Below are 139,342 nucleotides of genomic sequence, written 5' to 3'. Positions count from 1 at the left end.
TCTGTAACCTAAAGAGTCACTTTTTGTCTTAGAAAAAATAAATAACTATACAGGTATCTTCCTACACACATACTGAATGCATTTGCAAAGTTTCAGTGAAATGTGACAAGCACTTTTTTAAATATTTGATTTTTAAATATAGGGTAACCAAGTTGTGCGAGCAAAAAAGTGAAAATATTCTACCATACTGAAATGCATTAAATATTTGCAAAGAACTTTTTCTGACTTTTCAAATAAAAAATATCAATCACAACTTGTTTTTTAACAATATTAATGAAGAAATAGTTTTAAAAGTAATCATTTTCTGAGAAATTGGTCTATTTTTAAAAATTTATTTCTGACATGCCTCCCCCTTTTTCTTGATCACATGTCAAAAATCCTAAATCTTTAAATTTTCACAAAAGGTGATATATTTGGCATTAAATTTGTAAATACAGTGTTTTCACATTAAAACATGACCAGTAAAGGGCACCTAAAGCAAAAAAAGTGCTCAATAATGGATTTTCCATGTTGCCATAGGGGAATGCTTATATGGCCTTAACCGCAGTAATGAAAGTGAGTTTTTCCTCATTTCTAACCTAATTTTTGCTCAAATCTACACAAAACTTGATTTCAAGTGCTTATTACTACCATATTTAGGTAAATATAGCCCTCAAAGTTTAATATTTGATATTTTTACTAAATTTTCTACACTTTTTACAAGATAGGACATAAAAATCAGCCAAAAAGACCAATTTTCCATAATTTGGACCTATAACTTAAAAAAAATGCATATTTTGAAGGATTTTTGTAGTGTATTCCTCTCATGGCAAAGTTAACAAGATCTTCAAGTAGTTTAAAGCTATTTCAAGAAACTTTTCATTTTGCCATGGCTTCAATTTAAGGCTAAAAACCACTAATTCCACTTCCCATAGGCTTCTATGCTAATTTCACAATATTCAATGGCTTCTCTGGACTTTACCTTAACTTTAACCTGCAGATGACTATATATCAGCATGATTCTACATATGTCAGCTCACAATCCTCAGAATGGCATGTGGGGTTAGCAGACTTGCAGTGCAGTACTGGTCACCGGAAGTGAAGGGTCTATAAATAGCATGGGAAATCCCAGTGTTTTCACAAGATAGGGGTATATTTAAAAATCATTATGGAGATTAGGCTTCACATCACAAGAAGCAAAATGCACCTATAAAATGTACAGAAATGTTTTTCCTTTCAGAAACTCTTTAAATTTTTAAAATAAGATGAGAACTTTTTTCACAGCGCTAAGAGGAACAGGGGTAATTTCTGCGTAGGACTATTTTTGCGTACGTTCCAAATGCTCATTGGTTGAATTGGTGGTCTGTAACCTAAAGAGTCACTTTTTGTCTTAGAAAAAATAAATAACTATACAGGTATCTTCCTACACACATACTGAATGCATTTGCAAAGTTTCAGTGAAATGTGACAAGCACTTTTTTAAATATTTGATTTTTAAATATAGGGTAACCAAGTTGTGCGAGCAAAAAAGTGAAAATATTCTACCATACTGAAATGCATTAAATATTTGCAAAGAACTTTTTCTGACTTTTCAAATAAAAAATATCAATCACAACTTGTTTTTTAACAATATTAATGAAGAAATAGTTTTAAAAGTAATCATTTTCTGAGAAATTGGTCTATTTTTAAAAATTTATTTCTGACATGCCTCCCCCTTTTTCTTGATCACATGTCAAAAATCCTAAATCTTTAAATTTTCACAAAAGGTGATATATTTGGCATTAAATTTGTAAATACAGTGTTTTCACATTAAAACATGACCAGTAAAGGGCACCTAAAGCAAAAAAAGTGCTCAATAATGGATTTTCCATGTTGCCATAGGGGAATGCTTATATGGCCTTAACCGCAGTAATGAAAGTGAGTTTTTCCTCATTTCTAACCTAATTTTTGCTCAAATCTACACAAAACTTGATTTCAAGTGCTTATTACTACCATATTTAGGTAAATATAGCCCTCAAAGTTTAATATTTGATATTTTTACTAAATTTTCTACACTTTTTACAAGATAGGACATAAAAATCAGCCAAAAAGACCAATTTTCCATAATTTGGACCTATAACTTAAAAAAAATGCATATTTTGAAGGATTTTTGTAGTGTATTCCTCTCATGGCAAAGTTAACAAGATCTTCAAGTAGTTTAAAGCTATTTCAAGAAACTTTTCATTTTGCCATGGCTTCAATTTAAGGCTAAAAACCACTAATTCCACTTCCCATAGGCTTCTATGCTAATTTCACAATATTCAATGGCTTCTCTGGACTTTACCTTAACTTTAACCTGCAGATGACTATATATCAGCATGATTCTACATATGTCAGCTCACAATCCTCAGAATGGCATGTGGGGTTAGCAGACTTGCAGTGCAGTACTGGTCACCGGAAGTGAAGGGTCTATAAATAGCATGGGAAATCCCAGTGTTTTCACAAGATAGGGGTATATTTAAAAATCATTATGGAGATTAGGCTTCACATCACAAGAAGCAAAATGCACCTATAAAATGTACAGAAATGTTTTTCCTTTCAGAAACTCTTTAAATTTTTAAAATAAGATGAGAACTTTTTTCACAGCGCTAAGAGGAACAGGGGTAATTTCTGCGTAGGACTATTTTTGCGTACGTTCCAAATGCTCATTGGTTGAATTGGTGGTCTGTAACCTAAAGAGTCACTTTTTGTCTTAGAAAAAATAAATAACTATACAGGTATCTTCCTACACACATACTGAATGCATTTGCAAAGTTTCAGTGAAATGTGACAAGCACTTTTTTAAATATTTGATTTTTAAATATAGGGTAACCAAGTTGTGCGAGCAAAAAAGTGAAAATATTCTACCATACTGAAATGCATTAAATATTTGCAAAGAACTTTTTCTGACTTTTCAAATAAAAAATATCAATCACAACTTGTTTTTTAACAATATTAATGAAGAAATAGTTTTAAAAGTAATCATTTTCTGAGAAATTGGTCTATTTTTAAAAATTTATTTCTGACATGCCTCCCCCTTTTTCTTGATCACATGTCAAAAATCCTAAATCTTTAAATTTTCACAAAAGGTGATATATTTGGCATTAAATTTGTAAATACAGTGTTTTCACATTAAAACATGACCAGTAAAGGGCACCTAAAGCAAAAAAAGTGCTCAATAATGGATTTTCCATGTTGCCATAGGGGAATGCTTATATGGCCTTAACCGCAGTAATGAAAGTGAGTTTTTCCTCATTTCTAACCTAATTTTTGCTCAAATCTACACAAAACTTGATTTCAAGTGCTTATTACTACCATATTTAGGTAAATATAGCCCTCAAAGTTTAATATTTGATATTTTTACTAAATTTTCTACACTTTTTACAAGATAGGACATAAAAATCAGCCAAAAAGACCAATTTTCCATAATTTGGACCTATAACTTAAAAAAAATGCATATTTTGAAGGATTTTTGTAGTGTATTCCTCTCATGGCAAAGTTAACAAGATCTTCAAGTAGTTTAAAGCTATTTCAAGAAACTTTTCATTTTGCCATGGCTTCAATTTAAGGCTAAAAACCACTAATTCCACTTCCCATAGGCTTCTATGCTAATTTCACAATATTCAATGGCTTCTCTGGACTTTACCTTAACTTTAACCTGCAGATGACTATATATCAGCATGATTCTACATATGTCAGCTCACAATCCTCAGAATGGCATGTGGGGTTAGCAGACTTGCAGTGCAGTACTGGTCACCGGAAGTGAAGGGTCTATAAATAGCATGGGAAATCCCAGTGTTTTCACAAGATAGGGGTATATTTAAAAATCATTATGGAGATTAGGCTTCACATCACAAGAAGCAAAATGCACCTATAAAATGTACAGAAATGTTTTTCCTTTCAGAAACTCTTTAAATTTTTAAAATAAGATGAGAACTTTTTTCACAGCGCTAAGAGGAACAGGGGTAATTTCTGCGTAGGACTATTTTTGCGTACGTTCCAAATGCTCATTGGTTGAATTGGTGGTCTGTAACCTAAAGAGTCACTTTTTGTCTTAGAAAAAATAAATAACTATACAGGTATCTTCCTACACACATACTGAATGCATTTGCAAAGTTTCAGTGAAATGTGACAAGCACTTTTTTAAATATTTGATTTTTAAATATAGGGTAACCAAGTTGTGCGAGCAAAAAAGTGAAAATATTCTACCATACTGAAATGCATTAAATATTTGCAAAGAACTTTTTCTGACTTTTCAAATAAAAAATATCAATCACAACTTGTTTTTTAACAATATTAATGAAGAAATAGTTTTAAAAGTAATCATTTTCTGAGAAATTGGTCTATTTTTAAAAATTTATTTCTGACATGCCTCCCCCTTTTTCTTGATCACATGTCAAAAATCCTAAATCTTTAAATTTTCACAAAAGGTGATATATTTGGCATTAAATTTGTAAATACAGTGTTTTCACATTAAAACATGACCAGTAAAGGGCACCTAAAGCAAAAAAAGTGCTCAATAATGGATTTTCCATGTTGCCATAGGGGAATGCTTATATGGCCTTAACCGCAGTAATGAAAGTGAGTTTTTCCTCATTTCTAACCTAATTTTTGCTCAAATCTACACAAAACTTGATTTCAAGTGCTTATTACTACCATATTTAGGTAAATATAGCCCTCAAAGTTTAATATTTGATATTTTTACTAAATTTTCTACACTTTTTACAAGATAGGACATAAAAATCAGCCAAAAAGACCAATTTTCCATAATTTGGACCTATAACTTAAAAAAAATGCATATTTTGAAGGATTTTTGTAGTGTATTCCTCTCATGGCAAAGTTAACAAGATCTTCAAGTAGTTTAAAGCTATTTCAAGAAACTTTTCATTTTGCCATGGCTTCAATTTAAGGCTAAAAACCACTAATTCCACTTCCCATAGGCTTCTATGCTAATTTCACAATATTCAATGGCTTCTCTGGACTTTACCTTAACTTTAACCTGCAGATGACTATATATCAGCATGATTCTACATATGTCAGCTCACAATCCTCAGAATGGCATGTGGGGTTAGCAGACTTGCAGTGCAGTACTGGTCACCGGAAGTGAAGGGTCTATAAATAGCATGGGAAATCCCAGTGTTTTCACAAGATAGGGGTATATTTAAAAATCATTATGGAGATTAGGCTTCACATCACAAGAAGCAAAATGCACCTATAAAATGTACAGAAATGTTTTTCCTTTCAGAAACTCTTTAAATTTTTAAAATAAGATGAGAACTTTTTTCACAGCGCTAAGAGGAACAGGGGTAATTTCTGCGTAGGACTATTTTTGCGTACGTTCCAAATGCTCATTGGTTGAATTGGTGGTCTGTAACCTAAAGAGTCACTTTTTGTCTTAGAAAAAATAAATAACTATACAGGTATCTTCCTACACACATACTGAATGCATTTGCAAAGTTTCAGTGAAATGTGACAAGCACTTTTTTAAATATTTGATTTTTAAATATAGGGTAACCAAGTTGTGCGAGCAAAAAAGTGAAAATATTCTACCATACTGAAATGCATTAAATATTTGCAAAGAACTTTTTCTGACTTTTCAAATAAAAAATATCAATCACAACTTGTTTTTTAACAATATTAATGAAGAAATAGTTTTAAAAGTAATCATTTTCTGAGAAATTGGTCTATTTTTAAAAATTTATTTCTGACATGCCTCCCCCTTTTTCTTGATCACATGTCAAAAATCCTAAATCTTTAAATTTTCACAAAAGGTGATATATTTGGCATTAAATTTGTAAATACAGTGTTTTCACATTAAAACATGACCAGTAAAGGGCACCTAAAGCAAAAAAAGTGCTCAATAATGGATTTTCCATGTTGCCATAGGGGAATGCTTATATGGCCTTAACCGCAGTAATGAAAGTGAGTTTTTCCTCATTTCTAACCTAATTTTTGCTCAAATCTACACAAAACTTGATTTCAAGTGCTTATTACTACCATATTTAGGTAAATATAGCCCTCAAAGTTTAATATTTGATATTTTTACTAAATTTTCTACACTTTTTACAAGATAGGACATAAAAATCAGCCAAAAAGACCAATTTTCCATAATTTGGACCTATAACTTAAAAAAAATGCATATTTTGAAGGATTTTTGTAGTGTATTCCTCTCATGGCAAAGTTAACAAGATCTTCAAGTAGTTTAAAGCTATTTCAAGAAACTTTTCATTTTGCCATGGCTTCAATTTAAGGCTAAAAACCACTAATTCCACTTCCCATAGGCTTCTATGCTAATTTCACAATATTCAATGGCTTCTCTGGACTTTACCTTAACTTTAACCTGCAGATGACTATATATCAGCATGATTCTACATATGTCAGCTCACAATCCTCAGAATGGCATGTGGGGTTAGCAGACTTGCAGTGCAGTACTGGTCACCGGAAGTGAAGGGTCTATAAATAGCATGGGAAATCCCAGTGTTTTCACAAGATAGGGGTATATTTAAAAATCATTATGGAGATTAGGCTTCACATCACAAGAAGCAAAATGCACCTATAAAATGTACAGAAATGTTTTTCCTTTCAGAAACTCTTTAAATTTTTAAAATAAGATGAGAACTTTTTTCACAGCGCTAAGAGGAACAGGGGTAATTTCTGCGTAGGACTATTTTTGCGTACGTTCCAAATGCTCATTGGTTGAATTGGTGGTCTGTAACCTAAAGAGTCACTTTTTGTCTTAGAAAAAATAAATAACTATACAGGTATCTTCCTACACACATACTGAATGCATTTGCAAAGTTTCAGTGAAATGTGACAAGCACTTTTTTAAATATTTGATTTTTAAATATAGGGTAACCAAGTTGTGCGAGCAAAAAAGTGAAAATATTCTACCATACTGAAATGCATTAAATATTTGCAAAGAACTTTTTCTGACTTTTCAAATAAAAAATATCAATCACAACTTGTTTTTTAACAATATTAATGAAGAAATAGTTTTAAAAGTAATCATTTTCTGAGAAATTGGTCTATTTTTAAAAATTTATTTCTGACATGCCTCCCCCTTTTTCTTGATCACATGTCAAAAATCCTAAATCTTTAAATTTTCACAAAAGGTGATATATTTGGCATTAAATTTGTAAATACAGTGTTTTCACATTAAAACATGACCAGTAAAGGGCACCTAAAGCAAAAAAAGTGCTCAATAATGGATTTTCCATGTTGCCATAGGGGAATGCTTATATGGCCTTAACCGCAGTAATGAAAGTGAGTTTTTCCTCATTTCTAACCTAATTTTTGCTCAAATCTACACAAAACTTGATTTCAAGTGCTTATTACTACCATATTTAGGTAAATATAGCCCTCAAAGTTTAATATTTGATATTTTTACTAAATTTTCTACACTTTTTACAAGATAGGACATAAAAATCAGCCAAAAAGACCAATTTTCCATAATTTGGACCTATAACTTAAAAAAAATGCATATTTTGAAGGATTTTTGTAGTGTATTCCTCTCATGGCAAAGTTAACAAGATCTTCAAGTAGTTTAAAGCTATTTCAAGAAACTTTTCATTTTGCCATGGCTTCAATTTAAGAGTCACTTTTTGTCTTAGAAAAAATAAATAACTATACAGGTATCTTCCTACACACATACTGAATGCATTTGCAAAGTTTCAGTGAAATGTGACAAGCACTTTTTTAAATATTTGATTTTTAAATATAGGGTAACCAAGTTGTGCGAGCAAAAAAGTGAAAATATTCTACCATACTGAAATGCATTAAATATTTGCAAAGAACTTTTTCTGACTTTTCAAATAAAAAATATCAATCACAACTTGTTTTTTAACAATATTAATGAAGAAATAGTTTTAAAAGTAATCATTTTCTGAGAAATTGGTCTATTTTTAAAAATTTATTTCTGACATGCCTCCCCCTTTTTCTTGATCACATGTCAAAAATCCTAAATCTTTAAATTTTCACAAAAGGTGATATATTTGGCATTAAATTTGTAAATACAGTGTTTTCACATTAAAACATGACCAGTAAAGGGCACCTAAAGCAAAAAAAGTGCTCAATAATGGATTTTCCATGTTGCCATAGGGGAATGCTTATATGGCCTTAACCGCAGTAATGAAAGTGAGTTTTTCCTCATTTCTAACCTAATTTTTGCTCAAATCTACACAAAACTTGATTTCAAGTGCTTATTACTACCATATTTAGGTAAATATAGCCCTCAAAGTTTAATATTTGATATTTTTACTAAATTTTCTACACTTTTTACAAGATAGGACATAAAAATCAGCCAAAAAGACCAATTTTCCATAATTTGGACCTATAACTTAAAAAAAATGCATATTTTGAAGGATTTTTGTAGTGTATTCCTCTCATGGCAAAGTTAACAAGATCTTCAAGTAGTTTAAAGCTATTTCAAGAAACTTTTCATTTTGCCATGGCTTCAATTTAAGAGTCACTTTTTGTCTTAGAAAAAATAAATAACTATACAGGTATCTTCCTACACACATACTGAATGCATTTGCAAAGTTTCAGTGAAATGTGACAAGCACTTTTTTAAATATTTGATTTTTAAATATAGGGTAACCAAGTTGTGCGAGCAAAAAAGTGAAAATATTCTACCATACTGAAATGCATTAAATATTTGCAAAGAACTTTTTCTGACTTTTCAAATAAAAAATATCAATCACAACTTGTTTTTTAACAATATTAATGAAGAAATAGTTTTAAAAGTAATCATTTTCTGAGAAATTGGTCTATTTTTAAAAATTTATTTCTGACATGCCTCCCCCTTTTTCTTGATCACATGTCAAAAATCCTAAATCTTTAAATTTTCACAAAAGGTGATATATTTGGCATTAAATTTGTAAATACAGTGTTTTCACATTAAAACATGACCAGTAAAGGGCACCTAAAGCAAAAAAAGTGCTCAATAATGGATTTTCCATGTTGCCATAGGGGAATGCTTATATGGCCTTAACCGCAGTAATGAAAGTGAGTTTTTCCTCATTTCTAACCTAATTTTTGCTCAAATCTACACAAAACTTGATTTCAAGTGCTTATTACTACCATATTTAGGTAAATATAGCCCTCAAAGTTTAATATTTGATATTTTTACTAAATTTTCTACACTTTTTACAAGATAGGACATAAAAATCAGCCAAAAAGACCAATTTTCCATAATTTGGACCTATAACTTAAAAAAAATGCATATTTTGAAGGATTTTTGTAGTGTATTCCTCTCATGGCAAAGTTAACAAGATCTTCAAGTAGTTTAAAGCTATTTCAAGAAACTTTTCATTTTGCCATGGCTTCAATTTAAGGCTAAAAACCACTAATTCCACTTCCCATAGGCTTCTATGCTAATTTCACAATATTCAATGGCTTCTCTGGACTTTACCTTAACTTTAACCTGCAGATGACTATATATCAGCATGATTCTACATATGTCAGCTCACAATCCTCAGAATGGCATGTGGGGTTAGCAGACTTGCAGTGCAGTACTGGTCACCGGAAGTGAAGGGTCTATAAATAGCATGGGAAATCCCAGTGTTTTCACAAGATAGGGGTATATTTAAAAATCATTATGGAGATTAGGCTTCACATCACAAGAAGCAAAATGCACCTATAAAATGTACAGAAATGTTTTTCCTTTCAGAAACTCTTTAAATTTTTAAAATAAGATGAGAACTTTTTTCACAGCGCTAAGAGGAACAGGGGTAATTTCTGCGTAGGACTATTTTTGCGTACGTTCCAAATGCTCATTGGTTGAATTGGTGGTCTGTAACCTAAAGAGTCACTTTTTGTCTTAGAAAAAATAAATAACTATACAGGTATCTTCCTACACACATACTGAATGCATTTGCAAAGTTTCAGTGAAATGTGACAAGCACTTTTTTAAATATTTGATTTTTAAATATAGGGTAACCAAGTTGTGCGAGCAAAAAAGTGAAAATATTCTACCATACTGAAATGCATTAAATATTTGCAAAGAACTTTTTCTGACTTTTCAAATAAAAAATATCAATCACAACTTGTTTTTTAACAATATTAATGAAGAAATAGTTTTAAAAGTAATCATTTTCTGAGAAATTGGTCTATTTTTAAAAATTTATTTCTGACATGCCTCCCCCTTTTTCTTGATCACATGTCAAAAATCCTAAATCTTTAAATTTTCACAAAAGGTGATATATTTGGCATTAAATTTGTAAATACAGTGTTTTCACATTAAAACATGACCAGTAAAGGGCACCTAAAGCAAAAAAAGTGCTCAATAATGGATTTTCCATGTTGCCATAGGGGAATGCTTATATGGCCTTAACCGCAGTAATGAAAGTGAGTTTTTCCTCATTTCTAACCTAATTTTTGCTCAAATCTACACAAAACTTGATTTCAAGTGCTTATTACTACCATATTTAGGTAAATATAGCCCTCAAAGTTTAATATTTGATATTTTTACTAAATTTTCTACACTTTTTACAAGATAGGACATAAAAATCAGCCAAAAAGACCAATTTTCCATAATTTGGACCTATAACTTAAAAAAAATGCATATTTTGAAGGATTTTTGTAGTGTATTCCTCTCATGGCAAAGTTAACAAGATCTTCAAGTAGTTTAAAGCTATTTCAAGAAACTTTTCATTTTGCCATGGCTTCAATTTAAGGCTAAAAACCACTAATTCCACTTCCCATAGGCTTCTATGCTAATTTCACAATATTCAATGGCTTCTCTGGACTTTACCTTAACTTTAACCTGCAGATGACTATATATCAGCATGATTCTACATATGTCAGCTCACAATCCTCAGAATGGCATGTGGGGTTAGCAGACTTGCAGTGCAGTACTGGTCACCGGAAGTGAAGGGTCTATAAATAGCATGGGAAATCCCAGTGTTTTCACAAGATAGGGGTATATTTAAAAATCATTATGGAGATTAGGCTTCACATCACAAGAAGCAAAATGCACCTATAAAATGTACAGAAATGTTTTTCCTTTCAGAAACTCTTTAAATTTTTAAAATAAGATGAGAACTTTTTTCACAGCGCTAAGAGGAACAGGGGTAATTTCTGCGTAGGACTATTTTTGCGTACGTTCCAAATGCTCATTGGTTGAATTGGTGGTCTGTAACCTAAAGAGTCACTTTTTGTCTTAGAAAAAATAAATAACTATACAGGTATCTTCCTACACACATACTGAATGCATTTGCAAAGTTTCAGTGAAATGTGACAAGCACTTTTTTAAATATTTGATTTTTAAATATAGGGTAACCAAGTTGTGCGAGCAAAAAAGTGAAAATATTCTACCATACTGAAATGCATTAAATATTTGCAAAGAACTTTTTCTGACTTTTCAAATAAAAAATATCAATCACAACTTGTTTTTTAACAATATTAATGAAGAAATAGTTTTAAAAGTAATCATTTTCTGAGAAATTGGTCTATTTTTAAAAATTTATTTCTGACATGCCTCCCCCTTTTTCTTGATCACATGTCAAAAATCCTAAATCTTTAAATTTTCACAAAAGGTGATATATTTGGCATTAAATTTGTAAATACAGTGTTTTCACATTAAAACATGACCAGTAAAGGGCACCTAAAGCAAAAAAAGTGCTCAATAATGGATTTTCCATGTTGCCATAGGGGAATGCTTATATGGCCTTAACCGCAGTAATGAAAGTGAGTTTTTCCTCATTTCTAACCTAATTTTTGCTCAAATCTACACAAAACTTGATTTCAAGTGCTTATTACTACCATATTTAGGTAAATATAGCCCTCAAAGTTTAATATTTGATATTTTTACTAAATTTTCTACACTTTTTACAAGATAGGACATAAAAATCAGCCAAAAAGACCAATTTTCCATAATTTGGACCTATAACTTAAAAAAAATGCATATTTTGAAGGATTTTTGTAGTGTATTCCTCTCATGGCAAAGTTAACAAGATCTTCAAGTAGTTTAAAGCTATTTCAAGAAACTTTTCATTTTGCCATGGCTTCAATTTAAGGCTAAAAACCACTAATTCCACTTCCCATAGGCTTCTATGCTAATTTCACAATATTCAATGGCTTCTCTGGACTTTACCTTAACTTTAACCTGCAGATGACTATATATCAGCATGATTCTACATATGTCAGCTCACAATCCTCAGAATGGCATGTGGGGTTAGCAGACTTGCAGTGCAGTACTGGTCACCGGAAGTGAAGGGTCTATAAATAGCATGGGAAATCCCAGTGTTTTCACAAGATAGGGGTATATTTAAAAATCATTATGGAGATTAGGCTTCACATCACAAGAAGCAAAATGCACCTATAAAATGTACAGAAATGTTTTTCCTTTCAGAAACTCTTTAAATTTTTAAAATAAGATGAGAACTTTTTTCACAGCGCTAAGAGGAACAGGGGTAATTTCTGCGTAGGACTATTTTTGCGTACGTTCCAAATGCTCATTTGTTGAATTGGTGGTCTGTAACCTAAAGAGTCACTTTTTGTCTTAGAAAAAATAAATAACTATACAGGTATCTTCCTACACACATACTGAATGCATTTGCAAAGTTTCAGTGAAATGTGACAAGCACTTTTTTAAATATTTGATTTTTAAATATAGGGTAACCAAGTTGTGCGAGCAAAAAAGTGAAAATATTCTACCATACTGAAATGCATTAAATATTTGCAAAGAACTTTTTCTGACTTTTCAAATAAAAAATATCAATCACAACTTGTTTTTTAACAATATTAATGAAGAAATAGTTTTAAAAGTAATCATTTTCTGAGAAATTGGTCTATTTTTAAAAATTTATTTCTGACATGCCTCCCCCTTTTTCTTGATCACATGTCAAAAATCCTAAATCTTTAAATTTTCACAAAAGGTGATATATTTGGCATTAAATTTGTAAATACAGTGTTTTCACATTAAAACATGACCAGTAAAGGGCACCTAAAGCAAAAAAAGTGCTCAATAATGGATTTTCCATGTTGCCATAGGGGAATGCTTATATGGCCTTAACCGCAGTAATGAAAGTGAGTTTTTCCTCATTTCTAACCTAATTTTTGCTCAAATCTACACAAAACTTGATTTCAAGTGCTTATTACTACCATATTTAGGTAAATATAGCCCTCAAAGTTTAATATTTGATATTTTTACTAAATTTTCTACACTTTTTACAAGATAGGACATAAAAATCAGCCAAAAAGACCAATTTTCCATAATTTGGACCTATAACTTAAAAAAAATGCATATTTTGAAGGATTTTTGTAGTGTATTCCTCTCATGGCAAAGTTAACAAGATCTTCAAGTAGTTTAAAGCTATTTCAAGAAACTTTTCATTTTGCCATGGCTTCAATTTAAGGCTAAAAACCACTAATTCCACTTCCCATAGGCTTCTATGCTAATTTCACAATATTCAATGGCTTCTCTGGACTTTACCTTAACTTTAACCTGCAGATGACTATATATCAGCATGATTCTACATATGTCAGCTCACAATCCTCAGAATGGCATGTGGGGTTAGCAGACTTGCAGTGCAGTACTGGTCACCGGAAGTGAAGGGTCTATAAATAGCATGGGAAATCCCAGTGTTTTCACAAGATAGGGGTATATTTAAAAATCATTATGGAGATTAGGCTTCACATCACAAGAAGCAAAATGCACCTATAAAATGTACAGAAATGTTTTTCCTTTCAGAAACTCTTTAAATTTTTAAAATAAGATGAGAACTTTTTTCACAGCGCTAAGAGGAACAGGGGTAATTTCTGCGTAGGACTATTTTTGCGTACGTTCCAAATGCTCATTGGTTGAATTGGTGGTCTGTAACCTAAAGAGTCACTTTTTGTCTTAGAAAAAATAAATAACTATACAGGTATCTTCCTACACACATACTGAATGCATTTGCAAAGTTTCAGTGAAATGTGACAAGCACTTTTTTAAATATTTGATTTTTAAATATAGGGTAACCAAGTTGTGCGAGCAAAAAAGTGAAAATATTCTACCATACTGAAATGCATTAAATATTTGCAAAGAACTTTTTCTGACTTTTCAAATAAAAAATATCAATCACAACTTGTTTTTTAACAATATTAATGAAGAAATAGTTTTAAAAGTAATCATTTTCTGAGAAATTGGTCTATTTTTAAAAATTTATTTCTGACATGCCTCCCCCTTTTTCTTGATCACATGTCAAAAATCCTAAATCTTTAAATTTTCACAAAAGGTGATATATTTGGCATTAAATTTGTAAATACAGTGTTTTCACATTAAAACATGACCAGTAAAGGGCACCTAAAGCAAAAAAAGTGCTCAATAATGGATTTTCCATGTTGCCATAGGGGAATGCTTATATGGCCTTAACCGCAGTAATGAAAGTGAGTTTTTCCTCATTTCTAACCTAATTTTTGCTCAAATCTACACAAAACTTGATTTCAAGTGCTTATTACTACCATATTTAGGTAAATATAGCCCTCAAAGTTTAATATTTGATATTTTTACTAAATTTTCTACACTTTTTACAAGATAGGACATAAAAATCAGCCAAAAAGACCAATTTTCCATAATTTGGACCTATAACTTAAAAAAAATGCATATTTTGAAGGATTTTTGTAGTGTATTCCTCTCATGGCAAAGTTAACAAGATCTTCAAGTAGTTTAAAGCTATTTCAAGAAACTTTTCATTTTGCCATGGCTTCAATTTAAAGAGTCACTTTTTGTCTTAGAAAAAATAAATAACTATACAGGTATCTTCCTACACACATACTGAATGCATTTGCAAAGTTTCAGTGAAATGTGACAAGCACTTTTTTAAATATTTGATTTTTAAATATAGGGTAACCAAGTTGTGCGAGCAAAAAAGTGAAAATATTCTACCATACTGAAATGCATTAAATATTTGCAAAGAACTTTTTCTGACTTTTCAAATAAAAAATATCAATCACAACTTGTTTTTTAACAATATTAATGAAGAAATAGTTTTAAAAGTAATCATTTTCTGAGAAATTGGTCTATTTTTAAAAATTTATTTCTGACATGCCTCCCCCTTTTTCTTGATCACATGTCAAAAATCCTAAATCTTTAAATTTTCACAAAAGGTGATATATTTGGCATTAAATTTGTAAATACAGTGTTTTCACATTAAAACATGACCAGTAAAGGGCACCTAAAGCAAAAAAAGTGCTCAATAATGGATTTTCCATGTTGCCATAGGGGAATGCTTATATGGCCTTAACCGCAGTAATGAAAGTGAGTTTTTCCTCATTTCTAACCTAATTTTTGCTCAAATCTACACAAAACTTGATTTCAAGTGCTTATTACTACCATATTTAGGTAAATATAGCCCTCAAAGTTTAATATTTGATATTTTTACTAAATTTTCTACACTTTTTACAAGATAGGACATAAAAATCAGCCAAAAAGACCAATTTTCCATAATTTGGACCTATAACTTAAAAAAAATGCATATTTTGAAGGATTTTTGTAGTGTATTCCTCTCATGGCAAAGTTAACAAGATCTTCAAGTAGTTTAAAGCTATTTCAAGAAACTTTTCATTTTGCCATGGCTTCAATTTAAGGCTAAAAACCACTAATTCCACTTCCCATAGGCTTCTATGCTAATTTCACAATATTCAATGGCTTCTCTGGACTTTACCTTAACTTTAACCTGCAGATGACTATATATCAGCATGATTCTACATATGTCAGCTCACAATCCTCAGAATGGCATGTGGGGTTAGCAGACTTGCAGTGCAGTACTGGTCACCGGAAGTGAAGGGTCTATAAATAGCATGGGAAATCCCAGTGTTTTCACAAGATAGGGGTATATTTAAAAATCATTATGGAGATTAGGCTTCACATCACAAGAAGCAAAATGCACCTATAAAATGTACAGAAATGTTTTTCCTTTCAGAAACTCTTTAAATTTTTAAAATAAGATGAGAACTTTTTTCACAGCGCTAAGAGGAACAGGGGTAATTTCTGCGTAGGACTATTTTTGCGTACGTTCCAAATGCTCATTGGTTGAATTGGTGGTCTGTAACCTAAAGAGTCACTTTTTGTCTTAGAAAAAATAAATAACTATACAGGTATCTTCCTACACACATACTGAATGCATTTGCAAAGTTTCAGTGAAATGTGACAAGCACTTTTTTAAATATTTGATTTTTAAATATAGGGTAACCAAGTTGTGCGAGCAAAAAAGTGAAAATATTCTACCATACTGAAATGCATTAAATATTTGCAAAGAACTTTTTCTGACTTTTCAAATAAAAAATATCAATCACAACTTGTTTTTTAACAATATTAATGAAGAAATAGTTTTAAAAGTAATCATTTTCTGAGAAATTGGTCTATTTTTAAAAATTTATTTCTGACATGCCTCCCCCTTTTTCTTGATCACATGTCAAAAATCCTAAATCTTTAAATTTTCACAAAAGGTGATATATTTGGCATTAAATTTGTAAATACAGTGTTTTCACATTAAAACATGACCAGTAAAGGGCACCTAAAGCAAAAAAAGTGCTCAATAATGGATTTTCCATGTTGCCATAGGGGAATGCTTATATGGCCTTAACCGCAGTAATGAAAGTGAGTTTTTCCTCATTTCTAACCTAATTTTTGCTCAAATCTACACAAAACTTGATTTCAAGTGCTTATTACTACCATATTTAGGTAAATATAGCCCTCAAAGTTTAATATTTGATATTTTTACTAAATTTTCTACACTTTTTACAAGATAGGACATAAAAATCAGCCAAAAAGACCAATTTTCCATAATTTGGACCTATAACTTAAAAAAAATGCATATTTTGAAGGATTTTTGTAGTGTATTCCTCTCATGGCAAAGTTAACAAGATCTTCAAGTAGTTTAAAGCTATTTCAAGAAACTTTTCATTTTGCCATGGCTTCAATTTAAGGCTAAAAACCACTAATTCCACTTCCCATAGGCTTCTATGCTAATTTCACAATATTCAATGGCTTCTCTGGACTTTACCTTAACTTTAACCTGCAGATGACTATATATCAGCATGATTCTACATATGTCAGCTCACAATCCTCAGAATGGCATGTGGGGTTAGCAGACTTGCAGTGCAGTACTGGTCACCGGAAGTGAAGGGTCTATAAATAGCATGGGAAATCCCAGTGTTTTCACAAGATAGGGGTATATTTAAAAATCATTATGGAGATTAGGCTTCACATCACAAGAAGCAAAATGCACCTATAAAATGTACAGAAATGTTTTTCCTTTCAGAAACTCTTTAAATTTTTAAAATAAGATGAGAACTTTTTTCACAGCGCTAAGAGGAACAGGGGTAATTTCTGCGTAGGACTATTTTTGCGTACGTTCCAAATGCTCATTGGTTGAATTGGTGGTCTGTAACCTAAAGAGTCACTTTTTGTCTTAGAAAAAATAAATAACTATACAGGTATCTTCCTACACACATACTGAATGCATTTGCAAAGTTTCAGTGAAATGTGACAAGCACTTTTTTAAATATTTGATTTTTAAATATAGGGTAACCAAGTTGTGCGAGCAAAAAAGTGAAAATATTCTACCATACTGAAATGCATTAAATATTTGCAAAGAACTTTTTCTGACTTTTCAAATAAAAAATATCAATCACAACTTGTTTTTTAACAATATTAATGAAGAAATAGTTTTAAAAGTAATCATTTTCTGAGAAATTGGTCTATTTTTAAAAATTTATTTCTGACATGCCTCCCCCTTTTTCTTGATCACATGTCAAAAATCCTAAATCTTTAAATTTTCACAAAAGGTGATATATTTGGCATTAAATTTGTAAATACAGTGTTTTCACATTAAAACATGACCAGTAAAGGGCACCTAAAGCAAAAAAAGTGCTCAATAATGGATTTTCCATGTTGCCATAGGGGAATGCTTATATGGCCTTAACCGCAGTAATGAAAGTGAGTTTTTCCTCATTTCTAACCTAATTTTTGCTCAAATCTACACAAAACTTGATTTCAAGTGCTTATTACTACCATATTTAGGTAAATATAGCCCTCAAAGTTTAATATTTGATATTTTTACTAAATTTTCTACACTTTTTACAAGATAGGACATAAAAATCAGCCAAAAAGACCAATTTTCCATAATTTGGACCTATAACTTAAAAAAAATGCATATTTTGAAGGATTTTTGTAGTGTATTCCTCTCATGGCAAAGTTAACAAGATCTTCAAGTAGTTTAAAGCTATTTCAAGAAACTTTTCATTTTGCCATGGCTTCAATTTAAGGCTAAAAACCACTAATTCCACTTCCCATAGGCTTCTATGCTAATTTCACAATATTCAATGGCTTCTCTGGACTTTACCTTAACTTTAACCTGCAGATGACTATATATCAGCATGATTCTACATATGTCAGCTCACAATCCTCAGAATGGCATGTGGGGTTAGCAGACTTGCAGTGCAGTACTGGTCACCGGAAGTGAAGGGTCTATAAATAGCATGGGAAATCCCAGTGTTTTCACAAGATAGGGGTATATTTAAAAATCATTATGGAGATTAGGCTTCACATCACAAGAAGCAAAATGCACCTATAAAATGTACAGAAATGTTTTTCCTTTCAGAAACTCTTTAAATTTTTAAAATAAGATGAGAACTTTTTTCACAGCGCTAAGAGGAACAGGGGTAATTTCTGCGTAGGACTATTTTTGCGTACGTTCCAAATGCTCATTGGTTGAATTGGTGGTCTGTAACCTAAAGAGTCACTTTTTGTCTTAGAAAAAATAAATAACTATACAGGTATCTTCCTACACACATACTGAATGCATTTGCAAAGTTTCAGTGAAATGTGACAAGCACTTTTTTAAATATTTGATTTTTAAATATAGGGTAACCAAGTTGTGCGAGCAAAAAAGTGAAAATATTCTACCATACTGAAATGCATTAAATATTTGCAAAGAACTTTTTCTGACTTTTCAAATAAAAAATATCAATCACAACTTGTTTTTTAACAATATTAATGAAGAAATAGTTTTAAAAGTAATCATTTTCTGAGAAATTGGTCTATTTTTAAAAATTTATTTCTGACATGCCTCCCCCTTTTTCTTGATCACATGTCAAAAATCCTAAATCTTTAAATTTTCACAAAAGGTGATATATTTGGCATTAAATTTGTAAATACAGTGTTTTCACATTAAAACATGACCAGTAAAGGGCACCTAAAGCAAAAAAAGTGCTCAATAATGGATTTTCCATGTTGCCATAGGGGAATGCTTATATGGCCTTAACCGCAGTAATGAAAGTGAGTTTTTCCTCATTTCTAACCTAATTTTTGCTCAAATCTACACAAAACTTGATTTCAAGTGCTTATTACTACCATATTTAGGTAAATATAGCCCTCAAAGTTTAATATTTGATATTTTTACTAAATTTTCTACACTTTTTACAAGATAGGACATAAAAATCAGCCAAAAAGACCAATTTTCCATAATTTGGACCTATAACTTAAAAAAAATGCATATTTTGAAGGATTTTTGTAGTGTATTCCTCTCATGGCAAAGTTAACAAGATCTTCAAGTAGTTTAAAGCTATTTCAAGAAACTTTTCATTTTGCCATGGCTTCAATTTAAGGCTAAAAACCACTAATTCCACTTCCCATAGGCTTCTATGCTAATTTCACAATATTCAATGGCTTCTCTGGACTTTACCTTAACTTTAACCTGCAGATGACTATATATCAGCATGATTCTACATATGTCAGCTCACAATCCTCAGAATGGCATGTGGGGTTAGCAGACTTGCAGTGCAGTACTGGTCACCGGAAGTGAAGGGTCTATAAATAGCATGGGAAATCCCAGTGTTTTCACAAGATAGGGGTATATTTAAAAATCATTATGGAGATTAGGCTTCACATCACAAGAAGCAAAATGCACCTATAAAATGTACAGAAATGTTTTTCCTTTCAGAAACTCTTTAAATTTTTAAAATAAGATGAGAACTTTTTTCACAGCGCTAAGAGGAACAGGGGTAATTTCTGCGTAGGACTATTTTTGCGTACGTTCCAAATGCTCATTGGTTGAATTGGTGGTCTGTAACCTAAAGAGTCACTTTTTGTCTTAGAAAAAATAAATAACTATACAGGTATCTTCCTACACACATACTGAATGCATTTGCAAAGTTTCAGTGAAATGTGACAAGCACTTTTTTAAATATTTGATTTTTAAATATAGGGTAACCAAGTTGTGCGAGCAAAAAAGTGAAAATATTCTACCATACTGAAATGCATTAAATATTTGCAAAGAACTTTTTCTGACTTTTCAAATAAAAAATATCAATCACAACTTGTTTTTTAACAATATTAATGAAGAAATAGTTTTAAAAGTAATCATTTTCTGAGAAATTGGTCTATTTTTAAAAATTTATTTCTGACATGCCTCCCCCTTTTTCTTGATCACATGTCAAAAATCCTAAATCTTTAAATTTTCACAAAAGGTGATATATTTGGCATTAAATTTGTAAATACAGTGTTTTCACATTAAAACATGACCAGTAAAGGGCACCTAAAGCAAAAAAAGTGCTCAATAATGGATTTTCCATGTTGCCATAGGGGAATGCTTATATGGCCTTAACCGCAGTAATGAAAGTGAGTTTTTCCTCATTTCTAACCTAATTTTTGCTCAAATCTACACAAAACTTGATTTCAAGTGCTTATTACTACCATATTTAGGTAAATATAGCCCTCAAAGTTTAATATTTGATATTTTTACTAAATTTTCTACACTTTTTACAAGATAGGACATAAAAATCAGCCAAAAAGACCAATTTTCCATAATTTGGACCTATAACTTAAAAAAAATGCATATTTTGAAGGATTTTTGTAGTGTATTCCTCTCATGGCAAAGTTAACAAGATCTTCAAGTAGTTTAAAGCTATTTCAAGAAACTTTTCATTTTGCCATGGCTTCAATTTAAGGCTAAAAACCACTAATTCCACTTCCCATAGGCTTCTATGCTAATTTCACAATATTCAATGGCTTCTCTGGACTTTACCTTAACTTTAACCTGCAGATGACTATATATCAGCATGATTCTACATATGTCAGCTCACAATCCTCAGAATGGCATGTGGGGTTAGCAGACTTGCAGTGCAGTACTGGTCACCGGAAGTGAAGGGTCTATAAATAGCATGGGAAATCCCAGTGTTTTCACAAGATAGGGGTATATTTAAAAATCATTATGGAGATTAGGCTTCACATCACAAGAAGCAAAATGCACCTATAAAATGTACAGAAATGTTTTTCCTTTCAGAAACTCTTTAAATTTTTAAAATAAGATGAGAACTTTTTTCACAGCGCTAAGAGGAACAGGGGTAATTTCTGCGTAGGACTATTTTTGCGTACGTTCCAAATGCTCATTGGTTGAATTGGTGGTCTGTAACCTAAAGAGTCACTTTTTGTCTTAGAAAAAATAAATAACTATACAGGTATCTTCCTACACACATACTGAATGCATTTGCAAAGTTTCAGTGAAATGTGACAAGCACTTTTTTAAATATTTGATTTTTAAATATAGGGTAACCAAGTTGTGCGAGCAAAAAAGTGAAAATATTCTACCATACTGAAATGCATTAAATATTTGCAAAGAACTTTTTCTGACTTTTCAAATAAAAAATATCAATCACAACTTGTTTTTTAACAATATTAATGAAGAAATAGTTTTAAAAGTAATCATTTTCTGAGAAATTGGTCTATTTTTAAAAATTTATTTCTGACATGCCTCCCCCTTTTTCTTGATCACATGTCAAAAATCCTAAATCTTTAAATTTTCACAAAAGGTGATATATTTGGCATTAAATTTGTAAATACAGTGTTTTCACATTAAAACATGACCAGTAAAGGGCACCTAAAGCAAAAAAAGTGCTCAATAATGGATTTTCCATGTTGCCATAGGGGAATGCTTATATGGCCTTAACCGCAGTAATGAAAGTGAGTTTTTCCTCATTTCTAACCTAATTTTTGCTCAAATCTACACAAAACTTGATTTCAAGTGCTTATTACTACCATATTTAGGTAAATATAGCCCTCAAAGTTTAATATTTGATATTTTTACTAAATTTTCTACACTTTTTACAAGATAGGACATAAAAATCAGCCAAAAAGACCAATTTTCCATAATTTGGACCTATAACTTAAAAAAAATGCATATTTTGAAGGATTTTTGTAGTGTATTCCTCTCATGGCAAAGTTAACAAGATCTTCAAGTAGTTTAAAGCTATTTCAAGAAACTTTTCATTTTGCCATGGCTTCAATTTAAGGCTAAAAACCACTAATTCCACTTCCCATAGGCTTCTATGCTAATTTCACAATATTCAATGGCTTCTCTGGACTTTACCTTAACTTTAACCTGCAGATGACTATATATCAGCATGATTCTACATATGTCAGCTCACAATCCTCAGAATGGCATGTGGGGTTAGCAGACTTGCAGTGCAGTACTGGTCACCGGAAGTGAAGGGTCTATAAATAGCATGGGAAATCCCAGTGTTTTCACAAGATAGGGGTATATTTAAAAATCATTATGGAGATTAGGCTTCACATCACAAGAAGCAAAATGCACCTATAAAATGTACAGAAATGTTTTTCCTTTCAGAAACTCTTTAAATTTTTAAAATAAGATGAGAACTTTTTTCACAGCGCTAAGAGGAACAGGGGTAATTTCTGCGTAGGACTATTTTTGCGTACGTTCCAAATGCTCATTGGTTGAATTGGTGGTCTGTAACCTAAAGAGTCACTTTTTGTCTTAGAAAAAATAAATAACTATACAGGTATCTTCCTACACACATACTGAATGCATTTGCAAAGTTTCAGTGAAATGTGACAAGCACTTTTTTAAATATTTGATTTTTAAATATAGGGTAACCAAGTTGTGCGAGCAAAAAAGTGAAAATATTCTACCATACTGAAATGCATTAAATATTTGCAAAGAACTTTTTCTGACTTTTCAAATAAAAAATATCAATCACAACTTGTTTTTTAACAATATTAATGAAGAAATAGTTTTAAAAGTAATCATTTTCTGAGAAATTGGTCTATTTTTAAAAATTTATTTCTGACATGCCTCCCCCTTTTTCTTGATCACATGTCAAAAATCCTAAATCTTTAAATTTTCACAAAAGGTGATATATTTGGCATTAAATTTGTAAATACAGTGTTTTCACATTAAAACATGACCAGTAAAGGGCACCTAAAGCAAAAAAAGTGCTCAATAATGGATTTTCCATGTTGCCATAGGGGAATGCTTATATGGCCTTAACCGCAGTAATGAAAGTGAGTTTTTCCTCATTTCTAACCTAATTTTTGCTCAAATCTACACAAAACTTGATTTCAAGTGCTTATTACTACCATATTTAGGTAAATATAGCCCTCAAAGTTTAATATTTGATATTTTTACTAAATTTTCTACACTTTTTACAAGATAGGACATAAAAATCAGCCAAAAAGACCAATTTTCCATAATTTGGACCTATAACTTAAAAAAAATGCATATTTTGAAGGATTTTTGTAGTGTATTCCTCTCATGGCAAAGTTAACAAGATCTTCAAGTAGTTTAAAGCTATTTCAAGAAACTTTTCATTTTGCCATGGCTTCAATTTAAGGCTAAAAACCACTAATTCCACTTCCCATAGGCTTCTATGCTAATTTCACAATATTCAATGGCTTCTCTGGACTTTACCTTAACTTTAACCTGCAGATGACTATATATCAGCATGATTCTACATATGTCAGCTCACAATCCTCAGAATGGCATGTGGGGTTAGCAGACTTGCAGTGCAGTACTGGTCACCGGAAGTGAAGGGTCTATAAATAGCATGGGAAATCCCAGTGTTTTCACAAGATAGGGGTATATTTAAAAATCATTATGGAGATTAGGCTTCACATCACAAGAAGCAAAATGCACCTATAAAATGTACAGAAATGTTTTTCCTTTCAGAAACTCTTTAAATTTTTAAAATAAGATGAGAACTTTTTTCACAGCGCTAAGAGGAACAGGGGTAATTTCTGCGTAGGACTATTTTTGCGTACGTTCCAAATGCTCATTGGTTGAATTGGTGGTCTGTAACCTAAAGAGTCACTTTTTGTCTTAGAAAAAATAAATAACTATACAGGTATCTTCCTACACACATACTGAATGCATTTGCAAAGTTTCAGTGAAATGTGACAAGCACTTTTTTAAATATTTGATTTTTAAATATAGGGTAACCAAGTTGTGCGAGCAAAAAAGTGAAAATATTCTACCATACTGAAATGCATTAAATATTTGCAAAGAACTTTTTCTGACTTTTCAAATAAAAAATATCAATCACAACTTGTTTTTTAACAATATTAATGAAGAAATAGTTTTAAAAGTAATCATTTTCTGAGAAATTGGTCTATTTTTAAAAATTTATTTCTGACATGCCTCCCCCTTTTTCTTGATCACATGTCAAAAATCCTAAATCTTTAAATTTTCACAAAAGGTGATATATTTGGCATTAAATTTGTAAATACAGTGTTTTCACATTAAAACATGACCAGTAAAGGGCACCTAAAGCAAAAAAAGTGCTCAATAATGGATTTTCCATGTTGCCATAGGGGAATGCTTATATGGCCTTAACCGCAGTAATGAAAGTGAGTTTTTCCTCATTTCTAACCTAATTTTTGCTCAAATCTACACAAAACTTGATTTCAAGTGCTTATTACTACCATATTTAGGTAAATATAGCCCTCAAAGTTTAATATTTGATATTTTTACTAAATTTTCTACACTTTTTACAAGATAGGACATAAAAATCAGCCAAAAAGACCAATTTTCCATAATTTGGACCTATAACTTAAAAAAAATGCATATTTTGAAGGATTTTTGTAGTGTATTCCTCTCATGGCAAAGTTAACAAGATCTTCAAGTAGTTTAAAGCTATTTCAAGAAACTTTTCATTTTGCCATGGCTTCAATTTAAGGCTAAAAACCACTAATTCCACTTCCCATAGGCTTCTATGCTAATTTCACAATATTCAATGGCTTCTCTGGACTTTACCTTAACTTTAACCTGCAGATGACTATATATCAGCATGATTCTACATATGTCAGCTCACAATCCTCAGAATGGCATGTGGGGTTAGCAGACTTGCAGTGCAGTACTGGTCACCGGAAGTGAAGGGTCTATAAATAGCATGGGAAATCCCAGTGTTTTCACAAGATAGGGGTATATTTAAAAATCATTATGGAGATTAGGCTTCACATCACAAGAAGCAAAATGCACCTATAAAATGTACAGAAATGTTTTTCCTTTCAGAAACTCTTTAAATTTTTAAAATAAGATGAGAACTTTTTTCACAGCGCTAAGAGGAACAGGGGTAATTTCTGCGTAGGACTATTTTTGCGTACGTTCCAAATGCTCATTGGTTGAATTGGTGGTCTGTAACCTAAAGAGTCACTTTTTGTCTTAGAAAAAATAAATAACTATACAGGTATCTTCCTACACACATACTGAATGCATTTGCAAAGTTTCAGTGAAATGTGACAAGCACTTTTTTAAATATTTGATTTTTAAATATAGGGTAACCAAGTTGTGCGAGCAAAAAAGTGAAAATATTCTACCATACTGAAATGCATTAAATATTTGCAAAGAACTTTTTCTGACTTTTCAAATAAAAAATATCAATCACAACTTGTTTTTTAACAATATTAATGAAGAAATAGTTTTAAAAGTAATCATTTTCTGAGAAATTGGTCTATTTTTAAAAATTTATTTCTGACATGCCTCCCCCTTTTTCTTGATCACATGTCAAAAATCCTAAATCTTTAAATTTTCACAAAAGGTGATATATTTGGCATTAAATTTGTAAATACAGTGTTTTCACATTAAAACATGACCAGTAAAGGGCACCTAAAGCAAAAAAAGTGCTCAATAATGGATTTTCCATGTTGCCATAGGGGAATGCTTATATGGCCTTAACCGCAGTAATGAAAGTGAGTTTTTCCTCATTTCTAACCTAATTTTTGCTCAAATCTACACAAAACTTGATTTCAAGTGCTTATTACTACCATATTTAGGTAAATATAGCCCTCAAAGTTTAATATTTGATATTTTTACTAAATTTTCTACACTTTTTACAAGATAGGACATAAAAATCAGCCAAAAAGACCAATTTTCCATAATTTGGACCTATAACTTAAAAAAAATGCATATTTTGAAGGATTTTTGTAGTGTATTCCTCTCATGGCAAAGTTAACAAGATCTTCAAGTAGTTTAAAGCTATTTCAAGAAACTTTTCATTTTGCCATGGCTTCAATTTAAGGCTAAAAACCACTAATTCCACTTCCCATAGGCTTCTATGCTAATTTCACAATATTCAATGGCTTCTCTGGACTTTACCTTAACTTTAACCTGCAGATGACTATATATCAGCATGATTCTACATATGTCAGCTCACAATCCTCAGAATGGCATGTGGGGTTAGCAGACTTGCAGTGCAGTACTGGTCACCGGAAGTGAAGGGTCTATAAATAGCATGGGAAATCCCAGTGTTTTCACAAGATAGGGGTATATTTAAAAATCATTATGGAGATTAGGCTTCACATCACAAGAAGCAAAATGCACCTATAAAATGTACAGAAATGTTTTTCCTTTCAGAAACTCTTTAAATTTTTAAAATAAGATGAGAACTTTTTTCACAGCGCTAAGAGGAACAGGGGTAATTTCTGCGTAGGACTATTTTTGCGTACGTTCCAAATGCTCATTGGTTGAATTGGTGGTCTGTAACCTAAAGAGTCACTTTTTGTCTTAGAAAAAATAAATAACTATACAGGTATCTTCCTACACACATACTGAATGCATTTGCAAAGTTTCAGTGAAATGTGACAAGCACTTTTTTAAATATTTGATTTTTAAATATAGGGTAACCAAGTTGTGCGAGCAAAAAAGTGAAAATATTCTACCATACTGAAATGCATTAAATATTTGCAAAGAACTTTTTCTGACTTTTCAAATAAAAAATATCAATCACAACTTGTTTTTTAACAATATTAATGAAGAAATAGTTTTAAAAGTAATCATTTTCTGAGAAATTGGTCTATTTTTAAAAATTTATTTCTGACATGCCTCCCCCTTTTTCTTGATCACATGTCAAAAATCCTAAATCTTTAAATTTTCACAAAAGGTGATATATTTGGCATTAAATTTGTAAATACAGTGTTTTCACATTAAAACATGACCAGTAAAGGGCACCTAAAGCAAAAAAAGTGCTCAATAATGGATTTTCCATGTTGCCATAGGGGAATGCTTATATGGCCTTAACCGCAGTAATGAAAGTGAGTTTTTCCTCATTTCTAACCTAATTTTTGCTCAAATCTACACAAAACTTGATTTCAAGTGCTTATTACTACCATATTTAGGTAAATATAGCCCTCAAAGTTTAATATTTGATATTTTTACTAAATTTTCTACACTTTTTACAAGATAGGACATAAAAATCAGCCAAAAAGACCAATTTTCCATAATTTGGACCTATAACTTAAAAAAAATGCATATTTTGAAGGATTTTTGTAGTGTATTCCTCTCATGGCAAAGTTAACAAGATCTTCAAGTAGTTTAAAGCTATTTCAAGAAACTTTTCATTTTGCCATGGCTTCAATTTAAGGCTAAAAACCACTAATTCCACTTCCCATAGGCTTCTATGCTAATTTCACAATATTCAATGGCTTCTCTGGACTTTACCTTAACTTTAACCTGCAGATGACTATATATCAGCATGATTCTACATATGTCAGCTCACAATCCTCAGAATGGCATGTGGGGTTAGCAGACTTGCAGTGCAGTACTGGTCACCGGAAGTGAAGGGTCTATAAATAGCATGGGAAATCCCAGTGTTTTCACAAGATAGGGGTATATTTAAAAATCATTATGGAGATTAGGCTTCACATCACAAGAAGCAAAATGCACCTATAAAATGTACAGAAATGTTTTTCCTTTCAGAAACTCTTTAAATTTTTAAAATAAGATGAGAACTTTTTTCACAGCGCTAAGAGGAACAGGGGTAATTTCTGCGTAGGACTATTTTTGCGTACGTTCCAAATGCTCATTGGTTGAATTGGTGGTCTGTAACCTAAAGAGTCACTTTTTGTCTTAGAAAAAATAAATAACTATACAGGTATCTTCCTACACACATACTGAATGCATTTGCAAAGTTTCAGTGAAATGTGACAAGCACTTTTTTAAATATTTGATTTTTAAATATAGGGTAACCAAGTTGTGCGAGCAAAAAAGTGAAAATATTCTACCATACTGAAATGCATTAAATATTTGCAAAGAACTTTTTCTGACTTTTCAAATAAAAAATATCAATCACAACTTGTTTTTTAACAATATTAATGAAGAAATAGTTTTAAAAGTAATCATTTTCTGAGAAATTGGTCTATTTTTAAAAATTTATTTCTGACATGCCTCCCCCTTTTTCTTGATCACATGTCAAAAATCCTAAATCTTTAAATTTTCACAAAAGGTGATATATTTGGCATTAAATTTGTAAATACAGTGTTTTCACATTAAAACATGACCAGTAAAGGGCACCTAAAGCAAAAAAAGTGCTCAATAATGGATTTTCCATGTTGCCATAGGGGAATGCTTATATGGCCTTAACCGCAGTAATGAAAGTGAGTTTTTCCTCATTTCTAACCTAATTTTTGCTCAAATCTACACAAAACTTGATTTCAAGTGCTTATTACTACCATATTTAGGTAAATATAGCCCTCAAAGTTTAATATTTGATATTTTTACTAAATTTTCTACACTTTTTACAAGATAGGACATAAAAATCAGCCAAAAAGACCAATTTTCCATAATTTGGACCTATAACTTAAAAAAAATGCATATTTTGAAGGATTTTTGTAGTGTATTCCTCTCATGGCAAAGTTAACAAGATCTTCAAGTAGTTTAAAGCTATTTCAAGAAACTTTTCATTTTGCCATGGCTTCAATTTAAGGCTAAAAACCACTAATTCCACTTCCCATAGGCTTCTATGCTAATTTCACAATATTCAATGGCTTCTCTGGACTTTACCTTAACTTTAACCTGCAGATGACTATATATCAGCATGATTCTACATATGTCAGCTCACAATCCTCAGAATGGCATGTGGGGTTAGCAGACTTGCAGTGCAGTACTGGTCACCGGAAGTGAAGGGTCTATAAATAGCATGGGAAATCCCAGTGTTTTCACAAGATAGGGGTATATTTAAAAATCATTATGGAGATTAGGCTTCACATCACAAGAAGCAAAATGCACCTATAAAATGTACAGAAATGTTTTTCCTTTCAGAAACTCTTTAAATTTTTAAAATAAGATGAGAACTTTTTTCACAGCGCTAAGAGGAACAGGGGTAATTTCTGCGTAGGACTATTTTTGCGTACGTTCCAAATGCTCATTGGTTGAATTGGTGGTCTGTAACCTAAAGAGTCACTTTTTGTCTTAGAAAAAATAAATAACTATACAGGTATCTTCCTACACACATACTGAATGCATTTGCAAAGTTTCAGTGAAATGTGACAAGCACTTTTTTAAATATTTGATTTTTAAATATAGGGTAACCAAGTTGTGCGAGCAAAAAAGTGAAAATATTCTACCATACTGAAATGCATTAAATATTTGCAAAGAACTTTTTCTGACTTTTCAAATAAAAAATATCAATCACAACTTGTTTTTTAACAATATTAATGAAGAAATAGTTTTAAAAGTAATCATTTTCTGAGAAATTGGTCTATTTTTAAAAATTTATTTCTGACATGCCTCCCCCTTTTTCTTGATCACATGTCAAAAATCCTAAATCTTTAAATTTTCACAAAAGGTGATATATTTGGCATTAAATTTGTAAATACAGTGTTTTCACATTAAAACATGACCAGTAAAGGGCACCTAAAGCAAAAAAAGTGCTCAATAATGGATTTTCCATGTTGCCATAGGGGAATGCTTATATGGCCTTAACCGCAGTAATGAAAGTGAGTTTTTCCTCATTTCTAACCTAATTTTTGCTCAAATCTACACAAAACTTGATTTCAAGTGCTTATTACTACCATATTTAGGTAAATATAGCCCTCAAAGTTTAATATTTGATATTTTTACTAAATTTTCTACACTTTTTACAAGATAGGACATAAAAATCAGCCAAAAAGACCAATTTTCCATAATTTGGACCTATAACTTAAAAAAAATGCATATTTTGAAGGATTTTTGTAGTGTATTCCTCTCATGGCAAAGTTAACAAGATCTTCAAGTAGTTTAAAGCTATTTCAAGAAACTTTTCATTTTGCCATGGCTTCAATTTAAGGCTAAAAACCACTAATTCCACTTCCCATAGGCTTCTATGCTAATTTCACAATATTCAATGGCTTCTCTGGACTTTACCTTAACTTTAACCTGCAGATGACTATATATCAGCATGATTCTACATATGTCAGCTCACAATCCTCAGAATGGCATGTGGGGTTAGCAGACTTGCAGTGCAGTACTGGTCACCGGAAGTGAAGGGTCTATAAATAGCATGGGAAATCCCAGTGTTTTCACAAGATAGGGGTATATTTAAAAATCATTATGGAGATTAGGCTTCACATCACAAGAAGCAAAATGCACCTATAAAATGTACAGAAATGTTTTTCCTTTCAGAAACTCTTTAAATTTTTAAAATAAGATGAGAACTTTTTTCACAGCGCTAAGAGGAACAGGGGTAATTTCTGCGTAGGACTATTTTTGCGTACGTTCCAAATGCTCATTGGTTGAATTGGTGGTCTGTAACCTAAAGAGTCACTTTTTGTCTTAGAAAAAATAAATAACTATACAGGTATCTTCCTACACACATACTGAATGCATTTGCAAAGTTTCAGTGAAATGTGACAAGCACTTTTTTAAATATTTGATTTTTAAATATAGGGTAACCAAGTTGTGCGAGCAAAAAAGTGAAAATATTCTACCATACTGAAATGCATTAAATATTTGCAAAGAACTTTTTCTGACTTTTCAAATAAAAAATATCAATCACAACTTGTTTTTTAACAATATTAATGAAGAAATAGTTTTAAAAGTAATCATTTTCTGAGAAATTGGTCTATTTTTAAAAATTTATTTCTGACATGCCTCCCCCTTTTTCTTGATCACATGTCAAAAATCCTAAATCTTTAAATTTTCACAAAAGGTGATATATTTGGCATTAAATTTGTAAATACAGTGTTTTCACATTAAAACATGACCAGTAAAGGGCACCTAAAGCAAAAAAAGTGCTCAATAATGGATTTTCCATGTTGCCATAGGGGAATGCTTATATGGCCTTAACCGCAGTAATGAAAGTGAGTTTTTCCTCATTTCTAACCTAATTTTTGCTCAAATCTACACAAAACTTGATTTCAAGTGCTTATTACTACCATATTTAGGTAAATATAGCCCTCAAAGTTTAATATTTGATATTTTTACTAAATTTTCTACACTTTTTACAAGATAGGACATAAAAATCAGCCAAAAAGACCAATTTTCCATAATTTGGACCTATAACTTAAAAAAAATGCATATTTTGAAGGATTTTTGTAGTGTATTCCTCTCATGGCAAAGTTAACAAGATCTTCAAGTAGTTTAAAGCTATTTCAAGAAACTTTTCATTTTGCCATGGCTTCAATTTAAGGCTAAAAACCACTAATTCCACTTCCCATAGGCTTCTATGCTAATTTCACAATATTCAATGGCTTCTCTGGACTTTACCTTAACTTTAACCTGCAGATGACTATATATCAGCATGATTCTACATATGTCAGCTCACAATCCTCAGAATGGCATGTGGGGTTAGCAGACTTGCAGTGCAGTACTGGTCACCGGAAGTGAAGGGTCTATAAATAGCATGGGAAATCCCAGTGTTTTCACAAGATAGGGGTATATTTAAAAATCATTATGGAGATTAGGCTTCACATCACAAGAAGCAAAATGCACCTATAAAATGTACAGAAATGTTTTTCCTTTCAGAAACTCTTTAAATTTTTAAAATAAGATGAGAACTTTTTTCACAGCGCTAAGAGGAACAGGGGTAATTTCTGCGTAGGACTATTTTTGCGTACGTTCCAAATGCTCATTGGTTGAATTGGTGGTCTGTAACCTAAAGAGTCACTTTTTGTCTTAGAAAAAATAAATAACTATACAGGTATCTTCCTACACACATACTGAATGCATTTGCAAAGTTTCAGTGAAATGTGACAAGCACTTTTTTAAATATTTGATTTTTAAATATAGGGTAACCAAGTTGTGCGAGCAAAAAAGTGAAAATATTCTACCATACTGAAATGCATTAAATATTTGCAAAGAACTTTTTCTGACTTTTCAAATAAAAAATATCAATCACAACTTGTTTTTTAACAATATTAATGAAGAAATAGTTTTAAAAGTAATCATTTTCTGAGAAATTGGTCTATTTTTAAAAATTTATTTCTGACATGCCTCCCCCTTTTTCTTGATCACATGTCAAAAATCCTAAATCTTTAAATTTTCACAAAAGGTGATATATTTGGCATTAAATTTGTAAATACAGTGTTTTCACATTAAAACATGACCAGTAAAGGGCACCTAAAGCAAAAAAAGTGCTCAATAATGGATTTTCCATGTTGCCATAGGGGAATGCTTATATGGCCTTAACCGCAGTAATGAAAGTGAGTTTTTCCTCATTTCTAACCTAATTTTTGCTCAAATCTACACAAAACTTGATTTCAAGTGCTTATTACTACCATATTTAGGTAAATATAGCCCTCAAAGTTTAATATTTGATATTTTTACTAAATTTTCTACACTTTTTACAAGATAGGACATAAAAATCAGCCAAAAAGACCAATTTTCCATAATTTGGACCTATAACTTAAAAAAAATGCATATTTTGAAGGATTTTTGTAGTGTATTCCTCTCATGGCAAAGTTAACAAGATCTTCAAGTAGTTTAAAGCTATTTCAAGAAACTTTTCATTTTGCCATGGCTTCAATTTAAGGCTAAAAACCACTAATTCCACTTCCCATAGGCTTCTATGCTAATTTCACAATATTCAATGGCTTCTCTGGACTTTACCTTAACTTTAACCTGCAGATGACTATATATCAGCATGATTCTACATATGTCAGCTCACAATCCTCAGAATGGCATGTGGGGTTAGCAGACTTGCAGTGCAGTACTGGTCACCGGAAGTGAAGGGTCTATAAATAGCATGGGAAATCCCAGTGTTTTCACAAGATAGGGGTATATTTAAAAATCATTATGGAGATTAGGCTTCACATCACAAGAAGCAAAATGCACCTATAAAATGTACAGAAATGTTTTTCCTTTCAGAAACTCTTTAAATTTTTAAAATAAGATGAGAACTTTTTTCACAGCGCTAAGAGGAACAGGGGTAATTTCTGCGTAGGACTATTTTTGCGTACGTTCCAAATGCTCATTGGTTGAATTGGTGGTCTGTAACCTCTAATCGTTTTCCAGTCCTGGACACAATGCAAATGTTCAGTTATCATTACATTAAATGCAATTCCTCCTCATCGTAGTTTTACGTCCTGTCAGAATTATCTAATGCCTCGGCGAAACATAATGAAGAAATGATCCCTAAGAATATGATCTCGACTGATGAAAGAAAGTTAACACTTTTTATAAACTTTATTTACATTTAGTACATTTGGTATTTTCAAGTTCACTTGCTTGCAATATATAGATAAGTGTTTATTAAAAACAATATTTAATCCATTTAATAACATGAACTAAAAGTTACATTTATATAACTTGTTCGTACAAAATATTTAGCGTTCATGAGAAAAATGCTGAATTTATTGAAAACAAGTTCGATAACTCTAAACCACCGTTACTATAATCTCGTTTGACGTAAGTACTATTTATTAAGGCCATAGAGTTTGTATTCAGTTTGCTATTTCTAAAAAGTTGTTATTCAAAAACAATTATGTTATGTACAACATGGGTAGTATACAATTTTTTTGTATGAATATGATTTATTGATTGTTTGGAGTTTAACGTCCGAGCAGCACTATCTAAGCTATGTTCAGACGTTGAACATGAAAGGGATGATAAAATGAACATGAAATGATGATATTCAACATGAAAAAAAAAGGATGGGACACAAAGACAATAGGGTCGACACATTTTGATTGCCACCAGAAAAAGGGAGTCATGGGTAAGGGCAATTTAGCCTCCTGTGGCGCAGCGTAAAGGTTCCTACTCCTATCGAATACCACGGCAGGGTTCATTGACGTGCGAGGAACGTGGCATCTTTCCCAACACGGTGCACCACTATGGTTTGCGGTCAGGTTTTCCGTATAGCCTGACGACCCCAGCATGTAACACGCCAGGGGTACCCCATTCCACCACCTGGGGCACACATCCCAGTTGCTCTGTGGGCAGAGCGCCTAGCCCCTGGCTAGGTTTCTGAGAACTATTTAGTCGCCTTTTACGACAAGCTTAGCGCTGCTGCAGGCTTATTCTTTTGACACCCGGAACTGCATGAATAAGTTTTATCGCAAGATTTGATATCCACACCATTAGAAGCTCGCTATTTGCATCCATTTTGTCTATTAAGGGGTGTAGATCCATCAAAAAATGTCTGGAATGGGGTCAGAGTTTTTAATTTTCTGTCCAGATGCCTCCGGTCGGAATGCCCTCGGATGACATCCAGGTTTCACAGGATATTAAAATTTCATTTCGAAGTCCTTAATCCCCCATACAAAACGATTAAATAATGTAACAACAGTGAATTAATGTAACTCCTTTGGCACCTTGTGGTTCCATTTAAAATTCACACACCGCGGTGATTTCAAATAAATTAATTTCAAAATGGTAAAATACCATGTGAAATAGACACATTGAGTGTCACAGATCACATTTATTGTGACAAGTTTAACTTTTGAACTGAGAACAGTTAATCTTGAACTTGATAATACACTTAAAATTGTGAAAGGCAATTGATTTAATACCTTGAACTTACTTTAAAAAGATTTATAACAAAAATGCGTTTTAAACATCTTCATACGACTGTTAATTATGTTAAAACAAACTTGCAACGGAGAAAATAAATATGCTCCCTTAATTGTGAGTCACGACCTCTTGGTTGATCTGCTAGATCAGGGTGTGACCAAGGAGTAACATCATTGTAGCTATTACGATAATGGAAATGTGAAAGACAATAACCATAGCGGTTGAGAACTACGGTGCATCACAAGTCATACTATATAACCGTGTCATGCCGAAAATAAAACTGCTTTTAAATGGTCCTAAAAATACCATATGAGCGAGTAATTGATAATACCAAAAATGCTGTTTTTAACGATTCATAACAATATCCCTTATGAATTAGCCTTTTTAAAGATTCAGTCAAATAACGAACAGAAGTCGATACAAGGAAATAATGGGATATCTTACATGCACGTTCCTCGTACGTTAAAGAACCTTGCTGTGGTATTCGATAGGAGTAGGAACCTTTGCGCTCCGCCACAGAAGGCTATATTTCCCGACCTTACCCATCCCTCCCTTTTTCTGATGGTAATCAAAATTTGTCGACCCTATTATCCTTGTGTCCCATCCCTTTTTTCATTTCATCATCATTTCATGTTCATTTTATCATCCATTTCATGTTCATCGTCTGAATATAGCTGAAACATTGCTGCTTGGACGTTAAACCCTAACAATCAATCAAGTGACCACTTTTTTTTTAATTTAATGTGCATGTACTGCCTGGTATCGTTACTAAATATTGTAAAAAAACCATTGTATTTACATACCGGAACATTTAAAATCACTTTAATACATTGATGTATGATAATTCTTTCCATAACACTATTGCATATTAGTAATTTATCTAACATGCAATTTCTATTAGTTAAATGTTGATCAGCTGATTTTTAGAATTCCAAAGTACTGAAAGGAACCCATCCGATTACCGGGTATTGTCGGTCAATACCACACAATTCGGACTGCCACTTATTGGTGAGTAAGTTCCCTTAGAAAGGATGCATCGGAATACCTAACTTTGACATACTAATGCATGGTTCTTCAATACAATTATCAGAATAGTAAATGATTGTGATAGCTTTATCACAGAGTGTGATATGGATTGGAAAACTGGTATTGCGCGCCTACGGCTCGGGCAATATCAGTTTTCTTGGTCCATGTCACTACTGTTGGGCAGTCCGCGTTTTGTTGAATTACCCTCGCAGTCATGAATTTTTCTGTTGGGGTTGTCAGGCTATAATACGGAAAACCTGACCACAAACCATAGTGGTGCACCGTGTTGGGAAAGATGCCACGTTCCTCGCACGTTAAAGAACCCTACTGTGGTATTCGATGGGTGTAGGAACCATAGCGCTCCGCCACAGGAGGCTAAATTGCCCGACCCTACCCACCTTTACCTATTTCCAGTGGCAATCAAAATTTGTCGATCCCATTATCCTTGTGTCCCATCCCATTTTTCATTTCATCATCATTTCATGTTTATTTTATCATCCACTTCATGTTCATTGCCTGAATATAGCTGAAATATTGCTGCTCGGGCGTTAAACCTCAACAATCAATCAGTCATATTTTGTTTGCAAAACGTTTTGGCTGATTACATTCAACTTGAATGCTCCCTGTCACATTGTTCTTAAATTTCTTTCAACAATATATGATGTTCATATCTCATTTATTGGATTTTCAGTAAATAAAGCTACTTCTACTACATGTATTTGGTAAAGTGGACATTGTTTTGTCGTCAAGTTCAAGAGTAATCAAGGGAACCAAGGTTATAGCGGTAATCAAAAGAATGCAATCCAGGGACAAAGACCAGACATGGAAAAAGACATACACAAGTAATTAAAATCATACATACAAAGTAACAAAAGCAAATGAGCAACTCGGACTCCACTAAAAACTGGGAGCATGGACCAGGTGCACCGGTAGGGTAAGCGTCCTCTGCTTTTCTAGAAACACCCGCCAAGTTGCTCATAAAAAGTAAAGTCCGGGATAGACAAACGAAGAAAGGAAAACCATGACCCGTTGAATTAATCACTTTTCATGGTGCAGATGGATACACCATAACGATCCACGAGTTCATGATGACGACCATAAAACTTTTGTTATGACTACTTCAATCTTGTAGCAACATAACCCTGTTCCAGAGCCTATTTGTTAGAGTTCTAGCGCGATACAAAAAGTCTGCGTAGTTTCGGCAAGTTGTGATATGAAAACTCCATAAGCATGTACTGAAGGAATGTTGCCACAGACGAAAGGAAAGTTGACAATTCTGAATATGGGTACACAGTATTAGGGTATAAATTCAAATTTTTTAAAAGACCTATTAGAAAATAATCATCTAGCTTGCTATCTTTACAAAATATATATGAAGTTATCCAGTGTTTTATCTTGGTCGGCGATAAACTTTTGATTGTGAGGAGCGACCATTTGATATTGAGGGGAGGGCTTGAAAGATTTCTTCAGATCAAAATATATATTTTGACCATGTTAATAGTTAATGTAACTTGTACCCGAGCGGGGCGTACACGCATTAATTTCCTTTATGAAATAAACCTTGGTTCGTACCAGTTTTCTTGATTCGTCAATCTAAAGAAACTGTATAAATGAAGCCAAATTTAAAATTTACAGGTTGATTACAATTGTTTTTAATAAACCTACACGCTCCTATTATTTTACATCACGGGAAACGGAAACCAAACTATTAATAAAGCTAAACGTAAACTTAATGTCTGTGACAAGGTATGGTATGACAGAGAACACTCACTGCAGTAGTGGGTGAACCCTGACTCCGCAAAACTCTGTACAGCCCCAATTTATAAAACCTCAAACCAAGGTATGGAATGTTTCGGCCAGCTAGCCTCGAACCATTTGAGACCCCCGTTCAGTCAGACAATGTTTCAAACCTGTCTCGGACAGTTTGTTTCAAGCCCTTTTGTTGTGACCAATGCAATACTGGTACACCACACCAGCCTTAGAACACTTGAATAATTTATATAACCCCTATAAATAATTCTCCTAGCTCCGCGACAGCTTGATTCAGAATGAATCCTTTTCTAGATTTTGATGATTTATATAAGCGCGGACTTCGAAGAAGACACTCCATTGATGTAATCGGGATTTGGGATTCTCTTTGTAAGTTAGGTTGGGGTTTAAAGTTATATTGCTTCCGAATGATAATGGGCTTATTCAACTGTGACTGGATAGAAACCTGTTCATGACATTATCCATTACAATTATCCACTTCCAGTTGTTATAAATCAAAGATCTTAAGTGTAGCTTTATGTATCCATGATAAACATTTCCTTGATTACCCATAATAAAGGGTTGATTTCTGTTGAGGATGAACAACATAGATCGGGATGTTTTAAACAATTATTAAACATATTTCTTGCAGATTTTATAAGCCATTTTCGTCACACTAATATACATGTGTTTCTTTTTTCATATAGATCAAGTCGAATTATTTATATTCATATACATGTGCGTACATGTAAAAACATAATGTTCTTGAAGATCAGAGGAATTTTGAAGGATCGAAAATTAAAAAATTCAGATACAAAAATTATTCATTTATTTATTTGTAAAAAGGTCCGAGTCAAAATATTAATTTTATTTTTTACCAAGCCCTTTGAAAATCAAATGGCTATCATCTTTCAAGGCTGCAAAAAAGGCCCATAATTCAGTATAGCAGACATGTTTTCTCCCTTACAAGAATAATTATCACACACTGTAAGGGTGTCAAAAACAAGACAAAGAAACTTCTTAAAAGTGGGTGTTATTTAGTTCATGGTGTTAAATCAGTGAACTGCCGGGGCGGATCCAGACACTTTGAACAGGAGGGGGTGCCAGCCCGGATTCCTGAGAAAAGGGGTCGGATGATAGAATTGACAAATTTTACAATAAAAAGATGGGTGTCAATCCTCTTCACTCCTTGGATCCGCCATGGAACTGTCACACATAACTACTACCCAGTAATAATCGAGTTCGAGATTAAAAGTTCAACGAGAGCCGGCCCCGTGCAAGTCCGGGTGTAAAAAGAATAGGCCTGCAGCAGCGCTAAGCGCTAAGGCGACTAAACAGTGCTCAGAAACCTCGCCGGGGGTTTGGCGCTCTGCCCACAGAGCAACTGGGATGTGTGCCCCAGGTGGTGGAATGGGGTACCCCTGGCGTGTTACACGCTGGGGTTGTCAGGCTATAATACGGAAAACCTGACCGCAAACCATAGTGGTGCACCGTGTTGGGAAAGATGCCACGTTCCTCGCACGTTAAAGAACCTTGCTGTGGTATTCGATAGGAGTAGGAACCTTTGCGCTCCGCCACAGGAGGCTAACTTGCCCGACCTTACCCATCCCCCCTTTTTCCAGTGGCAATAAAAATTTGTCGACCCTATTATCCATGTGACCTATCCTTTTTTTTCATTTCATGTTGGCCCCGTGCAGGTCCGGGTGTTAAAAGAATAGGCCTGCAGCAGCGCTAAGCTTGTCGTAAAAGACGACTAAATAGTGCTCAGAAACCTAGCCGGGGGCTAGGCGCTCTGCCCACAGAGCAACTGGGATGTGTGCCCCAGGTGGTGGAATGGGGTACCCCTGGCGTGTTACATGCTGGGGTTGTCAGGCTATAATACGGAAAACCTGAACGCAAGCCATAGTGGTGCACCGTGTTGGGAAAGACGCCACGTTCCTCGCACGTTAAAGAACCCTGCTGTGGTATTCGATAGGAGTAGGAACCTTTGCGCTCCGCCACAGGAGGCTAAATTGCCCGACCTTACCCATCCCCCCTTTTTCCAGTGGTAATCAAAATTTGTTGACCCTATTATCCTTGTGACCCATCCTTTTTTTTTCATTTCATGTTCATTTTATCATCCTTTTCATGTTCATTGTCTGAATATAGCTGAAATATTGCTGCTCGGACGTTAAACCCCAACAAACAAACAAACAAACAATCATTTCATGTTCATTTTATCATCCATTTCATGTTCATCGTCTGAATATAGCTGAAATATTGCTGCTCGGACGTTAAACCCCAACAAACAAACAAACAAACATCAACGAGAGCCGCAATCAAAGATTAAGGTGTCCATCAAGTTAGTTTTCAAAGTGAATTATAATACTCAACCTTCGTCTATTTTTAAATGAAATGCAAATTTAAGGTACACATGTAAATGCTTTAATTCTTTTCAAGTGTTTTTTTTTTCTAAAGTATTTTGTAATGTTCAATCGGAACTCCTCCGACTTTCTAGTTACACCGACGAAAAACCTCGGAGGCACTAGACTGAAGAATCTTTCCGGAATTTTGACCGATCCGATTCTAAAATAATAGTTTTACTGGTTGAAATTTTTATCATTACTTTTTTCTAGCTCTTCGCTTCGCCCCAAATTTCTTTGCTGAATCATTGTTTTTATGTCTTAGCTAACTATTTTTTTAGCGCTACCTGGTGGATAGAACTACTTTGAGTTGCGTATGACTACAATTCCGAAACAAAATTTCAAGAAGAAATTCTTTCTGCAACCGAGGTTATTTTTTAGCATAGCGGAGAAGTTCTGATTGTTATAATGTTTGACCTTTATAAAACTTTAACTAATAAATATACCCAAATATATTCTAAACAATTATACTTTTGTTTTATTGACTTCAGAAAAGAATTTGATAAAGTTTAGCATTGAGGTATTTTTTATTAACTTCGACAAAAAACAGTGAGTGCAAAATTTTATAATGTTATCACAGATATACATGTTAACACAGTAGTATGTCTTACGTAAGTAGACATTTGGTAAGGGATACAACTCTTGAAATTAGTGATATGTTTGTATCATATTCAGTTCACCAAAGCCTTTCAAGTTTTCATTTGAAATAGAATGCAATCAGTCCAAGTTACTTTGATGCTTACATGACATTGATGTAAAATGCTGAATACAAACGTTCCAACGATTTTAAAGAGTTGTGTCCCTTACCTTAGGTCTACCTCCTTAAAACTAATGACTACATATAAAGTTAACAAAATCTTTCATTCCCCCGTTTTTATACAATATCAACATGTACTTATTTCTGAATCTGAACAAAAATTTACAGCTTGTAAAGTTGATGAAGTTGTACTTTACATAATATAGTTGTATTTATGGCTATTCTGGCAGTTTGGTTTTGGTATGTTTATTTCTCGTTAAGTTTCGAACTGTAATCCGTGTAAAGACAAAGGACACATCTAAATATTAGTTTAGAATAGAAGTATTTTCACAGAATGCATGGAACACTAAACTAACATGTAGGTGGCTGCGAAAAAGTTATTGTATTACTAATCTGTATGCCGGAAAGGATATTTTTATCTTCACGACTTATCCTGAAACCTAGGTTTTCGACTATACGGGAATCCCTCGCCGTCTGACTGTTTCTAAGGCTTAATCAAATGAATTTGATATTATCCGGCATTGTACATGTATGGTTTATAATAGATATATCATTTTTGCCAGTTTCAAACGTTTAGTAACACATTAAAAGTGTTTCAAAGTGGTTACGGTAAAAAGCATTATGAATTTGAAATAAGAATTGAGCTAATCATTACACCTTGTATTTGTAGGACTGAATACTGTTTCACTAATGATATACTTTATTTTTCTCCGTGCGGGTCCGGGTGTCAAAAGAATAGGCCCACAGCAGCGCTAAGTTTGAAGTAAAGGGCGAATAAACATAGGCGTGCGTAGAAAGCAAAAGCTTATTGATACTGTTTTTGATATAGGGACACGAGGCCTTACCGCGAAAATGTCAAAATTTTTCATAAGGAATACCGTACCTGTCAAAATTATTGGTACGGTTGGAGCAGTGTCAACGGTACCGGTTCCTACGCCCATGCTAAATAGTGCTCAGATAATACATGCTGAGGTCGTCAGGTCATAAAACGGAAAGCCTGACCGCAAACCATGATGCTGCAACGTGTTGGTAAAATGCCAAGTTCCCCGCACGTTAAAGAATCCCCTGTGGTATTCGATAGGAGTAGGAACCTTTGTGCTCCGCCACAGTAGGCTGAATTGCCCGACCCTACCAACCACTCCCACTTTCCAGTGGCAATCGAAACCCTATTATCCTTGTGCGCCATCCGATTTTTTATTTTATCATTATTACATGTTCATTTTATCATCCATTTCATGTTTAACTCCTGGATATAGCTGAAATATTGCTGCCTGGGCGTTAAACACAAACAAGCAATCAATCAAACTTTATTTCAATAAAAGAGATTTATTTAATGGTTGGATCATGGTCGTTTTTTATTCAGTAGTTTATTAGTTTAATAGTGTCATTTAGCATATTGTTGCTAGCGGACATCATAACACTAGCAAGTTCAAAGTTTTGCCCTTCGCTGCAACACAACGGATGGTCGTAGTAATGGTCTGTGTCAGTCTGTCGCATTTAACCTATAGACGCAACTCCTTTGAAACCACTATACGGATTTTGTTAAAATTTTGTAGGATGGTTAGGCACAATACTTAGTTCATCATACTTCATCGTTATTTTATTTTAGACGAATTTCACGGGATTAATATGGAACTAGTACTGCTTTCATGCACTGATCACTATAGGGCTATTATTTGGACGTAACTCCGCCGACATAGGACTGATATTTATATTTGTAAAGATTGTTTTGCACAATAGGTAGATATCATACTGCACCGTCATTTTAGTTTGACAAACATTATGTGTATTATTTTTTCCTACATATTACAGTAAAGTGACACTTTGTGAACACTACAATTCCTCTGACACAGCTGAACTAATTTTTGTGAGATTGTTAGGCACGATACTTTATTCATCATACTACACCGCCATTTTGGTTTGACAATGTTTACGGGAGTTGTAGGACATGAATTGTACTCTTGCATTGATAAAACTTGGCAATACCTTTTGGACGCAACTGCGTTGAAACTTCGGATGGGTTTTTGTCTCCCGCCGCAGTGCAAAGGAGGAACTTAGTATTGGACTGCATCTGTCTGTCACACTTATTTTGTGGACGAATATCCTCAGTCTGCAGCTGCTTGACGGACTAAGTTCAAAGATCAAATTCACTTTCATGTTCATTTTATTCATCGTCTAAATATAGCTGAAATATTGCTGCTCGGGCGTTAAACCCCAACAATCAATCAATTAATCGAATTCACTTACATATCCAATGTGATTGATCCTATCGCGACGCTATTTGTCGATGTTGGTTGTTAATTTTATTTTATGTGAAATGTGAACGAATCTTATGGCCTTAAGACCTTTTTTTCTTTTTATATGGTTTTGTTGTTGATGTATGTTTTATAAATGTTAAACCTCGAAATTTCAACTATAAACTTTTTTGTATTTCTATTGGTTATCCAAACTGATGCTGCAACAAGGGACATACGTCTACACGTAGCAATCTTGTTTACACTGAAAGGCGCCAACATCTAGCTGCACAGGTTTTATAGGAAACAACATTTTCTCCTTGTGGTCAATCTATCATGCCCCGTGCAGGCCCGGGTGTCAAAAGAATAGGCCTGCAGCAGCGCTAAGCTTGTAAAATACGCCTAATAGTGCTCAGAAACTTAGCCGGGGGCGTTCTGGCCACAGAGCAACTGGGATGTGTGCCCCAGGTGGTGATATGGGGTACCCTGGCGTGTTACATGCTTGGATTGTCAGGCTATAATACGGAAAACCTGACCGCAAACCATAGTGGTGCACCGCGTTGGGAAGCCCCGTGCAGGTCCGGGTGTCAAAAGAATAGGCCTGCAGCAGCGCTAAGTTGGTCGTTAAAGGCGACTAAATAGTGCTCAGGAACCTAGCCGGGGCTAGGCGCTCTGCCCACAGAGTAACTAAGACGTGTGCCCCTGGCGTGTTACATTCCGGGGTTGTCAGGCTATAATACGGAAAACCTGATCGCAAAACATAGTGGTGCACCGTGTTGGGAAAGATGCCACGTTCCTCGCACGTTAAAGAACCCTACTGTGGTAATCGATGGGAGTAGGAACCTTTGCGCCCCGCCACAGGAGGCTAAATTGCCCGATCCTGCCCATCCTTCCTTTTTCTAACGGCAATCAAAATTTGTCGACCCTATTATCATTGTGCCCCATCCCTTGTTTCATTTCATCATCATTCATGTTCATTTTATCATCCTTTTCATGTTCATCGCCTGAAATATTGCTGCTCGGGCGTTAAAACCCAACAATCAATCAACCGTGTTGGGAAAGATGCCACGTTTTTACACGTTAAAGAACCTTGCTGTGGTATTCGATAGGAGTAGGAACCTTTGCGCTCCGCCACAGGAGGCTAAATTGCCCGACCCTACCCATCCCTCCCTTTTTATGCCATCACTTGGCGTCCGTCGCCGTCGTCGTGGACAAATTTAGAAAAAATCTTCTCTGAAACTACTGGACTGACAGGGTTTAAACTTGGTATGATTGTTGCTTAGGGTGTTCTGCACAAAATGACTGTTGGGATTTTTGATCCATGAAAAAACATGGCCGCTGATACTTAAAATAGAACATAGGGGTCAGATCGCAGTTTTTTTTGCAAATAACTCAAAAACTATTGCATTCAGCAAATTTCTGGCATAGGGTAATATTGTTAAGCATCATGAGAAGGACCTATGCCGAAATTTTCAAAACTATTCATTGACTAATGTAGGAGTTACGACCCCTGAAACAGTTTTTTGTTGTTGTTTTTTCGCAACGTTTTTGTACAACTTTGAAAATCTACTTCTCTAAAACCAGTTAAGATCATTGAATGAAAATAAGCATAATATTTCTTTAGTGTATTGTGCTCAAAATGACTGTTGTGATTTTTGATCCGTGAATAGATATGGCTGCCTATACTAAAAATGGAACTTAGGGGTCACAAGACAGGTTTTTGGAAAACATTTAAAAAATTGTTGCCTTTAGCAAAATTCTGGTTCAGGTCATGAAAATGCTATGGAAAGCATTTCTTGCATTTGACAGTTTAGTTGATTTTAACTTAACCTGTCTCATTCCTCAAGTTTTTCAAATAAGCAAATGGTTAACCAGGTGAGCGATTCAGGCTCTCTTGAGCCTCTAGTTTCATTTCATCATCATTATTTCATGTTCATTATATTATCCCTTTCATGTTCATCGCCTGAATATAGCTGAAATTGCTGCTCGGGCGTTAAACCCCAACAATCAATCAATCAATCAATCATTATAAAGCACTCTTCATAAGCGACTTCGGTGTGATTATATTTCCACCAGTAAAAACAAATATTAAGCAATAAAAAGTCAAAAACGAAAAATACCTCAGTATTTACAACAATTGTCCTAAAAGTGAAATAGTCGAGAACCCTATACAAATATGTTAAAAGGAAATTATTGTATGAAGAAAACAGACAGACAGACACATTGTTTATACGAAAACAGCAGCAAAAAATAATGATTACAAAAATAAATCCAACAAATTCTTCCCCTCTTTGATAAAGGAATATGATTACGAGGCAACCAGTATTGAAACATCATTCGACAGATAAGAGATTGGGACGAAATACAGAAAACGTTTATAAAAAGATCAAGCATCATGTAGAACAAAACAAAAACTTAGTTAAGGTACATATAATTTGAGGACAATGAATTCATATCTATACAATCTAATAAGGGCGTTGATGGTAGTCTTTGACGCTTATTTATTGTGGGCAGCTGTTTTTTTTTCTATTAAAGTCTTGATATATTTTTACAATCCAGAATCACACTATTACAAAGTTAGTGTTTAGCATAGACATAAAGAGTTCTTTGAAAGCGGAGGCATGTCTTCACGTGTGACATATTATATCTGGGAAAATAAATTGTATAACGAGCCTTCGTTATGGATACTCAACAAATGACATTAATTTACGAACCTGTTGTTGTTTTTCGAAAACCAAAAACTACCGTGATAATAACTGTTTTTGATACTGTCATGAAACTATATCTTTATCTTATCATATATTGCTTTTAGATTAGCTATGACAGACATAATATGGATTCGCAAAAATCATAATAAGATATATGGAATTGTATTTATGTCGTGAGTTACCAATTTTGTTGTAATATTAATTTCCACAATATTGAAGCAGCGGCATACGTTTAGATTGAGTTCCGAGCGTCAGACGCTGTTCGGAGCTTGTAAAAGAGTAATCAAAGGAACCAAGAATATAGCAGTAATCAAAACAATGTAATCCAGGGACAAAGACCAGATATGGAAAACAGACATACACAACGAAGAACATAAAGTAACTAAAATCATACATACAAAGTAACAAAAGCAAATGAGCAACTATATTCGAACATTATGTGCATTAAGCGGTAAGTTTTTTTTAATTCGTCATATCTTATTGTCCGTGTGTTTGTGTGTGTAAAGAGGCAAAGACAGCTATGACAAATTTACTTTCTTTATATGTATGTCAGATATGCGCTTCTTTACTATAATGATTGACTCAAATTTTCCAATATTAAAACTACCAGAAACAATTTCCTAGACCATGTCATTAACAGAGCGGTAGTTAGCAAGACTGGCCTGAATCCCGTTTAATTAGTAATGTTTTGTTCAGTCATTAACAGTGTGGTAGTTGAAGCAAGACTGGCCTGAATCCCGTTTAATGCGTTAGAAGTTGTTATTGTTTTATATCTATTACAGTAACAGTCTCTGGAAAAAGTATGTAATTTCTCTGAGTACTAAAGTTATATCTGAAATTTTCACGGAGCCTTTTGTATTGCCGTCCGTTATTTTTTTCCATATTGTGTCAATTAGTATTGACTTAGATTTCAGAAAAATGCTTTACTGCATCCAATGACATATAATACGGATACGGACGTTTCATTTATCTCTGATGCATCCAATATTTCAATTCATCTAAGGTAAAAATATAAATTGCTTCCTTTCATGGGATTTTCATTATTTCAAATAGAACGTACTTTAGGTGTAGAAAAGTTAAGTTACCAGAATAGAACTAACTCTGTAATTCTGTTTACGTTCAAAAGACTCTTGCTGAAATCGCAGATCACTGATTATAATTAGCAAGCCATATCGCTCTATGAACATGCTAATCAAGAAAATCAGTGTCGAAGACCAGAACGAAGGATGCGGTTTAGCACAACAGGACAGATAACAAGCTACCGTCTCAAACGTTAGCCGTAACGTGATTATGAAGAGGATAATACCAGCTTGGTTGATTACCGTCCGGAAATAACGCTAACTAAATTGGAACCGGTATAGGTTCTTTAATTACTTCGACAAAACCTATTCTACAAATGACTATTAATGAGAGCTTGTTATCTGTCCCAACTCAATTTGTCACATGACTTAACAATGCCCAACATATTGTGGAAACTTCTGTCATATAATTTTCATTTTCTTGCTAATACAAATAGATTTCGTTGAAGCATTTTCAGATAAGGGTTTGATAAATAATAAATAAATTTGCTTAACTGATCAATTCTTCCTGGTTGTAATACAATAACCATGTCTCATGTGACAAACCTGTACAAAAAGAAAACGATTAGATGCCAATACCAGAACAAAGCTGCACGCCTGAATAGTGAAAAAAAGTTTTGTTTGAATTCGATTCATTGTTTCAGTATTCCATTGACTTTCAATAACGTAAATTTTCTTATGTGGCAACATCCCTTCAGCACCTACGTATTTTAAAATTTTCATATCACAGCCCATACGTTATTCTGGAGCTTGCCGATACTACGCATATTTTTTGTACCTTGCTAGAACTAGAATTGTGCTTCTGGAACAGGGTTATGTTGTTACAAAATTAAAGTAATCATTCCAGTTTGTTTGTTGGGGTTTAACGCCCGAGCAGCAATATTTCAGCTATATTCAGGCGATGAACATGAAGTGGATGATGAAATGAACATGAAACGATGATAAAATAAAAAATGGGACGGAACACAAGGACAGTGGGGTCGAGCAATATTGATTGCCACTGGAAATAGGGAGAGGTGGGTAGGGTCAGATAATTTAGCCTCCTGTGGCGGAGCCCTATGGCTCCTACTCCGGGAGAATACCACAGTAGGGTTTCCCAACACGGTATACCACTATGGTTTGCGGTCAGGTTTTCCGTATTATAGCCTGAAAACCCCATCATGTAACACGCCAGGGGTATCTCATTCCACCACCTGGGGCACACAACCCAGTTGCTCTTTGGATAGAGTGCCCTAGCCCCCGGCTTGTCGTAAAAGGCGATCAAATAGTGCCCAGAAACTTAGCCGGGGCTAGGCGCTCTGCCCACAGAGCAACTGGGATGTGTGCCCCAGATGGTGGAATGGGGTACCCCTGGCGTGTTACATGCTGGGGTTGTCAGGCTATAATACGGAAAACCTGAACGCAAACCATAGTGGTGCATCGTGTTGGGAAAGATGCCACGTTCCTCGCACGTTAAAGAACCCTGTTGTGGTATTCGATAGGAGTAGGAACCATAGGGCTCCGCCACAGGAGGCTAAATTGCCCGACCCTACCCATCCCCCCTTTTTCTTGTGGCAATCAAAATTTGTCGATCCTATTGTCATTGTGTCCCATTCCTTTTTCCATTTCATCATTCATGTTCATTTTGTCATCCATGTCATTTTAATCGCCTGAATATAGCTGAAGCATTGCTACTCGGACGTTAAATCCCAACAATCAATCAATCAATCAATCTTATTTTTTCCAACTTAGTCGTTATCCTTGGATTATATTCTTTTGGTTACCGTTCGATTCCTGATTCCTTTGATTTTCGTTTTAAATCACTTTTTACTAATAACAAATGTTATTTTTCAAGCCCATCTTTTTCTCAAAATTAATAAAGAGTCGCTTGTAACAGCAATAGAAAATATTAGCTCAGTCCTTCATAGACGACGAAAACCAAACAATAAATAATCTACGATTTGTTTGTAAGTTTCCTCTCCCCTTTCCCAAAGAACTTGAAATTAAGAACATGACAAAAACGAAAGTAAAAAGTAACTTGGTTCTTTTTTTATTTTAACTCGAGTAAGGCAGAAGATAAACCCTGTCATTTTATTTTAAACTTAATGTCAAACGCAACATTTCGATTGCCTGCTATCCTTTCCTTTAAAGTAGTCTTTATAAGAATCATGCAATTACTGTAATGTGTGATACAATCCTAAAAAAGGCTACACACTTCTATTTCTTTTATTAAGTTGCTTTATAGGTCTATATAATGGAATGTATAATAGTTCGTTCCAGTCTGTCTGTTCTTAGGAGATGATCCACATTGAAAATCCAACAGTTTTTTTTTAATTGTATTTTAGTGTCATTTACGAGTTATCTCACTTAATTTTGAATTCTACAGTGCATTCTATATCATTTTTATCTACTGAGAACAAGGGTTATAGAATAAAGCCGCATACTAATTTCTGTTTTATTATAATATTTTAAACAAAATATCAAAAAATAAAAAAAATATGTAGGCTTTCCTACTAGAAATCACATTTTGCATGATTCTTGGATGGAGTGCTGCTGAAGTAACATATCAGCTCAGATGCTTCAGAGTGTACACATTTGTTTATCTCACTACTCCGTCTTCCTAGATTGGACCCAGCTGCTTACACGAAAGATACAAAGAGAGTGTTGTTCGTAGATTAAGTTCTTCTCATTACGAGTTCCGATAGGGGTTAAAAACTTTGAAAGAATTATAAGTTATAAGTTAAATGATATGTTTCTACGACAAGGCGATGGTTTGTGATGATGCTTTAACACGCATGTTTTCTTGGCGCCAAAATCAAGTCTTCTATTGCATTTTATGTTAGGTCATTTATGCCTTGAGTTTATTTTGTATCACACAAATTTTGTCCCGTACGGGTCCGCGTGTCTAAAGAATCGGCCCGCAGCAGCGCTAAGCTTGTCGTGAAAGGCGACTAAATAGTGTTCAGAACCCTAGCCGGGGGCTAAGGCGCTCTGCCCACAGAGCAACATGGTTGTGTGCCCCAGGTCGTGGATTGGGGTAACCCTGACATGTTTCATGCTGGGGTAGTCAGGTAATCATACGGAAAACCTGACCGCAAACCATAGTGGTGCACCGTGTTGGGAAAGATGCCGCGTTCCTCGCACGTTAAAAAACCCTTCTGTGGTATTCTCCCGGAGTAGGAACCATGGGGCTCCGCCACAGGAGCCTAAATTGCCCGACCCTACCCACCTGTCCCAATTTCCAGTGGCAATCAAAATTTGTCGACCCCATTATCCTTGTGTCCCATCCCATTTTCATTCCGTCAACATTTTATTTTCATTTTATCATCCACTTCATGTTCATCGCCTGAATATAGCTGAAATATTGCTGCTCGGGCGTTAAATCCCAACAAACAAACAAGCAAACAGTTGGATACAACAGAACACGTTTATGTTTGGAAATTTGTGTTCCTAAACTTATTTCTAGTGTATATTAAAATATGTGACATTCAAATATCTAATGTATCTTTATACTAGTTATATCTTCACGTCTAAATGTACTACTTGATCATTTTGTTCATGTTGGTGTACCTGTAGGTCTTATCGGACGTTGAAAATCCCCCTTTTTACACTTTTAAATTTCAACAATAATTTTTGTTAAAAATTTCCCTATAGGACTTATAATAGTTAAATGTAAAATATGCCTAAAATTCAATTAAAAATGTACAAACCGTCAGCTGTGAAGATGTTAGTTCCTGTCTTTCAGATACTTATCTTACTTTTCCTGTCTAATAATATTGACATAAATAGCAAAAATCAGACACATAAAGATATCTTTTGTCTGAAATCAATATTAAGAATGACAATTTATTACACGAATGATTAAAAAAAATGTTTTTAGACGTTGACTCGTTTACACCAGAGTTATTCTTCTTTCTCTTCGGGTATTGTTGCAATAGTCATATCGGATCATTATATAAATTAGTGAGTTGAAAGCTTATGAATACATATCACGTTAAGTCGCGGTATTTATAAAGTTTATAAAGCCCACACAGTTCAGTTTTATGTCCCATTAAAGAACATGTACAGAAAACATAATCTGTCTTAGTTTTTTGTTGTTGTTGCACTTTTGAGATAAAAATTACAAGTATATACATTGTATATTGTGACACAATTCTTTAATTTGTTGATTTAAAAAAAAATCTTCCAAAATGCAGATCTGTATAACTTTAAAAATATCGAATATTAGACCTAGAAAAACATTGTTCGATTAGTTTTTCGGCACCGTACACGTCACACCTCTTCCATTGGCAGTGTCTCTATTTAATATTGATTGGTACTTAAATACTGCATAAATTTAGCTTGTAAAAAATGACATTACCATTTTTCAATTATCTCCAAACGCTAAATAATACGCATATAATAGTTATCAATATGAAGGTATGGTTCAACATACTACATGTATTCTAAAAGATATCTTATAGTACGTACAGTTTATATTACCATATTGTCTTCGTCCACTGAATGGGATACTCGATTTAACATTTTCATTATGAAGTAATTCAATTCTGAATCTGTATTTATTTTTATAAGGCACAGTATATATTTGAGGCTTGACATAAACCACAAATTACTGTTATTTAACAGTGTATTATTGTACTGCCTAGGTTTGTTAAAAGTCGAACAATTAAGATTAAACGTTTCAGTGATCAATTGCATTATGTGACGACGATAAGGAAAGTCAAAGATGGTCTGAATTATTGTCCTTATCAAGGGATTTTATCCTGACAAATCATTGTAGCTACGATCATTAATTTTGACACCTTGCAACGGCTAATTGTGGTTTGCGCTTACTAAAACGTTTTGTTCATACCAATTATTTGCACAACATAAATCAGCAATGTGAGGTCATACTGTAAAAGAACTATCGTTCAATTAGTCGCGTGGTACAAATTTTTTTTTGTCGGCGGTAAAACTAAGAACCCATTTTCAAAATGGATTCCAGTGGAAATAAAATCAAATTATCTGTATAAATTGAAAGTAAAATGAAATTGGAAAATTAACTCTTTGAAAAGTGTAAACAATATTTAATAACTAAACAAATTATACGGAAGAATAAGAGCAACTCGGTTGTGTGCCCCAGGTGATGGAATGGGGTACCCCTGGCGTGTTATATGCTGGGGTTGTCGGGCTATAATACGAAAAACCTGTCCACAAACCATAGTGGTGCACCGTGTTGGGAAAGATGTCACGTTCCTCGCACGTTAAAAAACCCTACTGTGGTATTCTCCCGGAGTAGGAACCATAGTGCTCCGCCACAGGAGTTAAATTGCCCAACCCTACCCACCTCTGCCTATTTCCAGTGGCAATCAAAATTTCTCGACCCTCTTTATCCTTGTGTCCCATCCCATTTTTCATTTCATCATCATTTCATGTTCATTTTATCATCCACTTCATTTCATCGCCATGAATATAGATGAAATATTGTTGTTCGGGCGTTAAACCCCAACTAACAAACAATTAAACAAACTTATGAACTTGATATGACGATTTTGTGTTCTATGGCAACTTTTGTACTAAAGATATTCTTTCAACTAATAATGCTATTGATTCCATAGTAATTGAAAACATTTTTTGGCATATAGACATTAAGTGCTTGCATGTAAGCGTATTTTTGTTCCTTTTTGTCTAGACTGGGCATGAACATGAATTGTTTTCAGCTAGAAATTGTCTGCATGACATCCTGAAGCGATTTCTACTATCTTACATCATACAACGAGGTTCGAAACACTGAAATTCTAGCTCTAATTAAAATGGATAGATAAGTTCGTTTTGTATATTGTTTAATAAAGGAAAACTATACAAATAAGTAATTAACAAATGATTCTAATGGTCTACATAGTTCGTTGTGATTGTAAATCCAGTTAAGCGAAAGGTGTGGATTTAATTTTATTTCGTGCCAGAGTTGTGCTTCTTTTACTTGGTAAAGTATATTATTCTTTCTTACATGTGTCATGCACATCTTCATCGACTCTACTAAATATTGTATTGAAAAATTCTTTTTTAAAGGAAAGACTTTTAACTGATTACTTTTCCTTATATAGTCATCGCATTAGTTTTGACCCTAGGGAGCAAAATGTTCATGTCTAAATTTATACTGATTTTCAATTAACATCCATTATTCATACGATTATTGAATATCGCCAAAAAGAAAAGCATTACAATAATAAAAAAAGGTCATGTCATAAGGTTCTCCGGAAGGGTATGCATGTGTTGGTCCGTTTGTTTGTTGGGGTTTAACGTCCGAACAGCAATATTTCAGCTATATTCAGGCGATGAACATGAAGAGGATGATAAAATAAACATGAAATGATGATGAAATGAAAAATGGGAGGGGACACAAGGACAATGGGGTCGAGAAATTTTGATTGCCACTGGAAATAGGGAGAGGTGGGTAGGGTCTGCCAGAAGCACTTGGCAGATTTTGAGTGAATAAATTTCGACGGTGTTAACTAACAGAAAAGACAGAGACAAAAAGTACAAATATGTTGATACAAAACACAATCTTGTTTCAACCAAAACTTTACGCATGCACCAAGTACTCCGTTAGGGTTAACGCACACTACTGGCAACAAAAACAGATTTATTCATCTTCTGGCTTGTTGTAATTGTTGAAGACATAGTTTTTATTTAAGTATAAAAATGTAGAACATTTCATTCCAAAGATGTTATTTACATTTGCTTGAATTCATCACAAATTGCATTGTTACAGCAAAAACTTGATCATGGTGATGGCAACAATAATTAATTCCTTTTTTTAGTTTGTGATGTGTACTTGTCGTATTTCTCCATCTTAACTGCCACAGCTGTAAGAAATTCTTATTATATCTTTTTAAAAGATGTTCACTAAATCGTGCTTTTACATTAGAATGTGTAGTTCAGTTGTAGTTAGTCGTGTTAAAAAGATATCCAGAATGTTACAAAAATGCATACAATATTAAGCTAGAATTATGGCGTTTAATATACAAAAAGTAGTGACAATGTTCATTAGTTGTTTTGTCTAATTTCAGAAAGAAAGGTTTTAACTTAGCGTATGTATCTAATTTTCATTCCACAAATTAAAAATCTGAAGTAGAAGAGGGTAATGACATGTTTTTTAATGTTAGATGTTGTAAATTTCACATATATGCGTTACAAAAATAATTAGTCTATGAAAATTTTCAAAATTGTTTTACAAAAATCTTACGTTGATTAAAGAATCTTGTTCTTGATTTCAAATATGTCAGATTTAAACTTCAAAATACAATCACCATAACGGCATTGGTTAAATCCACAAGGACACAGAAAACGAGTGACCATTACATAGCTAGAGAGGAAAAAGAATGAAAGAGGTGGAAAGTATGGCCCAAAACTGAGATGAGGCTGTTAAAACATCAACAGAGAACGACTATCAAGGAAAAAAAAATAAGTGACCGTTACATAGCTGCAGAAGAAAAAGAATAAAAGAACTGGAAAATATTGGCAAAACCCAAAATAATAACACCCACAGAGAACGAATGTAGCAGTCCTATGTTCACTAGGAACAAAGAGAACAAAGTCAAATACATACAAGTCTTGTCTTGTTATTTATATTTTATTATATACAAATATGTACAAAGATAGTAAATAACAAAATAATAAATATTTTAGCTACAAAAAACTCAACCATACACCAAAACGACACAATTATTATGGGTGATTTCAAAACTCACCATGCTATAAAATACTTTCACACTTATACTCTTACAATGTATCAAATCCTTGCAGGTGGAAACAACGGTAAACCGGAAGGAATTATGTAAAACGCCTAATGTTTAAGCTTCATAAAAACCCAAGGCATTGATTTGGTAAAAGTACTTAATTTTCAACGGAAAGGGAATGAGGCGATGGGTATAAAAATATTCAAATATGATTGATAAAGTGGATTTATAAAGGTTTCTGATTTTTGTCATTTATTTTAAGACTGAAAGTTATTCTATATATACATGTTATACAATGTTTACCATATTTAGAATAAAATCTATAATTCAATACGGAGTTTAAAAAAAATGCCATGTAAGAATTTTCAAGATATTGTTTCATGTAATATTTTCTATGCATTGCTACAGTACCTGAACCGATCCGTGCATCAAAAATTACGATTGGTCATCGATCACCAATCAGTTACCAGTCCGTCATCGATCCGTCAAACCAATCCATTATATCGGTGATCGCACAGAACTGTCATTGTATTTTCCGGTTTTTGTTGTTATCTTTGTCAATTTTACAAATATTTACATAATGTAATAGATTTAAACATCAATTTAAACTTTTATTTTACATTTCTTTTCTTTCAAACAGATCTTACGCCATTTTACATAACAAAACTGCGATCAGATCGGTCACCGGTCATCGGTCATCGGTCTGTCAGCGATCAATCAGTCAACGGTCATCGATCCGTCAAATCGTTGCGCGGATCGGTTCAAGGACTGTATAAGCTTCTTAAAGTATTTCAGCTTTGCTACAAGTCACATAAAGCACACTCAACCATTGCGTATCCATCACTTAACTGAATACACTCAGCTCTACATATTGGGTAGTTCAATGTAAAAACTCAAAAGTGATATACATGTAGAAAACAAATGAAAAATAAATAAAAAAGGAGAAAGTGAGTAACCCGAACACCACTTCAGAATGGAAAACGTACTATGTCAGCCTGCAGTAGATTAGGACGTTTGCAATAAGAGCCAGTATATTGAACATACATAAAATAATTCGAACTAAAAAGGTGTACATTAAAAACGCATCAAAACCGAACTCCTTTACTGACAAAAGTTTAGATTAATTAAGAAAGTATTCGGCTTACAACGTTTTAAAATTCGATGAAACTAATCTCTCGGGGCTTCAAAAGATGTCTGATTTAGACGGGTCTCAGTCTCATTAAGTGTTCTTTTAAGGAGGTAGACTAAGGGTAAGAGACATATCTCTTGAAATAATTGATATGTTTGTATCATATTCAATTTCACCAAAGCATTTCAAGCATTCATTTGAAACCGAATGAAATCAGTCCGTTGCTTTGATGCTTACATGAGATTTATGTAAAATGTTGAATACAAACGTTCCAATGATTTGTAAGACTTCGGTCCCTTATCCTAGGTCTACCTCCTTCAACGGGTTTAACTTTTTAGCTAACCGTAACTGACAGAATGCACTATAACATATCTAAGTTTTCAGTCTGTCCTTCCTTGTCTGTTGTCGTTGTTACTCCAAACCTCTCGTCATAATTTACACTTAGTTTGATCCGCTCTCCTGCTGTACCATCTGGAAAAATTGAAATAAAAACCAAGTGAGTAAACTTTCATTTTCACTATCAAAATAATAATGTAGGTTTAATCCTAAAAATTCCAATAAAAAAATATGAATTTGAATTTATTGTTTTCTTGGAGACCCTTAAAAAATGGTGAAATTTATATGGGCAACGTGACATTTTTGTCAATTACAATACTTTTTTCTATTTTTAAACTTATTTCTGTTATGATTATTATTCGGTTCCTAATATTCAAGCCCCCCTTGAATGGGGTACCCCTGTCGCGTTACATGCTTGGGTTATCAGGCTATAATACGGAAAACCTGACCGCAAACCATAGTGGTGCACCGTGTTGGGAAAGATGCCACGTTCCTCGCACGTTAAAGAACCCTGCTGTGGTGTTCGATAGGAGTAGGAACCTTTGCGCCCCGCCACAGGAGGCTAAATTGCCCAACCCTATCCATCCCTCCCTTTTTCTTGTGGCAATCAAAATTTGTCGACCCTATTATCCTTGTGCCCCATCCCTTTTTTCATTTCATCGTCGTCATTTCATGTTCATTTTATCATCCCTTTCATGTTCATCGCCTGAATATAGCTGAAATATTGCTGTTCAGGCGTAAAACCCCAACAATCAATCAATCTGCCCACAGACCAACTGGGTTGTGTGCCCCAGGTGGTGGAATGGAATACTCCTGGTGTGTTGCATGCTGGGGTTGTCAGGCTATAATACAGAAAACCTGACCGCAAACCATAGTGGTGCACCGTGTTGGGAAAGATGCCACGTTCCTCGCACGTTAAAGAACCCTGCTGTGGTATTCGATAGGAGTAGGAACCTTTGCCCTCCGCCACAGAAGGCTAAATTGCCCGACCTTACCCATCCCTCCCTTTTTCTAGTGGCAATCAAAAGTTGTCGATCCTATTATCCTTGTGTCCCATTTCATCATCATTTCATGTTCATCGTCTGAATATAGCTGAAATACTGCAGCTCGGACGTTAAACCCCAACAATCAATCAATCCTAATATTCAAAATTTGGATTTCCAAAATTACGGCAGTGAAATTAAACGTTATTAAACTGTCATTTGTTTTAAGAGGATTGTTTTTATTGTTATAGCGATTAATTTATAGAATTTTTTACAGATATGTTGATAATAATAAAATTAAATTTATTGAATTTTCTATAGTGGCCCTTAACATGTTTTGTGGAGTCTACAGAAGTAACTCTTTCTGCTTGGATAAAAATCAGTCCATCATTTTGAAATGTGAATGTGACGTCATCATCCCATTTTGATACTAACAATAAGTTATAAGGAATGACTTATATTTTTCGGTCTATTTGAAATAGCCTCAATGCCCATGATGCACATTTAGTAAAAACCTGCTACGATTGAATTTTTTTTTAATTATTTGACTGACAGAAAAAATATTCCTTAATTAGTTCGAGTATTGAATATGAAATAATACGTTTTGTGTTTAGCTGAACAGTTAAAAATTAAAAATGAGGAAAAGATTACAAGTACGTATTAAGATTATTTAAAAAGTTCCAAAGATAACTTGACACATGAAAATAGTTTGTCAATAGTGTTATGGTAAATGTGGTACCTTAGATTAGAAAGTAGACTTTAAGGATTTATAAGGTAAAGCAACTAAGCAAACATTGACAACGTAATTGAAAATAGCGAATTAATCTCAGTCAAAACCCGAACCATTGATTCTTACATAGAAAACAACAACTGAGACTGGTTACACGTAATTAATAGAGACCACTTCATCAAAACAACATTGGCAGTTACTAATTAATTGAAGTGCTTCTTGGTATATTTACAATGCTAGTTTGTTTAATTTACCGTAAAAAATGCAATAAAACTAAGTGACTTATCGATAAGTCTTAGTATACGTGTAGTATAAAGTATGTTATTTCATAGTTAAAACTGATATTTGTGTTAAAACGCCATATGGTAAAAACCATTCGAATGATATTACCTTGTCATAATATTTATGTTTTATGACACAAAGTGGATCAATTTGTCAATGAACACTAAGTAGGCTTCTCAGATGCACACACTCGAGGAATGAAAAACACCGAGTCTGTCTTGTTATGTCAGTTTGACAATTTATTAATATTATAACAATCAGATTAGGATCGTGCAAGGGATTAACATTTTACAATACATTTTACAATAAATTCATAAAAACAGACGTGTCATGAATAATGTAACTCGTTTAAACGTTGAATACTGTCAGCAACACGTTAGTACAACACTTCCGGATTAAGTATTATCATAAGATTCGCACAACTTAGACATTTTATAATCGCTGGTATACGAATGTTTGTCCGTACGTCTGTCAAACATGTTTTTGTTTCCAGATGACAGTAAAGAACCGCTTTTTTCTTGACCAAATCATTTCAACTTTCACAATTTGAAAATAAGACTTTAAAACTTAGTTTACATTTCATAGTGGTGTGAAGTTTCGCAATTTATCTTTTTACTGGTCGGTGTTATTATTATCTTTTTACATACAAAATTTGAAGTGCAAGTGCCCGTGCAGGTCCGGGCGTCAAAAGAATAGGCCTGCAGCAGCGCTAAGCTTGTCGTAAAAGGCGATTAAATAGTGCTCAGAAACCTAGCCGGGGGCTAGGCGCTCTGCCCACACCCCTGGTGTGTTACATGCTGGGGTTGTCAGGTAATAATACGGAAAACCTGACCGCAAACCATAGTGGTGCACCGTGTTGGGAAAGATGCCACGTTCCTCGCACGTTAAAGAACCCTGCTGTGGTATTCGATAGGAGTAGGAACCTTTGCGGTCCGACACAGGAGGCTAAATTGCCCGACCCTACCCACCCCTTCTGTTTTCTTGTGGCAATCAAAATTTGTCGACCCTAAATTTAGCTGAAATATTGATGTTTGAGGGTTAAACCCCAACAATCAATCAATCATTGAAATGCAAGTATATCTGAGATTTTTAATCAACTTTCTCAAGTCAACTTGGCTCAACTTCATAAAGACAGTTTTATCTAATTGAAAAGCGTGTCTGTAAAACAAACGTGTAAGTCCGTGTTTAATTCTAACAGATTATATCCGAAAGTGAAATGAATGGAAATAAACTTTATAAAGAACAAATACCTCCAGTTCCGAGTCAGATATATATTTTTGTCTTATGCATTACGGATCTGACTTGGAAAAGAATGCTCAGTATGCTGGAATGGTTAGCAGCCAATTGAATACTAATTTTAATCTTTCGTTGGTCTGGAATTAAATGGCGTTTGATATATACTTTTGAAAAGCAAAATACACATATATATAGCAAAATGACTATTGGAGAGTGGAACATGAATTAAAATATTTTACGAAAACAATTAAAAAAACAAATATCAATCGAAAATTAAGATCTAAGTGCACTGATAGAGTAAATAAAAATTTACTTTAAATTAAAAAAAAAGAGTTTAATCGATATGCATGTATATGTTGCTTTCAGGCAAATGTTACTAGTTTTGTCTTATATATTTTACTTAATATCTTCAAGATATTTTATTGTTAATCTATTAAAGAAGCACTCGAACTAACAATCACGCAAAATTTAATATTTTGATTGAAATGTTAAAGTAAACTGAAATTAAAATGTTGTGTTAATTGTAGCTTTTCATATAATGCTTGTTCTTTGACGATATGAATTATATGAAATGTATTGAAAAATTCAAAGTTAAGGGAGATAACTCTGTAAATGGCACTAAAATACTGTAGAAACTACTGGATTTTCGATGTGAATTATCTCCTAAAACCAGACAGATTGGGATGAATAATTATATACATTTCATCTTATCAACCAATTAAGCAACTTAATAACAAAAACAAATGTATAGCCTTGTTTTGGGTGTCACAGAATTTGCATGATTCTTACAAAGACTGCTACTTACATTGTACAACCACTGAAACGTATTAGCGGCATTGTACTGTATATGAATGATATACATGGTTGTTCAACAAGACTTCACATTATTGAAGACGTTTCAATTTCACAATTCCCAACCCACATAGAATGAAATCAAGCGAAGGCATGCAATTTAAAAAAAAAATCATACGTATCGCCGATGGTAACCTAGTATTACAGACCATAACGCTGTTTGTAATACAATTATATCCTCCAAGTTAGTTGTATTGTTCTTCGTTAAAGCTAATTAAGGTCCCCAAAGACTATATTCGTCTGTCCTAATCAACAACTTATACTTCAAAGTTTTAACTGCCAGTCTCTGTAAGAATCGGGCAGAGGGTGAAACATGGTATGAAAAAATATCATTTTGATAGTCTAATTTGCACCATCAGAATAAAGGAAAATATACAAGATTTTCCATATCATATTGGACCACTGAGTTACAGTTTCATTGAAATGCACCGACTCTGTCAAAAACCTCATTTTTTCTTAGATTGTATTGAAATAATTCTGAGCAAAGCCAGTGATGCAGAGATCAAATAACGGTATTTTCAAATAGAGAAAGTATCCTTGAGTGATATTATAGGCTAAAAACCACTAATTCCACTTCCCATAGGCTTCTATGCTAATTTCACAATATTCAATGGCTTTTCTGGACTTTACCTTAACTTTAACCTGCAGATGACTATATATCAGCATGATTCTACATATGTCAGCTCACAATCCTCAGAATGGCATGTGGGGTTAGCAGACTTGCAGTGCAGTACTGGTCACCGGAAGTGAAGGGTCTATAAATAGCATGGGAAATCCCAGTGTTTTCACAAGATAGGGGTATATTTAAAAATCATTATGGAGATTAGGCTTCACATCACAAGAAGCAAAATGCACCTATAAAATGTACAGAAATGTTTTTCCTTTCAGAAACTGTTTAAATTTTTAAAATAAGATGAGAACTTTTTTCACAGCACTATGAGGAACAGGGGTAATTTCTGCGTAGGACTATTTTTGCGTACGTTCCAAATGCTCATTGGTTGAATTGGTGGTCTGTAACCTAAACAGTCACTTTTTGTCTTAGAAAAAATAAATAACTATACAGGTATCTTCCTACACACATACTGAATGCATTTGCAAAGTTTCAGTGAAATGTGACAAGCACTTTTTTAAATATTTGATTTTTAAATATAGGGTAACCAAGTTGTGCGAGCAAAAAAGTGAAAATATTCTACCATACTGAAATGCATTAAATATTTGCAAAGAACTTTTTCTGACTTTTCAAATAAAAAATATCAATCACAACTTGTTTTTTAACAATATTAATGAAGAAATAGTTTTAAAAGTAATCATTTTCTGAGAAATTGGTCTATTTTTAAAAATTTATTTCTGACATGCCTCCCCCTTTTTCTTGATCACATGTCAAAAATCCTAAATCTTTAAATTTTCACAAAAGGTGATATATTTGGCTTTAAATTTGTAAATACAGTGTTTTCACATTAAAACATGACCAGTAAAGGGCACCTAAAGCAAAAAAAGTGCTCAATAATGGATTTTCCATGTTGCCATAGGGGAATGCTTATATGGCCTTAACCGCAGTAATGAAAGTGAGTTTTTCCTCATTTCTAACCTAATTTTTGCTCAAATCTACACAAAACTTGATTTCAAGTGCTTATTACTACCATATTTAGGTAAATATAGCCCTCAAAGTTTAATATTTGATATTTTTACTAAATTTTCTACACTTTTTACAAGATAGGACATAAAAATCAACCAAAAAGACCAATTTTCCATAATTTGGACCTATAACTTAAAAAAATGCATATTTTGAAGGATTTTTGTAGTGTATTCCTCTCATGGCAAAGTTAACAAGACCTTCAAGTAGTTTAAAGCTATTTCAAGAAACTTTTCATTTTGCCATGGCTTCAACTTAAGGCTAAAAACCACTAATTCCACTTCCCATAGGCTTCTATGCTAATTTCACAATATTCAATGGCTTTTCTGGACTTTACCTTAACTTTAACCTGCAGATGACTATATATCAGCATGATTCTACATATGTCAGCTCACAATCCTCAGAATGGCATGTGGGGTTAGCAGACTTGCAGTGCAGTACTGGTCACCGGAAGTGAAGGGTCTATAAATAGCATGGGAAATCCCAGTGTTTTCACAAGATAGGGGTATATTTAAAAATCATTATGGAGATTAGGCTTCACATCACAAGAAGCAAAATGCACCTATAAAATGTACAGAAATGTTTTTCCTTTCAGAAACTGTTTAAATTTTTAAAATAAGATGAGAACTTTTTTCACAGCACTATGAGGAACAGGGGTAATTTCTGCGTAGGACTATTTTTGCGTACGTTCCAAATGCTCATTGGTTGAATTGGTGGTCTGTAACCTATATTGTCCGATCCGTGGGGTTTTGACATGCATGTTTCTGATTTTTCCCGGTTTGCCTGATTCTTACGAACACTTACACTTAACAACAGTGATAAAGTTATCCTTTTGTTGTTTCTGGAATTTAATGATGTTCGTTCTGTACTTTTGAACAGCAAGAAATTGTCACCTTTTCAATTAAGCTTCTATGTCGTATAATCTTTTGTGACATAATGCTCCAATAATGTTCAATTTACCCAGTACGAGTGAAACATAACACGTCATTTGCTTTGCTTTATTTCACTTTACCGTGTAAAGCTTTGTTTGAAGCTAGCTTTGAACTCGCTAATTGAAACAAAATAACTATATTAGGAAAAAACGTTGTGTACTTTGTTTGTAATTAGATTTTTCAATTTGAAATAATAAGCATTAAAGGCACATTTAATATATCTATATTACTGGTAAACATAAAATCTCTTACTGCAAGTTTAAGAAAATGGAGAAGTCGAGACATTGTCCGCATTTTTTCCGGAGCAATCCCAAATAAGTCACGATTTTTTAATGACAGAAAATGATTGTGTATTTCATGTCCAGCTATGAAAGATGGTAAATTTACTGAAATTGGTGCGTCTCAACGCGAAAATGTTGGTAAATAGAAATACTTTTTCGGCTTTAAACTTCATTAGGTAAACCAACAAGTTCCTTTCGTGTAATTTGAATTCAATTTTAGAGCCCCGTTTTGTGTAACCAAGCAAGAATATTATGAATTAAGTCAAGTACATACTCTCATAGAAAACAAAATGTAACTGTAAAATCCATCGAAGATCACGTAGCAAAATAAGCGTACGTATTTATAATTGAATATAAAAAGGGTGTATTTTCAGGTTAAAACAAAAGTATGACAGTAATGCTAATATATAGTGAAAATATATTAGAAGCAAAAAAATTAAGTCTACGTAAACGTTCATTTACTTAGTCATTACTTAACTATCATAACAGTATTACTTAAAATGTTCATTTTAGGAGGTAGACCTAGGATCAGGGACATAACTCTTTAAATCATTGATATGTTTGTATAATATTCAATTTCACCGAAGCCTATCAAGCTTTCATTTAAAACAGAATGAAATCAGTCCAAGTTACTTTGATGCTTACATGAGATTGATGTAAAATGCTGAATACAAACGTTCCAGTGATTTGTAAGAGTTGTGTGCCTTGCCCTGGTCTATCTCCTTAAAACATTATTTGTTTTTTGTCTGACTCAACCTAACTCAGTATGTATTAATATTCAAACTTCAAACTTGGATTTGTTAACTCAAAGTAAATTTTGAGCTGCCACCCCTTGACGTCAAGGCCAATGAAGAACTTGTTAACGATAATGACATAAAAAAAGGATAAACATGTACATACACCGAAAATTATTTGTGAAGCAGACAGTAGTTGATCTAGGGTTCCGGGAGACGGAAGCCCCTTCTTCTTGGAAAATTTTGTTAATTTTGTGCTAAATGTGGGCAAAAATGAGCAAATAATAGCCTACAACTCCCTTTTTCCTGGATTCCTTATTTTCAAATTCTCTGGATCTTAAATTCTATTATATGGTTATATCAGTCCTAATTTACAATTGAACTTCTTTACTGGATTACACAATCATTTTTTTTTTAAATTTCTTGGAAGTAGGTTTTGTCTTAATTAATCTTCATCATCTGCAAGCGATTAATACCCCGCTGCATGACGGATTCGATTTCCGGAAAGCAGATGCCTTCTTCAGGTCGGTGTGTCATCGCACAGATTCCCTAACATGCAGTAATTGGATAAACTATGAACAAAGACATGCCTTTGTGTTCCTGACAATTAACTCTGGGGTTTGAATGCATCAATCAACCTAAAATATCGCTTCATTAAGCGGCATTCAACTTCGTATTTGGTTACTCAAAGTACAAAAGCTTAATTAACAACCGTTCGGAACTGCTCGATACAACTCAATATAACTCTTCTAAAATTACTTCCATATCATGAGAAGAATCTATCCAAATAGAACCTGAAAATGTCCTATTACATAACATTTATCTCATCACCATTCTTAAGCTGTTTACTCTGACGACTTTATTTGTTTAGCAAAGTAATTAACAAAATAATCATAAAGTTATCAGTCCCAATATATGAAGTGTGAACTTACATGTATGACAATAACCCATTTAACACATGTGGATTTCACATTGCAGGCTATTTAACGCGTTTAATAAGAAAAAAAAAAGCCTATTATCCAGTTTCACTATCACTATACGGGTTTTTGTACCTTTTCCCGGCGAAAATTATATGAAGCATGAAAACGTTTACAGTTAGAAATAATCAACAGAAGAAAATGGAACGGATATGATGAAACACAACAAATACATGTTCACCAGCATACATGTATTACCTAAATATGAAACAATTAATTCCTCCATCAGACATCTCCAAAAGTTCTTAAACAAGTGTAAACACACCGTTTGTTTGTTTGTTTGTTTGTTTGTTTGTTGGGGTTTAACGTCCGAGCAGCAATATTTCAGCTATATTCAGACGATGAACATGAAATTGATGATAAAATGAACATGAAATGATGATGAAATGAAAATGGGATGGGACACAAGGACAAAGGGGTCGAGAAATTTTGATTGCCACTGGAAATAGGGAGAGGTGGGTAGGGTCGGGCAATTTAACCTCCTGTGGCGGAGCCCTATGGTTCCCACTCCGGGTGAATATCACAGTAAGGTTCTTTAACGTGCGAGGAACGTGGCATCTTTCCCAACATGGTGCACCACTATGGTTTGCGATCAGGTTTTCCGTATTATAGCCTGACAATCCCAGCATGTAACACGCCAGGGGTACCCAATTCCACCACCTGGGGCACACATCCCAGTTGCTCTGTGGGCAGAAAGCCCTAGCCCCCGGCTAGGGTTCTGAGCACTATTTAGTCGCCTTTTACGACAAGCTTAGCGATGCAGCAGGCCTATTCTTTTAACACCCGGACCTGCACGGGGCGTAAACACACCGTTACGTAAGGACTGAAAGGTCCCGACAAGTAATAAAATCCAGGATATCAGAACGATAACACTTGAAAATCAAACTTAAAAGTTATAACAAAAAGATATATTAATGACCAACATTTCCTGAATGTTGATATAGGCGCATGAGTTAAACTAGTTTTGTAAAAACTGGGAGCATGGACCAGGTGCACCGGTAGGGTAAGCGTCCTCTGCTTTTCTAGAAACAATTCATAAATAAAAAATTAACTGAAACAGCATACCATAGTTCAACTAAACAATATATCCAATTCTCTCCATGGAATAGAGTCATAATGTTGGTAATAAAAGGAATTTAACGAGCGGGCGAGTAACTATACACATGCAAGAAATTTTTGTTTTACCTGTCTGTCTGTAAGTCCTACTGAACCTTACCTTTAACTTAAATTTTACATGAACATAGTCTATATACTTACCATAATTACTATTCAGAACTGAACTGGTTGTTAACTGTGACTTCTTTGTGCTTGTAGAGTTCATTGTCAGTTTTCGAACATTTTTGGCAGGATGGAAGACAATTATATACATTTTTGGCGTAAATAAGCAAACTAAAATTACTGTTGAGCTTAAGCTAATGGAAACACTAAGAGTCGTTATCTGGATCTGAAAGAAGAAAAGACAAATGGTAGTAGAGCACATATTACTTTTTGGGAACGTTAAAGACAGTAATCACAATTATAGTTCAAAACTAGTAAATAAACTGCGAGCAAAGCTTACAAAAGAATACCTTCCGATTCCAACCTAGTCCCGATTCCCATCTGGTCAAAATATAAACATTCCCGATTCCCATCTGGCCAAAATATTAACATTCCTGATTCCCACCTGTTTGAAATAGTAACATTCCCCATTTCCATCCGATCATAATATTAACAACCCCGATCCCACATGGTCAAGATATAAAAATAGTCGTCAAACAGGAAGTAAATTGATGAGTCTGAAATCAAATCCCACGATTATTTCCCTCGAAATATTAAGTGCTTCAATTGCTTGGGATAAGTACTTGCAAAACAAAACATGTATGAAAAAGATTGTGGATGGATGGAAAACAAACGAACGGAAAGAAGTGCATTATAATAATTATAAATCGCCCGCAAAGCGATGTACATAAACGACATTACTACGAGATGGCAGAACCTAAACGTTAACATTAAGAACCACGCACATTAAACGGAGAGCCTTCATCTCCCCTAACCTTATATAAACACACTCATAAAGCATTAAAAAAAACGCAGCATACTTTTCGAATTAAAATTGGAAGAGAAAACTACAATCTTGTTGTTTCGGAAGGAGGTCAGTCCCCAAGGTATTATATGCATGAAGTATTTAACCTTTTGTATTATATTTGATTTTTAAATGTGTGTTTGTCTTTCCTATTCGCATGTCTAGCCGTGTTGTCTTTCTGGTATTTCCATGTTTTTATCTGTTATGAAATTCTTATTGCGGTTTTAACCTGATTTTTTTGCATTTGCATTATCGGAATGGGTTAATTAATCTTTTATTTATGGGTATATTACGTGATAACAATGAATGGAGTATGATACACTCATCATGCAAACAAAAAAAAACTTAATCTTTATGCTTTTGTTTTGTTTTTTTATGTTGCGCTTTAGCCGTTCATGCGATCTCAATGAGGGGACAGCTGCCTCAAGGCTTATTGTAACCATTATCTTTTTCTCTTCCAGATTTGTAAATTTCGCACTGTTTGTTTTATTGACAAAGAATGCATGTACTAGAGAAGCAGAAATGACTGTTTTAGAACAATGTTATCTCAAACGCTCGTTTATACATTAGGAATGTTCTTTTTTTTTATTCATAAGTTATGCGTTGTTTTTGCTTGTTTTTTTTTTTTTTGTTTCTGTTTTGTTTACATGTCAAGTGCAAACATTTAAAAAAAAATTCAGGTTTTTGAAATAAATGTTAACGAAATAAAAGATAAGAGTTGAATGTAATATCAAAACTTACGTAATGCTAAGCTGTCAGACAAAATGAGTGATATTTCAACTCAGATTTCAAGTAGCAGTCTTCATAAAAATCAGAAAGGAGGTGATTCATGCATGTCAAAAAACCCATCTAATTCTGTTTTATTTCTTTTATTTTTTCCCATTTGGTTGTTGCGCTTTTGAGATAAAAAAATGATATAGATTGTACATGAAATTGACACTTCCTAAGAGTTATCGTTCCTGATTTGGTTTAATTTGGTTGATTTTACTGAGAGGTAAATATATTTTTTTCTCAACAGTTCAGATCTGAATAAGGCAAATTGGATGATTATTGTAATGTACAAATATAGCATATGTAGACTGAAAAACCATCGTTTGTTCGGTGGGGTTTTCTACACCATGAATAACTTTACCATTGGCAGTATCTGGATTTTATGTAGACTGGTACTTATGTTAAACGAAATATGTTTTAATGTTTGTATTAAAGGCAAAAAAAAGATGAGTTTTAAACCTTGACGGTAAAGTTTGTCAAGTCAATATGAAAGAATTAATTCAAAAATGAATTGTTCCACGTATCCTTAGAATATTTTCATATACATTTTCTTAGAAACTACAGTTGTATGCATGCCTTCAACATAGGATTAAAAATGACTATGACTATAAAAATTCTTATCGTTTATTTTTTGTAACACTTAACGGACTAAGAAAGATATTTCTTAGATGTAAACGGTATCATAATACATCAAACCCTCGACACGATTTGTATAAAAAAAAACAATTAATATGTTATCAATTTCTCAAATTTCTTCCAATTTTGTACAAAAACTAACAAGAAGATTGAAGTGTATAGGCGATAAGAGTTTGTTGAAAGACACGATCTATTGGGAAAACCGACAAAGCTTAACAAATTATTAATCAATTAACTGATAAATACCAATAGATACTCTTTAGATAGGCTTAAATCTAAAACTTATTTATTGTGAACTGTTCGACCCAGAAGCAATGAATCAATAAAAAAGATCGCGAACCTTGTTTAGTAAGGTTTTGTTTAATAAGATTTAATGTTCGCAGGTTGACAAGCAAAATTAACATCCTCCATAAACAAGACATGATGCGATCTTGTGTCAATTTACGATCAATGCCTGCCACGTTTTTATCCAAGAATCAAATTGAAGAGGTGATAAAACGCCTCATAGATTGTTTAAGGATAACCACGCTGAAACCGTCAGGACATTTAAATACAGTAAAAATGAATCGTAGATTCATTGAGAAGGTAGTGAAAACATATCTGGTTGAAAGCAAAGGAAACGGTTTAAATCCAAGGCTAAAGATGGATCATTGAATAACGCGTAACTATGCGTATCAAAAAGTCGTTCTTTGTCGTTGTGGATATATAGATATTTAATGCAAGTTTTAGCCTCTGTATAATGCGAAACATTGTATAGACAAGTGTATAACTATTGAAATGTAGCACAGAAAGTATATGATGAATGTTAGAAAATGCTCGAATAAGACGTTATGTACATGTATATGTAGTCACACTTGTAAAGTGTAGGGCACAATGTCTTTTCCTCAACCTGCTATACATCTTGTATTGCCTTATTCCCTTAATGTGTTCCTTGAAAAGCAGAGGACAATTTCCCTACTAGTGCATCCGGTCCATGCTTCGAGTTTTTAGTCATTTATTTATTTTTTGTTTCTATGTGCTTGGTATTTTAGTTATTTCGTATTTTTTGTTGTATGTGTCTATTGCTCCTCGTCTAGTCGTTATCTTTTATTCTTTTTGATAATCTTGTTTTCCATTTCATAGAATAGTTAGCGTTTTTTTTTCAAATTTTTGCATCAGCTTCTCTAAACTTCTGACAACATGACGACATTCGATCGATTCAAATCCACAAACATTCCAAACAAAAGTAGCATAACCACATATTGTTATTGCATGCCTATATTACCGTAAACATAGTGAATTTGCCAGCCTCCGAAGTACAACAGGCTTAAAAATCGGCATAAACAAAGCAGAATAGATCTCAATTAATTCACGGTTTAAGTAGCACACCAGATAAGAATCATGCAAAATGTGATTCATGGTTGGAAAGCCTACATATTTTTTTATTTTTTGTAAAAGTTTGTTTAAAATGTTATAGTAAACAGATATGTGGCTATAAATACAACCTTTATTCTTAGGAGATAAAAAATATATAGAATGTACAATAGAATTCAAAATTATGGGAGACAACTCTGTAAATGACACTAAAATACAATAGAAACTGTTGAATTTCTGGTGTGGATTATCTCGTAAGAACAGAAAGACTGGAATAAATAATTTACATTTCATCATACAAAACATATGAAGCATTTTACATGTATTAACAAAAATAAAAATGTTTAGCGTTTATTGGGGTGTACCACCTGTTACAGAATTTGTATGATTCTTACAAAGACTACTACTTAATTACAGTAACTCCGTAGCCACTTACTGATATTGAAACTTACCTGGAAAGAATTAAGCGTTCCAAAATAAATGGTGATGAATGCTAGCCAAATGATACATGTCGTGTACATGGCAAATCCTATAAACTTGGATTCATTGAAATTTTCCGGAATTTTTCTGGTCCGTATTGCAAAGTACGTGCATATTATAATAAGCAACATATTATAAACCAATGAAACTAGGAATGATATATCGTCAGTTTTACACTTAAGAATCACTTCATCCCGGCGACCACTTGGAGTGTATAGTCTTGTGCCTGGTCTTTCAAGTACCAGCCATATCGCGGTGAATAATACTTGTATGAAGATTAGAATACTAGCTATGACTATTTGTGATTTTGGACTTATAAACGGCGGTCGCCTTGCAGACCGCCTAGCACTATCAAAAATTCTAGAGATTCTATTAGTTTTAGTTAATAATGAAGAGTACATCACAGAAAAGCCGAACCCGACTCCGAATCGTTGGATTCCACAAATTAGAGATGACGGCTTCGCAATTAATACAAACGTTATTAGATAACACATGATGCACCCAGACAGTAACATGTAGCTCAACTCCCGACCAGACGCCATCACAATGGGTGTGTCTCTAAAATTGAAGAAAGTAATTATCACTGTGCATGTTGCAAATAGACCCACGCAAGCTAGAACTATTGGAATAATTGCGTATATAGTATTCCATTGCATGTACTTTTCGACCAAGTCGTGACAACCCTTTTTATCAAGGTCTGGCCATCGTCCATGTCCGCAATCTTCACATGTAAACTCATCTTTTAAATATTCAAACTCTTTACATTTGATACACATCCAGCAACACTGATTGGAGTTACCGTTCTTGTTAACATGTTTATATTCATCATATTCGCATGGTCGACTGCACCTTGACGGAGGTATGTCACGAGTTCCGCCTGCCCAAATGATATTATCGACGTCGAGCTCTAAAGTAGAGGCCCAGTTACCGACAAGGACATATTCATATTTCCGGGTGTGACGATTTAGTTGGTAGTTCATAATGTTGTAGCGGCCTAACGCATCGCCCTTTTCGTTGAACTTTACAAGGGCCCCATATTTGTCTGAAAAGAAAACAAGTAAATGTTACTGAAATCATTTTTAAAAATAGTGGCATAGAAAAATCAGATAAATCTTAAAGATTCAAGAGCCTATGGTAAGTGGTGTAAGGTATACCATTTAGGTCTTGGTACTGGCAATTTTCACCAACAGTGGTACGTATTTTCAATATCTGTTTTGTCCCATTTTTAAAAATGACATGATTACTATTTTTTAATACCTTTAAACTAAAATTGCGGGCTCCAATCAAGTATAATTTAATTTCAGCAGTAACATCCTTTTTTGAATTTGGATAACAAATTTTGTCCATCATCTCATAGACCTAGTTCTATAATGTGACTATGACGTCATCAACCTTTTTTAATGACACAGTTGTATACCCGTTGAATTCTGATACCAAGATTAAATTATAATGAATCATTTAATATTTTCGGTTTATTTGAAATAACCTCAATGTCCTTGGTGCACGCTTGAAAATAAGCTGCTACGCAGACTACTTACTGTGCACCACGTGATTGAAATTATTTCTTCATTGACCGAAAAAACAGTCGTTTCTTAGGTAATCCATAATGAACCAAACGGCAACGCACAGGCAGTAGAAAAGACAGAATACTTATTTTTTATAATGTATATACCAAAAACTATAAACATTATGCAGTTTTAGAATAAAGTGCACAGACAGTCCCCGGGTATATTTATCTATTGGTTATTGACCTTTCAATAGCTTGAAAAAAATTCGAACAGATCACTTCTTAACAAGACAGTACTTGAAAACATTGGAAAAAAAAATTAAAATGACAACTGTCGTATTGTTTTACAGACAATATCATTTTCCTTAACATTTTCTTTTTTAATGAAATTTAAGACAAAACAATAGACACAGACATCGTGATACTTTTTCTTGAAACGACTGTAGCATATATTTTCATGAAAACTGACGTAAATTGAGATTATCCAAGAAAAGAAACAGGTCATTACTACCTTAAATACTTGTAATTACTTGAGAAATCCTCTATGGTTTCTTGGCGTCTGTCCCTTCTTTTTATTCGAGTCATTACTTGGAAAGAACACTTATCAGACAACATTCAGGACTAACCGGAAATGGGATCAGCTTATTTTATGGTCATAGATACAAGAAAACTATGAAAATGTCACCTCATGACCATTATTTCTTCGAAAGCTCGTTTGATAAACCAAAGAAATTAATTAACTAGCTATTGAAGGGACACATATATCACATTAGAGAGTAGGTGTGATTCCAGTGTCCATTTGGACCGAATGGCCTATTTTATGATAAAGCATTCAATGGTTATTTGACATGTTGGTCATAGGGTATACCAGTTGAGTTTGTCTTATTCAGCGTTTTAGGTACGTTTTAAAAAATCAGAACATAATATCGGAGAATATAGGATGTTTAAACATTTAAAATTATGAACAACAGATAACGGTCTTTCTTTCAAGATCATGAAGATTTTAGAGGTACTGGGTGTCGGGTCCTGGAGCAAGCCAAGTTTTATATTAAAAAAAATGCCAACATACTTTGTCTTCAATCACACTAGTTTATACTTTTAAAGGAATGGGTTGAACCGTCTCATGTTAAATGTACTACAAACGATATTCAATCGTTCAGGGTCATGGTACGATAACCGATATGCTACCATACTGTGAAGTGGTACTAAATACGACATCCAGTCCACTACATTTTTATTTGCAACATACAAGTAAATATATGTCATGAACATATAGCTCTGAGTAAAATGATATCTCCGTTTAGAAAACGTACAAATGGAACAAAGGCATGGCTGACAAGGGAAGTTTTGAGTGAACTTGTACCCTGAAACTTTCACTCATTAAGTAGGCTGTCGATAGTTACATTTCCTTGACGATCATATCGTACCGAGTGATTTGTGTCAGCTAGAACAATGGCCTATATATCCCAAATTCCTTAAAATCAGATATGAAATCGAGCTAAAGTCGATGTAATAAATCTTCAAGAAGTAAAATTGAAAAGGATTGTTTATCAAAATATCATTGATTTTTCTGTAAGAACGTTGAATATTTTACGCTATATAACTGTACATAGTTTCCGTGTTTCAAAGAAATGTGTCACTTCAGGGTTTTATTGTGAACTAAACAATTTCACATAAGGAAATTTTCTTCGCGCGAAATTGACGTGAAATTCACGTTTAGATTGTTAAAGTGATACATGAACTTTAATCATATACACAGTCATATACACGTTAAATTCATATTAAATTTGTTCCCATGAAATTCATGTTAAATTTGTCTTCTATTTTTTCTTTCGTCATTATTTGCTTATATTATCATTTTTCATCGTTCGTCTATCGTGTGTTTTGTGAGCGTTTAGCGTGCGTTTAGGTATCGTGCGTGCGGGAAACCTAAACGTCTCAAGGAGTGTATTTTTAAACGATTATATGCTTTGGTTGTATTCATATCAATATGACTATACCACCCACCATCATCAGATATTGTACGTAAAATTTTCTCTACTTAACTGGACCACTTATTGTACCATTGCGCGATTCAGAAGGAGAGGGTAGTTCACGGTGGGTTGTACACGTGTAACTCTCTCCACCCTTTTTATTCGAAAATTTGTCATTTCCATGTGTAAAATTGACAAAAAAATGGCAAATATTGTCCTAGCATCCCCCCATTTATGAGGAACCCCGGCTGGCACCCCTCCTTTTCAAAGTGTCTGAATCCGTCCCTGTGTACGAAGCATGAAACGAGGTCAAGGTCGTCAATACCTTCGATTTCAGTGACACGTTAATTACGTCTCTTCAAATAGTCGCATGATTTACACAAGATTCACTGAAGAAGCTATATACATGTATTGTTATTATGTCTCAACTGGCAGTTTAACAGGACAAAACATGCATTAACCTCGTAACTTAGACATAAAACCGGTTTCGTCATCCAATATGTTAATCAGCGATTGATTACTTTCTCGTTCAACAAACCTGCCAAAAACTCCGATACTCACAGGAAACATGGGTAGTGATTTTATTTAGAACATAACGAAACGTCTGTTAAAACATTTTTAATTTTGCACATTTAAGAATTTTCACATATTTCAATATGTCACCATTTTTTTCAATAAAATATCCTCAGATCTATTTTACCGAAGCAGTGCTTTTTAAATTAACCATTTTATCTTAAAGACGCTATTATATGGAAAAGCACGTCACCTGATCGTAATCCTATTTCCCGATTGGCCAAATATTGATAAATTGATGAAGTAGTGGCGTTCGAAAAACTGTTTAGAAAATTGAAATCGTGTGTTAATACTTAATATAATGGAATATTGAAATTATGAGTAAAAAGAAAAAGAAATGTCACTGCGTCGGCTAATTGTTCTTTAAAAGTCTACCCGACTCTCTCAGTCGATTTTGGCAGGCACAAAACGGCACACCCTACCCATAAGCAAGATGATGTAAACATTTGAAGGATTGTTATTACATGTAAAACGAACGTGACACAAAATGTGTTGTAAGTAGAAATCTTTAAATATTCAGGTGCGGTCGAGTTTTAGATATAAATCAGATGCTACATGCACAAAGGAATCTTTGGTTTGATCTCAAAATAACTACAGACATAGATAACAACGTGTCGACATGTTACAAACTCATAAACAGTTTCAAACGAATGACTGATTGTTGGTTTTACTCTATGAGATTTTGTTTTATAATATATCTGAGCACGATTTTGTCTTTGTTTAGTTTATTTGTAAACTAAAATGAAGAGATACATCAAGTTTTTTTTTGTTGATGAGAGACTCACGTCCAGGGAAAAATATTGCTGAACTATCATTATTTTGTTAGTATTGCAATTGCGTTTAAGATTCGAATTTGTCATTCCAAATAACTACTCTTGTGGTAACTGTGTGCAAATTAGGGACATATTTCATGTTTTGCAATGTTTATAAGACTGGTATTTTTGTATGTTGAACCAAAGGCCGTGGTAAACATAAACAAAGTGAAAAAATGTCCTATCCTGAGAATTAAAAATCTAAATTGAGTAGTCAATTATCAATTATAACTTCATCACTTCGAAAGTGAAATGGATGTAGAGTAGACATTGTTCCTTATTCATCATCCTTCCGTATACTCTTTATCACTTTAATCACTGTTTTCTATTAGGAGTGCATGATAAATAGTAACAAAAAGACATTTAAAGATAACATTTGTTAGAGTAACATATTTATAATTGATCTCTGGTAGTAATAACAAAGCCAAGGACACTTTTCACATCCGTTGTAGTTCCGCAGTCACAAGAAACAACAGGAAGCTAATTTGATTGTCACCCTTGATTGGATGAAATTGTTGATATGGCTAATTGGATAATTTCTCTTAGTTATATAAAAGAAATAAAATTACTGAAATCTATAACCTTTATTGCAACAAGAAATGAGTATCTTAACAACAATTTCTGATGCCTTTAAAGATAACTTTGTTATATGTTACATATGATAGATATTAGAAGAGAAGATTTAAACCGCGTTTTACTTCATTGCAACTAAACTACGTTTTTTCTCAAAGTTGAAATTACAAACATACGGAATGACAGACAAAATAATAGGGTTTGTAAGTCTAGTTACGTGACTCCGTAGTTTCATGAGAATGGGTCCTCGTCTACCATTCAAATGCATGGAGATTCGTCATGAACATAGAATTGAGTTAAATATCAAAAGCAAATTATCTTTTTGTGTAAAAATACTGATGAAAATGACAAATATCTAGTTCTAAAAGATAAAAATGTTAAGAAAAAGCATAAAATGGAAGATTTTGCTTTGTAATGCAGCGTTTCGATTTCCCGGATGTAATTTAAAACAATAAAATGCAGATCGGTCCTCGGATTTCAATACATTCTGCATTGGAAGTTCCGGAACTGAAACTGAAACTAGAACGAGACTTACAAACCCTATACATAAGTAATTATTTTTTTTTGTTGTAAACTAAAGACGTGCCGACTCGATCTATGCATTTATACTGTCCACTTCATACCTTTGAATTACTTAAATTTTTGGCCCCGTAATTCCTATTGGAACAGGGTTTCATAAAAACCATTCCCAGATTGAGATTTAAATTTCCTCTTATCCTTGAATTTTACCTCAGATTAATCAATTTAAAATATTTCATAGGTCGAAATTTGAGTTGATAAGAATTTGAAGAAAATCTCAATTGGACAGTTATCATGAAATCAAACCAAGATCATATATATTATGCTTCAAGGCCATTCTTGTTAAATGTAGAACCCGAGCAAAAATCGAAACGATTGTAACTACGTTATATCCTCACTCTAAGTTGCAGATTTGACCTAAAATTTTCAATCGCTGTGGTTAACAAAAAGACACTTTGCGACATTTTTTCGTCCAATACATGATGCATTATGATAACTAACGATACGATGATGTAGTGAAATGGATACATGTAGCCTACAACATGTTGTATTAACATAGCAACTTTAAAAAAAAGCAAAGCTCACTTTGTCATATCCGCTCCTCTCACCAAGAAACCATATAGGAATCCCCAAACATAATTTATTAAAAAGGGGGTACACAATATGCATATGGCATTATGTGTTAAAGAATGTGTGAAAGTTTCATTAAATTCCATTCAGCAATTTGAGAGGAGTTGCGGATCAAATCTTAGGACAGACAGCATTATCTATTATCTATATATACCTTCCGCTTTTGAAGAAGGGGTATAAAAAGATGCTATTGATATACGGACCTATATTCTTCAAGTTTATTTTGGATTGACAGTATATCTTGACCATCTAATAAGCATATTGATCCTGAAGAGACTCACAAAAAGATCAGACTAATTGTTAGAAGAATAATTTATCATTGGTCAGTTTATACATCAGTGCCCCTATCAACGCGGAAAATCTATCCTTCAAATAGTTTTCTTTTCATTCGATGAATCCGGGATAAGAAACATAACGTTTCTTCGATGTATAAACGGAAGACGCGGTTCAATGTAATTCTGTTTACAAACCAAACTTGCCAAGTTTTTTTTTCTAAAGTACATGTAAAACTAGAATATACCACTGTTCAAATATGCTCCCATTGTTATTGCTCAAGGTTTAACTTGTCACCATTCAAATAGAAGTTAAAATGGTCTTTAAATTAACAATAGACTATTTCGTGCACACCGTGTGATAGTTGATTAGCATGCGCGATGAGCAAAATTCTACTCACGCTCTACCTCACAGAAATGTATTTTGAGCATGCTCATCGACTTAACCCATATAATGGGATCTGCCTGATTTTTACATGGACAGCGCAGCCCTTTAACAGTTAATAATATTGTTTTTTTCTCACAATGACAAGTTTTAAGTAGCTGTCTTTGTAAGAATGATGCAAAATCTGAAAAATGTGATACACCCCAAAAAAAGGCTACATATTTTTATTTTTGTAATTAAGTTGTTTTATGGGCCTATACTATGAAATGTGTAATTATTCATTCAAATCTGCCTGGTCTTAGGGGATAATCAACATTGAAAATCCAGTAGATTCTATTGTATTTGAGCGTCATTTACAGAGTTATCTCCCTTAATTTTGAAATCTACAGTGCATTCTATATAATTTTTATCTCCTAAGAAGACGGGATATATGAAAAACCACATGTTAATTTCTGTTTACTATGACATTTCAAACAAAATATCAAAAATAAAAATATGTAGGCTTTTTATCCATGAATCACATTTTGCATGATCCTTATCTGGAGTGCTACTTAAAATGTAATTTATTTTTATTGTTTAAAGCAAATATAATTTTCCGCTGTATATAGTTGTTAAATAATGATCCCTTTTCAAAGAACACTTTTTATGAACCATGACAGAATTAACATAATACTAATAAATACAGTAGTTAGAAATATCCATAGAATGATACATGTAACCTTTTGAAGATTTAAAATGATAAAAGTACCATTCCGTTTTTTTTTTGTTTCGTTTATTGTCGATAAGGTTTATGTTTTAAATGAGTTTAAGGTACAATGTTGTGTTGTGATCGTTTACAGGGCCTTTCTTCTGGTTTAAAAATAATTCTACATCATACATAATTATCAAAATAATCAACGTAATCATTATCGATTAATTAACATACTGTTGGAAATAGGATGGGGATGCGAAATAAAAATCAGAAATTTGAGAAAAATTGGTTTAAGACGTTACGCGCGATGGTCGTACATGAAAGCGTAACAGAACGTCGGGATTAGCAGCAACGCAAACTGTTACGGAAAACGCCGTTTTTAGCTAGTGGAACAATCTTGTAAGACTCCCAAAATGTGACAACGCTTTAATCTTACACAACGGAAATGGATAAAATGTGGATTTTTTTTTAAATTGAGAAAAATAAATTCTGAAATTTCATGACGTTAAGAAGGTAAACCTATCCTAAGGGGCATAACTCTTGAAATCAGTGACATGTTTGTATCATATTCAATTTCAGCAAAGCCTTTCAAGCGTTCATTTGAAACCGAATGACATAAATCCAAGTTACTTTGATGCTTACATGCGTTTGATATCAAATACTGAATACAAACGTTCTAATGATTTGAAAGAGTTGTGTCCCTTACCCTAGGTCTACCTCCTTAAACCGGCTTATGAGAGCAATATCAAGCAAGCTATAGCTAACTTCAGTTAGTCTCGTATTTCGGACCAAAATTGGAAGCGCAACAATCATGTAGGCCTCAGTCAAGCAGCTCATATTTCAAAACAATAAGTCTTGAGTGTAATTTTGCTCAATTATTATAACTTTTAGCAAAAGAACATTTATTCAGTAACAAAATTATCACCCTTTCTTCATTTTCAATCTTCGTCATTTGCTTCTACAATCAGTTTGCTGTTTTCATTTTTCATACGGGACCTATTTCCTCTTCCAATATGGGATGATTTAGTGTTCCGTGACATCACAAGATAATTAAAGAATATTATCAAAATGACTACGAGAACCTCCTTGTTTGATAAGGCAATGGTATCTTTTAAAATCATTTTGTTATTTACTTGAAAATATGGGTTTATATATATAATTAACGAAAAATGTTATCTGGGACAACCTGAAAAAGTTACTTAAAGATAAAATTTGTGCCTAATACTTTGTTATTTTTCTTAATCATCATTATATTCCGAAATTAATACATAAGAAAGTGGTTCTTTCACACGAAAATTGCGATTATTGGTCATGATTCTAGCCGTATACACACTGATTATTCAATAGAGCACGAACAACGCGCGTAACGTTAAAGCATGTCTTATTGAGAATCGGCCCGTATTTTATCCAGACCAGCTGCTGATTTCGTGCGAATTCGTGATAAAAATCTGTTACAGTCGTACTGCGCCTGTATCACTACAAGTTGTTCATACTCTGACTTACCTGTGAACGATGTATTGAGCAGGTATGATCCCAGAAGCTTCTCGCCATCAATGTTAGTCATGCCAGGACAAACATCACCCTTACTCGTTTTGTTACATGTATCCATATACATATTGTGTAATGCTATTGCCAGAGCGTAAACTGCATCATATATGAATTGAACTTTACTCTCCTGTTTATACACCGAGCGCGAAAGTCTCTCTTTTCCGGTGCAAAATTTCACCTGGTTCGTAATGGGTTTGTCAGCATTTGGCCATTTACATTCGTGGACTTTCTCCCAATACTCCCTAAACCAAGGATTTCTTGTATTATCTTGTGGATTTAAGTTTAAAAAGTACTGATCGAACTCAGGAATTACAGATGACTGTAGTTCAAGAGTTAATGCCCCTTCTGCCGCTCTTTCGTGTCCAGCCACAACTTCATTCTGTTGCCCCCAGCCATCAGCGGCTATCCAATAGAACTTTCCAAACATTTTCTTTTCAAAAGCAGCTTTTAATATTCCACGTGCATCTTCAAGTCTGACAAATAGGATAACAACATCTGCATTTTCTTCTGAAGTTGCAAGATCATTTACGGCTTTTAGATATGTCTGAACATTTGCATTCGAACTTATTTTTATTCTAACTGATATACAAATATTCCTAGCATTGGCTTCGTTCACAAATGCCTCTATACCAGATTCGCCATATTCTCCTTCTGAAGCTACTGTAGAAACATAGGTCCAATTAAACCTGGAAACAATGTCCACCATTGCTTTGGCTTGGAAATTATCAGGAGGAACTGTCCTTATGAAATAATCATACCGCTTTTTGTCACTTAGCCTAGCACTTGTCGACGCATAACTGATTTGCGGAATTTTGAATAGACGTAGTAAGTTTGCTACTTGTTCAGACACTGAGCTATAAGACCCTCCTATTACTCCAGCAATAGCTTTTGCTGTTTTGTTTGCCTTCGCAATAGACCCATCATCACAGCGGAATTCAGAAGCATCTAGTGATGTAAAAGTCCCCCTAATGAACTCAAGAGACCTATCTAGAGCTATTGTTTCCCTTGCACAAGTGTCAAAAATTTCAGCGCCGATATCAATTCCCGGTAAAATAGAAGGATCGGAGTTTATTTCGTCTAAGGTGTAGAGCATAGCTTCAAGCCTTTGTATTCCTCGATTTGTGTTAATTAATCCACACGTGCCTTCCTGACCTTTTTGATGAACCGGGAATAAACCACCAAAAAGATAACGTCCAGGCACAACTGCGGAAAGGACCGGATTTGTGATGGAAGATCCAAATGAAAAAGCAAAGGACATTATCAAAATGATCACGGCTAAAATTGTTCTATATCCATATTGGCGAATTTGTTTGATGTACAAAGCAGCCATCGTTCGTCCATTACTGGTCTCTTACTGCTGGAATGTTTTTAGAATTACCAGTGACGTCCATAATTCCGGTTATAAATCCATCAATAGGAAACTGCCTACACTACCGCGCCATTATCGTGTACTCTGAAATGGACAAATTGCATCATTATAGATTAATATTGAAAATAATTTGCTACTTTAACACTAGTGAACAAGTGTTGATGGAATTTTTCGCTCCTGTGTTTCCCTTATTCACACCAGTTATCGGATTAAATAGCCAATTTTCTCACAGAACCAAGCAGAAAAATTCTTAATGTAAGTATATCATCTATCAAGTCTGACAAAATCACATGTCATCATAAAATCACTACCTGACAAATGGAACCGAGAAAACCAGTTTTTCATGATCAACGTCACATAACTCTGAATAAAATCAGACCTCCTTGGAATGATCGCATTTTTTAAATGTAAATGCCCGACTAGAAAGCCATGTGAGGTTCAATATTGCACTGATCTTTACAAATTGTCGAGGAAAAGCTTAGATGATACGTCAGACGCCCTTGGGAATATTAGAATTTAATCAGAATATTACATGGAATTTCACTAAAGTAAATTAATTTTGGTAACAAAGTTAACTTCAAACTATCTAAAAACATGAAGCTTATTAAACTGCAATAAACAGACAGTCTGATTTTTGCTACTCTAAAAAGTAAGACAAACTTGGGCCTTAAAGGAGCACACGGTTTACATGAAATGAAAAATCACAAAGCTGATTGTAAAAAAATAGGTTATTTTGTCACAAAATTGACTTTTACATAACTCATGTTTCAAGTATGTATTCTGAATTAAATATATCCAAGGATTCTAAACTTCAATCAAGTCATCAAATTACTCCAGATAGACAAAATAGGTAGGAAATACGTCCCGTGAGATGAATTATTTGAAATATAGTAATTGACAGGAAACATTCACCCTGCATTCATCGGAAACATTGTTGATTGAATACGTTTAGGGTTTTAGAAAAAAAATAATCATCAAGGTTTTCTAATTTCGTTTGCTATTATACATGTAACTGTGGTATTCCAGCTATGTGTACAATTAATTTAAGTACCATTCTGTGTAAGAATCAGGCAATGGGTGGCACATCATAATTTTCTGTTTGGTCTTTTTTGCCAAATAAATTCAATACATCTAGAAAACAACTGAACAGCTATTTAAATTTATCATGAAGCATCTGTGACATAGATGAGGTAATGAGGTATAAATACTTGGATAATGCAATAAAATCTCTGTATATTTTTCCTTATACATATTTTGCCTGATTTTTAGACAGAGGAGTACTTAATAGGAATTACGTTTAGTATGCAACACTACAAATACACTCAAAGGTCGATATTTATTTTCCCGAGTTTAACCTGAAGATTAAATTAGAGACCATGTTTCGACACCTGGTCTAATCCTCCGGGATTTCGATGCGAGAAGGCTGAAACTATTTATTTTGTTTTTGTTTGTTTGTTATCTATTTTTGTTGCAATGATCACCAATTTGACATTTCGACTCACAATAACTTTTAACAAGGCGTATTATGAGCTATGATTGATTGATTGAGTGATTGATTGATTGTGTTTAACGCCCAACCAGCAATATTTCAGCTATATCCAAGCAATGAACATGTAGTGGATGATAAAATTAACAAGAAATGATGATGAAATGTAAAATGGGACAAGGACAATGATTATAGGGTGGACAAATTTTGATTGCCATAGCAAATAGGGAGACGTGGGTAAGGTCGGGCAATATAGCCTGTGGCGGAGCGACAAGGTTCCTGCTCCTATCGAATACTACGGCATAGTTCTTTAACATGCTAGAAACGTGACACCTTTCCCAACACATTGCACCACAAACCAGATTTGTGGTCAGGATTTCCGTATTACGGCGTCTCCAGCTTGTAGCATGCCTGGATTACTCCCATTCAACCGCCTGGGGCACACAACCCAGTTGCTCTGAGTACTATTAAGTAGTCTTCTACGACAAGTTTAACGCGGGCCTATTCTTTTGACATACGGACCTGTACGGGACCTAAAGCATTTGAAGACACCCCAGTAGTATATACTTGTTAATCAGGATATTCAAAGGAGGTAAAGTCTCATATTCCCTACTTGCGTTCTATATTCCCTGAGCTGTACTTTTTCTCATCTTAGTATACTTAAAAAAACGTGTTAGTCCTGTGTTGCCCTCGTCCTATCCCGTGAAGTCGATTAGTTGTACTCCTGAATTATAGAGTTAAATATTTATTTCTATTATATTCTGAATTGTTCAGCGTTATCAAGTAAAGTTGTCCATTTTGTATAACCTTACTTGGTGTGTAAGCCACGCCCTAACTACGGTATCCTAATACAGTAAAAACATGTAAATTGCATATGGCGCTTTCGATTGACAGTTGACAGTATTGTTAAAAAACGTTGATTTTATAGAAGAAAAACAATGTCTTACTATTTTACATTTGTCATCCGATATTTAAAAAGAATCTTTTATAAGATATAAAACTTGTTTTCAATTGTAGGTTAGTTTATTGAATATAAACGACTTTGGGTCGCTGCAGCAAGAACCAACGTATATATCTGATATTCTAACCAAAAATTGAAAACATCCCCTAAATAAAAATAAAAGGGTACTAGCACCAAAGCCTATCAAGTTTTCATTTGAAAAGAGTGAAATCAATCCAAGTTACTTTGATGCTTACTTGAGATTGATGTAAAATACTGAATACAAACGTTCCAATGATTTGTTGCAAGAGTTGTGTCCTTTACCTAAAACTTACCACCTTAAAATGAAAAAAAAGAAGAAAAAGTCAGGTCTTGTAATTTCCGAATGTTAACCGTACAAATATGGGAAACAAAAGTTTTTTTTATGCTCCTAAACCCAATATAAATATACACGTTTAAAATTATTATAGATTGTGATGTGATCGTAGGACTGGTGTAAGTACATGACTTTATATCCATTCATTTTTTATTATTTCTAATTTGTTTTATTGGTTGTTGCTCTATACGAATTTTTTAACCAAGGTGAATGCAGCAAACTCAGTTTGCTTTCCGAAATACATAACAAACAATTAAATGAGATAAACAAGTCTAATTTGGTAAAATTTACTCTGTTTGTGTCTTTTTTTTTATTCCAAATCCTTGACAAGATGATACAGAAAACTAAAGTTATTTACTACCGTAGAAAACGCGCTAACTGTAGACTATTCCATCAGGTGTAATTAAACAATTTTCTGAGTTACTGAACATAAGAAACCGACCATAAAATCTAAGAAATAGGTTCCTTACATAGACTTGGCCAGAGGGGGATTAAGTAACAATAATCGATGTGTTATAACCTTTAGGTTAGTGAATGTACCATAATTTAGTTACACAGAGTTTATTTTAGTCTAAGGTATAAAAGGACACAGGGGTACAAAGTATCAGAAGCATTGAACATTCCTTATGAGTGTTTGGTCTATAGATGCAAATCTTGGAGATTTTAGTCAATTTATCAAGACGTAGAATACAAAGCCTCAATTAAAATAATAAAAGTTGATGATGAACTTTCACAGAAAAAGATGTCGATATGAATTTTCACAGCAAAATTTGTTGATGTGAACTTAATTTGACACCAAAAGATATCGATATGAATTTTCACGGCAAAATATGTTGATTTGAACTTTTACAGCAAAAGATATCGATATGAACTTTCATAGAAAAAGATATCGATATCTGAACTTTTTGTACTTAAATGTCTTTTAGTCTTAGGTTATTAAAAGTTTTGAAGCGTACAGTATTTCCCTTTCTTATACACTGGATTAGCTTACTGAAACCAAAAAAAAAAAATTAAATATAGATCGAATTGACCATAAAAAATATTCAGAGTAAAAACTCATGCGTAATACATGATTGTACAACTGTCACCCACTGGAAGTTGATCCACAGAAAAAAATATATATATGTACAACTTCTGCCATACAATTTATATCTTCTTCTCGTAGCAATACCATTATCATATTTTGCCTTCTGGAGAATTAAGAAATAACGATGAACTCTTTTTTTTTTATTGCAAATGGCTCCTGCATTCATTGCATTAGTGAGTCTTCATGAATATTTCATGTTAAAAAGTAAATTAAAATCAGATTTAAAACCCAATTTCATTAGAAGATTGTTGTTATCAGCAAGAACATCCGAGATGCTATTCATAATGCATTATAGTGATCTCCTAAGACTGAACATTGTGGGATGGTGCCTCACAATCAATGTAATTGTCATCAATTCTTCTTTTATACAATTTAAATCGCTAAATCATTACTATTTGTAGTTTTAATTTCAAGCGTCCGCTTCACCATGTCACGTGCCCTTATTTACGGACGCCAGAAATTGTTGGTTGTATTTACCTCCGATATAAATGTTACGGAAACCTTATAATTTGGTCTTGGAGGAGCAATTACCGAAATTACCTTCGGAAAATGGAATTTGAAGAGCTTCCAAACAGGATATCAGCATCAAATTTGATCAAGAATGTGCAATTATTTTCTTAATTACGGCCTGATATGTAGAAGAGTACACAACTGTATGGCGCCGTGAGAGGAATATAAAATAAGTACTGGACGAACTGAACTTATTTTATAATAGTGAGAACAAAGAATTTTTTTTTTTCATTTCTACTTTGAATACGCACGATAACTTATATAATCCTACAGTTGATTTGGAATCGAAGAACCGTGTACAACCTGTTACATGAATGATATAACAATGATGCGTGTGCTTCTTGTAGATCAATCCTGTTATATGTCGTACAACTTAAAATCTTAGAAAAAAAATCAAAGACCAATCACTTATATATATCTTACATTTGATCAAATCGAACACCCGTGTAAACCCGTTGATTCCAAAGCGGTGCTTATCGCAAATACGGTTGATAAACAAGTTGAAAATATATTTGAGGAAAGTAAACAATGTTGTTATATTCGGCTAAATTTGAAAAAGTATGAATTATTTGGCTGCATCATCTCTCAGTTAAAAGGCGAATGGTTAACTTCCAATAGTTTGATATGTGCTGTGAGTTGACAAGACGCGTTTGTATTTCATTTTTGTCCGGACATTATACTAATCTTGTTCATTTTAGACTATTTAGATGTCATTCGAGATAAAAGTAATACTATTATAACGCTATTTATTCATGGGGTCAATACCTTATACGGTATTCGATACAGGTATATCAGCTATTTATGAAAAATAACTGTTTTAAGAGGAAATTAGACTTCTTTCGATGAAGTGGTTGAATAACAAACAGTGCTCGGTTGATGTTGTCAATATAAAATATGTTAGATGATAAATATGGGAAAATTTTAAACGCGAGAAACTTATCTTGTTCCATAACATTTAACGAAACATATATAATCCAAAATGAAATTGATTTTTGATTAATTTCAAGAATATCCGTGTACACATGTTTACATGTATTTTGTTTGTTTGTTTTTTTTGTTCGAATCAAAAAGATATTAAACTGACCTACGTGTGTTGCATGGTCTATTTCAACGCAAAATGTTTTAAACTGGTCTGGAGCTAGCAAGTCAGTTAACTGCTAGTAGTCCTTAGTTTGTACATTTGTGTAATTTATATTCAATTTCTTTATTTCCGTTGCAACAAGGGACTCAGACGTTTTTAACTGATTTTTTTCCACAATGGTCTGATTTGAAGGGGAAGGGATATGACTACTTTTAACCACGTCGCATTTTTGCGCCTGTCCCAAGTCAGGAATTTCTGGCCTCTGTATGTCTTGTTTCGTTTTCACCTTTAGTTTATTTTTATGTTACTTGAGTATATTGGTGCAACTTTTTCGCTGTACCTGTGTGAAATGATGTTTTTGGACCAGCTGCAGCCTGCCCTGTGTTATGAGGGTTTTCTCTTCGTTCATTGAAGACCAAAGGGTAGTCTTTGGCTGATATTTTCATTCCGGTGGGGTTATTGACTCTGACATATACACCATACCTATTCTCGTTACATTTTACAACTAAGACCTTTCGGGCAACTGCTGCGCCTTTACCCACCATTCAAGTTTTGCTTAACATGTTTAAGTGACCTATTCACTTTCGGGAGGATACATAATTATAATTGGTAAGTAGATTTTCACCATCTGAATGAAATGTAGGACAATGGCGTATCCAGATTTTATAAAAAGGAAGGCATCCGATTCGGAAATTCCTAAATGAGTCCTTAAAAGGTATCGTTTGATCAATTTTCCAAAACTTGCACGCAAATTTTTAAACAAAAAGACGAATCCAACTCCCGGACACCTTTTCTGAATCAAGTTGGCACGGATCACCCTAAAAACAAACATGCAAACAAAAGAAATGTAACTTTTTTTGTGAATTTTTTAGTGGTATTTGTCGCCGAGATTGTATAGAAGCAAGGTGATAGTTCATTGATATCCTTCTAACTGTAAATATATTCACTCAACTGAATTACAGGCTTCTTGACGTTTTGACAGGAAACAATGGTAAAAAGATAAGTGGAGGGTGTTCATAATAAAATAGAAATTATTCTTTTCTACAGATACATTATGCAAATGTACATGTACTATTTGAGTGTTTAGTTTGGGTACATACAGCGTATACGTATGCATGCATACGCTCAATGAACTTTGAGTATTCTGACTGCCATAGACCCACAAAATTTCCCTTCATTGTATTGCACCCGTAACACAATTAGCATGTTTTTTAATTCATGTCTTTGTCTGATATTGAAATTTCCCATTTTGATCTGCTTTCTGTATTTTATTTTACTATCATTAAAACTAGCTTTCTGTATTTTTTTTACTATCATTTAAAGCTAGCCTTCTGTTTATTTTATTTTACTTTGTGCTCGACCCGTGTAGGTCCGGGTGTCAAAAGAATAGGCCTGCAGCAGCGCTAAGCTTGTCGTAAAAGGCGACTAAATAGTGCTCAGAACCTTAGCCGGGGGCTAGGGCGCTCTACCCACATAGCAATTGGTAGGTGTGCCCCAGGTGGTGGAATGGGGTTACCCTACCGGAGTAGGAACCATATGGCTCCGCCACAGGAGGCTAAATTGCCCGACCCTACCCACCTCTCCCTATTTCCAGTGGCAATCAAAATTTGTCGACCCCATTATCCTTGTGTCCCATCCCATTTTTAATTTCATTTTCATTTTATCATCCACTTCATGTTCATTGCCTGAATATAGCTGAAATATTGCTGCTCGGGCGTTAAACCCGAACAAACAAACAAACTATCCTTGTGCTCAGACATGTAATGTTTAATTATAATTTAGAAGTTGTAAGTCTTTTCTTCACAACAGAAACATGTAAAAATCAAGTCTATTCTGCAAAATGATGTATGGACATACATTAAGATCCAAAAGGACACAGCAAAACAATAATATGCCCCTATAATTCATCTACAATTGTGCAATTCGTAGTAAAAAAAGAGTTAGTTTCATGTGTCTTGCTAGTTTCTAAACATAATCATAACTTTTCATTGTTATTCGTGTCGCAAAATAATAGAAAATAACCGCATTTGCGACACATGTTTGCGCTCACGACCGCTTTAGACCAACACATCAAACGTATCTAGTTACACATTCTCGGCGTAGGTACTTTGGTAAATCGTTTTTATCTCTTAATTTTTATTTTTTTTCACTTTGAACTAGGAATTTTCTCAATCTACAGTAATTATTTAAAATTCGAATCAATTGCGAATGATAAAACCTTTAAACGCAGCAATCATGTAAGGCTTACTCGAAAAACAGTCACCATTTTAACTAAGGATTCATTATTTTACTCGGAAGGTCAATTTTCGTTAACTTATTTATCAACCGCACTTGCGATTAGCACCGGTTCGGAAGCAACGGGTTTACCCAGGGGTTGGAGAAACAGCTGAAAAGAAGTTTTGTTTTTGTACAAAAAAATTCTACCAACCATTTCAGCTAGTTTTAAAAATAATTCAAAACTATTTTTTTCACATATATTTTACATTGAAAAAGTTATTTAGTTTAACATTTAATTTGAACAACATATGTCAAGGGGGTAATTAGCGGGAAAATGTTCTATACAACAGTAATTGGATTCAATATCAGGGGAAAAAGTTCAGTGACATAATTTTCTTTTAAACTAAAATGTGAAAGAATGTCAGATAAGTATTTTCCTTACAATGGTTTAAGACATTGTGTACAACATATAAAGGTGAATCTATAAAATTTTAGAAAAATCAGCAACAAACCTTTGTTTTGTTTTATTTTAAAGATTAGAATTCGAAATTATTTTCACCATATCTGTGAAAAATCAAGACAAAAAATATTAGATATGATCTTACCTTAGGACTGATAAGATTTGAAACTGCTGTCCTATTCGACCCTTGAATTACTCGACCCAATGTGTATCTGGTTAGAATTGTTTTACTGTGATTGTCTGTGGAGATGGAATACTATTAGGAATGTTTTTCGTTTTTTTTTAAGATTGAATTTAAATTAAATTTCGTTTATTCAGTGAATACAAACTAGCATTAAGCCTTTTTTCACAGTCAATAGTACTTGAAAAACGCAAAATTGAAATGAGATTTTAATTGACTTATAAGAACACGATTGCTTCCAAAATGAAATATAACATTTGATTCAACCTATATCTTAAAAAATATTAAAAGGAGGAGTTCAGGGAAGGGATAAATAGCGCTGTAAACCTTAAGGGTGATTATATAACAATTTATAAATGGCAAATGATTTTGGCACAAGCGACTGCAAGAAACATTACCTACCGGTAGTATAATGGCGGTACATTCTCCTTCTTCCAACCTTGATGGCGCAGAATTTTCGGTTATTATTACTATGAAAGGTATTCAGGAAACAGCCGGTGATATATCATCAGTAGATCATAAGTGTCTTGTTAATAATGGTTAATTGAAACATTAATTTTTCGAATGGAAAATCATTATTAGGGTGGATGAACTACTTTTTAAGAGTTCGTAACAATCAACGAAAATGTGAATTACACCACTCATTTTGATCATAATTAATTTTATTAATTGACACACGTGGCAGCTATCAATCTTACATTAATTGTGAATGCTTTGAAATTAGATAGTCAAAAAAGTGTAATGACAGTTTTGTAAAAAAAAAAATAATTAGTTATTAAATCAATTCAAACACAGATTTTTCTTGCTGAAGCTGGAAATACCACCCATAAATAAGAATTTCTATCTTTTTTTTTATCGTCACTAAAATTTATCGACACCATGTGTTGCCAAATTTAAAGCCAATCGATCAAAATGTTTTGTTCCGCGTTAAATGTTCATATCCTTAATTTTAATTAGGTACATCGATATCAATCTTGTTACACGTAATGTTGCAAGGATGGGGTAAAAAAGTAGGCTGTTTGTGAATCAAAGAGCAAAATGTAGTCAAACCTTTCGAAGAAATCATTATAATTTATACGTTCATGCAGCAAAGAAGGCAAGAGGAAGTATATGTGTAATATACAAAAATCATCGCTTAAGTACATGTATCAAGAAAAAAAAAAAACAAAAAAACAAAAACAAAAACAATACGAAAACAAGCAAAAACAAGCAGCAATCACAACAAAAAGCAATTGCATACACTGGAAATTTAGTACCGAGCAAAAGATATATATACTACTCACATCTATAAAATACATTATGGAGTCATTCTAATTTTGTGTTAACAATTGAAAATATTTATCGGAGACGCGTTCAGAACGCTTCGTTTCTTTCCCAATGTTGTTTTGTATACACAAATGTAGCTGCCGAACAATTACAAGGGTATTTATTTGCACGCTCGTTCTCTTGGTCGTTGACAAGGAGATATTTATATTACTTTGTTGTTAATATGAAATTTGATTTATTATGTGGCAAATAACCCAGCTTGGCCTTTGATTTTAACTAAAATGTTGTTCATCGCACAGTTCCCATACTCGCATTTCAATGTCGACACGCGCACTTAAGGGTGATCGTTAACAGTAAATTAACATCTAACTTTCCATGAAATATTTATGTTTTGAGATGTACATACTGTATAGTTTTGCTATAAAGAGCTCTTTAGTAACTATATTTCCTATATTTTATTGTTTTTACATTTTCTGGAAAATAGAACAAGATAACAGCCGTCAGAACTAATTATTTATTCATATTTGAGCTATTTTTTGTGAAACATGATATTTGCAACAACAGAATGTGTTACTTTGTAGAACAGTAAACTAGCGTTCTGATATTTTGATAACGACAATGTCATTTGTTTCAGTAGAATTTCGGCAAATACCAAAGCGACTCAAATTCGACAAAATCCAAGAACGTAGTCTGATCGTGAAAACAGGAAAAAAGGACAACAGGGATTGACATTATGTGACCGGGACTGGTGTAAGCATGTCATGCTTCGCTAGAATTGAAATGATAGTATTCCTATTATCAGACACGGAATTAACAAATTGATACCTATAGCTTTCAAAGTATCTCTGCGCAAGAGTTACTTCTGTGTGTCTCGCGTTATGAATAAAGATAAATTTACATGTGTTTAGTGTGTGTTTTCCTCCATTCGAATGTTTTGTTATTTGTTTTTATGGCCTCATTTGTTGATCGTTTGAAATAAGATATTAAAATTATAATATTTGTTAGAATTCTTCTAAATATTTTTAAATTAGATACTGTTTATCGGGTAAACGATAAAGCAAGTTTAATGATAGTTCAATTTAAGTAACGCTGATTCCGCAGTTGTGTCCGGTTTCGACAAGCCGTTATAATGTTTATGTCATCAACCTGTTACGTCACTGTCAGCGTTCATGAATGACAAACTGTTCTCAAAAATGAAATGCATGCAATTCAACATTTCAACTTGAATAACACGGAATGCTCAAAAGGAGAGAAGTGAGAAGAAGGTGCAATATCGACTGGTCCCTCAAATTAAATCAGTGTACGTCGATTCAAGCTCGAGCTGGAAAAAGGGCCATTTTGCGGACTTTGTCAGTACTGTTTATATATCTCGGTAAGTTAACTGCTTCACTCTTCAAATTGAGAGTTTTATTTTGTTTATGATCTGAAGTTCAGGAAAATAAATCATTTTTACGTGTAGCCGCTTTGTATGAAATTATATTCAAAGGTCAAATCACCTTCAACATTGCAATAATAGTACTGTGTAAACTATTAATCGCTAGTTTTGTCTCCGTCAAGGGCAGTGCACAGGGTATTTTTCTATATTAAATGGGTATGTAAACTACGCAAACGAATTATCTACATATATGACAAGCTGGTGTTACTCTTGAAAGCAACAATCGGAATTTCTATTATCGTACATACATGTATGTGGTATTTACGGCTTTATTGCACTGCTGAAATGTGACTTTTGGGCCTGCATCAGCCCCCCTTCCAGGAGGCACTCTGTAGTAAGTAATAAAGCTGTCAAATAGAAAATTCTGGTCCCCCCTAGAGGCATGATGAAGAAGTATGTATATAATAATTCATGGAAGTACACACACAAATGTTTCGTTAAATGTCAGGCACTTGGGAGTTGGTCGCAAGAGGCGGTATGTCAAAGAAAAAAGTAAAAGCAAGAAAACATTGATTAGATCAGGAGCCAGGTAATGACATACCTAGAAATAGGAACACAGTGACTGTAAAATCAGACTGAACTAACCTGACACTTAAGGGAAATACATATAACCGATACCCCGTTACAAGGGTTTCCGATACATGGTTAATTCCTTAAGTTAACCAGTTTATATTTTGGAGAGAGAACATTACGAAAGGGGACAGAAATATTTCTGAAACCTTGAATTACAATTATTTACAATCAAATGCATCACGTCAGGCTAAGTGTTAAATCAACTACTTTAAGCGTTACGCCCACATTTTCAGAGGTGTCAGTTATGCGTACCGTTCGGAACAGTACAAAGCCATGTTGATCTTAGGTTAGAGCGTGAGTATGTAGCTCGAAATCATCACCTGAAACCTAAATTTCTGTTGTATTTCATTTGCACGTGCTTAGAGTCAGTGATTTACTGCTTTTATCCAGAGTCAAACAGTATTAAGTATCAGGTATTGATTAGTTTGTTGTCGTGAGTTCTTACAAGCCTAGATAGTCTATTGTTGTTCTTGCATGGACGAATCCTCTCTATGTAGATGCAAATTTTAACACAAGATGTAAGAAGTTGAGAAACATTATTACTCTATGATGCGTGAAGATATTATTAATGGTTTCGCATCTTTAATTGTATACACATTTTACGAAACTGTTTATGGAAGTTATCTAATATGTACATTTGTGTAAGAAGAGGTTCGTAATGGAATTTATTAAAATCGATATTTCTTTATGGTTTGTTTTTTTGTGTGTTAATTTTGGAGCACGACAGTAACTTTGAGCGAGACACTATCCAGAAGAAATGGTAATACTGCTACTGCACAAAACATATAGTAGAGATTAAAAAACGAGTAAACTCGGATGTTAATGAATATCATTATCAAACATTAAAGCAGTATGAAAAGTATGAAATATGGAAACAAGCGAAGCTGTATGCTTCGAACAACCAGCCTAGATTTTAATTCTGAACAAATATATTTTGTAACAGTAGAAAAAACTCGAAAAGTGAGGAAACTCATTTGCTAATGAATATTAAAACGATCGTACATATCAATAGCCTACAAACATGTTATATAAACTACAAAAAAGAAGTTTTCTTCACAAGGGGTATATCTCGCTCTCTTTTACCGCGGTTTTGGGGATGAACACGTTTGGACGTGACCATTTTGGCGGAATCTGGCAAGATGAGAGGGGGTCAGGTTTCTATAATTCCGCATCGGACCATACTGTGCTATACCTTTCTGTGGTAACATCGGAAGGTGGGTATAAATAAGGCTTTATCTGCTACCAGAGCGGCCGGTTCACGACTGGTACCAGTCGGAATTTCTCGTCCTCTGTTACCAGGGTGACTTAATTACATGTGGCCTAACGTATTTGGGGACCGGGCTCCCTGTTCACTCAGTAATGCACGGATGAACTTCCGTTATTGCTGTTACCAGCGAAAAGCCTACCTTAACCAATTTACTTCTCGGCGGTTTGTACCGTCTTGCCAGATCTCGTCTTACCGCGTCCTGCAGCCGTTTTGCCAACACAACATTTCACATTTTATTGAATCTTTTATTAATATTAGGATGTAATGTATGTAACATTTTATGCTCGCTTAATGAATCAATAGAAAATAGATCTTGATGTAAAGAACACAAAAGTACCAGTCATATATATCTATATGTATTGCAAATTTCGATATGTTGTATGCATGTTTCAAAGATAAACCTCTCATCAACAGCATTAGAATCAAATATAAAGGACTATCTAAATCCATAAAATAATTATATACTAGAAGTATTTAAAACAGAAACTATCGAAAAAGAAGCTAAACCCAGCACTGATAGGTTCTACCATGTGCAATACAAGGAATGAAGCCTCAGTGTTTTATGTATTTTTGAAATTTGTAATAAACTCAGGGAACGTTATAGAGACAAAAGGACATCCATACATCACTTTGAACAGCTTTAATCATCTGTGCTGATGGATAATAAAAACAATTATCGGATGCACGTTAATAGACTGACCAAGAACTATCCATGCTGTAATATTTGTTTCCGGTAACTTACGTGACATGTCAGAATTGTTTTTGTAGTACATATCCATAAAAAACAGATCTGAGCCTGCCAGTGGTAGCGGTGATACAAAGTACAAGAGGGCTGGCTGTTGTAGCGTCTAGACTGATTTTTCAACGTCAGACGCTGTATACTAAGCTTGCATATTTTTATGTAACTATAATCCTTTCGGTATATAGATTTGTATCTTGGGGAAAATCATACATTCATCTCCCTCTCCCCCCCCCAAAATTGAGGTAATTTTGTTATTGTCAACTTAGGAAAAATTATAATTCAAATAATACGTGCTGGAAAAGTCAAGAATACACTAAAAAGAAATGGCCACCGAGCTGGGAGATAGCTTAAATATTTGATTATGTTTTCCTTAAAAATGAAACAAACGAAATAAGAACTGAAGAACTTAGACTATTGTATTGGTCTATAACTATTTCTGAATTAAACTGAGTTTAGTGGGTAACCGACGTGCATGTATTATCTCCCATGTTATATTTATAAAGAGTACCCTTGAAATTGATAGTAAAAACAAGAAAGATATGAATGAAATAATGAGTCGATGGAAGGAATTAGTTGTTAAATCTAAGTTAAATATATAATCTGGTCGTAGATAAAATGATTGTACTTTAATATCAACGATTTATGGGTTATTTACTTTTTTAAGCTATGCTTCCGTTGATTGCACTTGTAGAACTCAACTGATGTAAATACTTAAGAATTTAAGTAGAACGATTTCAAAGTTAATGGAAAGTTCATGTTCGGTATAAATTAAAGCCTTATCAATTGTACATGAGTTCATAGAATGCGTTGGTTTTGTCTGACTGACTCGGCTTCATATGTTTACATTCGCATACGAGTCAAGACAAAAGATCACTACTTCAGTCGCAATTTGGTTTAATCATAGAGAAAACTATTCAATCTTGTACAAAGAAAGAACAATATAAGTATAAATCTGTTGGAATTTTACATTGTCGACTTACTGAAATCACCAGGTTTAACAAATCAATAGTTATGACATTTGAATAGACCCACAGTACTGTTATATATGATTATCGTTGTTTTCAAAGAACAATCGAAGAAGAATGTTTGAATCTTAAATCTAGGAATATTTGATTGCAGCAATGCCCACAGAGACATTTTTAGGGAAAAAAAGAAATGAATAAAAATTTATTCATAAGATTGCAAAACAACTCTAGAAGTTAAAAATATGTATGCGACTCTTTCGCGTCTTAGGGAACAAATATTAATTTTATAGAACAGCCATCATTTGGTCTATTTGACATGGTCCAAAATGATACACAAAAAGGAACACGACAAATTATGTGTGATATATAATATGACGAAATATATACATTGTACGGTCCACGATATCATACAAAACTTCGAAACGTCTCTCCATACAAACAGTAAGATGATATTTAGGGTTGACATATAGTAATAGATCCAATCAGTAACATGCACTTTTTAATCTCTGTATCACTGGCTTTGCTCAGAAATTTTTAAAAAAAGAATGTTAGAAAAATGCGGTTTTTTGACAGAGTTATCTGTCCTTGAAATATTAGTGCATTTCAATGAAATATTAACTCAATGACCCAGCATGATGTGAAAAATCTTGTCTGTTTTTCTTGATTCTGATGGTGCAGATAGTCGAATTACACTATCAAAATGGTGGTTTTCATACCATGTTTCACCCACTGCCTGATTATTACAGGGACTGACACTTAAATAACAATTTGCAGAGAATTGAAATCAATATTATTACAAAAATTTGCTTATTATATAAGTTCTACAACACTAGTGTGACAAAGTGTATCTGTAAAGGTCTAAGAGAAATGTACCCAATCCTTACTACATATAGTAGTGAAAAATTCACGATTCGAAAAGGAAAGTCAAAACGTTCATTATCTTAGCAGCTGGAATCCCTTTTAACGTGAAATTATAATCATGATAAGAGTTTTCAAAAGTCTTTGAAATTAAATAATATTTAGTAATACAATAATAATTTTAAGATATATTATAGTTTTTCCTTCGTGAATCGCAGAAAGGAATGAAAATTTTAGTTGAAGAACTGTTTGTTTTGAGGCTGCAGTGTTTATTATTAAAATATAGAACTTTTAAGACATTTTTTCGTATTCAAAAAGCTACAGATGTGAAAGAAAAAAATATTTAGTAGATTTATATTTAATATCACTAGCATTAGACTTTATAGAAAAAATATCTTAGTAATTTCTATTTTGTTGCAATTCTTGGGAGTTACTTCATTTATATGCGAACAACAGTTTGCTGTGAAATAATGAATTCGTGATTTGACATGACTTTTACACAGTGCAAATACCTAGAATGATAACAAACTCCGAAAAATGTTAACAAAAATCGTTCAGAAAACGTTTGAAATATTATTTTTATCAACAAAACAAAATCAATGCTAAGGCATTAGATTTCAAAACAAATGACATTTTAAAAATTAATAACTGAAATTGAACAATCTGAAAATCTGGAAAAATTGACAATAAGTGATATATTCAGTATCATAAAAACAGCAAAAAAAAAAACGTACTTGTGAATTATTGATGCACAGTAAGTAAGTTCATTGATCACTTAGATTTTATAGGTCTTCTACACACTTTGTTTACTATTTTCTCAATTATTTTTGTAGTTAAAAGCTTTCAACAATTTGCAATTTAATAACTTACGTTCGTTTTAGTTCGATGGAAAATAATGTTGGCATGTTTCCTGACTGAAAAGAGATAATATACGCATTTGAAAGTTGCGTATGGTGACTATTTTCGAACAAGGCATTTTAAAAGGTGCTAATTTGTTTCTGAAACACGTGCGATTACAGTAAAAACCGTATCTACCGAATCCTAATTAAATCAAACATCAGTCTTAACCAGACATTTCCTGAAATCTATTTCTGTCAATGTCATTGGGTTTCAAACTTGTGTAAAACATATACCGGATACACAAAAACAAATCCTCCAGTCCGAAAGTAGTTCGGTTTATGAAGATTTTACTATATTTTGTCTACTTGAAGTAATAGATCAATGATAAGGTTTCAATTTGTTTTGCTTTTCACAAGATTCATTTGTGTACAACATTTATGAAACGAACACTCCTTTAGCACGAGGTAAGACAGCAGTGAATCAAAGTCTAGTACACACAGAGTAAAACTACCATACCCTTTATATCAACTTCCACAAATACATTAAGATGAGATGGTAGTCTTTTTATTGATATAGCTCCGAGCACCGTTGCATGTGCAGAAGCCAAGTAATATCTGTTTTAATTACATACTGAAAATCTTATCTAAAATGAAAGTAGGATTTGCCATTGGGCCTTTTCACTTCATGAAAATGGTAATCATCGGAAATCTGAGATTTGATTATTTTATCGAAATTAAAATTGCCATGAGTAAATATGCTTTTATTATCTTATTTTAGATGGGACTCCGTAAATATTGACATAAGCCATTGATCTAAAACTGTCCTGTGATCTATGGCTGCAACACTCAAGAACTCGATCTGTTATTGTACTTTTCAATAGGAGAACATTATCCCTAACATCATTGATGGAAAATTCAAACAGACAGACATTTTGAATGAATAGGATAGAAGAGACTTGCCGAGACAAATTTGAAATACGAATGAAAAATTTGATTTAAAGCGATCACAAATATAAAGATAAGAAAACTTTAACATTTACATCAGAAAAACAAACGAAAAAACAAAACAAAACAAAACAAAAACAAAAGAATTAAACAAAAAAAGAACAAAGGATTAAAATCTTTTACGGCGGACAAAAGGTCCCCGAAGGTATTCAACAACCTAGTAGTCAGACTTGTATAAACCCGAATGTACATATTTTAATATAACATATTTATCAATATTTGCAGTATTAGAAATTTCAAAATACCTAAAACACTGAGGCTTCGTTTCTTGTATTGCACATGGTAGAACCTCTCGCCGAATAATTTGGTTCCTATTTCGATAGTTTTTGGTTTTGAATACTTCTTGTATACAATAAATTTTTGGATTTATATTTTTTTTATACGTGTGATAATAATGCTGCTGATGAGAGGGTACTCCTTGAAACACGTGCAAAGCATATTCCAATATATATATATATATATATATGATTAGTATTTTTGTACATTTTTTTTACGCTTTTTAGTTTGTTTTCGTTTGTTTGTTGGGGTTTAACGTCCGAGCAGCAATATTTCAGCTATATTCAGACGATGAACATGCAATTGATGATAAAATGAACATGAAATGATGATGAAATGAAAAAAGGATGGGACACAAGGACAATGGGATCGACAAATTTTGATTGCCACTGGAAATAGGGAGAGGTGGGTAGGGTCGGGCAATTTAGCCTCCTGTGGCGGAGCCCTATGGTTCCTACTCCGGGAGAATACCACAGTAAGGTTCTTTAACGTGCGAGGAACGTGGCATATCTCCCAACACGGTGCACCACTATGGTCAGATGTTCCGTATTATAGACTGTCAACCCCAGCATGCAACACGCGATGGGGAACCCCATTCCACCATCTGGGGCACACATCCCAGTTGCTCTGTGGGCAGAGCGCCCTAGCCCCCGGCTAAGGTTCTGAGCACTATTCAGTCGCCTTTTACGACAAGCTTAGCGCTGCTGCAGGCCTATTCTTTTAACACCCGGACCTGCACGGGGCTAGTTTGTTTTCAAATTTGTACGACTTTAATATCAAATCGAGAGTGTACTCTTAGTGTTTCCCATTTTTACACCTCACCTTTTGAAAACTATACAATATAGAATACAATATGGAACATAGTTCTTTGTTTCATTTTAATGTATTACCATTATTTAATCTTTCTATATAGATTTGTGATATTTTAGTGTTAGTCGTATTCATATTGAATAATTCAATCTCTTCCTACGATTTTAATTGCTTAGTTAAAAGAATACGCCAACGATGAAATATCCTACATTTGTATTCGAATCTACTCATTAGGATATGAATACAACATGAGTCTAATAAATCTATTTATAGGGTAATTAATTTAAAAGAGTGAATAACCAAAATATGATCATGAGTGCAGAAGTACGCCTAGATTTAACGAGTGTCCGGAACTTGTTCCACGCACGATTTAAATCATAATGCGTTCACGGCACGTGTGATCATAATTGTATTATTCACGATAACCAATTGATTATCCTATTTATTATATAGATTTCCTCCATCAACTTACTCATTCTTGTTTTCAACATAAATTTAAAATTTTGTGAACGGCAGATTGATATTCGTGTTGTAACGTTTTGGTGGGAGAAAGCGCGAGAGTGAAATTACCGAATTTATTTCGCAGTATGAATTATCGAAAAAAAATTACACTGGGAACATTCGATAAATCACTGCTACCTATATAATAAATTTATGATACTTTATCTTTAAGTGTGAAAATCTTAACTTTCACTACGTTGTTGTTTGTACTTAAATTTTCAGTTTTAACCCTTGTTTTTAAACGGTCAAAATTACTTTTTTTGTGACAGCTTTGGAATAGTTCTTAAGATATACTAATTTGATTTGTTTTCTTTCTAGTTCTTGATTTGATGATTTCTCTTCTGAGATGTTAGCAATTCAATGACATTTTGAACGTAATAATTAATGCTGTCTATTGGCTGAAATATATTGAGCAAGTGAGCCAAATTATGTAAGACTCACACTGAATAGGTCCATTTCATTTTAGGCTTACATGTATGACGCACTGAATATTCGTTTTTTGTTGAAAGTACATTTACTGCTGGCCAAGTCACGCCTTGGACTGGAAAGAATATCTAATAATCAATTATTTCTGCAGGTACATAACACCTCACATCAACGAAATACCATTACCGGCTAATTACGTTGTGATATGTTATACACTAACTATTTTCGTTAATGTTTAATTCAATTTTTCATTTAAGTTTCCCGTATATCATCAAATAGCAAATTCCTAAAATTCACTAATTGATTGTCATAAAAATATTTGCCAGAAATAAAGCAGTAATTAATTGTAGATGACAGTTTGATTTTTTACTCTACACAGAAGCTATAAATTTTCGTTATTCCAATTAAAACTTATATTAACATTGTTTACAGAGCTTCCCTGAGCTATAATTAATATTTCATTTTCCCAAATGCAGAAAACTTATCAATATCAATAAAACTGTTCATAATCTAATGTTTACCCAGTTGTTCCAATACACATAATCATTATTAACCATGGAAATTCCAAATCTAAAACGAAATATGATAACATCAAAGTTTTCGTTCCTTTTGACCGGGTCCCATTACCTTTCAAGCATCAATCAAATTGTTGCTAGTGATTACTTGAAAGTTAGGAAGCTTTTATATGAAATTAATGTATGAAAACAATTGTCAAATGTATGACATTTTCTTGTGCAAAGAAAATCAGGCATATTTTCATACTTGGCCAAAATAACGCTGTTTTCATAGCATTGCACTTCAAATACGAAGCTCTAATTGAATAAATTGTAGACTAGAGTTAAAATTTATCGAGCATACGCCCTTTTTTCCAAACCTGCTTTATTTCTTCATAGCTTGACCCACACTTTGAGATCGATAGTAAAGGAAAGCTATTGATCAAACGTTACAACAAGCGCGAAGATTTGTCAACTTTCCTTTCATCAGTGGCAACATCCCATCAGCCACTGTATATGGAGTATGCCGTAACGTAACTACGTAGACTTTTTGTATCGCCCTAGACTTTGTACAAATAAACTTATAGAACAAGGATATGTTGCTACACAATTGAAGTCATCACTACAGAAGTTTTATGGTCGTCATCATGAGCTCGTGTATTAATATGCATCATAAGAACCGATTTGTTCAATGTGTCATAGTTTTCTTTTCCTCTTCGTCTATTCCAGACTTAACTTTTTATGAGCAACTCGGCGGGCGTTTCTAGAAAAGCAGAGGATGCTTACCCAACAGGTGCGTGGTCTGTGGTCCCAGTTTTTATTGGAGTCCGAGTTGCTAATTTACTTTTGTTTCTTTGTACGTTTTATTTTGATTATTTTATATTTTTGTTGTGTGTGTCTGTTTTCCCTGTATTGTCTTTGTCTCTAGATTTCTTTTGATTCCCGCTAGAATCTTTGTTCCCTTGATTACTCTGTTATATGCAGGTGTGTCACATGACAATTGAAATGTTTCAAAGTTGCACACAACATGGTATTGTAGATTTGAGAAATTATTTTTTTTCCTTATCAATGAATGTGTTTCCTTTAAAAAACATACAACAATCAAAACAAATCAAATCAATACAAAACCAATCGATCAAAACAAACAAGAAAAATCAATTCATCAACTAAGTCCAGTCAAATGCCATTCGATATTTTTATAAGCTCAATCAACGGACAAACATGAAAACATAAATCTGTAAATACATTACTGTTTGAGTCAAAGCGAACTTTTACTTGCGTAATAAAAGTATTACACCTAATATCAAATTGACACTATTCATAAGTTGTCTTTACTACACGTGTTGGACAAAATTACTAGTAAAATAATCGGTTTTCAAAAATTGACAAACAAGGAGTAAGTTACCTTTTGAAAGTAAAATGCAAGTGTTGAAACCAAAGTATACTCGTGCTTATATTTGAAATTCGAGAGCAATTTTTGTTTACTTTATCTTAAATTCAAGAAGATTGGGTGAGTCTACGTTGATCATAGGTTTTGCAAAAATACGTTAACGAAAACGTTCAGCTAATGGACCAAAAATTTATAAACCAATTTCAGTAAGTCAAAAAGTAAAAGAAATTCCAACAAATTCTAACGAAATGCTTTCATCATATGATTGTAATATTCACACATTCTAGCAGGGGTTGTATCTTCCCTAAGTGTAAGATATTGCCTTAAGCTTTTAAGAATTAGATCTAACCTGGGTTCATTATACGACTTACAATATTTAATATTGAAGTAACAAGTTAGGAACCACCTGCTTCGGTAATCGATATATATATATATAAATGGAAAAGCAATAAATAAATATTTGTTTTATCGACGAGATTCAAAATTTTAAATGAAAAAGAAAAACACTTTTTCATAGACATACGTTATATATTTCTGTTTTGCTTTCGACTGGAATGCAGCAGGTATGAGAACACAATTAATTCCCCTTGGTTTTCGAATATAGTTCCAACTTTGGTAGTAGGTACCTTCCACATTTTTTTCATATTTTTACTGGAAACTTATTTGCTGAAGTTTTTCCTCTAATTGGTAGAAAATAGGTTAAAATTACATGGGATTTTTTTTCATTAATCAATTCTGACTAAAAGTTGGGATTTGGTTTAGTGGAAGAAGGTTAAAATTTAGGACTTTTAACTCAGTTCATTTGTCATGTTTACCCCATCTCCGAATTATATGTATTAATTTCAGAAAATGATGGTAAAATTTTCTACAATTTATATATAAAATCCTGTTAGTACATATCTTTAGGCCAGAGAAGTTTTATTCAGTTTGCGCCGGTTGAATTTTTTTAATCTGCTCAAATGTGTATATTGAAATGCACTTGAAAATTAATTGCGGTAAATTAATAACTGAACCTGTGTATTCCGGTTTATTTGTAACCTTCTAATTTATGTCCTTTCCGTCTGCAATGTTTCAAATCTGTGTTGTTTGTCAATTTGCCTTTCCCTTTACTTTTTATTAATTAAAAGATTAAGACTCCATTGTTTGTTCATTTGTCTGAATCCAGAACTTCTTTTTTTAGCACTAGTATAACGTAAGTGTTTATGACTTTCAAACCCTTTAAGTTTAAAATTAGGCGGTTATTTTTATACGAAATGTTATATTTCAGAACAAATGTGATTTATATAAACATGACTCGGAAAGGTTGACGAATATTATAAGTCACATACAACAGAAATGAATACCAAATTAAGGATGCATTTACTACAAAATATGTGTTGATATGATGTGCATCCTAATTAATACTCAAACTATAGATGCCATTAACATGAAAAAAGCTGATTTTAATACTTTGGGGAATTCTAATGCCATTTAATGCCAAGAGATTTGCGCTAAAATATGATTTTGTAATTAAGGTTTAATAACCAACTTGGGATTTGGAATTGATGATGATTGTACATTTGTAAATTGATCAGAAAAAAACTTTCGTCATCCAGAAGGCTTCAGTGAAAAAAAAAAACCAAACAAAGTTGACGACTTAAAAATAAGATTCTTGTAATTCTGTTTTCTATCCCTATGAATAACTTTCAAGGTTTAAAAGCAATTTGGTAGCTTATAATGAATTCAACACTTCTCTGTTGTCATCTGTAGCCTGAAAGAAAGCTAAGGTATTTCAGTCAAATATCAAATGACCACCAGTATAATGTTTTTAGAAAAAGAATTACTGAAACTATCTGATGTCATTGATTCATCTTAAACCGAAAACTGAACATGACACACACATGTCAATGTCAGTAAATTTGTTTTTTTAAACTAAGTAACGCAGAAGTTGCTTATTTTCTGTTCCGTACTTTTATTTAATTTTGAAAAGAATGAGCTAGATATTATGTATGCCCACGGTTGTTTTACGCATATCACAAGATCTAAAGCACTCTTAAGTCGTCATTAGCCCTGATTCTGGTTGTTATGTAAAGCATTATGAACCATCAAGCTATATCAGTTGCAACGGATTACAATTTTAATCCTAGAACCTAAAATAAGACACTTGTAAGAAAGTAACAGACAGTTATATGATAAATTAAGAATTAATCCCAGAGTATTTTTATGAAAGTAGGATTGTAGTCATTATCAGATTAATATTCCACAGTTCGGTGTAATTATTCTGCATATAATTACACTCGTGGCTCATCTAGTTTTTTTTAAGTATCAGTATCTGTAAGAATCAGGAAATGTTTGTGACATAGACTAAAATAAAACGATCATTTTGACAAAGTGATTTGACTACTTGTACTATTAGAATAAAGGGCTAAAGAGGATGTTTGACTGCAAATAAGCATGTCAAGGGCAGATAATTTTGACAAACATTTCTTAAACACTTCAGTACAAAAAGTCCAAACACATTCAGTGTTGCAGAGATCAAATAGTGGTCATTTCAAATAAAATAATGCAGTTTGCATTGAATTTGTCTTGATTAAAAGTTTATAGTGAGATTTATAGTGGGTTTTTGACATGCATTTTTACATTTTGCCTGATTCTTACAAATACTTGTTCTTTTGAATTTGGATCTGATTTATATCAATCGGTCAAACTCTGAATTTTCATGTTAAACTTTGTGTTTATGTTTTGTTTAATAAAAAAAAAAACAAAAATATAAATAAAATTGACTTATTTTAAAATTCATACCCAAACGTATTAATGAGTAGTAATCAAGGAAACCTAGAATTTAGTGAAATCAAAGAATGTAATCCTGGGACAAAGATCACAAATGAAAAACAGACACACACAACAAAGACATAAAATAGCCAAAGTAATACATACAAAGTAACAAAAATAAATGGGACTACACTAAAAATGTGGAGCATGGACCAGGGGAGACAAAAGAGGAAAGAAAATTGTGACACATTGACTAAATAAGCTTTCATGGCATAGATGGATACAACGTAATTCCATGAGTTCATGATGACAACCATAAAACGTCTGTAGTGATGACTTCGATCTTGTAGCAGCATAACCCTTTTCCAGAAGCCTATTTGTAAGAAGTTTAGTGCGATACAAGAAGACAACGTAGTTGTGTCAAGCTGTAGCATAATATATAAGTTGTGGTATGAAAACTCCTTACCTCTGTATGCAATCAGATAAGTATTACGTTTCTAGTGAGAAAACCATGATCATACGATAACACATATCAGCTGCACAAAACGAATAGAACTTCGATCTTGTAGCAGCATAACCCTTTTCCAGAAGCCTATTTGTAAGAAGTTTAGTGCAATACAAGAAGACAACGTAGTTGTGTCAAGCTGTAGCATAATATATAAGTTGTGGTATGAAAACTCCTTACCTCTGTATGCAATCAGATAAGATAAGATTACGTTTCTAGTGAGAAAACCATGATCATACGATAACACATATCAGCTGCACAACACGAATAGAACTTTTCTGCTTCTCCAAATTATTCAAACAAATGTAGAGTCCATTCAAGAAGTCAAAACCATAAGACCAAAAGTTAGAGATGTGAATGAAATCTCTATCAAACTAGAAGAATAAAGAAACTAAAGACTATTTAGAATAAAAACAAAAAATGAGACTGTTTTTCGAACTTATTTGTGGTGATATAGTGTACAGGTATATCAAAGAGAAACCTCATATTACACCTAAGTGATATAAACACCAAAATATATACTGCAAATCATCGATATGTTGCACATGTGTTTTAAGGAGTAACTTCTCATCAGCAGCATTAGAATCAAACACATAGGAAGATATAAATTCGAAGATTAATCGTTAACAAGAAATACTCAAAACTAACATTATCCAATAGGAAGCCACATCCATGATCAATATGATCTACTGTGTGCAAAAATAAGAATAAAGCCTCGGTGTTTAGGTTGTTTTGAAATTTTGTAATATTGCAAATAAGGGTAACAACAAAATTACCGAACACTAATCCGATCCACAATAAGGTCAAGTCCAAAACAAATCTGGCAAAATGGCCATTACACCACCGGAGCACCTGGTACTGCAATTATCCTGACTTGGTACAGGCATTTCAAACGAAATGGTGGGTTAAATATTGGTTTTACAGCGCTAAACCTCCCTCGACCAGTGGTGATTAAACAATATTTGCATGCTGTTGTGCTAGGATCGGTATATCGGTGTTACATCAGCACATAGAACAATTTACAAAAAAAGTCATTACTCATTATTTTAGAAGAAACTGAATATTTTTTCAACCAAGGACTGATATCTAAAAAAGAATTTGTTAAGATACTTTTGAGGCGCATTGCCTCATACCACTGATTCATAACTCTGTTACGCAGATGTTTATGTCGTTCAAGGAAATCAGAATAGTTAGTGCTTGCTTTAGCGCAGAGAATCAATTATGAAATATAATCACCATATACAGGTGATGAAGGTATATTGCTGCACTGATAAGGAACATTTAAAGTCGTCTCTTTTATCATAAAATATGACCACTGTTGTCAAATACGAGATGTAGGTCCAACAAAGATTCAGAACAAGCTGTTTCTGTAGCCTCCTTTATCTCGAGCGCTGGTGAATATATTGAAGGTAATTATTTACCAACAGAAGAGTAATTGATGGACAATACATCATCAATATATCTGTATGTAAAATTAAAGGATTTAGTATCTTCTATATTTCTTCTATTTGTTACCAGATTTTGAAGAAATTCAGTATCGTATGAATATAGAAACAAATCGGCTAGAAGGATTACAGTTCGTGCCCATTGGAATGTCATTTTTTGTTCTGAAAAATAGCTCCTCCAAATGTGACAAATATGATGTCAATGAGGAAATCAAGCATATAGCAAACCTGCTTTGCTGTGTAGCACACTTGATCCTTCTGTGATGTTTTAGAAAAAAATATGTGAATTTGTATCCAAGAACAATATATATTTAGAATCAAAAAACGATTACGATTAAATCCTTTCAAACGAGATTTAAATTTATCATGTGGTAACGTGGTGTAAAGAGTTGAAAAGTCAAAAGTATGGAGATAACTAATTTCCGAAAGGCTGCGGGTTTGGCAAATTATAAGGGAGGTGCATAATAAAACCTAATATTGTATAAGAAGCACAGTTTAATTAAGGAGGTAGACCTAGGGTAAGGGACTTAACTCAAGAAATCAGTGATATTTTTGTATTATATTCAATTTCACCAAAGCCTCTCACGCTTTTGTTTGAAGCAGAATAAAATGAATCCTAGATAATTAGATGCTTACATAAGATTGGTGTAAAATGCTGAATACAAACGTTTGAATGATTTTTAAGAGTTGTGTCCCTTACCCGAGGTCTACCTCCTTAAACAAATACGTCTTACGTCAAGGTGACTTAACATAAGTAAACATTAAAATATCCTCATCACATTAACTCCCTTGTGTCATTAAACAAACTGAAAATAAAACCTCACCCCAACTCACAAAACGCCAAGGTATCATCCAAAATGTGTAGAGAAAACAAGATTAACACTGAAGAAATTGCTCCTCAGATAAATTATTAATTTGACAATACATCCTGTGAAATAGAACTTGATTTCTACATTCTGCCGTCAAATAAGGAAGTTCGCAACTCACTCCTTGATAAATATATTTTACATATTTATAAATAGACAGTATATTGGTTGACTGGAAAGTAGTTCAAGAAGAAGATTTATTCAGTTTGCAACATAACTTTTCTCTTTTCAAGTTTCTTGATGTATGATATTGCAAAATACGGAAGTATTTATTTGTGATACAGATTATGAAGTAGCGGAGATAATGTTGTCGTGTTAATGGCATAAAATGTTAGCAGGAAAATCCTGTTTCCAAAAGAAAAGAAATGTGATTATTTTTGATATTTGATATTTTACAGCGCATACATTGATGTTATTCAATGTATAGACTTGGTATTACCTTGACTTCATGACTTTTACTTAATGAACTGCATGAGGTAGCATTATGTTAAATTGAGAAGAAGATAGACATGGTTTCTTAAATTAAGTATAATTTAAAGGTAAATTTGCAGGTGCCAATGGCTTTAAAACTGTCCTCTTGGTTGACCAAGGCTCTTCTGTACATTATTATAACAGTTTTTGTCAGATATCTCACCTGTTCATTCATTTCATAGGTATTACAATAGATGTTAAAAAAATTCTCCCATTGTCCAGTCAATTATTTTAGTCAGTTTATCATGCACATACAATTGAATCATGAGATGACCAACTTTGTCCCCTAAACATCATGATTATATGCGCTGTAATTTAAATCTCAAATGCAAACTTCTCTAGCTCATAGCTGAGGTTTTAAAATATGAAACTAGAAAATTAAAACTATCGTTAGAGGTTTTAATATTTCTTACATTATGTCAGCTTAACTTATTGATTCGTTAGCCTAGGTACTTAAATCTAATACTCCAGGAATGAAAGTTTTTCCTGTATCTACGTGATTTGAAAAGAAATGTACTAAAAGCAAGAATGCAAAGAATTAGAATTAACAAGATAAAAGACACTTGGATTATTACTATTATAAAGAAAATATTTGGTGTCAATTATAAATTGGTTATCGAATTCGTCTATAGCATGCATAATATCAATCACCGACTACTCTAAGCATACTATAAAGCCATAACTAATCTCCTTTGAAAAGCTCATTAATATTTTATTCTGACTGCAGTTATGAAAAAAGAATAAAAGAACAAACAAAATCAGGCGCATTGACAGAATTTAATCTGAAACTAAAAGGAGCAATGTACGGTTGATATGAAAGGCTTGTCGTAGAATATTCTTAGGTCGTGAGTCAACAGTTACGGCATTAGACTTTTTCATGTATAAAAGCGTTAATGAATTACGGAGTCCGCATATGGGTAATCCATATACGAATCTGACCTATGACCATAGAGGCATTGAGAGCCTGATTTCAGTCCGACAGAAAGTTATCTGGTAAAACTGAGTAAGGATCTTTTTTAGTTTCGTATCTTCAATAAAAACAAAATGTTCATGGCTCATCTTAAAATTTGTTAAGATTAAGAAGAGAAAATTATGTAAAACTGTAACAGGCACAAAATATCAATATATTCAACATTCGTCTTCTACTGGTTATGACTGAATCATATTAGTAAAACAAAGACTTTGCATTACGAGTGTTTATTTTAAAAACCATAGTTTGCAAATAATAAATCAAAGCGTTGAACCTCGAAAGTCATGAGATACATGTATTTTAAAAAACTTTATAATCCGCTGATGGTAATTTGTTCTTTCTGTATTTCCAAAAAAAAAGATTTGTTATTTACAACGGGTCAGCGCTTTCATCACCACTAGAACTACACATCCACACAATACTGATTATTCAAAATTTCAATTTGAATTTCGTTTTCTTTCTTTTTTTTCTTTCTTTTCATTTCGTGTTTTATTTTGTTTCACAATGTGTTATCTTGACAACCTGTTTTTAGTTTTAAACGTAGCCAATCACGTGGAATCCATATATGGATATCAAAGGCATTAATAAAATATAGTTCAAACTTCTATATATGTATTTGAATTTTTCTTTGACAATCAATTATGTAAAATATCATTTCAATCGTATACTGTAAAACGTGCAATGTATTTATACGAAATAATCAATTTGATACATTTTAATATTCATCCGCCAGATCTCTTTCGCGGTGGAAGTACTTTAAGTAGGTTATCAGATGGTTTTAAGACTCAGAAGTCACATGACTTCCGAGTAAAAACATTTTGTTTTGGTTTTTCTTTGTAAGTAGTTTACTCCTCTTAGAGGTTAGTAAAAGACAGTTGTTTTTTACATAAATATTATGCAAATCAGATAAAAAAAGCAACAATACGTCTTATACCAGAAAGTAGATATTTCCGGTTAAAAGTATAATCTCAATAATTAATGCATCTGTCAGTTTGGTTCAGGTCTAAAGCATTAGCACATTAGGGAACATTGCGGAAGAATTTTTTCGTGGGGTACAAATATTCATGGTCAACCATGAACTCAAATATCAACGAATTAAATGTACATGTACCATTGAAAACATAGATGGTTCATCACCTGATGAAATCCGCAATTTCATGGCCTGCCTAAATTATGAATAAAACCATCCTATAGCAAGACAAACCAACTGTATTCCATATTGTCTACCACAAATATTACAGGTGATGCTTTAAATTGAATGACTTCAACAGACTGGACAAGCGTTATATCTCTTTAGGAGGCTGACAAGTTGATTGAAAAACATTAATCATGCCATAAATCATACATTATGCCTGAGGTAATAAAACTATGATAAGTAAATCTGATATAATTTATTAATCGTATATTTGTACAATGTTTATTTTTAAACTTAAAGATGAACTAAAAACAAAATTGGAAAAAATAGTCTCTTTTAATATTTTTTAAATGATAGGAAATTATATACGGCGTGATAATACGTTTTAGGTTTTTTTTCGTATCCATCCATTTCCGTTTAGGAAAAAATTGCTACGGTAACCCAGAAAACAACTACTGAAGGGTAAATTCACAAAACGTAAAAAGAAAAGATAAGAGGCATTGACTATGTGGACATCTTCCGATTTGTTAAAATAATACTAATATATCCCATAGTATGAGTTCTAGTTCAAAATTCAAAGGCTTTATTTAAAATAGGTACATGTAAAACAAGTATAACAAACAACCAAACCAAATGACTAAAATTAAAATAAATCCGACCTCATGGTTGAAATGAGTAAACCATATCGACAATTTGACGGCATTATAGCATCAATATGATGTGATGAATATAAACCTGTAGTACTTCCTGAGTAGATAGTAATATAACAGATCATTTTACACGCCTTGCTTTTCTAAAAGACAGTATATAGATGGATTGTTGTTCTGTAAAATTAGGTTGGTATCAGTCATTTCTAGTGATGAAAAAAATAATGTCGGTTGTGGAAAAAATTAAATTGGTAAATTTCCTTTTAGTATGTAAGGTTGTAATTTGAATACTAGGTTATTTTGGGGCTTAACAATATTTTCATCAGATCACAAAAATGACACCAATTTCCAGGTATTTATAAATCAAACGAATGGTGGCTACATCTTTCAACAGTAAATAGTCAAACAGACATAATTTGCTATAAGATAAAACCCACTTCAATTATTATGAAAGAAAAAACTCAATGTATTTAAAAGTCAACACAGTGATGTGAGGATTATCTAAAACATTATTTACTTGTTCGTTTGTTGTTTTTTTTTCACAAGCAAATCGTGTTACATCGAAATTCAAGTCAATCAAACTTCACACGAATGTATTAATATGAAATTAATGTAATTGTTTTACACGTTTTAATTTTCATGTCATGGCTCAATTCGCATAAATTTCTCATAAACTTCTTCACAATATTTGTTTACTCATTTCAGGTGAAAATCATATGTGATATAAAGCTTGTGTTTTGTTCATTAAAACATAATTACAGAATTTTACTGAAAATATGAACTGGTGTTGTCTCTTCTATATTCTCAATCTTTTAACAAATTATGATCCTCCATCTTAAAATATTATATCTGTATGCTGGGATTGAAGCCTCTACTTTCACATGTAAAAATCACATTAGCTTTCATAGAACGGTGATTATTGAGCATTTCGTCAATGATGATAAATCTATTACATAAATTACATAAACAAAGAATGCACACCGACTCCCTGGGGAAAATAGCTATAGCATAGCTAATAATGGAAATTGAAATTAACCTGTTTTGCCTGATAACGCATTAGTTATATGATAATTTGATTTCCAAAACGCATTTTAAAAAGACGAAATTCTGATAAATTCACGAACTATATGAATTATTTTCTCATAAAGTAACTTTGATGCTAGCTTTATTATACAATAACCGAACGGTTATTTTTTAGTATAATTATAACAAAACCTTGTGATGTGTGAATATAGCAATAAAATATATAAGCTATTGATATGATAAAATGACAACTACCATTAAAATTACATTGTAACAGCTGGAAATACCATGCTTTTTTGTTAAAATACAAAATTAGTACAATAACAATGCTGAAATAAACAAATCAATGGAGAAAAAAAGCAAAATTTCATCTTCAATTGGAACCTTTCGGAATAACAACATAAGTAAAAAATCAGAACTTACCTGAGAGAAGAAAAATCCAAAACAGTTTCAGGTAGAAAGCTAGATAACATACGTAGTTTATTGATTCACTGACGGATTTATTGAACTGACTAAGAACATGTGCGTGCGTTTTGTCTACTTTCGTATTATTTTTCTTGTTCAAACGACGGCGTTTTTAAACTGACAAGGTATAATATACATTAAAGCTACCGTCGGAATATCAGCTTGACGTACCTAAGTAAATTCTTGTGTTCAAACGCTATGTAGGCTTAACAAAATTACAGCATAGGCCAATGCTTCTGGGGCAATTAGATAAATTATTGATACGGGATTCTGTTTCTCTGTTGATCTATTATAGAAAGCAAGTTCTGAAAGAAAGCGTTGTTCTCTGAAGCAGGAATTAAGAGCATCATCATTTTACAATTATTTTAGTTTTGGGATTCAGAACTATCCATGGAGTGGATTAACAGATTACTTGCTCCTACTGTTTAGTTAAAATTCATGAATAAACCAGATAATATTTTGAATTGATAATGTGTAACTATAATAGTGGGAGGGTAGTTCGATCGCGGGATTATTGGGTTGTTTCAATAATTGTATGGAATAGTTTCAGGTAACAGGCTTTCTGAAAGATGCTTTGGGGTGTTTAAATGACACTTTAAAATGAATCAAACCATGGCCAATAATGTTCCATTCTTTCAACTGATTATCAATACTAGATATGATTCTAAACAAATAAACCACAATTGAAAGATTGTTTTTCGTTATCAATATGACTCAATATCAAATCTTTCATATATCACTTTTTCACAACTATATCCTTTTTTGTAAGCGATACTCGTGATATCTCGGAACCGTAACAATTTGGTCTTTATGTTCAATTTGGATATTTGATATACTTGTTTTTTTAAGGAAGTCTGCGTCACGCGCAGTAATATGACGTTGGTACAACAGTATTAATTTATTGAATATGATATGAGGCATGAACACGCATTAAACATTTTAAAGAGACACTTCTAAACAATTTAAGGTCCGTCATCTTTCATAATCTAAGAAGTAAATAGTAACATTAACTTTGAGCCAATTTCATCGGTCAAATACGTAACACCTTCGTTCTTGCAATCTACATCAAATACCGGATAAAAACGAAGGATATGCTGTGGCTCTCAGAGTGTTCAGGGTGTGGCGATACTATACTTTCCTTTAAAAGAATGTATACGATGAATGTGTTATAGATTTTTTCTCCTCAGGATGAAGGTTAATAATAATAGTCGGTGTTATATAGAAAATGACAAAATTGAACTAAATTGATAACTATTTGAGTTCATGCTACTCATTTAATTGAAGCTATACCATTCTTCCGAAGGTCAAAAGATCGTGAAAAGGACATTTGTCAATGTTAATTCTGTTGTAAGCAATTTGTCGGGAAGTAATAGAGGAAATAAACAATTTCACACAATTACACCGGTTTGGTTTCTATTTTAAGTTACTGACATGTCTAAGCTAATTTTTTTCTTTTAATATTTAAATATGTTGACACGGTTGGGATGTTTGTTCAAATATTGTTCTGTTCTGAGCAGTTGTGGTGCATAGATTGCAAAAAGTCTTGCAAATTAGATAGCTCTATATAGGACATAATCTAGTTTATTCTGTAGAAATTAATTACTGAGATCGCGACTTTTTCGTTACTGCCGTTAATAACTTTCCTGATCTTTTCAATTTTTTGAACCTATTAATTGGGCCTCGAGTCGTTCTTCGAAACTTTTTTTGAAAGTGTGAATGTCACTTTTAACATTTTGACCTGATTTTTTGTTTAATTGATTTTTCGTTTAATTGAAAATTTTAATCAAAACATTTTATGTCCGTTGCGACTCCTATTTAAATAACTGTTTAAATAAGATCTTTCGAAACTTGTTTCTGAATCCTTATTGGAATGTAATATTTACTTTTTGTAGCGCTCGTATAATTATATAATAAAATACTGTTTAAAACTTAACTAAACTAAAAACTAAACTAAATAATTGTTGATCAAGATATTTACCCCGCAAACAAAGTGTTCGGAGTTCATTTTAATGAATTTTTTAAGACATCACAATCTCCTGTACAAAGATTATATTACCTTTTTCGTATCCTGTTTAACAGAGCTTATAAACACCGCTTGCACTTAGTCCAGCGACCTAGACCACTCGGCCAGCTAGGCTATATTATAATTTGCTTTGCAAATTTGACAGTTCTAACATCGTTGGTAATTTTTCAATCCCTTCTTAAGTTTACCTCATCTTCCCTGTATCAATTTGATCCGATGGAGCAGTGTAGCGAATAGAGTCGTCACATTCTGAGACCTTGTATATATATATATAGAAAGGTCTGAAAAATTTCCAACGATGTTAGAACTGTCAAATTTGCGATGCAAATTTTTGGTCGTTCCCACCGCGAGACTCGAACTCGTACCGCTGTGACATCTATGGCAACACCGCCTGCACAATGTCCAGCGCCCTAGACCACTCGGCCAGCTAGGCTATATTGATTGCTCATCTATTCTACATTTTAACACCTAAATGAACTGTCCCGTACTACCATGCATCGTGTACTAAGTTAGAGTCCTAGATTAATCCTACGAGGAGGAATGACACGGCCAGCGAAAGCTATATTTTATATAGCCTAGCTGACCGAGTGGTCTAGGGCGCTGGACTTTGTGTAGGGGGTGTTGCCATAAATGTCACAGCGGTACGAGTTCGAGTCCCGCGGAGGGAACGACAAAAAATTTGCATCGCAAATTTGACAGTTCTCACATCGTTGGGAATTTTTCAGACCTTTCTATACGTTTACTTTATCTTCCCTGTATCAATTTGATCCGATGGAGCATTGTAGCGAATAGTCGCCACATTCTGAGACGTTTGTATATATATATATATATTTCGATATCTATCATTTAAGCTATATATACAAGCATTATTTCTTACAGCAAACTCGATTTTAAGAATTTGATTGTTTTTTTCCTACTTTTCTCTTCGAAAATAAGATCTTTATATGTTTAATGAAATAAGTTACATAATATGAAGTTGAAAAATATGCGCAACAGAACTTACATTGCTCAAAACAGCTGCGATCGGAATTTTAGTGATCAATTAAAAACAAATATTCTTTAGCTTGCATGAAAAAATATGCCGAAAAATGCTCGTTTTACTTACATAAAGTATGTTTGCCTATGAAATATTCTTTTAAATTGTATTGATACAAAAAATTTATTGATACATAAAACGACAAAAGAGAAACAGATTTTCAAGTCTACAAGGTCTTCCAGATAAATGCTTAGATAATAATTTCCTGGGAATAACTATATGGACTAAGACACAAACGTCTCTTTTCATCTGTAACTTGAGAGAATCTTAGAAAAGGGTTCCTTTTTAATATTGAAGGAAAAGTGCACAAAAAGGTACATTATATCATATCACAGAAGAACAAGATATTCTTATTGGTTAAAACAAGGTTAAATACTATTAATGCACATGTAATTGTAAGGAGGGCACACGATAATGCCCTCGTCAGATTTGTCAATGAAATAATGAAAACACAGTAGTTGCTTATTTAGAGGACATTATCGATAAAACAAAATGAATGCCCTTGGCAAGTGATGTTGCTTTCGACATTGATAACGCCGACGCCTGTGGCTCAGGCCATCATCATTATTTCAGACAATATTATTGTTCAGTGGACAGTCAATTGATAATGATAATTCCCTCTACATTAACAACGATCATATAAATTCACTAACAAGAAATTGCGCTTTACATTTACCAACCGCAGGTTCATGTTTTATAAACAATTAGCAACATCAATCACATCACTGAAAAAGAATCCAAACGAACTGCCTGTTCTTAAACGAAGTTTCACTGGTAAATCTGTACATGTCGTAAGTTAATTAAATCGGCTGTAACGCCTTCAAGTGCTGTACAGCATCATCTTTCTTTGTTTCTATCATAGAAATATTGTTTTTATCATAGAAATAAAGGTACTTCAGTCCTCATACGCAAAACGTATTAATTTTTTTTCAAATTATCGATTCATGATTTAAAAGTAAGTGTAAATGTGAATAACTTATGGCACTTCCTCAAAACACTTCTTTCCTTTGAAAGAAATAACTGGAATGCTATTTTTATATGATACATTTAAAAACACATTTTTTTAGCTTTATTTTTTGAAACTTGATATACATATACGTTTAATTTTTGGTTGTGCTCATTCACGAGTGCTCTTTTATATAAGAAATAAACCCAACAGAGCCACTAGTTGAGTCAAACCTAAAAGTATCTTAGTGACCAACCGTAATCAGCTGTTTTTAAAGACCATGAAAAAAGTACCCCTATGCATTGTCATCTACGTGAAGTAAGCATATAAATTTAGACCATCAGTCTTATGCGACCATGGTTTAGCTAACCCAACAGATCACTTACGCAGGTAGGCCTAGGGTAAGGGACATAACTCTGGAAATCAGTGATTTGCTTGTATCATATTCAATTTCACCAACGCTTATCAAGCTTTCATTTGAAACAGAATGAAATCAGTCCAAGTTGCATTGATGCTTACATGACATTGATGTAAAATGTTGAATACAAACTTTCCAATGAGTAGTATTCCTTACCATAGGTCTACCTGCTTAAGACAAGTTCCACAGTATTTTGTCATTCTACTCTAACCAGCCTTACTTCAAAATACAATACGGAAAATGTTCGTACTTCCATGAACTTGGTGTGACCTAAGAGACGCGATTTCAGTTAACCGCTCGACCGAAAGAATAAAAATATAAACTAATCATTCTCCGATTTAACGATATGTTAATAGCTAATAGTATTTATTTGTTCACTAAGCAAAGAAATATTCCAATTAACCTAATAGACAACTAAAACTGCTCATCTGTAATTACAAAACACCTGCATTTAGGCACTTGCCAAGTGAATTAAAAAGCAATTAAGCTAATTGTAAATCATTCACAAAATTAAGAAATATACTGTAGAACAAATTTTGGCTTTAATTATTTGCAAGAGGTTTAATTTTATTATTTTAATTGTTTTTATATTTCATGAAGGGAACAAACTACATAACAAGTTTACATGTGATGAGCATAGACCGGAAACAGCAACTAGAAAGAGATAGAAACAAGATATAATATAAATAACGATGACGGATACGGTACGTATATAATTCGGGAAAGGATGCAATTCTCCTAACATTTACTACAACTACATAGGTTATGATTGATTGATTGATTGATTGATTGATTGTTGGGGTTTAACGCCCAAGCAGCAATATTTCAGCTAATCCGCCTTAAACATATTGATTTCCGGGGGTTAATTAGCTTATCTGATGTTAAGAATCAGTTTCGTAGGGACTATTTTAGCGCTTTTATATGTAGTGCGAAAATAGCGAAAATTACCGTGAATATTACTAAGTTTACAGTATTTGTATGAAAACACTTGGTTGAGAGAAATTTAACTTAATGGTAAGAAGTGCAGTTATATGATAAAAGTTGTTTTTTTCCACTGTTGTATCCTTTTTTTTTGTTTTGTTTTGTGTACAATCAATAACAAAGGTATATCAAGTATTTCAATCGATATTGGAGTACAGAAGTATTAAAATAACGGCATATTGCGTTCAATAGCAGCAAAACTAGAGCAACCGAGTCGCATTTTCATGTAATGTCGTGCCGATGAGACCTAGTGACTCAACATATACGATGAACTTCCTTGGTTTTCTGAAAGGTCTTTTAATACGTTTACTTTTTATTTTTTTATTCAAAACATTTCTTATCGAAGCACTTTTCGGAACGTCATCGAGTGCTTCTGTTCGATCTGCACCTGATAAAATGTTATCCTTGAAAAGTACAAGAAATATTTATATGGCTTAACCATAAAAAAAACATTTGTCAAAACAAAATTAAAGTGCAGCTCTTGCGAAAATTTAAGGCAATTAAAATAATTAGTTTACAATGTATTGATAAATCTTAAAGCACGTGTTCGATCAAAGAAGATACCAACTTAAAGACCTCTAGAAAATGTCTTGACAACTGGTAATTCCATTCAGTGCTTTCTCTTATGTGCCCAACTGAATGAAACGAACCATCGCATCCGCTTACATCGAGTTCCAAGATATCTGACTGTATCCTTGCATTTCAAGTAGAATTCATACTGCATTTGAAGAAAGCATTGCTTTGTTAAGTTTAGTATCTTTTACAAAACGAATAAATAGATACAAATTGCATTGGAGATGAAATCAATACGAATGTTACTGTGATGCAGAGTAGTAATAAACTTGGTCATAATATTACTGACAAAAAACGTGAAGTGAATTCATACCAGACAAGGAAAAGAAATAATGCTGATAAAAACCGAAGTGCACTCTTTTGTCTCGAGTAAAACTTTCAAGTAAATTGCACAGATCTCATAAATCTTTGTATTAATGTTCTTTCAATGTAAAACCATAAATATCGAGAGCCATACCGATATTGCAGCAGATGACTATTTGTTTACGAAAAAAAAAAACAACCGCCGGAATCTTGAGGGCATCCATCCTAGCATATACAATGGAGCAAAAGTAACAAAAAATCACTTAAAACACAAGAAAGTTAAGATTGTGTTGAGGTTAACCTTAAGACCACTTTGTTCCAACTACAAGACAATATCATAATGCGCCACAAAACAGTGAGATGAAAACCGTTTTTTGTGTTCCTTGCACAATATAGATAATGGTTTTAATAAAGCCTCCCATTCTCATTTCTCAGTCAACAACGCTCAGATGTAGCAAAACATCATATTCACTCCTGACGAATTATTATTTATCCATGGAACAAGAGAATCAAAATAAATACGCACGAACTTGAAAAGTTGTCCCTTTGTTTGGGAAGAAGGAGTAAAAAGTAATTCACTTTTTAAATATACACTAGTTTTAAATTGCAATTCTCTCATACCCAATATTTTGACGGGTGCCGCTACCGAAGCAGAGTATACTTACACTTCCATGGCATCTAATGCCATATCCGGTTCTGTTTGCAAGTGTTCATGTTTTTTTGCAAATGCTTTAGTTTCTTTTGGTGTCCTGTCCTGTTTTCCTTAATTTACATTGTATATGTAGATCGTCTATGTTTCCCGTTTTTACGTTTTAGTAATTTACAATGCACTTTAATTCTGAACTATGCTTCTGTTTTGATGTATTTAATATAAAACTCTGCTTATCATGTAATATTGTTTTAAGTACCAGTCCATATAACATTCAGGTGATTCATGGTGTAGAAAACCCAACCGAATAAATGATGTTTTTTTCAGTCTTCGTATGCTATACTTTCACATAATGATAATCATTTCTGCATTCAGATCTGCATTTTTTTAGAAAATTATATATTCATCCCTCACTAAAATCAACCAAATGAAACAAAATCAAGAACAATAACTCTTGCAAAGTGGCAATTTTATTTACAATCTGTATAATTTTTATCTCGAAAGAGCAACTATCAATTGAAAAACTAAGACTGGTTATGTGATCAGTAATCGTTACTTAACAAGAAATAATACTGAATTCGGAAAGGGTTGGGGGAGGGGGGGGAGGTGACATGCACGAAACACTTCCTGTCTGATTTTAAGAAAGACTGCTACTTAATTGTCGTAAAAAGCACTCACAGGAGATCTATCGAGTTTTCATTGACAACAGCCCGGATGTAAAAATCATCACTGAAAGTACCGAAGCGCCACCTGGTGTAAATAACGTGAATGCAAGCCATTGTACGTATGCAGTTAACGAAGCTCTCCATAATGTATAGCAGATGCTGTCACAACACGGTTCTAAGTATAATTCAACATAATAATTAAATAATTCATGCGTAGTTTTCAGCACATAGATATTTTGATTTGAAAGCCCTTCGAATGACTTAAAGACAATATCTTCAAATATGAAAGTGTCAGTGAAAATTTAGGTTAAGAAAACTTTCCAGGAAAATATACCAGAGAATACAAGTATACCGCAAAACTCTTACCCTACCGGTGCACCTGGTCCATGCTCCCAGTTTTTAGTGGAGTCCGAGTTGCTCATTTCCTTTTGTAACTTTATATGTATGATTTTAGTTACTTTATGTTCTTTGTTGTGTATGTCTGTTTTCCATGTCTGGTCTTTGTCCCTGGATTACATTCTTTTGATTACCGCTATAGCCATGGTTCCCTTGATTACTCTGAACACAAATTTACAAAACTAACACGATACATGGGTTTTGAAAGGTCTGTAAAATGCGTCTTGACTGATTATGTTTAGGTATCAAGTAGGTTACAAATCGCCCTTTGCAAGATTTTGCCTTTAGACAAAACAAATACTTTAGTCCAAAGGATGAGTGTCTGACTTCATAGTTAGTGTGTACATCATTCTAGAGCAATAAGAAATCTCGAAGTGGAAGCATTTTGTTCCATTTGTATTGTTAAAGCATTTAATTGTCATATAATTTAGAATTATATATATTCATAATTACGTAGCATTTGACACGTGTATTCATTTAATTTCAACTAAAACCGATTTTGTTTTATTGCCAGCGAATTTCTGTTACTGGACTTGTAAGGCCAAGACTTTTGCGACAATAAATAATGCAAATTCTCGATACACAATGTTTTAAACGCTTGTAAATCGCGAAAAAAACATGAACTTCTAACATACCATACAATCGCATAACACAGCGTAAAATTAAGTTTTTTCTAATCATTCAGTTACAAATAGTGAGTTGTAATGTAGGTTTGACGATTGGGATCATAATAATTTTTCTATTGTAAGACTTCTTGATGAGATGTAATCGTTTGTATTGAGAATTAATACATCACATACATAAGATTAATTGAAATTTCTGAGGACTTCTAATCAAAAAGAATCGCTGTAATTGAGTGTGCCTTTAAGATGAATGGTGATTGCATGATCTCTCGTTACTAAGGTCACACATAATGAAATATGATGAAGACTTTTTGGATCAGAAAATGGTTTTGTTTCTTCTTTAGTCAAAGACGTTATAATTATTTTTAAATAAAATGTTCTGGTAAACTAAACACCAGGCACACACTTTCTAAAGTTGTACACTTAAAGAAACTATGGATGCTAAAACAATTTTAAGAAACTTTTCTTGAATTTTCCCGCAATGACAATTCGTTATTAAGAACAGGAGCTAATAAAATACTACTTAAATAAATAGTAGAAAATTAACAACTTTACTTCATTCACCGATATTTCATAAAACCAAGTGTAACAATGCAGTCATGTGTGGTTTAAAAAAAAAAGAAGAAATGTTAAGAAATGTTAAAATTATGAAAACAAAGCAGATACAGTTTTTCACGAAAGACAGAAACACAGAATTTATTAAAGTAATGACTTTTAAATTTTCTAACATACTGGATGGCAAATCCAAAAAACTAGCGGAACGATGTAATGTAAATCAGGAAGCGGTTATTAGGTCTACGGAGTTAATTAATTTGAAGGAATAGTTCAAGCTCAAAACGTGAAAGTGATATCTGTTTCAATGTCAATTGTCATAGAAACAAGGAAATTTAAGTACCAATCCAGGTAAAATTAAGGCACTGCCTGGTAGAGGTGATTCATATAGAAAAGCTCAGCGAACAAACGATGCAGTTTTTGTTTACATATGCTACAAATTCGCGTAATGATAGTCCTTTCTATATTCAGATTAGTATTTTTGAGAAACCATACATTCATCTCCCAATTAATTCCACCGAATCAAACCAAATCAAGGACAATAAATCTTGTAAAATACCAATTTCAAACACAATCTTTATAATCTTTATCTCAAAAGTGCAACAACCAAATGACAAAAAATGCATGGGTTGCTATGTGATATATTAGTATTTCTGTATAAGAAGTGAAAGAAAATAAATTTGTGGGTTTTTGACATGGATGTATCACTTCCTGTCTGCTTTTCATAAAGACTGATACTTAGTTGTTTTTTTTTCTGTCTTTCTTGGGTATTATTTTTCCCAAGAATCCAACTCTGTTCAGGGTTGGACACCGGTCAACATTATTTATAGGCGTCTTCTTGTCACATGAATAATCCACTAATCTCCATCTTCGGATTAAACACCTGCAATGTTAGTTTCATCGGCCTTTTGCATCCAACAAAACCAGTCAAATATGTGTTCAGCAGATATCAACTAATAAATGTAAAAAAACAAGGAAAATCTTGTGTTTGTTCTTTACCAATTGAATTTCAATCTGAATCCGTTAAACGTTTTTTTCACTCACTCTATGTTGTATTTAAAGGAAGAAATGAAAACTAATATGGTAAATTTATACGGATATTGTTAAATCGCCATCTGCCAGTTGGAAGACTTACATGAAAATATATCAATTCCTTTATTAGATAAAGCAATATAATCGCCTTAAAATAGGCAACGGAAGTCATTTCCTGTCCGTAAACGTTTTGTGCAATACAAGGTTTTCATTGACGGAAAATTGTGTTTTAATTCCTAGACAGGCCTTTTCCGACCCGGATGTCCTTAATTAACTTCTTTGGAGAACTGATTTTGATCTCGATTTCCATAAATCAAATTTCGTCGGATAGGTCCTGACACTAATTGAATATAATAAGTTTTGGTTCAATAAGCCAATATCTTAGCAGTAAATGAAATCTGTTGATCTGGTGATATGACAGAATGATATGACCGTCGATGATTTATGAAGAAACAGCTTGAAATCATTCCACGACTTCAAGGAATTAATGGTTGTTGTCGTTGTTGTTTCCGTCCTTTTTTGTAAGTTACAGCTTGGCTTGAGAGTCCCACGTTTTTTGTACCATTTTAGCTTATGTGAGACCCTATATACATGTAACTACCCAATCCTTTAAGTTAGCCAGCGTACTAATTTCAAATTGTGTTCCAGAAAAGTTTTATTAAATAATTTAACGTTCTTACGTGAAAACCAGACTATTTATCTATATAAAAACAAGCATGCATATGTAAGCCTGAGGTCATATTTTAAAATGTTGTTCCTTAGACTCATTCCACCAGATTTGAAATAAAAAGTTTTTGAAAGTTCTAGAAGCCAAATACGGCATTTAAAATTATGTAAAGCAGTCTTGCTGCACGTGCTTGTGTGCATGAAACGGTCTATCAATTATGTCCTACCATATTTCCAAGCTCCATGCAGCGGAAGACGTTCGTGTTTCATCTCTTACTAACAGCTGCAGACAGTCCTTTCGAAATTCTCGGACATAATACACCTTCGCTTAAAGTCGCGTAAAATCATTCACTTGTTCCCGAGTTTGTATGATTATTGCATTTTCTGAAAGGGCTGGCTGCAGCGTTAACCTGGAAGCCCTGGTAATAATTTCGTTCCACAGGTTTGTCTCAAATATTGTGCATATTCGTCACTTGTGACCTTAGTCTATATTTTAAGCGATCCTAGGGTTGCTTTTGATATTGACCAGGGAACCAGATTAGCTGCAGCATCTAGAGTGACGTCGGAACGTCAGGCGCTGTTCGGGGCTTATCATATTTTCAAGTTTTATGACTGTATTTCAAGCTGATTAGCCTTGTAATAAGACAAACTAAGTTAGTGTTTCGAACAAGAGCACATCTTACACTTGTATAAAGACAGACATAAAGTTATCGGTCAATGTCCTTGTAACTTTCCTGTTCACCAATTACAAGCCGTTACAAAACAATTGTCAAACAAAAAATCACTATGAAAAAAAAACGTATGTAAGTTAAAGCATAATTGATTTTGCAGGCATCTGTGTTCTTATTGACACAAAAGAAACAATTCCAACTTTATCTTCGCAGGTGTTTCTTTGGGTTATTATCCGTGAAAACAGCTGGTATCTGATAGTATTTATTATTCAATGATAGAATTGTCGATGCAATTTGGTTTAGTTTCAGTTTTGCAGCAGCAGTGATTTTAATTGAAATAAAAGGAAACCGAGATATTAGGCCACCGAAAAATAAAGCAAACCTAGAAATATAATGTGTGTACATATACTAGGCTCTATTTCAGTACATGTAAGTGCATTTATTTCTTTGTATTTTTTTTCAAATAAAGAGATACTGATGAACTGTAAAAAAAATCAATTTTCAACTTTTAATGAAAGGTATAACTGAAAATTATTTTCATCAAATTTACTCTGCAGACGTATAACCGCTTAACTTACGTATCACTCCGCTAGAGATGTAAAGCCTTGCAATAGCCTATAAACCTTTTGTGCAGGATATTGACTTTATTTTATTGTCCAAAGTAACTGCTGATTCATTTGATGCAATATTTATTAAAGAAGTGGAATAATGTAAATTACCATTAGAAATAATGTATGAGTGTTTGAAATCATTTTTTTCCACTGGATGTCAATTTGATCTCTGCGTCGTGATGGTTTAAAAACAAGTAAAATATATTCAGAAAACAATTTGTCATTCAGAACAAAATAGATGTTGCATCTTCTTTGAAACAGCCTTGCATTGCAGTGTTTTGGTAGGCTGCGGCTGTTTTGATAGGGTGGAAATGCAGACAATGAAATTGCATCAACATTTTCATGTACTAGAAATGTTAATCATGATATTTGTTTCAAATTACTTCTATGTCATTTATAGTTAGAGTCGAGAAGAAGCAAAGCTTGGTAAATCGTAATACATTACTCTTGACATTGTAGCCAGCATATAATAACACATTAATCGTGTAATGTCCAAGTATCTTGTACCATTTTGTTCAAATGATGCTAACAACGATGCTTTCTATAGAATGTAGAGGCAGGACATCGTCAAAAAGTATAGATTCTTAATAGGATAATTAAATAAAAAGAGTGAATAATCAAAATTTGATCACGAGTACCGAAGAACGCTTAGATTTAACGAGTTTCGGCACTTGTTCCGCGCACGAGTTAAATCTTTCTGCGTTCTTAGCACGAGTGATCATATTTTGGTTTTTCACGATAACCAATTGATTATCCTATTTATTATATAGATTTCCTCCTTAAGTTTATTCATTGCTATTTTCTATATGGTTTTGTGAACGGCGGATTGATACTCGTATTGTTGGGAGAATGTGCGAGAATAAAATTACCGAATTTATTTCACAGTGTGAATTATCGATTTTTATTACACTGGGAACAGTCGGCAAATCACTGATATCAATGGTTTATTCCCCGAATGCCAACATCCTTTGATCTACCGACAATTTACCTGTAACAATTTGTTGCCATTCAAGGAATAGGTGTTAGTGGTTACCACAACAAAAGTGCATGCTTATCAAAACATCCATACTAGTTAACAGATAGGTAAATTACAGGTGACTTATTTCGTTATTCCAGTTGTTAAAATCTTTTTTTTTTTTTTGACTGTTTCTACTTAAGCATCTCTTCACAAAATCAGACATGTGCATGTATAGCCCAGTAGACTTTTGAATTAGTTTTGTAGTCCAATAACTTGGATATTTCAATATATCATTCTCCTTTATGTAGGAATACTAGTACAAAGCACTACAGCGCTAGTTACTAAGTATGAGGTTTTTGTTCAATTTGATAAAATATTTGTAATTGCTACACAATAATTATATTCATATTAATTAGTTGAAATGTTAGAATGATAAAGAATGAAATAAATCATAGTCTTCGATATTAAAGTTCAGAGGTTGAAATAATGTTTATTGATGTTAAATTTCTGAATTTCTTCAATATTTTGGTATATAATTTATACATTTCTTTAAAAAAATGTTACAATTCTATTATATTCTTACATATGTTTAAAAATCTGGTTTTTTTTTCATATAAAAAAAGACATAAAATGGGCTCATTCAACTTTTGGAAATTTCAGGTAATACAGGTAAAAAATAAAAGCTGGATAAATGAGATCAAAGGTAATTAAGAACAAAGGATTCTTAATTAGAGCTTGGGGTAAGGTGACTATTGAAATATGACTACTCTTTGATAAAACCTGGATATTTTTCAGGATATTATTTTCTATATTTTTTAATACACGAGGTCATTTTTGTTTTATTTGTTTTATTTTGTTTTCTCATTTTTTTGGGGTACTTTCAATGCATGAAAGTAATAATTTTGTACGATGATATTAAGCTGTTTTTTATTTGTATATTCATTTTATGGTAAAGTTGTATATTTTTCATTTGTTCAGGAACTCCAATATTGTGATCCTGGTAAAGTTCCGTATCATTTTTTATATTTTTATATTGACCAGGTTTTGCATACTGTTTTTTTTTTTGCTCTAGGTTACTATACCTTGTTGGAATTGATAAATTTCACTTTACCTGTTTTTTTCTGTAGGACTGCTGATTGTGATGCATAGGGAACACAATCATCTGAAAGAAATGCATTGTTTTGGGCTTCTAAAGAACAAAATAAATATTCATATGTTTATTGTACAATATTAAGCATCATATAACATGATAATAACAATGACCCCATACAGCATACTTATCAATCTGATCTCTGTCAAAGCCTGTGTGTTCTGAAATTTCTGAATAATCAGGTATAAGTTTGGGTGAGCTTGGATGAGTGGTTTGTTGAGTTTTTTTTATGCCATCCTTCAAGGTGATTTGTGGTCTCAGGTCTCTCGGTCGAATTGTAGTTCAAACGGTCTGGTCACTTGTCAAGCAACTGTTCTGTCACGTGGTCGTTGAAGCTGGTCACTCTTGTATCGTCTCTTTGATAGTCGTCTAGTGCATTGAACCATACGTCTTCTACTTGGTCTGATGGTACAAAAGGAAGTCCTGATGCTCGTATGTTGATAGAAGGTCGGGATATTCTTGTATTGTTCTGTCAGGCCTGTTCCTTTTTCCATATATGTTGACAGAAGTGAAATTGTGGGGCTGAGGTGTCGAAAGTTGTCAAAAATATCTGTCCATTGTCCTTGCAAGTTGATGTTCTGTCTGGTGGCGGGTTGCTGTGTTAGTTCGGAATTGCGTTGGGTGGATGGTGTGATTCCTGGGAAAGTTGTCTTCGGTGTTGAATGTGCCTTGACAATCTTTTTCGGTACATTTCCAATAGATGAGTTCAGCGTCTCTTCCCTGTTTTCTGGTGTTCACCGTGTATCTGTAGCTAGGTATCTAACTTCTAGGTAGTGACCACGAGCATGTGGAGTAAGCGTGACTTGCGCGTTTGCCATTTTGACTGATGAAAATTTTGACTGAGGATCTATGTATACCAAAATTGAAAGCTTAGGTATGCTTACTGAACACTGTTCCACAGGATGACACTTTGAGCACTTGAATATATTGGCTTGTATGCTTGGATGGCTGAATACAAAAATAAGGAAGTGTAAGGAAAGCTTAGATTTGTTATGTGTGATTTATACACAGAATCATTAACAATAATTGAAAGTGACCATTTTTCACATAAACTTTAATTCCATTAAAGATAATTGAATATTTAATTTGGCCCAATACATCATTTTATAATAAATTAGTTATCTGATCTATAATAACAACTAATTCACTTTTTATAAAATATTATATAAATGCTTTACACTTTAATTTTCATAAAATATTTAGTTTTTATTCAATTTTTTTGTTGAAAATCTCAAGAAGTATGAAATTTTAGGCAATTTTAGCAGATTATATGGTATGTTGTTCCAGGAACTTATTTCTTGTCATTTTTTCTGACGACACCTATTAGTGCTAAATAAACAACACCTTAATTAAACCAAAACTTAAGTTGGAATATTGGGAATAGGCAATTTTCAAAGTTGGGTAAATGGGAAGACACCATAAAATGTTCCATTTATCAACTTCACTAATTAATCTCAACAGTTAAATTCTTATAAAACCATTTTAATTGTTATAAAAAGTCCTATTGTTATAACATAAACATCTATTGTAATATTTTTTGTTGGCATTCAAGGAATAGGTAACATATAAAATGTTGGCATTCGAGGAAGACACCATATCTATATAATAAATCATTTTATTACATGTATTAGTATATAGATTGTACCCATTGTAGTCGTTCACTAAAGACCAATTGGTGGCAATAGGCTGATATTTTCATCCCGGTGGGGTTGTTGTCTCTTGGACATATACACCATACCTATTCTCATTATATTATACAATTGTAGTTACTGATGGATCGGACAATATCGTAAATTGGTCAATCCCATCAATAACTCGGATGAACTCATGTGCTCTGGAGGGGTGGGCATATCCTGTGTAGTATGAGTTACCCGCCATGCTGTTCGTTAAAAGTAAAACATGAGAAATGGAAAAGAAAAAAAAACACATAATTTAAATGACCTATTCCATTTACCATCGTAATTTCATCTTTTTTTTTAAATTTAGTACAAGCATTTCATGTCTCAACGCAGCTGTTTTTTCTTCTTCTACGCATTAGGCTATAAAACTTATAAGTAAGTGAAACACTCTAATCCACACATACATTTATGATAAAAGTTCAGATCAGTGACTCTACTATCTTTTCCCATGTGTTGTATTATTTCGATTTTTCTATTTATTTTCTTGTTTAAAAGACATTTACCCATATCAATGAAGGACAAGACGGAACCATATCTGTTTTTTTAGCATTATTGCACTTCCTTAGAGAATTCAGATTCTGACACGGTATATGTATCAACCTTAAAAGCAGGAATTAATTCTCATTTATAAGGATTTGAAGAAATTTAAAGCACAATTCAAATATTATCACATGGGATCTGACTTACAAATTTTGATTAGAAAGAAGTTCGTTTTATAATTGTAGTGATTTAAAACTCTTCATTTTAATTGATCACAAATGAACGAATAAAGTAGAAAATACTAAACTCTAGAGTACTGTTTTAAATTCAACCACACGTATCAATAGTGAAGAGGTACTCTCTGATTCCCTTCGTCCGTGCGAGACCCAAAAAGGTAGTCAAAGACGTTTAAAAGCCAAAAGTTACTTGTGATACCCTGATTTTTATTGAAAGGTACAAACATGTACCCGGTCTTTTGCCCAAGTTACAGTTCGTCCGTCTCCGATGGTATCCAGATTATAATGTGAGAACTGATTGATTGACTTTTTTCACACTTTGGACTGAAAACTTCAAATCAATATATCAACTGCCTTGTTCATTGAATTACAGATCAGTGTCTATATGCAGCGCACTCCAATTTCGCTGTTTGTTCTATATTGCTTCAAACATGTGTCGACCCACTTTTGTAAACTCCAGCCCAGTGCATTTTTCAAGTTCTTTATTGCGTGTTTGCGTGCGTGCACTTGTCTTATTTTCCTGTTTTCCTTATCTTCAGTTTTTATATGCTGAAAAGCATATTTTATTTTATTTTGTTTATGTATATCGTCTTTAAGGCCTCGTGCAGGTCCGGGTGTCAAAAGAATAGGCCTGAAACAGCGCTAAGCTTGTCGTAAAAGGCGACTAAATAGTGCTCAGAACCTAGCCGGGGCTAGGGCGCTCTACCCACAGAGCACTGGGTTGTGAGCCCCAGGTGGTGAAATGGGGAACCCCCGGCGTCTTACATGCTGGGGTTGTCAGGCTATAATACGGAAAATAAGCGTAAAAAACCCATAGTGGTGCACCGTGTTGGGAAAGATGCCACGCTGAAATATTGCTGCTCGGGCGTTAAACCCCAACAACCAATCAACAATCGTCTTTATCTTTTGTCCTCGTACTTGCATTTTGATGTTTCTGACATTTCTGTTTGGTTGCTTCGGTATTTATTGCCAAGAGTGTTGCTTCGGTATTTGTTGTCTATCGTGAACTTTTTCGCAACAGCGACATAAGTGACTCGTTACGAGTAAGGGATGTCGTTATAACGATAACGAGCAAACAATGTTGCAATTAAGAGTTAACCAAGTTTCTAAATCCATGTTTACCTGTGTGACACTTTTTATACACATACATATCTAAATATAAATATTGTTTACTGTTTACTTGTCATCAAACCTCTTCCCGATTTTACCATAAAAGCCCATTTTAATGTTTTTAAATATCGTTATTTTTCTTTATTTTTTTTTAACGAAATACATCAACATTGCGCGAATAGACGGTATGTATCTTTTAAGTTTGTCGTCAATAAAGCCCCGCCATTAGGGTAAATGAGTCTTTTCAGTTTAAAATTAACGGTTTCTCCGAACCTATAGCATGCTCTTGTCTATGTAATGTCCATAATATTGAATTATAGGGACATGATCAACATTGATTCCCCTCAATTTTCCTAATAGCATTATTTATTCTGACAGCAGTAGAACAATCTAGACAGATTCCGAACATCCCCTTAATCTGATCCGAATGTGGAGAGAAAAACAATTCGTTGAAGCCTTAAAAGTTGAACAGCCGTCAGGTACTGGTCCTAATGAATTAAGTAGACAAGGGACATAAAGTTTAAAAAGTCATTACTTGAAGATGTCATATGAGGTTTGTGACATCTTAAAACTAACATGAGTCCATGAGTACTGAGATACAAAGGATTCATTGACCAAGTTTGGTTACCCTTTGCCTGGAAACTCGTCATTCTATATGAAATAACCACGTCAGAAGCTAAACATTTCAAATGTTATATCATCATCTGATACTGGTTATAACTAGTTCTGGCAAATATGTAACCATATTAGGAACGGTAAACCTCAGGAATCGATAGTTAATAAGCTTTTTTTCGGGGATTGTGCAAGTTAACACCGTTAGCAATTATAGCCAATATTCCTCCCCCAATATGGTATTGGGTACTTCAATTTATCAGTATTGATATGTTGTCTTATCTAAAATACATGGCAAATCTCGTAATTTGCAAAAAAAAAAAAAAAAAAAAAAAAAAAAAAAAAAAAAAAAAAAAAAAAAATATACCATTTTTATCTGATGCATTGAACATTACTTGTAATTGTTTATGTAAATGTAGACTTCCAATCGTTGGTAGTATATGAATACTGATAATGGGTTTGGATTCATCCTTTGTTTCGTAACATGATTCGTCGTCTATCAAAATATCAATTGCCTTATTTAATTGGTATGTAGAAACAAGACTCACGATACCATAAATTCAATGCTGCTTTCCAGCATCAAGTCCAGACATTGGTATTTGAATAGCAGAAAGACACATTGAGTAAAATAAGAAATACAATGTAATTTGCACTGAACTATTTATTTAGATTAACTGCAGAATTGACAAAACGAATCTATAAAATTGTTCAGTGAATAATGATGTTTCAAGGAGGTCTGACATTTGTGGGTAAGAAGGTTATGACTTAATACAGATGCCGATAGCATCAAACACCTTTAACAATTGTGTTTATTTGAGACAAGTGATGATGGTTTTATTCTCCCATAATTTGCTTAACAGAATTGAAAATTCTGTGATATATGCTTACAGACGCAATTATACTAGCAAATATTCTTTGTTTGTCGTAAATTGTACGGTGGAACCTATCTAGACCAAATCCTTTTGAACTTTAGGTTGGTTTAGACAGGTGTTCGGTATACCAACGTTCAACATACATTCTTTTGACTTGTGTAAAAGAACTTTTAAAAAGTGTCTAGTTTAGATATGTTTTCGAATTATTCGGGGTCCAATTTTGACAAATTCTGCTGTATGTTCTTGAAATCAATAATCTACTTTTCACTATTATAAATAACAATTTTTTTAGGACGCTTACCCTTCCAGTGCATCTTGTTCATACTTAAATGTTTTCCTGGAGCATGGGTTGTATGTCTTTTATTCTTATTTTTCATGAATATTCTTTGTGTTATAATGTATTGGTGTAAAGGCTGGTTTCTTGTTCTAGCCTCTTTCCTCTAGTTCTTTCCCTCGGTATATTCATTTTCACCTGCCTTTTCATTTTTTTTAAAGTAGCAGTCTTTGTTAGAATCATGCAAATTCTGTAATATATGACCACCACCCCCTCCCGAAAAAAAGGCTACATATTTTTATTTCTTTTATTAAATTGCTTTATGGGTCTATATGTTGAAATGCACAATTATCCATTCCAATCTGTTCTTAGGAAATAATTCACATAGAATATCCAATAGCTCTATTTAATGTCAGTGTCGTTTACGGAGTTATATCCGGGGGACCCTTAATTTTGAATTCTACCATATAATATATATATAATATATATAATAATAAGAGCGAGGGTTATATCAAAAGCCACAAGTTACTTTCTGTTTTGAATACAGTAACATTAGAAATTAAATTAAAAAAAATATGTAGGCTTCAAATCATGAATCACATTTTGCATAATTCTTATCTTGAATGATGCTTAAGTATAGACGATCATATATCTATTGATTTATCCCAACTCAGAAATTTCAGGATCCTAAATATACTCAGCTGTATTGCAGTATGAGTGATAGTAGTCAAGGTCGACAGAAATAACCATCATCAAATATCTTTAATGGTCTACATATATTGAAGGTCTAGAATTACATAATTTTATTCCCAAGTTGAGAAAAGACCGTTTTTTTTCATTTGGAACATAATATTTGTTAATTACCTAAGGAGGTAGACCTTGGGTAAGTGATATAACTCTTGAAATAAGTGACATGTTTGTATCATATTCAATTTCACCAAAGCCTTTCAAGCTTTCATTTGAAACAGAATTAAAACAAACAAAGGTACTTTGATGCTTACATAAGATTGATATAAAATGATGAATACAAACAGTTCAATGATTTGTAAGAGTTGTGTCCCTTACCTTTGGCCTTCCTCCTTTAACAGTGTTTGTAGAGGCCTCATCCCCTTTATCCGGAAATTCATTCCCTTAAAGTATCCAACAATATAATTCATTCTATACAAATTCCAGAGAAAATTAAACAGCAAGTGAAATAAACCAAAAAAGCTGACTTTGTTTGTATGATTAATTTTGAACAACTAAACAGTAGAAATATTGATAAATACAAGATGGCAGTATTCTACTTTAGCTCAACTCTGTTATTTTGTTTTGTCTCTCTTTTAATAAATATGCCCACGCGTTGAAAGCATAGAGTATATAAAAATGACGGTAACCGTCAATCTGCACCTTTTTTGTTAGTATTTCCTCTCCTTCTACTTATCACAGCCACTTGATATTTTGGCGGAAGTTTTATGTAGGTATTTTATTTAATGAGATTCGATTGCAGACTTAAGCGAAACCAACTGCTTGTTTGAAAGACTTTATTTATTTACTTTAATATTGGGTGGAGAGAGGTATCATTTAATTAGAAATACTAAAAAAAAGTTTTTCGAGTATCATTTTTTTGGTAGTTCAATCGATGTAATGAAAACTAAAACAAAATCTGTAAAATTTTAAACCATCTTTGTAAGTGAAAGTAACAATAAAAAACCTTCTGAAATATTTTTTTATTAGGACACCATTCAGTCAAGAGTACATACTTGGAAAGATGTATTTGTGATAGAGCAAGTGTAGGAGAATGCAAATGGGTCATTTTCAACGCATTTGGTCAATTACGTTCCTGGTTTTACAATCGTTAATCACTGTAATTGGATAAATGCAAGGTGTAGCAAAAAAAAATGTCGATAATTCCTCACATTTAATACAAACTTTTCTACTTTTCTGGTCAATTAACTTGCCTAGACGCGCTAGGACATTAATTATTTACATTTTTCTTATTTTTTCCTCCATGTTGCATGTTAATATCCTATTTAATTGATTTCCTCCTAGCTTAAAATTTAAATAAACACCCATTAAGTTTAAATAGAATTCAATTTAACCGTCTGTTTGACGTCATAATTAAATTCTAGTGTTTAAAAATCCTTCATTTGACATTATTGTTGTGACGTTATGTTACTTGACTTGATACTAGTCTCTTTTAATTTGACATGTTTTCTCTTTTTGGAGTAACCTTGTGCTTCTAAAACTTTTTAGGTCAAAAAGTAGGTTCATAATTTTAAGTATTGTTGGAATGGAACTTTTAATTTTCGACATCCCAAAATATCTATTGTCATAGCAAAATTGATTAAACGCGTCAACACATGAATAGTTTGAACTTGTTCTTATAACACTATAGTTGTATATGTATGTTGATATCTTAAGGTACTTCCATAATTCCTAAAACCTAAGACAAAACTTTCAGTTTTTTGTTTGTTTGTTTGGTTTTTTTTTAATTTTTAACTTTTTCTTATGGATATTTCTCATGTATCTTAACCCCACTTTTTCTGTATGATATTACAGAAACTATACCAGAAGCCGTATTTATGAAAGTACGAAGTTGAAGATTGCATTGGGGTAATATATCACACTAAAACCCATATCAAAAAGCATACAAAACCAAACAAAAACAAAACCTGAAAGCAGACGACCAAATATGAGAACAAAATTGGTTGTAAGCTTTAGAGTACCCTTCTATAATTGCGGTTAGAAATATTTTGGACAAGTATATGTAAAAGCAACAACATTGTAAATACTTAGAAATATATCTAACTCTATGTAATGCAGAATACTTGCATCCCATAGTCTTTTGTAGATATTTTTTGGATAAAATATAATGTGTGATTCAAAACTGATTTGCAATAAACGAATTGCTGTTTTAGCTAGCAAAAGTTGCGCATACAATATATTCGGACAATATCGTGTTATCAAACAGGAGTTAAATGATCATGTTCAAACATATATTATACTTGGCTTGGTTTATCATCCGAGACATCTATGAAGTGGATATTATTGAAAGTATTGTTTCAACAACCTTAACATTTTTTTTATTGAATTAAACGTTTCTATACACTTTTGTAATGAAACTGTTTCAGACCCCATTTATGTTTCTTTTTCGAATTAATTGCTTTGCAGACGTCTTGCATATCATCGTTATAAATATTTTCTTAAGTGTCATTGTTGTACATAACCCACTATACGGAATGGCCATGTTATATATATAGTACTATCTAAAATATAGAAATAATTAAGCGCACTTAATTCTCATGCTCATCACAAGGCCTTGCTACCACTGAAATAGGCAACCCGATTTATATAGTAACACGAAAATGCTGATCCCAGATTAAGGAGGTGCCTTGCGTCAGCTACAAATTAAATTCAAACATACTACTCTTCTCTGGAACTAAAAGAGTAATCAAGGTTCTAGCGGAAATCAAAAGAATGTAATCCACGGATAAATACCAGTCAAGGAAAACAGACACACGCAACAAAGAACATGAAGTAACCAAAAATAAGACGTAGAAAGAAAAAAAAATAAATGAGAAACTGGAATTCCACTAAAAAAACTGGGATTATGGTCCAGGTGTACCGGTAGGATAAGCGTCTTCTGCTTTTCTAAAAATACCAGCCGAGTTGCTCATAAAAAGTCAAGTCCGGGGAAGCATCTTATAACGTTAACGATTCAAACACGACTCTCATGTTCATCGTCTGAATATAGCTGAAATATTGTTGCTTGGACGTTAAACCCCAACAATCAATCAATCAATCAAACACGCCTCATTGTTTTTTTTCTAATGTTTATTAGTTGCTCCCCTTTGTTATTTCTTGTATGTTACATTGCCATTATGCATTTAAATCCATGTGTATTAAATTTTGACCACGAAATATGACTAGAAAAAATAATCTATATTTCAATGATTGAAAAAAAAAACTTGTTTATCAAGTTACATGATGAATATGCATGTTTGAAATTGGTATTTTTACAACTTCTTTCAATAGTAAAAATATACACAATCTAACATACACATATATATGATTCGATATTGATTTTTCAATACTATCTCTGAAGCACCAGAGTTCACTTCCGGTTTAAGTAAGCTGCATGGTGTTTTTTTCTGTGTGTACTTCTATTTTCTTTGTTTCTTATGTTGTCTTGTCAGTATTCATTGAATTGCTATTTCCCCTCATTTCCCATCGTTTTAATACTTTTCTTAATATAGCAGAATATTTTCTTGGTATCCAATTACATTTTGAAGTAAAGCTCTTTTTGATTAATTGTTAATATGGGATGGTTGAGAAGCTAATTATAACACTCCGCAAACTTTGCAATCAGTTTCAGGTTTATGTAATATTTTAGCCTTAAATACAGTTCACAAAAGGCCAGCATCCTACTTTCTTATGTAATGTATTATGTCTACACAAACATTCATTATATAATTTAATGTACTACTGGAGCCAAGTTAATATTATCTTGTTTTCCCAAGACACCTGGCTTTAGACAGGGTGTATTTTTCTCATCATTTAATTATACAATTGGAAGCACAGTAGATGCTCATGTAGAATGCATTCCAACAGTAAAGACATGGATTAAGTCATCTCATCATACAGGATATAGGTATTATGGTGTTACAATACACTGCACATGATTGTAGAGATTCATAAATGACAGGTTATTATCGTAAAATCTCCCTAAATTGTGAAATGTATGGGTAAAATGGAAATACCTATCATATCCTGAAGAGAAGATATTAACTTTCTTAAGTTTAGATTTTTTTCCTGTTGCACATCCTAGTAACAAAGATGACTGGCGTAAACTCCTTTTTGTGAACTAAATTGGGTCATTGTATGTAGTCGAATCGAATATTGCATGAGCGTATCTAGTGGGAATATTCTTGCAATTGTTCTATCTTTTGTTTTTTTTGTAAATTCCGTGCATTGTTTTGAGTTAGGCAAAAGTTGACCAACAATAAATGGGCTCCTAATAATTCTTAACTCCATTTTTCAGATCTAAGGATCCTCGGCTGTGTATGGTAATTAATAATTAATAATTAATCATTAATGCAAACTGGATGAGTTTTATCAATTTACCTTCCAGTGAGCATTCATACAGGAAGAAAGGTGCAGTTTGGAGGGTAGTTGCAAATACACCAGGATCAGTCCTTGATCAGCTACTGATACACAACGACCAACTTATTAATGCAGAATTTATAAGCTAAAATCAAAGGATTAAAGAGAGTTTTCGAATTCAGATAATCGGTCAAGTATTGCTTGCTCTTTTTACTCCCATTTTTTAAATAATGTATGTTTATTTAGATAAATGCATTGTTATTTCCCTGCAAGAGCTTTTACTCAATAGCCCTATTAATATTTCTAATTATGAATCATATGGCGAATCAATGAGATTTTTCATTAAATATATTTGTCGATAAAGATATCAAAGTAATACAAACTGTTTAATTTCATGTTTACATGTACTAAGACAGAAATCGAGTAATTGAGGAACATAAAAGAATGAACGTCGATGAGATACTAACACAAATGAAGCCATTTTATTATGTCTAGATAGAGGCACTTCACCATTTCATGTAAATGTTTTAATAAATTGTCTAAACGTCATCCACTTAGAGCCACTTATAACAGTAAGTTTATTGAGAAATGTACTAATAGAATTCCAAACATAGAACTGTAGGAACGATTGGAAATGTGAAAAGGCCAAGCAGTAGGTGTTTTAGCATCTTTTGTTAAAGACGATTCCAATGTATTTTTCTTTTTAATTATTTTTTTTATGTTTTCAAAGCCTAATATATTTTATTTGAGCATGTTTGTTTTAGTTTTGATGATAACGTATAAAAGAGCAACAGTGTAAATACAGCTATATAAATTAACTTGCATCGTATTAAAGAAAGGTTACTTTTTTTTCAAATGCAAATGATAACAATGATACCAATACTGTATCTCTTGTGTTTGTTTATTTATAGCTTGATTTCAAGAAGTTCATAGGTTAACAGTCTTCTTTACAATTCTTTATAACTTCACTTTTTAACTATCAAAATATTTTGTGTAAGCTTTGATTTTTGATCCATTGTAGATTATTAGTTTCCAAACTTAGATGATATAAACAAGAAAATCAATGTAACGATAGTTTGACATTCATCTTCGATGACACATTGTTTGTAAATGAAGCCCTTTTTGACAGTAAGATCTCAGTAAGTTTCACATACATCAACGCTTCCTGTAATTTGATTTTCTGGAGTTTCTGAGCAGATTAAGGAAATTACTTGTAGCATTTCTATGCCGTTAATAAATTGGACAGTTAGTTTTCAGTGTGTAATTAGCAATAAAAGACTGCGGTATATGACATGTCTAATTATTGTCGACCTTTAGCTGAGATAATGGTAGTTACCCTGTTGAAGAGTAATCAAGAGAACCAAGGTTCTAGCGGAAAATCAAAAGAACGTAATCAAGGGACAACGACCAAACGTGGAAACAGACATACACAACAAAGAACATCAAGTAACTAAAATAATACACACAAAGTAACAAAAGCAAATGAGCATCTCGGACTCCACTAAAACTGGGTACATGGACCAGGTACACCGGTAGGGTATGCGTCCTACTCAAGGACATATAATTCCTTGAGTCAATAAAATAACTGCTTAATAGAAGCATCATCGAATGAAATGTTGTGAAAATACAGTGTACGATTCCATTTTTGTTTGTACTTTATATTTAAGGCCTGTGATTACACAAACCTGATTGACCAACCTCTTTACCATATTTCTTTGCTTAAAAATATACATGTATAATATAATATAATCTTAATAGTCCTAACCAGTCGGGGATTTTGGTAAAACACTCTTGTTTGTGTTGTATTAGACGGTGTGGACCGACATGAATATGCGAGACTTTCTGAAACATCAGCTTTGCGCTTATTTTAAAAGTATAAGCAATGACTTCAGAATGATATAGGACAGAACGATTTTTTTTGCGATTTCCTTTTTAGACGCCAATGTTGCGACCCAATTTACTCGCAGGTTGATTTTTCACAGACATTTACGCGGGTTGGGGAGTATACATTGAAAATAGACGTTTGCACATTTAAGGTCTCTAGTGTTTTAAGTACCACTCTGTGTAAGAATCAAGCAATGGGTGGCACATCATATTTTTCAATTTGGTCTTTTTTTTTGCCTCAGATATATAGAAAACAACTGACATGTTATTCAAATTTATCCTGAAACATCTGTTATTAACTGCTTATAAATTGAAGAAGTGAGGGAAAATTGTCCAGTCATTTTTCCGTATTGCATTTCAACTAACTTTGACCTATCAATATCTTAAAAAGGCAAATTTTACAAACACTTGAATGGTTATTTCTGGAGGTTAAAGCAATAAAATCGTTTTTTCCCTTCATGTGCCACAACTGATACACATTTTGCCTGATTCATAGACGGAGAAGTA

The 139,342-nt window shown here is 33.2% G+C and overlaps 1 protein-coding gene and 1 non-coding gene across 5 annotated transcripts; both read right to left on the bottom strand.

The window, feature by feature from the left end:
- Positions 1-33,509: 33,509 nt before the first annotated feature.
- LOC148628029 (small nucleolar RNA U3) lies at positions 33,510-33,615 on the bottom strand. The gene has a single exon (XR_015919385.1). It is a non-coding gene; the product is annotated as a small nucleolar RNA U3 (small nucleolar RNA).
- Positions 33,616-54,495: 20,880 nt separating this feature from the next.
- On the bottom strand, positions 54,496-112,554 carry LOC148628028 (metabotropic glutamate receptor-like). Of its 4 annotated transcripts, none has more exons than XM_088583592.1 (6): positions 107,598-107,766; positions 97,202-97,245; positions 79,474-80,971; positions 70,008-71,077; positions 65,991-66,177; positions 54,496-56,228 (listed from the first exon to the last, which is right to left on the bottom strand). In XM_088583592.1, exons 3-6 carry the CDS (start codon positions 80,846-80,848, stop codon positions 56,119-56,121), a joined length of 2,742 nt encoding a protein of 913 aa, XP_088439718.1. In that variant the 5' UTR covers positions 80,849-80,971; positions 97,202-97,245; positions 107,598-107,766; the 3' UTR covers positions 54,496-56,118. The 4 variants fall into 4 exon arrangements, with proteins under 4 accessions (XP_088439718.1, XP_088439707.1, XP_088439697.1 ...); XM_088583581.1 differs by lacking the exons at positions 97,202-97,245; positions 107,598-107,766 and adding exons at positions 89,190-89,284; positions 89,628-93,398; XM_088583571.1 differs by lacking the exons at positions 97,202-97,245; positions 107,598-107,766 and adding an exon at positions 112,309-112,554.
- Between the last annotated feature and the right edge of the window lie 26,788 nt (positions 112,555-139,342).

The sequence above is a fragment of the Perna viridis genome, chromosome 1, assembly GCF_037379345.1.
Source record: "Perna viridis isolate PV_CMFRI_1.1 ecotype Kerala chromosome 1, ASM3737934v1, whole genome shotgun sequence".
Lineage (NCBI taxonomy): Eukaryota > Metazoa > Mollusca > Bivalvia > Mytilida > Mytilidae > Perna > Perna viridis.
This window is presented reverse-complemented; position numbering and strand designations above follow the sequence as displayed.

Excerpts from the sequence above, each read along its gene's own strand:
- LOC148628028 (XM_088583571.1), bottom strand. The coding sequence starts at position 80,848 with ATGGCTGCTTTGTACATCAAACAAATTCGCCAATATGGATATAGAACA. Across the intron at positions 71,078-79,473 it reads GCTCAATACATCGTTCACAG|ACAAATATGGGGCCCTTGTA; the intron begins GTAAGTCAGAGT and ends TTTTCTTTTCAG. Across the intron at positions 66,178-70,007 it reads GAACGCTTAATTCTTTCCAG|ATCCAGATAACGACTCTTAG; the intron begins GTAAGTTTCAAT and ends TTCTTCTTTCAG.